Source organism: Chiloscyllium punctatum, chromosome 52 (assembly GCF_047496795.1).
Source record: "Chiloscyllium punctatum isolate Juve2018m chromosome 52, sChiPun1.3, whole genome shotgun sequence".
NCBI classification, from domain to species: domain Eukaryota; kingdom Metazoa; phylum Chordata; class Chondrichthyes; order Orectolobiformes; family Hemiscylliidae; genus Chiloscyllium; species Chiloscyllium punctatum.
Window position 1 is genome coordinate 17,190,538 of NC_092790.1, and position 107,570 is coordinate 17,298,107.

At 44.0% G+C, this 107,570-nt stretch overlaps 3 protein-coding genes and 1 pseudogene across 6 annotated transcripts; 1 reads left to right on the top strand and 3 right to left on the bottom strand.

Moving 5' to 3' along the window:
- Positions 1 to 760: 760 nt before the first annotated feature.
- Positions 761 to 60,529, bottom strand: LOC140470648 (Fc receptor-like protein 5). 4 transcript variants are annotated; one of them, XM_072566679.1, is made up of 11 exons: positions 60,419 to 60,529; positions 58,971 to 59,120; positions 53,819 to 53,848; positions 51,409 to 51,684; positions 47,313 to 47,600; positions 43,147 to 43,413; positions 37,354 to 37,644; positions 28,290 to 28,430; positions 27,580 to 27,645; positions 24,106 to 24,131; positions 10,362 to 14,293 (listed from the first exon to the last, which is right to left on the bottom strand). In XM_072566679.1, the coding sequence occupies exons 2-11, from the start codon at positions 58,999 to 59,001 to the stop codon at positions 14,165 to 14,167; spliced, it is 1,545 nt and encodes a 514-aa protein (XP_072422780.1). In that variant the 5' UTR covers positions 59,002 to 59,120; positions 60,419 to 60,529; the 3' UTR covers positions 10,362 to 14,164. The 4 variants fall into 4 exon arrangements, 3 of the variants coding, with proteins under 3 accessions (XP_072422780.1, XP_072422782.1, XP_072422781.1); XR_011956592.1 differs by lacking the exons at positions 53,819 to 53,848; positions 58,971 to 59,120; positions 60,419 to 60,529 and adding an exon at positions 761 to 3,694 and having other exon boundaries at positions 10,154 to 14,293; positions 51,409 to 53,808; XM_072566681.1 differs by lacking the exons at positions 43,147 to 43,413; positions 53,819 to 53,848; positions 58,971 to 59,120; positions 60,419 to 60,529 and having other exon boundaries at positions 51,409 to 53,810.
- A 39,525-nt stretch (positions 60,530 to 100,054) lies between these two features.
- LOC140470756 (histone H4) lies at positions 100,055 to 101,123 on the top strand. Its single transcript, XM_072566788.1, has one exon. The coding sequence runs from the start codon at positions 100,077 to 100,079 to the stop codon at positions 100,386 to 100,388; it is 312 nt and encodes a 103-aa protein (XP_072422889.1). The 5' UTR covers positions 100,055 to 100,076; the 3' UTR covers positions 100,389 to 101,123.
- A 535-nt stretch (positions 101,124 to 101,658) lies between these two features.
- Positions 101,659 to 102,531, bottom strand: LOC140470677 (histone H2A-like; annotated as a pseudogene).
- Positions 102,532 to 103,287: 756 nt separating this feature from the next.
- On the bottom strand, positions 103,288 to 103,809 carry LOC140470732 (histone H2B 1/2-like). The gene has a single exon (XM_072566764.1). It carries the CDS (start codon positions 103,807 to 103,809, stop codon positions 103,429 to 103,431), a length of 381 nt encoding a protein of 126 aa, XP_072422865.1. The 3' UTR covers positions 103,288 to 103,428.
- Positions 103,810 to 107,570: the final 3,761 nt, after the last annotated feature.

Below are 107,570 nucleotides of genomic sequence, written 5' to 3' on the forward strand. Positions count from 1 at the left end.
TCATCAGGTGGTTGTGGAGGTGAAGACCATGCTCACAGAATTTATAGCCAAAGGAGTCCAGTGTCAGGGAGGTGTGATACGTAAACAATTTTAGAATAAAACTTTCATCTTTCATAATGGAATATGCTGTTTCTGTTTTTGATTTGTAAATTCTAGAAATTCTTTTAAATTACATTCTCAAGATAGCTCAGCTTTTTAAAGGAAGGTGTCACAATGCTGTGTCAGACTGACAAATGCAGTCTATAGTTTTGCAGTGTTTTGCATGGCTTCATACAGTTTTTGAGCAAACTAACATATAATTCTGTAAGCTATCTCAGACTGACAAACCCTCGGTATAGTTTTGCAGAGTTTTCATGGCTTCATGCAGTTTCTGAACAAACTAAATGTAATTTTTCAAAAAACATTCTAGTAGTTTTGTGTGATTTGTAACTTTCTGCACCCCAGTCCAACAATGGCACCTCCAAGTCATAACTTGATCGAGTTTTTTTAGAAGAAGTAACAAAGAAGATTTATGAGGGAAGAGTGATCGACTTGATCTCTATGGAGCTCACTAAGGTGTTCAACAAGTTTCCTCGCGGTGGACTAGTTAGCAAGGATAGATCACACTGAATAGAGGGAGGTATGAGCAGGGAGAACTCGCCATTTGAATACAGAACTAGCTTGAAGATTGTAGGACCTTGGCTCAAACTACCAATTTACTTTCTTCTATGTGTGAGCCGAGTCCTGTGTGTTCTTTTAAATGAAGCACTAGGAGAAGATATTCAGTCTCACACTCTTGATTTATTTTAAACAGTAAGTGGACAAAGCATTCAGAGCTCTGGGTCTAACCCTTTTTCCCTGACCAACTGCCACGTGTGCCAGTTCAAAAAGTAAGACCTCGTTCTGTCCCTGCCCCAGTCTTTTATACAATAAAAAACGTCATACACACACTGAGGTAGAATTATCTTCCCATTGGCTGTTGGTCTGACTCCATTATCCGCCTCCTCGCATTCCCGGTTGTCCGACCCCACATGAGCTTTTTTACCCGTGAAACGGATCATCACGTGACCTCCTTGGCCCACCTCCGGGGCGCGAAACAGAATGTCACTTGACCGCCTCACAATTTTCCGGGCGCGAAACGGAATGTCACGTGACTGCATCGCACTCTTCCGAGCGCGAAACGGAATGTCACTTGACTGCCTCCTGCGTAGGTTAAACAGCGTCTTCACAGGCTTCTGACTGCTGCAGAGATTCACAGTCGCAGCCAGCCTTCAGTTTTTTGTGTAAGCCATATATTTACAAGTCCCTCTTTTGGTCTCAGAAAAATGAGACCAACCAACTAACCAGTTCTGTACATCACATTCGCTCTCCGATGCGTAGTCTTCCCCTCTTGCCAAAGCCATGGTTTCCGTCTCCATCTGTGACATCTGATAGGGCGGGGGAGCCTTCCCTTCAATTGCTGTGATAATTACCCTGTTTAACAAAGATCTAATACAGGGAATACAACAACATCCACACAACACTAACACAATAATCATACCACCGAGGGACATAAACACAGAGGCAATCAATCCTTTCCATTTCCCAAACCACGAGTCAAAAATACCTCCTAAAGGGTTGCCAATACCGGAATATTCATGTATTTCTTCAGACAAAGATCTTAGTCCTTCCAGGGCTCTGGTTACCGAGCCATCAGGTGCCGTATTATTAGGGATAAACGTACAGCATTGGTCCCCGAACATAGAGCACACTCCCCCCTTCTCTGCTAACAACATATCTAAAGCCATTCTATTTTGGACTGTCATCAATGAAGTCGCTGCCAATTGTTCAGAGAATCCTGCTACCGCATCTCTAGTTGTATTAGCTAGCCTAAATACATTGTAATGTACATAATTAATTCGGTCAACGTTTTTATTCGGCGTAACTGGGAATAGAACACTGATAATTGGGAGATTCTCAAATCCTGCTGCTATCTGGTCTGCCAATTTATATTCATCAGGTACACCGCGGGGAACACCTATTGCATCTATTTCAGTGGTTGAGCCGGATGTGACATCAAACAAATCCCTATGAATTCGTGTATACGGATTCATTCCCTGTCGTCGTTCTCGTTAAAGAAATAAGGGTACTCCTAACCTTACCATTGCACAGGTTCCAGACCAATCTGGAGGTAGACTAATATGCAATATTCTACCTCCACAGTACCAAAAAAGATCAGCTCTGGCCCAAACCATTGTGCTAGCATTCTGGCAGCCGGTTACATTAATTGTATCCTGACACCAGTCAGCAGGCATGTCTCCCAAGATTATATTAGACCTTCGAACAAAACACGTATACTTGTTGGCCCTTGGTGTAAACACTGGAGGTAACGTGGAATTCTTTACAGGTGGAAAAATATCACTTAATGTGGTACAATTTGGAGGGTCCGCCTGCATAGTGAGGGCCATCATACAATGAAATTCTATTGGGTCTATATTTGGGAACAATGGAGCTGGGGTAGTAAACAGGGTTGGCCTTGCCGAAGAACACGCGACGCAATTACTCATATTCATCGAAATTGCTGTCGGTGTCACCCAGTCTAGCCATAAGTTCTTATCCCCATACCCGGTAGCTAATTTAATAATATCCTTCTCGTAAGGTTGTTGTGGTCTATTACCACAACTCCTGAACTTGATTCTACCTCCATGCTTGTATTTTCAGTTTGTGGCTGGCGCATAGGAGGGTCCACTAAGGTTACCTTCACTAATCCCATGGTATCCACACCAGATTGATCTGCACCTATTACAAGATAAAAGCTTCTGTCATCACTCCCACAGTAAATTTGTACCTCTTTTGGACTAGGATTAATGTCAAATTTCTTCAGGGTTAACAAAAGTGGATTTCTTAACTCTGAAGAATGATCCAGTTGCCCCTTCGCCAGGCTCACATGATCTCGAATGTTCCATCTATTATCCGAAAGTGACGACCTCTTGGGGGTCCAACCCACCCCCGTTCATGTTCATACATTATCCCACGATGGGCATGGGTCATAATAAATGGCATAGAAGCAAAGATATACATCATAATCCCTCCAGCTCCCTGTATCTTGACCACAATCAATTACTTGTCATAAATCAAACTGGTATGTAGTACCATGATTCCTATCGTGTCTGATGTGTACCTGGCTCCTCGCCTCCCTTAAACATTTATCTGCCTCTTGTCCTGTTGATCTTTTGTTCCTGAACCTTCCTCCCTCACCTGTGTGTTTGTCCCTCATGGTTAATACTCCTATTAACAGTAGCGCAACACATACATAAAACAATAACAAAGACTCCCAACCTCCACAGCCTAAAGTAATGTGGGCTGGTTACAAAGATAGACATTATATCCCTCACACAACTTTGCTTAGAAATTTTTAGGACCTCTCCCACCTTTTTCCAGAACCTTCTTCCTCCAAACATTAGAAGTGTAAAACCCTTCTACTCTTTTTCTGTTCTTATTTGTTCTAGAGTTCTCGTTGGCGGTTCCGTAGCTGCACACTGGCTCCAATGGTACCAGTTTTCTCCTTTCCCCTGTAATCTGACCGCATGCGATGTCCTCTCCACCACCTTATAAGGTCCTGTCCACCTCGGCTCCCACCACTTCCGTTTGATGACCTTCAACAGGACCCAGTCTGTAGTAGATGGTGTCTGAGTCTGTAGTTCCCCCTTTTCCGATCCAACCTGTTTGGAGAAAGCTGACACCAGAGCTGTTAGTTGGTCATAATAAGGTTTGTACCTTAGAGAGGCTCCTCTGCCCTCTAAGATCTGTACTCCCGCTCCTGGTCCCGGGAACTGCTGCCCTGTTGTTAACTCATACGGAGTGAACCCAGTAATAGAGCTTACTGAGCTCCTACTGGACAGTAAAGCTAAAGGTAGGGCATCCACCCAGCTTAACTTTGTTTGTGCACACACTTTTCCTATTTTTTCTTTTATGGACAGATTCATTCTTTCCACTTTTCCCTGTGACTGAGGATGATACACTGTCCCAAACGCATGTTTCAGTCCTAAAGCTGCTTCAACTTCTTGCAGGTCTTTGTTCTTGAAATGTGTGCCATTATCTGACCTGACTCTCTATGGAAACCCATGCGTTGGAATATATTGGTTTATCAAGAATTTAATCACTGTCTTTGCGTCTTCCTTTTTCGCAGGTATTGCTTCTGGCCAACCAGTGTATGCATCCACTGCTACCAAAAGGTACCGGTATCCGTTTACTCTCTCTATCATATCAGTGTAGTCGATCACTATTTCCTGACCTGGCATTCTTGGGAGAGGGAATTTTCCCTCATGTGGTTTTGCTGTTGGTCTCATATTGTATTCTGTACATGTTCTACATTCCCTGATATAATTTTCAATCATTGCTGGCAAGAACTGATGCAACCAATGTGTCAGATACCTCTGCATCTGTGTTTTTCCACAATGGGTCAACCCATGAGCCTCCTGAAGCATGGAAGCTATCAAACCTGGGGGTAGGACTGGTCTACTGTCCGGCGACCTCCAAATCCCTTCTGACTCTGTGGCCCCTCTCTCTCTCCAAACTGTCAGTTCCTGAGGAGAGGCTTTCTGCTGCTCTTTTATTAACACATTTGCATCACAGGCTGGCAGCAGGTCGTACACTGTTCTCTCTGTTTGCATCATTATATACTGTGGTGTATACCCTGCTGCTTTCTTTGCTGCTGAGTCGGCTTCCTGATTGCCCTTCGCTACTACTGTATCTGCTTTATCATGTCCTCTACACTTAATCACCGCCACTTCTACAGGTTTCATTAGAGCCTCTGCTAATCTTTTCATATCTTTTTCATGTTTAATTGGGGTTTTTGCTGCTGTTAAGAATCCTGCCCTGATCCATTGACTAAGTTCTACCTGTATAGCCCCTACCACATGTGTAGAGTCGGTATAGATATTTACTCTTTTTCCCTCTGACCATTCGAACGCAGCTATCATTGCCTGTAGTTCAGCCAACTGGGCTGATTCTTTGCCTGTCACTTTTCCTGTCAACACTTCCTCAAATCCCTCACTTGTCCATCGCACCACTGCATAGGCTGCTTTAAGTCCTTCAGTTGGATGTCTGTAGCAACAACCATCTGTGAACAGCACTTCTTCTGGGTCCACTAATGGAACTGCCTGTAAATCTACCCTAACTTTGGTATCTCTCTGTACCCTTTCCTCACACATGTGTGGCTCTCCTTCTCCCATGTTATCAGCCATGTTAATTCCTTCATGTGTAAAAATTATATGTGGTGCATTCAAAATTTTCTCTAACCTGGTTTGCCGCAGTGATGTCATCGTAAAGGCCATTGAGTTCACATAGGCCACTATGTGTCGTCAGTACTGTTAGTGTATGGCCCATGACTATATGTGCTACCTTTTGGAGAATTTGTGCTACCCCTGCTGCATGTCTTGTACATGGTGGGTGTTTGTCCTCTGTTGGGTCAAGGGTAACACTTACATACATCAGCACCTGCCTGGATCCCCCTTTTTTCTGAAAAAGAACACCATTTACTGTGTGTAATTTTTCAGAAATATCGAGGAAAAATGTCTCTTTGTAATCTGGGACCGCTAAATCAGCAGCCCGCGTTAGGGCCTGTTTAAGAGATATAAAACTTTCGTCTGCCTCAGTGGTCCACTGCAAATGGGCCGACAAATTTCTCATGCCTTGTTCATTTACCATGGCCCTTAGAGGGAAAGTGAGCTCCCCATCTGATGCAATGAATTGTCTACTGTACCCTGCCAACCCAAGAAATGAGAGCATGTCTTTTACAGTGACTGGTTTGGTATAATGCAGAATGGAGGATCTATGGGACGGAGACACACCTGTTCCCTTAGCAGAAATAATTCTACCCAAAAAAGACACCGTTTGTCTGCAGCATTGCAATTTAACCCGTGAAACTTTGAAAACGACACTATACAGGTGAAACAGCAACGACTTTGTGGCTTCCAAACAAGAAACATGGTCAGATGCTGCCAAAAGAATGTCATCCACATACTGGATCAATACCACCCCCTTTGGGAGCGTCAGATTCTTGAGCTGCTGTTTTAATACCTGATTAAACACCCCAGGTGACAAAATAAACCCTTGAGGGACCCTTGTATAATGTAATTGTTGGCCTTTGTAAGTAAACGAAAAAATGTCCCTCAAATGATCAGCTAGGGGCAAACAGAAGAACGCGTTGGCCAGATCAATGCACGAGAACCACTGATGGTCAGGTGTCAGCACAGACATTGCAGTGTAGGGGTTTGGGACTGGAACTGTTGGAGTAGAAATGACACTATTAATCCGTCTAAGATCATGCGCCATCCTATATTTGCCTGTATGCTGCTTCTCTACAGGTAAGATAGGAGTGTTCCAGGCTGACTGGGAGGGTTCCAGCACCCCTGCTGCTAACAATCCTTCAATTGTGTCGGCGATGCCGGCTTCAGCCTCTGGTTTATGTGAATATTGTCTCTGCCAAATCGGAGTGTGGTCTATTAAATCAAATGTGATTGGTGTGACGTATTTGCAGTACCCAACATCCGTTGAACTTGCTGACCACAAGGTATCTGGTAGAGTGTCAAGCATCGCTGCAGCCTGGGGATGGTCTGTTTTTTCCCTACCATGAAACCTTTCAATCTGCCTATGTTCCAGCAGTACCTTATCAGTTGTTCTGCACATAATTCTATAGGCTTCCTCTGATGGTGAATATTGTAAACCGGGTAACTGAGTCCACATCCAGTCTGTCACCGCCATCATGCGTTTGCACATAGACCCCAGATCCTTGGCCTGATATTCTGCATGCACGGCCAATGTGACATGAGGTATGGCTTCTTCAGACATCTCATGCCATTCCAACTGTTCTGTGGTTAATTCAACCACAGCCGCCACACCTTCTTTTCCGAGCAGAATGCAACTGGAGAAAATCTCCCATTGAGTCCCTTCTAGATGCTGATAGAATGCATACTGATATATTTAATTATCATCTCTATCATTATATAAGGTAACATGAAGGGGATCTGCAGTAGGAGCATAGGGATGCAGCATCTGAAACCAGGGTCGCCATTGGTTGTATAAAGACTGTATGCCGTTATTCTGCCCATTTTCGGGTTCAAGCAGTCCCCAGTATATATCTGCCCACTGTCCTTCTGCCGTTGGTGATATGTCCGGTGATAGCATCATTTGGGATCCAGAGTGTATCATTGTCATAGAACAGTTGACAGAATGGCCATTTGGAAAGGTCACTACCAGTCCGTCTGGTCCGCACAGAACCAAGACCCCACATCTCACCAGCAAATCACGTCCCATCAAATTCACGGGGCATGCAGGTGATAAAATATACTAGTGACGAAAAGTCTGTCCGGCCACTGATGTGATCAGTGGCGATGTCAAAGGCAGATTTTCTGGTTTACCCGAGAACCCGACTAACTGAACGCTAGAGGATGACATGCTTGAGCGAGGTATATCACAAGTGATGGTGGAAAATCTTGCACTTGTATCAACCAAAAAAGACAGATTCTTGTCAATTACCCTCATTTTCATATAGGGGTCTGCCAACCCCACATGCCCCTGGGTTCTCGGGCCCCGTCAATATTCGCACCCCTGCCCTTCTGGCGTAGTTTGGGGGTACTGTCCTTGCACCGGGGCTACAGCTGCATTTGGGACTTGACAAGGCTGAACAGCCTGTTGGACAGGAGGCTGACTTGAACGGACATACTGTCCTCGGATCAATCCCGGACCTCCCTGGGGTCCCCACAACAGGGGACAATTTCTTCTCCAATGCCCGGGTTGGCCATATTCAAAACAGGTGTTGGATGGCTGACCTCTGAATCCCCCACGGCCCCTTCCTCTACCACGTATTCCTCCTGGAACACCTATAGGCCTACCCCCATATTGGGGTAGGGTGGCATCCAATCAAATGTTGGGTCTGAACTCGGCAAGTTGTTTTGTGGCGACGGTCATGAACCATCTGACTAGTCGTCTTTTGGGAGGCCTTCTTTATATCACTAGCCTTCCTCCTAGCCTCATCGAGCTATAACTTCAACAACTGCACTTGAGCTGACTCATTACTGTTTATCTTCATCCTGTTTCGTCCTATAACGCTTCATGTGGTGGGTCAAGTGTTTCTCCCACTGTTCTGGAGAACAATCTGGGATATCGGGATTACTTTCCATTGCCTCTTTTACTTCCTTAGGCATCCCTGCCATAACAGCATTCCTAAATAATGTGGTCTGTAGCTGACCTGACCCTGGATGGCTCCCCGCAGTATCTGTCCACATGTCCTTACACCTAGCCAAAAAGGTAGACATATCCTCACCCTCCTTCATTGTGAAGGTGAGTGAGTGCATCGCTCCCAGTGGAATCGGGAACCTCTCCCTCATTGCCCTTCCCACACAGGTATCATGCTGCGCAAATGGGTCTGAATCAGGTAATAAGGTGGTCCCCGCAGACACTTCAATCTGCTGTATTTCCCACATACTCAATTGCTTACCCAACAATGCTCTCCAGTCACCCATAGCTAACTTGTAGCCTAATGTATATTGGGAAAATTTAGTCATCCAGGGCCCACCTCCCTCCATGGGTGGGGGCATTTTATCCAGGATGCAGTTCATATCAGTATATGTGAAAGGCTGATAAACATTCCCCAGATAAGAGCCTCTGTAAATCAATGGCATTTGGTGGTGCTGATGCTTTATAGGTTGTCGTAATGTGTCTCTTTGATGCAGGTTGTAACTTGATTCAGGTAGAGACTTCAGTAAAGGGCCATGTTTGGTATGCATTGTGAGTGAGCCTTTCAAAGTGATTGGATAGGTGTTTGGATCATCATCTGTCGGGGATTCTTCATCCTCAATATCTATACTACTTCTGGACTCCTCCCCATCCAATCTCTCTCTATCCCGTTCTTCCCTCAAATCTCTCCGTCTTCTGTCTGAGAACCCATCATCCAATAACTGACCTGAATCATGTAACCTTCCCTTCTTCTCATTCTCAGCACTATATGGTGTCGAATGAGCCTCTGGCTCCTGTACTGCTAAACATCTCCCCTGTTTTGGCTGTTCTTTATTTCTCCTATGCGTCATCATCACCCTATTCGACTCCTCTACTTCCTTAACCCTCTGATCAACTTCTAATGTTAACTTTTCTACTTTTCTGATACTTTCTTCTAGAGCTTCCGCTAGTCTCTGTTTTACTACGTTATACTCTCTTGTTCCTACTTCTTGCACATCTAACACCCCTTCATGAACATACATAAGTGGCATTTGTATTACAGGATATGGGGGTGGTGATTGTATCACAGGCAATTTAGGATATAATGGCGCAGATGGTCCTGCCTTCTCTGTCTCCTTTGTCAATTCTATTGCAGAGGTACCACCTACTCTCTTTTGTAATATTTCTACTGCCATACAGGCTAACGTCATGTTATGCAGATGAATCCTCCTCTCTTCTTTCTCCTCACCTTCTTTTGTCCACTTTCTTCTACGTAACATGGACCCTTTCTCTCCCTTCATATGCTCTTCTACTTCTAATTTAGCTTGCTCTTCTACTTTTCCCAAAAACAGTGACAATTTCTTCCTCTCCTCATCCTTAGGGACTTTGCCCTGTTTCTGTAATTCCTCCCAAATCTTATCATATTTCTCCATCATTGTTTTTTGTTTGTTCCTTGCAAGCCCACTGACTTCTGGCTTTACCCCACTGCTGTTTTACAGGCAACATTAAATCGGAAGAACACCCTCTGTATTCTTCACACTCTTTATCAAACTCCCCTTCCATTTTATGTATTTTTGTTTCAATCCTCCCGTCCAGTAGTCAGTTGGTTTAGATATAAATATAACCGAGCAACCAACCCAATTCTCTCACTGAGACACCACCGTCTGTCTTCAAAACACTACTGGTTTTTATACCACCCTCCGTACATTCCCCAATTCTTAAAACTTATAACACAATCATAAACCAAAATTTGTGAGCGTTGCTTTTATGAGATCCTGCTCAATGGACTTTAAACCTCCTCACCCATACGTACCTTGTTGCTTTTATGAGGACTCTAACCCCAAGGGACTTTAAACCTGTACGCACTACAATCAATACTTTGTCCACTTACTCTTGCTAGGACACTTGCAGTATAATGACAACAATCAATTTAGTGTTTCCAATTGCAGAACTTCGATATAAACAGGCGTCTGCTCACCTTTTTTTTTAATGCGGCGCCGCTTGTTGTTGTCCTCAAACGTCAGTCGTCCGTTGTTTCTATTTTTCACTCTTTACGTCACTTCTCCGTCTTCATCACGTCGGGGTCACCAAATTGTAGGACCTTGGCTCAAACTACCAATTTTACTTTCTTCTATGTGTGAGCCAAGTACTGTGTGTTCTTTTAAATGAAGCACTAGGAGAAGATATTCAGTCTCACACTCTTGATTTATTTTAAACAGTAAGTGGACAAAGCATTCAGAGCTCTGGGTCTAACCCTTTTTCCCTGACCAACTGCCACATGTGCCAGTTCAAAAAGTAAGACCTCGTTCTGTCCCTGCCCCAGTCTTTTATACAATAAAAAACGTCATACACACACTGAGGTAGAATTATCTTCTCATTGGCTGTTGGTCTGACTCCATTCTCTGCCTCCTTGCATTCCTGAATGTCCGACCCCACGTGAGCTTTTTTGCCTGCGAAACGGATCATCACGTGACCTCGGCCCACCTCCGGGGCGCGAAACGGAATGTCACGTGACCGCCTCCTGCGTGGGTTAAACCGCGTCTTCACAGGCTTCTGACTGCTGCAGAGATTCACAGTCGCAGCCAGCCTTCAGTTTTTTGTGTAAGCCATATATTTACAAGATAGATGATAGAGGGTCATGGTGGAGAGTTGCTTTTCAGAGTGGAGGCCTGCGACCAGTGGTGTGCCACAAGGATTGGTGCTGGGTTCTCTGCTTTTCACTGTTTATGTAAATGATTTGGATATGAACATAGGATACATGGTTAGTAAATTTTCAGATCATACCAAAACTGGAGGTGTAGTGGATACCGAAAAAGGTTATCTCAGAGTAAAAGGGCATTGTGATCAGGTGGGGAAATGGCCGAGGAGTGGCAGACAGAGTTTAATTTAGATAAATAAGAGGTGCTGCATTTGGAAAGGCAATTCAGGACTGGATTTATACACTTGATGGTAAGGTCCTAGGGAGTGTTGCTGAACCTGACCTTGGAGTGCAGGTTCGTATTTCCTTAAGGGTTGGTGCAGGTAGATAGAATAGTGAAGAAGGGGTTGGTATGCTTTTACTTTTGGTCAAAGCATTGACTGTAGGAGAAAGTGAGAACTGCAGATGCTGGAGATCAGAGTCTAAAACTGGGGCACTGGAAAAGCACAGCAAGTCAGACAGCATTTGATGAGCAGGAGAGTTGACGTGGCGGGCATAAGCCCTTCATCAGGAATGTCATTCCTAATGAAGGGTTTATACTTGAAATATCGACTCTCCTGCTTCTCTGTTGCTACTAACCTGCTGTAATTTTCCAACTCCACACATTGAGTATAGCAATTCAGAGATCATGTTGAGGACATTGGTTCTTCCACTTTTGGATTATTGATTGCAATTCTGGTGTCCTCACTAGGGAAGGATGTTGTGTAGCTTGAAAGATTTCAGAAATGGTTGCCATGGTTGAAGGTTTTGCGCTATAGGGAGGCTGAAGAGGCTGGGGCTGTTTTCAGTGAAATGTCGGAAGAGCAGGGGTGACCTTAGAGATTTTTTTTAAATCATGAGGGGCATGAAAACCATAAGTAAACACAGTCTTCTCTCTGGGTAGGGGAGTCCAGAACAAGAAGGCATGGGTTTACAGTGAGAGGAGAAAGATTTCAAAGGGTCCTAAGCGGCAACTTTTCACATAGACGACGGTGCATTTCTGGAGTAAGGTGCCAGAGGAAGTGGTGGAGGCTGGTTGTGGGATTATAGGTAAAGTAGTGTTACTTCTGCAATTATAATTACTTATGCAAGGTAAATGAACTCCCACCAGTGTGTAATTCTTTCAACTAAGAGCTGAGTCAACTAGAATGCAAACTATGTGGAGGAAATACATAATTGCTTTTGTATTAGCTAAAATTGCATGCAAGAATGAAACGTGACTGCAAAACAATGGTAGATGTTACAGACAAATAGATAAGGTGCTGTGAGGATGTAGGTTAAGCCAGATATGCTTGCACAAGCAGTAGTTATAAGCATCTATTTCCCACTTTTACAGAAACACAGGAACAAACCCCAATTACAAGGTCATAAGGATCAGTATGGTTGGGTAAAGCACAGATGGAGGGAGTAGACAATACCTAACAATGGGCCACAGCAGGATGTGGTCAAACGGCCTTGTGAGGCCAGAAATAAGCATTTTGTCACAGACAAGGCCAGATAAGGCAAGAGATAAACAGGAGTAATGGGTGCCGGTCTTAGAGAAGTGGAAGATGTAAACGGGGAGGAGCAATGGGATAAAAAAAGGAACCAAATTACATAAATATCGTGTATTCGTTGAATTCAGGGGGTGTGTGTGTCCCTGCCTTGTAGACAGTGGACATCGCACCCTCTTGCAAGGGTAAAATAAATGACACTACTGATTCAGATCTTGTCTCGGACTGAAATTATTGAAGTGAGTGAGCTTTGTTTGTCACACTGGTATAATTACAACATTTAAAAGACATTTAAATGGATATAAGATAGGAAGGGTTTAGAGGGATATGGGCTGAATGCTAGCAAATTAGATTAGATTAATTTTAGGATATCTTGTCAATATGGACAAGTTGGATAGAAGGAACTGTTTCTGTGCTGCACCATCTCTATGACTATGACCGAGAAGCCAGTCACTGAGCTATTTCAGTTTTTGTACATTTGTGCCTCTCAGATATCAAGCTTGCAAAAGCAGACATTGCTGAAATGTTACATTGTGTCAGGCCTCTTCTGTAAACAACTTCTGGAATTTATCGTCTGTCTCCCTCCCCTCCCTTTGGGACAAGAATTCACAATTTTTACAATGCAGGAATGTATGAATGAAAAATGTTTTTGTTATATTTGCACCTGTCCTCCCTCTCTCTCTCTCTCTCTCACACCCGTTAACTCTTGTATTTGTATCTCTTTCTTGGACCAAAGTGTCTGATTCTGTGTTGCATGATTCTATACCAACCAGCAATCCATTGTGCCATTGGTCCCAAACGTGATGTGGGATGTAGGTAAAGTAATGTTACTTCTGCAATTATAATTACTTATACAAAGTAAATGAACTAACACTAGTGTGTAATTGTTTCAGCCAAGAGCTGAGTCAACAAGAATGGAAACTATGTGAAGGAAATACATAATTATTTTTTGTATTAGCTAAAAGTATGTGCAATAAAGACATGGGACTGCAAACCAATGGTAGAAATACAGGTGACTAGATAAGATGCTGTGAGGAGAGGCAGTTAAGCTAGATATGCCTGTACAAACAGTAGGTATAAACATCTGTTTCCAACTTTTACAGAAACACAGGAACAAACCCCAATTAAAAGGGTCTTAACGATCTGTATGAGAGGGGCGGCACAGATGGAGGTAATGGTAAGGAAAGGATATGCCTAACAATGACCCACAGCAGGATGAGGTCAAACGGCCTTGTGAGGCCAGAAATAAGCATTTTGTCACAGACCAGGCCGGATAAGGCAAGAAATAAACAGGAGTAATGGGTACCGGTCTTCGGGAAGTGGAGGATGTAAACAGGGTGGGGGGGGGGAGCAATGAATTAAAAAGAATGTATTGGAAACAAATTATATAAATATCGAGTATTCATTGAATTCGGTGTGTGAGTCCCTTGCCTTACAGACAGACAGTGGACTTCACACCCTATTGCAAGAGTAAAATAAAGGACACTTCTGATTCAGATTTTGTCTCGGACTGAAATTATTGAAGTGTGTGAGCTTAGTTTCTCACAGTGAGTATTTAGAATTGCGTGAAGATGTGAACCCACAGCTTTGGACAGAAGACCTCCCGCCTTCTAACCACTAAGGATTGGGGATACATTCACAGAATTTGGAATCAATTGTGCTCGAGAGTGAGAGAGAAATCAGACACCATTTCTCTGACATGAAATGCTGTGTTAATTTGATCCGTTCTTTTCTTTTCTTCAGTTGACGATGGCAAGTGAAGACAAGTCATGCCCACCACCTGAAGGAACTTTTAATCTTCACCAGCAGAGTTCTATGACTAGCTCCTCCGAATGTTCTGATAGATAGACGAACCATTATCTTCCTGCCTTCCGGCACGTACGTCTTGCTCCCTTGTCCTTTCGAGGTGCATTAACGACGCGTAAGTCACGTGACTGTCAGCCTCCCTCTGCAAGGGAACAGACAATGTCTTAATCCAAAACTCGTTGCATTTCTGACCATTTTTGTAATTGCACTTCAACAAAGGGGCTGAAGGACAGAGCAAGTGGGAGCAGGCATAGGTCACCCGGCCCCTCCAGCCTGCTCCAGTAGTATCCCCCAACTCAGTCTCCCTTTTCCTACTTTCTCTTTTTAGCCCCTAAGTACTCTATCCCAATCTTCCTTGAACAATATTCAGTGTTCTCATCATGACTGCTTTCTGTGGTGGAGAATTTCACAGGCTCCCCACTTCTTGAGTGAAGACATTTCTACCCATCGCAGCCCTACATCCTGTCTCATTTCGACTATGACCCATTTGTTTTGAACTCCTCTCCCTTACCTCTGTTAGTGGGAAATTCCTTCCTGCTTTGACCCTGTTAGAATTTATTGGTTTCCTCTCACCCCAATTCTTCTAAACTTGAGTAAATATACTCCTAACTAATTCAGTCTCTGTTCATCTGACAGTCCTGCCATCTCAGGAATCAGTCTGAGGCAGTGAAGAAGGCAGTCATTTTAGTTTAAAAAAATAGAGCGGGAATGAACCAATCAACCCAAAAATTATGTTTCCACTTTGAGACCCAACCACCCCGCTGTGGGCCTGGAGTCACCAAGAGTCATATTCATACAGCACTGAAACAGACCCTTCAGTCCAAACAGTCCATGCCAAACATAATCCCAAACTAAACTGTTCCAACTGCCTGTGGTTGGCCTATGATCTTGCATGATCTTACATAAACATATTTTAAACATTGTAATTGTGTCCGTATCCACCACTTATTCTGAAAGTTCATTCCACACACAAACCACTTCAGAAGAAAAATTACCAGTTATGCCTTTATAAAATCTCTCTCGTCTCACCTTAAATCTTCCATTCTCGACAGCATCCAGGTAAATCTCTTCCAAACTCTCTCCAACTTAATTACATCCTTCCTATAACAAGGAGTCAGAACTGGACACAGTACTCTAGAACAGGCCTCACCACCGTCCTGTTCAACCTTAATAGGACATCCCAACTCCTAGAATCAAAAGTCTGAGCAATAAAGTGTGGTTGTTATGGGGGACTTTAACTTCCCAGATATTGACTGGGAAAGCTATATCTCGAGTTCGTTAGATGGGTCGGTGTTTGTCCAATGTGTGCAGGAGGGTTTCCTGACACAATATGTAGACAGGCCAACAAGAGGTGAGGCTATACTGGATTTGGTTCTAGGTAATGAACCAGGCCAGGTGTTAGACTTGGAGGTAGGTGAGCACTTCGCGGGCAGTGACCACAACTCGGTGACTTTTACTCTAGTGATGGAGAGGAATAAGTGTGCACTGCAGAGCAACAGTTATAGCTGGGGGCAGGGAAATTATGATGCGGTGAGGCAGGACTTAGGATGCGTGGATTGGAAAAATAGGCTTCAAGGGAAGAACACAAATGATATGTGGAGATTGTTCAAGGAACAGCTAATGGGTGTCCTTGATAAGTATGTACCAGTCAGGCAGGGAGTAAAGGGTCTTGTGAGGGAGCCGTGGTTTAACAAGGAATTGGAATCCCTTGTGAAAGGGAAGAGGGCGGCCTATGTAAAGATGAGGCGTGAAGGTTCAGTTGGGGCGATTGAGAGTTATAAGGTAGCCAGGAAGGATCTAAAGAGAGAGCTAAGAGCAGCGAGAAGGGGGCCTGAGAAGTCCTTAGTTGGTAGGATTAGGGAACACCCAAAGGCTTTCTATAGGTATGTCAGGAAGAAAAGGATGACGAGGGTAGGTATCGGTCCAGTCAAGGATAGTAGTGGGAAGTTGTGTGTGGAGGCGGAGGAGATCGGTGAGACACTAAATCAATACTTTTCATCAGTATTCACTCAGGAACAGGACGTTGTTGCCGATGTGAATACTGAGTCACAATTAATTAGAATGGACGGCTTTGAGGTATGTAGGGAAGAGGTGTTGGAAATTCTGGAAAGGATGAAAATAGATAAGTCCCCTGGGCCTGATGGCATTTATCCTAGGATCCTCTGGGAAGCTAGAGAGGAGATAGCGGAGCCATTGGCCTTGATTTTTATGTCGTCGTTGTCTACAGGAATAGTGCCAGAAGACTGGAGGATAGCGAATGTGGTCCCCTTGTTCAAGAAGGGGAGCAGGGATAGCCCGAGTAACTATAGGCCAGTGAGTCTCACTTCTGTTGTGGGCAAAGTCTTAGAGAGAATTGTAAGGGATAGGATTTATGAACATCTGGATAGGAATAATGTGATCAAGGATAGTCAGCATGGTTTTGTGAAGGGCAGGTCGTGCCTCACAAACCTTATTGAATTCTTTGAGAAGGTGACCAAGGAAGTGGACGAGGGTAAAGCAGTAGATGTGGTGTATATGGATTTTAGCAAGGCGTTCGATAAGGTACCCCATGGCAGACTAATGCAAAAACTACGGAGGTATGGCATTGAGGGTGCATTAGAGATTTGGATTAGGAATTGGCTGGCTGGAAGGAGACAGAGGGTAGTAGTTGATGGTATAGGTTCATCTTGGAGCGCAGTTACTAGTGGTGTTCCACAAGGATCTGTTTTGGGACCATTGCTGTTTGTCATTTTTCTAAATGACCTGGAGGAGGGGCTTGAAGGCTGGGTGAGCAAGTTTGCGGATGACCCGAAATTCGTGGATTTGTGGACAGCGAAGAAGGATGTGGCAGGTTACAGCGGGATATAGATAAGTTGCAGAGCTGGGCAGTAAGGTGGCAAATGGAATTCAATGTAGCTAAGTGTGAAGTCATTCACTTTGGTAGGAGTAACAAGAAGATGGATTACTGGGCTAATGGTAGACTAATTGGTAGTGTGGACGAGCAGAGGGATCTTGGTGTCCATGTACACAGATCTTTGAAAGTTGCCACCCAGGTAAATAGTGCTGTGAAGAAGGCATATGGTGTACTGGGCTTTATTGGTAGAGGAATTGAGTTCCGGAGTCCTGAGGTCACGTTGCAGTTGTATAAGACTCTGGTGCGGCCTCATCTGGAGTATTGTGTGCAGTTTTGGTCGCCATATTAGAGGAAGGATGTGGAGGCATTGGAATGAGTGCAGAGGAGGTTTACCAGGATGTTGCCTGGCATGGTAGGAAGATCCTATGAGGAAAGGCTGAGGCACTTGGGGCTTTTCTCATTGGAGAAAAGAAGGTTTAGGGGAGATTTGACAGAGGTGTACAAGATGATTAGGGGTTTAGATAGGGTTGACAGTGAGAACCTTTTTCCGCTAATGAAGTCAGCTGTTACCAGGGGACACAGCTTTAAATTAAGGGGTGGTAGGTATAGGACAGATGTTAGGGGTAGATTTTTTACTCAGCGGGTTGTGAGTTCATGGAATGCCCTGCCAGTAGCAGTCGTGGACTCTCCCTCTTTATGGTCATTTAAGCGGGCATTGGACAAGCATATGGAGGTTATTGGGCTAGTGTAGGCTTCGGTCGGCGCAAAATCGAGGGCCGAAGGGCCTGTACTTCGCTGTATGTTTCTATGTTCTATGTTCTAAAGGCAAGTGTCGAAATGCCTTCTGAATCACCCATCTATCTGTGATGCAAACTTCAGAGAATTATGTCCCTGAACCCCTCGGTTTCTCTGTTCTGCAAGACCACTGATGGCTCTACTTCTAATTGTATAGTTCCTGTCTTTGTTTGTTTTACCAAAGTACATTACTTCAGATTTATCCAAATTAGACACCATCAGCCACTTTCTGCCCATTGACCCAATTGATCATGATTTCTTTGCAATCTTCGATAACCTTCTTCATTATCCACTATACTACCAATCCTGATGTTCTCTGCAAACTTACTAAACATGCTTTCCATCTCCTCATCTAAATCATTTATATATAAATGACAAAAGTGGATCCAGTCTTCCAAGACACTGAAGCTTTCGATGAAACTACTTAAAATTCAGGATCGTGGACCTTAAACGATCGGAGGACTTTACTATCAATCTTTAAAAGTGGCAACTTGTCTGCCCAGCTGCATCACAATGTGGATCAATGATGAGTCAGAGCAGCAATGGAGAAAGGAAAGGAAGCATATCCTGCACCAGATCCCACTACCTGTACAGATAATCTGCCAGTTCAGTTGCATAAAGAACAACAACAAAAACGTATTATCCTGAGTAGATGACATCCTTGCATTGAGGGACAGCTGATGACACTTTGGTGATGATTGGGCACAGTTGCTACAAATGTCCTGATCTCAGCTGTCTACAGAACACTTTGCGACATGGACTGTTCTGCAAAAAGTGTTAGTTGCATAAAGCTTGCAGTAGCTGCAAAGATCAAATAGTCACTGTCCGCTCTTGTTTATATTTCTCAAGCTATGATCTCTGAGCCCTTGCAGTGTGTCCACTCTTGCATTGCAGCCATTCAGTAGGTTTACACATTATGATAGTATTCTGTTGACAGGTCTTTTGTCTCTAGTAGAACGCAAAGTATTACAGAATAGATAACTCAGGAAAGTCAGACTGGGTACAGGTTTCCTTCCGTCAAGCCCATTTTTCTTTAAAAATATACACTCGTAGGATGCAGGTGTGACTGGCTGGGCTAACATTTATCACCCCACCGTAATTGCCAATAGGACAGTTAAGAGTCAGTCACATTGTTGTGTGGTCTGGAGTTATATGTAGGCCAGACTGGGTAAAGATGACAGATTTTCCTCCTGAAAGGACATTACACCCAGATGGGGCTCTCTCCTGTCAATGGTCCTCATTAAACTCTACATCCAAGACTTTTATTGAACTCAAATTCACCCCTTTGCCATGGCAGGATTCGCACCTCCGTCACTGGAACATCACCTAGGAATCCGGATTAATAGTCTAACATTAATATAATTCATCCATGACCTCGATTTGCTGGATCAGAGAGCTAGCTGGGTGTTTTTAACATGGTTCATTTGACCAGATCCACTTTTAATGATTAATTAATGTATCACACAGAACCACATCTATTAAATTGATGTCAGTACTTAATATTTAAATGGTGAAAGACTGCGTAAAGCTGTGGACCTAAACGTTTGGGAGTCCTGGTCCGTGAATCCCAAAACAAAAGCTAATGTCGAAGTTAAGCCGGTCATAATAGCCTTTATTTCAAAGGGAATGGAATATAAAAGTTGCGAGATTTTGTTTAAACTATACAAGACACTCGATAGACCACATCTGTGATACAGTGATCAGTTCTGGGCCTCCGTATCTAAGGAGAGGTAGACTAGACATTGGAGGCAGGCCAGAGAAGCTGATCTTGGGTATGGAGAGATTGTGTGTTGAGGAAGAGGTGAGTAGGTCAAGCCTAAGCACATTTGGTGTTGAGAAGAAAGATAGGCGACCCTATTGAAGATTCTCAAATGGCTTGACTTGAGGGGAGATGCAGAGAGAGGTTGTTTCTCCCGATGTGGAAAAGTCTGGGACCAGAGGGGCATCATTTCAGAATGTGACAGGGGGAAGGGAGTTTGTTGCCCCTTGAAGATGGAGATGAGGAGGAGTTTCTTCTTTTCCAGGAGAGAGTGTCTGTGGACTTCTTTACTGCAGAAGGCTGTCGAGGCTTAGTCGTGAAAGTATATTCAAGGCTGAGATTTTTTATCTGCTTTTTGCAGCAGAGAGTGGCGGGTGCTAGGCGGAAGTTAGGTCAGAGCGCAGAGCTGGTCGGGAAGGTAAGTGATTGTTATTTAAGAACTTACCTTGACGCCAACGGTCTTTTTGCAGCAGAGAGCAGCAGGAAGAGGGGTGGGGAGGTCATTCAAGGGAGTTAGGCTGGAGGCTGGAAGCTAAAAGCTAGGATGGACAGAGTCATCATCTCTGGGTTGTTGCCGGTGCCACGTGACAGTGAGGCAAGGAATAGGGAGTGAGTGCAGTTGAACACGTGGCTGCAAGGATGGTGTAGGAGGGAGGGCTTCAGGTATTTGGACAATTGGACTGCATTCTGGGGAAGGTGGGACCTGTACAAGCAGGACGGGTTGCACCTGAACCAGAAGGGCACCAATATCCTGGGAGGTAGGTTTGCTAGCACTCTTCGGGGGGTGGGGGGGGGGAGTTAAACTAAGTTGGCAGGGGGATGAGATCTGGACTTGTCATCCAGCAAGTAGGTTAGCTGTTCTTCAGGATGTCCAAGAATGTAGGGAAGCTGTGGAGAAGGTAGCACTGACAGGGAATACTTGCGGACACAGAGATGGGTTCAAGTGTGTATACTTCAACGCAAGGAGTATCAGAAATACGGTGGGTGAACTTAAGGCGTGGATCGGTACTTGGGACTACGATGTTGTGGCCATCACGGAAACGTGGATAGAAGAGGGACTGGAATGGTTGTTGGAGGTTCCTGGTTAGATATTTCAGTAAGATTAGGGAGGGTGGTAAAAAAGGAGGGGGGGGGTGGCGTTGCAAATTACAAATGGTATAATGGCTGCAGAAAGGCAGTTCGAGGGGGATCTGCCTTTGGAGGTAGTATGGGCTGAAGTCAGAAATAGGAAAGGAGCAGTCACCTTGTTGGGTGTTTACTACAGGCCCCCCAATAGCAGCAGAGATGTGGAGAAACAGATTGGGAAACAGATTTTGGAAAGGTGCAGAAGCCAGAGGGTAGTAGTCATGGGTGATTTCAACTTCCCAAATATTGATTGGAAGCTGTTTAGATCAAATAGATTGGATGGGCGGTGTTTGTGCAGTGTGTCCAGGAAGCTTTTCTAACTCAGTATGTAGATTGTCCGACCAGATGGGAGGCCATATTGGATTTGGTACTCGGTAAAGAACAAGTGATGGGCTTGTTAGTGGGTGAGCATTTTGGTGATGGTGACCACAATTCTGTGGCTTTCACCTTGGTTATGGAGAGAGATAGGTGCGTGCAACAGGGTAGGTTTTACAAGTGGGGGAAGGGTAAATACGATGCTGCAAGACAGGATCTGAGGAGCATAGGCTGTCAGGGGAAGGATGTCGTTGAAATGTGGAACTTTTTCAAGGAACAGATACGACGTGTCAGGCAGGAAAGAGATGGTCGTGTGAGGGAACCTTGGTTGACGATGGAGGTTGAATGTCTAGTAAAGAGGAAGAAGATGGCTTACATAAGGTTAAGGAAACAAGGTTCAGACAGTGCGTTGGAGGGATACAGGATAGCCAGGAGGGACCTGAAGAAAGGGATTAGGAGAGCAAAGAGAGGGCATAAAAAATCTTTGGCGGGTAGGATCAAGGGTAACCCCAAGGCCTTTTATGCGTATATGAGAATGACGAGAACGAGGGTAGGTCCGATCAAGGACAGTAGTGGGAGACTGTGCATTGAGTTGGAAGAGATAGGAGAGGTCTTGAATGAGTACTTTTCTTCAGTATTTGCAAATGAGAGGGACCGTAATGTTGAAGAGGAGAGTATGAAACGGACTGGTAAGCTCGAGGAAGTACTTGTTAGGAAGGAAGATGTGTTGGGCATTTTGAAAAACTTGAGGATAGACAAGTCCCCTGGGCCTGACGGGATATATCCTAGGATTATGTGGGAAGCAAGAGAGGAAATTGCAGAGCCGTTGGCAATGATCTTTTCGTCTTCACTGTAAATGGAGGTGGTACCAGGGGACTGGAGAGTGGCGAATGTTGTGCCCCTGTTCAAAAAAAGGAATAGGGATAACCCCGGGAATTACAGGCCAGTTAGTCTTACTTAGGTGGTAGGCAAAGTAATGGAAAGGGTACTGAGGGATAAGATTTATGAGTATCTGGAAAGACACTGCTTGATTAGGGACAGCCAGCACGGATTTGTGAGGGGTAGGTCTTGCCTTACAAATCTTATTGAATTCTTTGAGGAGGTGACCAAGCATGTGGATGAGGGTAGAGCAGTGGATGTAGTGTACATGGATTTTAGCAAGGCATTTGATAAGGTTCCCCATGGTAGGCTTATGTGGAAAGTCAGGAGGCATGGGATAGTGGGAAATTTGGCCAGTTGGATAGAGAACTGGCTAACCAGTTGAAGTCAGAGAGTGGTGGTAGATGGTAAATATTCAGCCTGGAGCCCAGTTACAAGTGGAGTTCCGCAGGGATCAGTTCTGGGTCCTCTGCTGTTTGTAATTTTTATTAATGACTTGGAAGAGGGAGTCGAAGGGTGGGTCAGTAAATTTGCAGATGATACGAAGATAGGTGGAGTTCTGGATAGTGAGGAGGGCTGTTGTTGGCTGCGAATGGACTTAGATATGATGCAGAGCTGGGCTGCGGAGTGGCAGATGGAGTTCAACCCTGTCAAGTGTGAGGTTGTCCATTTTGGAAGGACAAATAAGAATGCGGAATGCAGGGTTAACGGTAGGGTTCTTAATAAGGTGGAGGAGCAGAGGGACCTTGGGGTCTATGTTCATAGCTCTTTGAAAGTTGCCACTCAGGTGCTTGTAAGAAGGCCTATGGTGTATTAGCATTCATTAGCAGTGGGATTGAATTCAAGAGTCGTGAGGTGATGTTGCAGTTTTACAGGATCTTGGTAAGGCCACATTTGGAGAATTGTGTGCAGTTCTGGTCACCTCACTTTAGGAAAGATGTGGAAGCTTTGGAGAGGGTGCAGAGGAGATTTACCAGGCTGTTGCCTAGAATGGAGAATAGGTTGTCTGAGGATAGGTTGAGAGTGCGAGGCCTTTTCTCATTGGAACGGCAAAGGATGAGGGGTGACTTGATAAAGGTTTATAAGATGATCAGGGGAATAGATAGCGTAGACAGTCAGAGACTTTTTCCCCGGGTACAACAGAGTGTTACAAGGGGACATAAATTTAAGGTGAAGGGTGGAAGGTATAGGGGGAATGTCAGGGGTAGGTTCTTTACCCAGAGAGTGGTGGGGGCATGGAATGCGCTGCCTGTGGGAGTGGCAGAGTCAGAATCTTTGGTGACCTTTAAGCGGCAATTGGATGGGTACATGGATAGGTGCTTAACTAGGACAATTGTTCGGCACAACATCGTGGGCCGAAGGGCCTGTTCTGTGCTGTGTTGTTCTATGTTCTATCTGTATTCTAATCAGGAAGAGGAATTGAGGGTTATGGGTAGAAAGTGAAGTTGAGGATTATCAAATCAGCTGCATTCAGCGGAGCAGACATTGTGGGTTGAATGACCTATTACCGCTCCTAAATATGATTATTTTAATGCACCTGGGGAGGGATAATGCACCTAAGATGTAGACACTAAGTTGCAGGATCCTGTAAGTACTGCAAGTCCCAGGATGCTAGTCCACAAATCCCTGAAGGTGGCAGCAGGACAGGCTAATGGTTACGAAGGCATTCGGGACACATGCCTGTATTATTTGCGGCAGAGATTTTAAGAGCAGGTGGGTGATATCTGAGCCAAACAGGACCTTGATGGGGCTACAGCTAGACTACTATGGGGAGGATGTGATTGTAGTGGAGGAGGTATAGAGCAGATTCACAGCAATGTTGCCTGGGTGTCACATTTCAGTGATGAAGAGAGGTTGGATATGCTCGGATTGTTCTCTCTGGAGCGGAGAAGATTGAGGGGTGACCTGATAGAGGTGCATTAGACTGTTAGAGACACATAGCTGTAAGGCACATTTCTGAAGGGTAAAGCAATCAGTAAGCGGGGGTCACAGATTTAAAGGTAAAAAGGGATTCGCGGAGAACATTGTTCGTCCAGAGGATGGTGGTCTATCTGGAACTCTCTGCCTCTAGAAGTGGGAGACAGCAGAAACCCTTGTTACATCAAGGAAGTATTTAGATGTATAACTGCATTGTCGTAGCCTCCAGGGGATAAGGGTGAAAGAGCTGGAAAGTGGGACTGTTGCTTTCAGACCTTTGCCAATAAGAATCCCTTGTACTGTAAAGGTCCATGAAATAACAAGAACTTACCGATTCTCTTCTTGCTCTTATGTGACCTGAAAGAAACAACCAGAAAAAGATTTTAGTGCATAACATGGCTATGGATTGCATTTACCGTTTCCCTTGAGATTGTGTATCAGTTAAGAAAACAGGGTGCAAGAGGAGAGGCGGCTGGCAGTATATGTGCACAGATGACTGAAGGTGGCAGGACAGGGGGAGAGCATGGTTTCTAAAGCACACAGCATCCAAGAACAGGAGGTGATGTTGAACTTGTACAAGGCACTTGCTGGACATCAGCGATAATACAGCATGCAGTTGTGTTTGCCACATTATAGAAAAGGTATGAAAGCGTCTCACAGTGAGTGAGAGAGCGCCAAAGCAGTTTTGATTTGATTTATTGTTGGCACACGCACACAAAGAGTGAAAAGTTTTGTTTTGCATGCTCTACAGGCAGATCATCACATACAAAGTGCATCAGGGCAGCAGAACAGACTGCAGAATACAGTGTTAAAGTTGTAAAGAAGGTGCAGAGAGGGAGATCAACATTAATATTTCAGAGGTCTGTTCAAAAGTATGGTAACAGCAGGGAAGAAGGTTGGTATCGATATTCAAACATTTGTATCTTCTTCAGAGGTAATAGAGTTTAACCAGGTTGGGAGGGCTGTATGATTATGTTGGCTGCTTTCCCAAGGCAGTAGGAAATATAGGTGGAGTCAGTGGATGGAAATCTGGCTTGTGTGATAGACTTACAAGAAACCAGGTTCCAGGAAGGAGAAACACCAACAATGAGGATACTGAAAGAAGTCAGTGACTATATTCCCTTGGAGAGGAGAAGCAGAGGGAGCGGTAGGTCTTCAAAATCATGAACAGGGGCTGGACAGAGTCAATAGGGAGAAGCTGTTCCTGCTCGCAAAAAGAACAAGGTCAGGGGGCTCGTAGATTTAAAGTGATTTGGAAACAAAGCAAGTTGGCGAAGAAATGTGAGGAATAAACCTTTTCATCCAGTGAGTAGTTAGGGCGTAGAATGCACTGCCTGGAAATGTGTTAGAGGTAGGTTCAATGGAGAAGGGAACTTGGACAGAAATGGGCTGCACAGGGATCTGGGAGGAAAGGCACGAGGGGATATATTTCTGTCAAGCTGTGGAGAAAGAAGTTGGTTTCAGTCAGTCCCAATATAGCCACACCATCTGACTGATACATTCGATTCTAGATATCCCTGAGGGAGTAAAGGTGTGCCTTTGTGTTAGGTGGAGATGTGTCAGACTATGTTATCTCACTGAAAGAATACAGCACAGATTAAGGAAATGGTGAAGTTCAGTAGGGAATCCCATATCACATTGAACAACAGAGCAGACTCGATGGGCTGAATGACCTCATTCTGCTTCCCATGTGCAGTAAACCACTGAGGAAAGTTAGGTGTCAACCACATCGTTGAGGATCTGGAGTCCCATGCAGGGCCAGACTAGGTAGGAAAGGAGATTTCTCTCCCTGAAGGACAGCAGTGAATTAGATGGGTTTTCGTTCTGAGTTATGTTACAACAGTTTCACACTCACTTAATAAGACAAAGTTAAAAATGTTCTAGTGAGGTTATAGTCAACACCAGGTTATAGATAAACAGGTTTATTTGGAAGTATAAGCTTTCCAAGCATTGCTCCTTCATCAGTTAGCTCGAGGGGGACTAGCTACCTGATGAAGGGACAGCGTTCCGAAAGACCTTAGTTTCAAATAAACCTTTTGGATTATAACCTGGTGTTATAAGATTTTTAACTTTGTTCACCCGCCACCTCCACATCATGTTAGTAAGCCTAGTTTGTGGGTGATGCAAAAATAGATGGGAATGCAAGTGGTGAGTGTGCATAGATGGGTTTAAGTGAATGGCCAAAAAACTTTGAATAATACGTGCAAAAATGTAAGGTAATGCAGGAAGAACAGAGGAGTCGAAGATTATTTAAACAGACTATGAATCTGAGGATTTGACCATCCACATTTGTGAATCACAAAAAGCTTGTGTTTAAATTCAGCAGGTGATACCAGATCATAAGATTAAGGAGCAGAATTAAGCCCATCGGATCTCCCCTGCCATTCGATGATGGATAATATCTTTCTCAATTCCATTGTCCTGCCTTCTCCCCATAACCATTGATCCCCTTATTAATCAGAATCTGTCCATCACTGTCTTAAAGACACTTAATGACTTGGTCTCCACAACTCTCCATGGCAGTGAGTTTCACCACCTTCTGGCTGAAGAAATTCTTCCTCATCTCAGTTCGAAAGGGTCGACCCTCACCTGAAATTGTGCCCTTGGGTTCTCATCTCTTCTACTCATGGAAACATCTTCTCTACGTCCACTTGATCCAAGCCTCTCAGTATTCTGTAAGTATCAAATTGATCATCCCTCATCCTTCTAAACTTTATCAAGAGCAGACCCAGAATCCTCAATTGCACCTCTTTTGACAAGTCATTCATTTCCAGGATAGTTCATGTCAACCTCCTCTGAAGCTCCTATCAGGCTAGTACATGCTTCCTTAGATACAGGGCCTAAAACTGTTCATAATATTTCAAATGTGGTCTGAAAAGAGCCTTATACAGCATCAGCAGTATATCTCTGCTCTTGTATTCTGTCTCTCTTGAAATGAATGATAACATTGCATTTGACTTCCTAACTGCCGACTTAAACTGCCTGTTAACCTGAATAGAGTCTTGAACTAGAACTCCCAAGCCTAGTGCTTCAGATTTTCTTAGTCTTTCCAGAAAATCGTCTATGCCTCTTCTCACCAATGTGTATAGGGAAGGCAAATGGAATGTGGCCTTTATTTTGAAGAGAATGCTGTATAAAAATGGGGGTGCTTCTGCTAAAGCTGTACAAGTCACTAGTCAGACCATGTCTGGGATAAGGTTTTGGGGGCCCATATCTGAGGAAAGATAATCTGGGTATTGGAGGCAATTTCGAGAAGGTGTGATCCCATCTACGGAGTGACTGTCTAATGAGGAACGAGGTTAGGCCTGTATGATGAGGGAGTAGGTTGGGACTGTCCTGGTTGGAGTTTAGAAGAAGAGACCACCTTATTCAAGATGCTTTGAGGAACTTGACAGGGGCAATGCAGAGAGAGGTTGTGTCCCCTTGTATGGGTGAGTCTGGGATCAGAAGGGCATTGCCTCAGAATAAATGGGGGCACCCATTGAAGATGGAGGGGAGGAAGAATTTCTTGATGACAAGGAGAGCGAATCTGTGGAATTCTTTACAGCAGAGGTCAGTCAAGGCTGGATCATGAAATATATTCAAGGCTGAGATTCTTAACCAGAAAGGGGCAGTGAGGGTTATGGGGAGAAAATGGAGTTGAGGTTAATTACATCAGCCACAATCTTGTTGAATGGTGGAACAGACTCCATTAGTTGAATGGTCTAGTTCTGCTCCTGTAGTCGAATTGATCCCATTCTTCGAAGATATAATCTTGTGATTCCTTCCTGACAGAGCAATGCAAAGTTATTTTGAAACATGTTACCTCTTTCTTTCCTGTTCCCTTGAACAACAGAGTACACAATATCACCAGAAGTGGAGCCACTGACATCTGAAACAAAGAACACAATTTTTAAGGTTTGAGAAATAACATAGTACAGAATTCTGGAGATCTGAAACCAATACAGAGCACTGGAGAAACTCAGCAGGTCTGGCAAAATCTGTGGAGAGACCGAGAGAGTGAAACAGTGGTAATTTTTTCAGATCCAGTGTGAATCTCCATCAGAACTAAGGAAGGAGAGGTGGAGGGGTATGGGGTCAATGCTTTGACTGATGAAAGCAAACATGACAAACACCTTCTTAACCACCCTGTCGACTGATGACATGACTTCCACAAAACTATGTAACTGAACCCTTCAATTTCTCCGTTCATCAACACAACCTAGGCCCCTATTATTAAGTGTATAGGTCTTGCCCTTGTTTGTTTTACCAAAATGCTGGACTTCACCATTTATCTGCTACTGCTCAATCCATTGACCAAATTGATCAAAATTGTTTAGTAATCTTACATAACTTTCTTCACTGCTGACTATATGATGGGTTTTGGTCCCACACAAATTTATGAACCATACTTCCTAAATCTTTTATATGTATATATGACAAACAACAGTGAGCCAAGCACCGATCCGTAATTTTACCGGCAGCTATACAAGGAAATGCAGCCTTTATCTCTCACGTGCCCAGTCACAAACTGACCTCTGCTGGGTTGGGAATTGGAGATGTTCTGAACTCCCTCTTTCTGACACAGTCTGCAAACAGCGAACAGAAGCAGGAAAGTGAGGAGAACAGCAGCAACAGCAGAACCTCCGACGATCAAGGCAAAATTCCCAGGGGGATCTGGAACACAGAATCGTGAAATGAAACATCATTCTGACTGTCGCGAAATCACTAAATTTAACATGCCCAATGAGAAAGCAGGCAACTGATCCTATCGAAATGGCAAAGCATGGACCAGATACATAAATGTTAGGGGCAGGAGTGGGCCATTTACTCCTCCCATATGATACGTATGACCTCAATTGATCTCATCTTGGCCTCATCTCCACTTCCCTGCCAGCACTCTCTTTAACCCACCACTGATTAAAAATCTTTCTCCTGAAACTTATTCAGTGTCCTGGCATCCCACAGACGCTCTGCAGGGAGTGAATTCTTACTCCTCTGTTCCAAATCTGCACAAATAAAATTATTTGGCGTTCTGTGGTAAAGAATTCCACGGGGTCCCTATTCACTTTTCATCATCTCAGTCCTATCCCATCTCCTTTAGCCTGTGACCTCCTGGTTCCGGACTCTCTCCCAGTCACCAGTAACATTCTTCTTGCATGTAGGATACAAGTTTCCCCTGCAAATGGTGGAATTCTGAAGACAGTAGAAACGCAGAAAAGTGGCCGGAACCAGAGAGTGACGGTTGACAGATATTTTTGGGGATAGAGTAAGTTTCTAGCGGAGCTTTTCAGGGGATGCCTTAAGGAACTTTGCTTCTCCTGATATGTTAATGATCTGGATCTTGCAGCACAGGGGTCAAAATCCAAGTTTGCAACTGACACAAAACATGGGACGATCATAAATCGTGAGGAGAAGAGTATGGAACTCTGAAAGGACATTGACAAATTGATGGAGTGGGTAGATTGGTGATAGGTCCAGTTTGATGTTGAGGGAAGTGTGAAGTGATGCAATTTGGTGGGAAGTACATTGAAAGACAATATAAAACAGAGGGGTACAACTCTAAAGGGTGTATGAGCAGAGGGAGCTGGGGGGTATATGTGCACAGATCACTGAAGGTGTTAGCTCAGAGGGACAGCAGTTAATAAAGCTCAGTGTCCTCAGCTTTACTAATTGGGGTGCAGAGTTCGAGAGCCATAAGTGATGTTGAACTTGCATACGACACCAGTTAGAGTAGAGTACCTACAGTGTGGAAACAGGCCCTTCAACCCAACGAGTCCACACTGACCCTCCGAAGAGTAACCAACCCAGACCCATTTCCTTACACTTACTTCTGAATAATGTAGCTAACACTATGGACAATTTCGCATGGCCAATCCACCTGACCTTCACATCTTTGGACTGAGAGAGGAAACCGGAGCACCTGGAGGAAACCCACGCAGACACTGGGAGAATGTGCAAACTCCACACAGATAGTCACCCGAGGCTGGAACCGAACCTGAGTCCCTGGCGCTGTGAGGCAGCAGTGCTAATGATTGAGTCACTTTGCTGCCCCAGCTGTAATATTCTACACCGTTCTGGGCACCATAGGAAAGGATATGGTCATTTCAGAGAGGGAGAGTACAGAAGCAGTTTACAAGAACAGTTCCAGGCATGAGAAAATTCAGTCATGAGAATTGATCGAAGAATTGGCTACTGTTCACCCTGGGAGAGGAGAAGGCTGTGTGTGTGAGAGAGATTTTCAAATCATGCGTGAGGGTGTGGGGAAGAGAGTTGGAACAGAGTCAATACGGAGAAGCTGTTCCCACAGGGGAATGGAGCAAGAATGAGATGGGGGAGCGGGAGCAGTATCTGATGGAGATGTAATGCTCCAAAAGCTTGTGATTTCAAATAAACCTGTTGGATTCTAATCTGGTGTCATCTGACTTCTGACCTTGGCCGAATGAGGCAAGTGCCAGGGTGTCACCAAGACAGACCATATTACAATTAGTTCTCTCATAATGCAAGAGTTAGATTCCATCGAAACTTTGCTTAATAGTAAGTAATTTAATAGAAACGATGTGGCTGATGGGAAAAGTGGAGTTGGGGCACACCAGCAAAAAATATTACACATGATCTCTTATAAATCACCCAAACATCTAATGCAAGGTATAGCACAGCCTGAATGAAGGTTGAAACCATATTTATTAATGGAAAAAAAAGTAAATTTAACAACAGTGCAATCAAAAATGTAAGCTGTTCTCTATACAGTGCTTCTCAAAGAAAGCTGCTCTGTTGGCAGCTGACATTGGAACATGTGCAATACGGCACAAAGACTGGGCTTGACATCGCACATGCACAGAAGCCAGGAGGTCATCGGTGCACCTGCAGAATGAAACAAAGGCCAGCGCCTGACATTGTGCAGGCGCAGAACCACTCAGAGACTTTGGCGTGGACATCGGCACACGTGCAGAATGGCAAGAAGGCCAGCTCCTGACATTGTGCGTGCTAAGAACAGCATTGAGTCATCAGCACATGTACAGAATGGCATTAAGACGAGCGCCTGATGTCACGTATGCACAGAACAGCACATGGTTTTTTGTGGAAACCAGCAGCGCATGCGCAGAACAGCACAAAGGCTGGCACGGACATCATGCATACACAAAAGAAAGTGTTCAAACCGACCCCTGCTGGAATTATGCTATTGTGAAAAGAGGTACGCATTCTTGAAAATACCATTCTGTAATTCTTCAAAGCCAAATCACGCTACAGAAATGCGCATTATCCCAGAACTACTTGTACCTTATACAGAACATGGAAAGTGATTGTTTAACATTTAATTTCGAATCATTGCTCAGGCTATTGAGTGTGAAGATCTAAGATCCCTCAAGAGGGGCCTCTTGGTTCGAGATTGGTCAAAAGAATCAACGAATTACGGTCTGTTCAAAAAGCAAGGGTCATTTGTTTATTGAATTAAGGTACCTTGACGTAATTCTATCCAGCAAAACAAAGGTTGAAGCTTCTGTGTTCTGTTGTGAAGTTGCGTAACTACATTTGAAAATTACACATTTTTTTTTATGAAATAGTACTGCCTTAATTACAAGAAAGACCAATCACATATAATAAGGTGACATGATTGAAGACAGGCTAATCCAATGATATTCTTTGGAAAAGATATTTATGTAAATTGTCATTGCATGCATCAGTTTAAAGTTAGTTCAAATGGTCAATTAATGTGTCAGTATTCATTTTATGAAAACTCTATTGTCTTCTTATCTTTGAATTTCAGCTTACTTCTGCAAATCAGCAGTATTGGTTCAAATGCCATTTGGTAGTATTCTTTTTAAATCGAGAAACCATTTTCTGGTAAATCAAAATCTACATACACTTGTTGCCTAAATTCAAATTTTAGATCCTCATTTCCCCCTTTTGGTCATTCTATGACCACACCATAAAGGCATGGATCAAATTAATCCAATTCAATGGCAGCAGAAGACTGTCATACTTCCTCTTTCTCCAAAGGGGAATCAAGGGTAGGCAATGATATTTCCTCACCATGATTTAAGTAAAGAAGAAGCATTTTCTGGGTGGAACCGATATTGTCAATAGAAGTTAGTATTTTAGCAATAATACGCTTAATTGTACCAATACCAACAAAAAGACCAATTAAAACAGTAGCACCATACATAGCCATATTAATTAGCCAGTTGTACCATGAGCCAAAATCCCAATTTCCCCATCCTGCACCTTTTATTCATTCGGTTGACAAAAGTGCGAATATTATCAACATGTCAGGTAATGTTTTTGATAAGATCAGTGACCCCCATAATGCTTTTTCCTTTAACTATAGTGCAAAATCCACCTTCCTTCGCAAGTATGTAATCGGTTTTTTTGGGCAAATAGGCGCAATTCTGAAAGCACGTCCCTCATTTCTACTAAGGAAGCAGTTGTCTCATTTCACAAAATTGTGAGTCCACAAATGAGATAATTATGGTCTTGATGACTAATAATTCCTAAGGGCTCTCCTAATGAAAGAACACTAAGAGCTGCATATGTCAATGAGTGTGTTTTACTTCTCGATATAGCCTTTGGATTCTACCATTCTGTACAGAAGTCAGGAGAAACTGTATGTTTAAAAGGGGAATTATGATTTTGTGGCCAGGAAACTGGTCAGGGAACAGGAGTTGGAAATAGTGTTCCTACAGCTACGGCACAAGGAATACTTGCTCTATTTAGAACAAGGCAGTTAGTTGCCTTATTATAAATGAAAAAATAATATCCAGGTTTAGCATAGTTAATAGAGGACCTACCCAGTAAGAAGCGGGCCTATCTTTGTGATTTCCTGGGGTATGTGGGTAATCTATCATTACATAATTTGGCCCTGGGTGCTGAGGGTGAAAATCATCTAATCTAATAAGGTGAGTTTCTTGATAAGAAACATGGTCAACATCCCAAAATTGTTCTATGTATCCAATAATTTGGAAAATATTAGTGCCGTTAGGGATATGTTAATGAAGGTGGTGTTGATACTCTCTCCACATAGAGTTAGAATTCCAGTGGTAATATGGATACATTTTTCGTTAAGAGATGCGAGGTCCTTCAGAAAAGCAATGACGACTACTACATTTAATCATAGTGCTGGGAATAATTTTAGGCACTCTTACATAAGCGCACCCCCATCCCTTACCTTTGTCGCAATTTGGATAGGATATTGTGAATTTATTGGAGGAAGTCCATAAACAAGTAGCAGATGGGGATAGGTAATAACTAAAAAGATATTACGTCCTGTAAATGCTTTAGTACTATTCTGAAAGCATGTTAGTATTTGGAAGGATAAAAGGGGTAAGGGAATCTCTTGCTGAAGTAAGGGCATAACAAATTACTTCATCCTCTCCCAAAATGTTATTACAGGTTTCTAGAAACATCCCCCCTTTGTCTTTTTTACTACGTGATCTATCTGAAAGGAGACCAGGCTTACCAGGAATGCCTATAGTACAAATGTAATCAAACTGGCACACAACACCTTTACAAGGTAAAGACCATTTAGACTTGTTCTGTAAATGAAATGTTTTTTTTAAGCAGTTGACCACTGCAAAAGTCATTCTTGGCAACATTCAGTCTTTTGGCAAGCAAGGACATCTTCGTGGCAATGTTGGTATACAGTCTCTTAGATCTAACAGCCCTATCCAAAAATAAATTAAATCAACCAGTGTGTATTCTTATAAGCTCCATCCACAAAGCAAAGACATTTAGGCTTAGTGTCCATGTATGAAATCAAATCCCTTGATAATTCAGTCAGTAGTATACTATAGTATAAAGTGCCTGTAATTAATTCAAAAATGGAAAATTGCAAATTACTTCCAAATTTCAAAAACAATATTGAGAACAATCCAAACATTAAACCCGTATGATTACAGTCAGTAAGCAATAGAGAAATCCACCTCTACGTTGTGAATTGGCACTGAACAGACAGTCTCATTTCCCCCATGATTTTTGCATCTTACCAGGTCTGGCATACTGTGCCTAACCGGGTTTTGCTAGGAACCCAATGGGATCAGAAATTTGGAGCATAAGGCTGCCTGCTTGGCAGATGCATATACTTACCCATTACTTTAGAAACAGCATCAGTTTCATCAGTATAAGCCAAACATCTTGATAATCTTCAGATTGATTGAACAAAATAGCATTACTAAAACGCTGCCCCCTTGGGGGTTAAAAATCTTCAATGTTCCTATAAGGCTCCAAAATTGTGGACCATATTAAAAGCACAATGAAGAGCCAGTGTATATTAGTAGATTTTCCTTTTGATAGGATGAAAGCCTGTCCATTTCCAACATCAGCTCCGAGGTAACATTAAAGACACATTACTCCCCATTGGACACATTTCAACAGTTAAAGCAAGGGCAAGGCATTTGTCCCTGTTTTTTTAATGTCTTGTTGCCTGTCTCAAAGGTGAAATGCTGGGGCCTGCCTGTCCCTATTTTCAGGATCCCTTCGGGAAAAGGTTATCCGGCAGTGGTCATCGGGTAAGTACATGAGGTAAGTTCTGCCCCCAGTGGGTATCCTGGTTCCAATCAACCCTATCAGGGCTGGCATATGGCATTTGAGATCGTGCGGACGCTGAATATAATTTGTTTTACCTGTAACTTGCATCATGGTTAAGTCCGGTTCTGGCCATCCCAATAGAAAACCATCACTCACCTCATTTATTTTTTTTATTTTTTTTTTATTTTACAATAGATGCAGGAGGAGGCCATTCTGCCCTTCGAGCCTGCACCGCCATTCAATATGATCATGGCTGATCATTCCTAATTAGTATCCTGTTCCAGCCTTATCTCCATACCCCTTGACTCCACTATCTTTAAGAGCTCTATCCAATTCTTTCTTAAAAGAATCCAGAGACTGGGCCACCACTGCCCTCTGGGGCAGAGCATTCCACACAGCCACCACTCTCTGGGTGAAGTAGTTTCTCCTCATCTCTGTCCTAAATGGTCTACCCCGTATTTTTAAGTTGTGTCCTCTGGTTCGGCACTCCCCCATCAACGGAAATATGTTCCCTCCTGCCAGAGTGTCCAGTCCTTTCATAAGCCTATACGTTTCAATCAGATCCCCTCTCAGTCTTCTAAACTCAAGGGTATACAAGCCCAGTCGCTTCAGTCTTTCCGTGTAAGGCAATCCTGCCATTCCAGGAATTGACCTCGTGAACCTACGCTGCACTCCCTCAATAGCCAGAATGTCTTTCCTCAAATTTGGAGACCAGAACTGTACACAGTACTCCAGGTGTGGTCTCACCAGGGCCCTGTACAGCTGCAGAAGCACCTCTTTGCTTCTATACTCAATCCCTCTTGTTATGAAGGCCAGCATGCTATTAGCCTTCTTCACGACCTGCTGTACCTGCATGCTTGCCTTCATTGACTGGTGGACAAGAACACCCAGATCTCTCTGAACAGCCCCTTTACCTAATTTGATACCATTGAGGTAGTAATCTGCCTTCCTGTTCTTGCCACCAAAGTGGATAACCAGACATTTATCCACATTAAACTGCATCTGCCATGCATCTGCCCACTCACCTAACTTGTCCAGGTCACCCTGTAATCCCCTAACATCCTCATCACATTTCACCCTACCACCTAGCTTTGTGTCATCAGCAAATTTGCTCATGTTATTGCTGATACCATCTTCTATATCATTTACATATATTGTAAAAAGCTGCGGTCCCAGCACGGATCCCTGCGGTACCCCACTGGTCACTGCCTGCCATTTCGAAATGGAGCCGTTAACCCTTTGTTTCCTATTAGCCAACCAATTCTCTATCCAATCTAGTACTTTGCCCCCAATCCCGTGCGCCCTAATTTTACTCACTAACCTCTTGTGTGGGACTTTATCAAAAGCTTTCTGAAAGTCCAGGTACAGTACATCCACTGGATCTTTGCGACTGGAAATTCCTGGACTGGTTTGTTCTGTTGGTCTGGATCATGTCAGTGACTCCAGACAGAAAACATTGCAAAAGCATAGGGTTAAATAAAGGTAAATTGAGCTTCTTGATTATTGTTCAATTGTTCGTCACCTCTATCAGACAGATAGGCACATGTTTCAGTCTTGTAACACAAGCCATTCATATATAGGGTATTCCGAGAATTTTACGCCATTTACATCCATATCACACTTGGACATACTGAGCAAATTTGGCCAGTTTGGTCTTGCAGTTAGAGGCATGCTTCATTAACATAACAATAGTTCCTGGGATGGGATCCGGTTTAGAATGGCGCAAGTCACTCATTTCCATGATATAGACTATGAAGACTGGATGCTTCATTTTCAAAAGAAGGAAAAGTTTCAACAAGTGGATGGTTTAAATTAAAGCTGGGGACAATCAGGAGATAATTAGATTCCCTACGGTTTGGAAACAGGCCCAAGTCCACACCGGTCCTATAAAGAATAACCCACCTAGACCCATTTCTCTCTGATTAATGCACCTAACACTATGGGCAATTTAGCATGGCCGATTCACCTGACCTGCACATTTTTGGACTATGGGAAGAAACAGGAGCACCCAAAGGAAACCCACACAGACACAGGGAGAATGTGGTAGTCGAAAGTGTAGGGGTTGAGACATTATGTTGCGCTTATACATGACATTGATGAGGCAACTTTTGATGTACTGTGTACAGAATTGGTCGCCCTCCTGTAGGAAGGTTGTCATTAAATTGTAAAGAATGCAGAAAAGATTTGCATGGATATTACTGAGATTGGAGGGTTTGAACTATCAAGAGAGGCTGGGACTCTTTTCCCTGTAGTGTAGGAGGTTGAGGGGTGAACCAACATCAGGGGCATAGACAGGGTGAATACGAAAGGTGTTTATCCCCAGTGGGGGACTCCTAAAATAGAGGGTATAGTTTATGCTGAGAGGGAATGATTTAAAAGGTCTGTGAGGAGTAACTTTTTCGCTTGGACGATGATGCATGAATGGAATGAGCTACCAGAGGAGGTGGTAGATGCAGGTACAGTTACAACATTTTTAAAAAAAACATTTCGAAAGGTACAGGAATAGGACAGGTTGAGAGGCAGACAAACAGGACAAATTTAGTTTGGAAAATCTGGCCAACATGGCTTAGTTGGGCCAAAAGCCCTGATTCCATTCTGTGTGACTTAGTAAAAGATCTTCAGCTGAGTTGAAACAATGTGGTCAGGATTTGACCAATTCATTGGCTGACCACCAGGGAAATTCTGGAAGGAGGAGCACTCTTTGAGATAAAATGAGGGGAGCAAAGGACTTCTCATGAGGAGCTATGGAGACCAACATTCGCAAATACAGGTTCTTGTGCAAGCCCACATTATCAGAAAATCTCTCTTTAGAAAAAATGCTTAATATGTTGATGAGTAATTGCATTACAGCCAAAACACATTTTAAAAGTTCATACTTTAAGTTAAATCAGATGAGGTAAGATATGAATACGTTTTATGTTGAGTGTTGCTATCTGAAAGGTTAAATAAAGAAGGGTTTGTTGATTGAACTACTGAGTCGGTTCCCCGCCTTTTGTCTGCAAGTTAACTAAGATGAGTGTCCCCTCCGACAACATTGCAATTTACAACTGATGACTTCTTCCATTTTGATCCATACCTGACAAAGTGAGGGTGAGTGGCTCACCACAGTTGACAACACGGGTAACAGCATTTTCAGCATCACAGGAGTACACGGCACCCTCCCCCTCAGATGCCACGGTAACATGGAAAGTGGCTGTCCTGGAGTCAATGACTGTTGTGTTACCCAGGAGCTCGTGGTGATGACGGTACAGCAAGAGGTTTATAGGCAGCGTCCCTCTTTCCGAGGTACACTGGATGGTAAAGCGGTCACCAATGGATATAGTGGAGCCCTTCAGATCTGAGTTGATGGATGGGCAGCTCACTGGGACTGGGAAGGAGAGAGAAGATTCCAGCATTGATTAAAGCCCATGCAACAAAAGTAATGACCTCATCACAAATTGCACACACCTGATTCTCTTCACACAAAGACACATTGCCCAGTGGTGAAGGTCCAGAGTTAGATATAAACATCAAACCTTCGGTACAGGAAGAGGTCATTCGGTCTCTCGAATATTACCATTCAAAAACAAGCATCTTTCTATTCTAACCCTATTTTCATCAGGGTTACTTCTTGGAGTTACAGGGGTCAAAGGGCATGGAGTGAACAGTGAACCAGAGCATTGAGTTGGATGATCAGACTGAACGGTGAAGCAGTCTTCGAAGGGCTGAATGGCCTATTCCTGCCCCTATTTTGTGTGATGCGATGAAAGAAGGAATCATGTCAGGTCATCTGTTACCTCCAAGATTTCATACATATTAAAACACACATTCCACATCTTTGAGCTATACTGCCATACCTTAATTTACTTCAGTTTGGTTAACACAATATGACTATTATTCACTTACTGTGGCCAGACAGAAAGCTCAAAATGGCAGGTTTATGAAAAACTGGATAATAAATAAGGCACGCTGGGAAATCTAGCCAGACACTGACCAAAGTATCGCATAAAGCACTGAAATAAACAAGCTACAAACCCAGACAGACTATAGCTGCAGATTGTATAATATACAATTCACACAGCCCAATCCCTGAAAAATAGGGTTATTTTCCAGAACAGAGAGGTTTCTCACACCCTTATTTCGGAAAGGCTACCTGACCTCCATGCCCCCAACGCTTAGAAACGGAGGCCTAAGGACCACCCACCATCAACACCCACCCTGATTGGGCCCGATTGATCAGGGTGATCAAGCTCTGATCGATCTATTTGTCGGCATCAAAGACCCTCCCAAAGAGCTAAGAACACTTCCAGGTATTATAATCACCACAACACAACCCTCAGGAGCAGTAGCTCAAGACAAAGAAACATGAAAAGAAGATGACCCTTGGACCACCAGAAGAAGACGACCAAATGATCATTGCCATGTGGATGAAGACTAATATCTAGTGTGGTGGTATTTGTACATTCATAGTTAAAGATTTCAGGTAGTTAATTAAACTGACAGCATTAATTATTAGTTTGTAGTGTATTGTTATTACAGTATTAGCTGTGTTGAAATCGATTAAAGGTCATTTCTTATTAATGTTATGAGTCGACCTGCAGTTCTTTGCTGAACATAAGAGTCAAACTGCACTGTGTGGCAGATGCAAGAAATTGGCGGCTCTGGTGGGACTTGAGAACAAGTTACTTTGTTGTTGCAAAATTGAACCCATGGAACCTAATATTCCCTCATTTTTTGCCTGTGACTGAATTAAGAGGACAAAATCACACATGCACTGCTCCCTCACAGCACCAGGGTCCCAGGTTCGATTCCAGCCTCGGGACACTGTCTGTGTGGAGTTTGCACGTTCTCCCTGTGTCTGCGTGGGTTTCCTCTGGGTGCTCCGGTTTCCTCCCACAGTCCAAAGATGTGCAGGTTAGGTGAATTGGTCATAATAAATTACCCGTAGAGTTAGGTACATTAGTTAGGGGGAAATGGGTTTGGGTGGGTTACTCTTCGGAGGGTCGGTGTGGACTAGTTGGGCCGAAGGGCCTGTTTCCACATCGTAGAGAATCTAATAAAAATGGTTGGGAATTCAAGTAAATTGGTTGGGAATTCAAGTTCAGGCAGGATGTGCAGCAGTATGCCATGTGAACAGAGAATTGTGGTTCTCCACTAGCCTTCCCAGAGGATCCAACCTGTTTAGCACCCCTGGAGTCAGCCCCTGCTGTAGTGAACATGATTACCACTGAAAGACAGGTCAAGGACACCGATGCTCCAGTGTTAACATACACTAACCCATTTACAGTCTTGTAATTAGCGGGATTTGCTAAAAAGATTTCAGAATTCGAGCCATCTGCACATCCACATGTATTGTCTGTAGTCAGGCAACAGAAAGCTTTGCATGGGTTAGATGAGAGAGAAAGACAAGATAAAACTCATCGTAATGTGTTTGAGCCAGTCAGTACGATCTGCAACTGCAGTCTCTGGACGTGGGGGAATGATCCCAAGCCACCATGAAAGAAGTGATTCTCACAGCAGTTGGGTACAATAAACGAGACCCCATTGACGGGCTAAACTAGTGCAGTCAAAAGAAGAGAGAACAGCCTCCAGCCCACCAATCATTCACATAGATATTTATCGTGAGTGTATGGGGATTTAAACAGGGATGTGTTACCTGAGGCTGATTTAATAAATTGGACATGGACTCTAATTTCACATGTCACTGAAAAGAGCAGGAAGACGTGTGAACTTCAGTCCTTCAGAGCCAACCCACAATGAGGTGTGGGTTCTGAGGGGAAGGTCTCTGATGTGGAGGAAATGAAGCACATGAACTAAACAGAAATAAAACAGGGAAAGAAGGGAAAATACTTCTTTCCTGAGTCTCAATCCAGTATGGAGTTTGAAGCAAGAGGAGGTAATTGTTATCAAAGGAACCCAGCAACAGGGAGAGATAGAAAGACACAGCAGGGGAACATGTGGCAGCCATGTGGTGCTACCACTGCGGGCAGACAGGACACTATGCTCGAGAATGTGGAGTCTATGTGGGGGAGGTGCAACATTATAGTAACTTTATTTTTGTCCTTACAGAAGAAAGGTAACAATGGTTGATCAACCTTACTAGCACCAAAAACGCCAGCTAACAGTAATACACTTAACTAATTCCTAATAAACCTCACTTGAACTCTTTGTCCCTTACTAACACTACTTTATTTTCTACCTACAGAGGTGTGTGCGACTGGCTGTGCCCTGCATTAATCACCCTAGTCTCCACTTGCAGTCAATGTGCTTTAGGTAGGCCCCCATGACCTTTGGGAGGTAATTTCAGGATGTCGACCTAGCAACACTCAAGGAACAACTGATATATTTCTAAGTCAGGATGTTGAGTGGATCGGAGGGTAAAATTCTAGGGGGTGGTGTTCCCATGTATCTCCTGCCCTTGCCCTTCCAGATGGAAGTGGTCATGGGTTTGGAAATTCTTTCTGAGGAACTTTGGTGAATTTTGCAGATGGCACACATTGCTGAGACTGAGCATTGATGATGGAGGGAATGGATGTTTGTGGATGTGGTGCCAATCAAGTGGGAGCTATATTGTCCTGGATGGTGTTGAGCTTCTCAGGGTTATCAGAGCTGCATCCAGGCAAGTGGGGAGTATTGAAATGGCAAGTCCAGTTTGGTTTTTGGTCAATAAGAATACCCAGGAATTTGGTTGTGGGGAGATTCAATAATAGTATTACAGAATGGTCAAGGGGCTGATGGTTAGATTCTCTCTCCCAATGGTTACCCCCAGAATGTTGATGGTGAAGGGATTCAGTGATGGTAACCCTATTGAACATCAAGAGGCAATGGTTAGAATCTTTCTTATTGCAGATGGTGTTTGCGTGGTGCAGATGTTACTTGCCACTTGTCAACACAGGTCTAGGTATTATCCAGATCTTGCTACATTTTGACGCAGACTGTTTCTGTACCTGAGGCATGTGGGATGGAACTGAAGAATAGAATCAGAGATGAACAGCACAGAAACAAATACTTCAATCAAACTCAACCATGCCGACCAGATACCCGAAATGAATCTGATCCTATTTGCCAGCACTTGGATCATATCCCTCTAAACCTTTCCCATTCATGTATCCATCCAGATGCCTTTTAAATGTTGTAAATTAACCTGTCCCTACCATTCCCTCTGGCAGCTCATTCCGTACATGCAACATGCTCTGTGTGAAAACAAAATTCCCCTTAGGCCCCTTTTAAATCTGTCTCATTTCACCTTAATTCTATTCCCTCTAAGTTTGGATTCCCCTACCCTTGGAGAAAAGACCTTTTCTATTCACCCTACCCATGCCACTCATGTTTTTTATAAAACTCCAAATTTTTCGAAACTCACTCTTAGCTGATCCAGGGAAAATAGCCCCAGCCTATTCAGCATTTCCCTATTCCTCAAACCCTTCAACCCTGGCAGGATCCTTGTATATCTTTTCCCAAAACCTTTCAAACTTAACATCTCTCCTACAGCAAGAAGACCAGAATTGAATGCAGTATTACAAAAAGAAAATGGCCTAACTAATGTCCTGTATAGTGAGAACATTGCATCCCAATTCTTATACTCAATGCGCTCACCAAGTGTATGTAAGTGTACCAAACACCACCTTCTTCACTATCCTGTCTGCCTGCAACTTCACTTTCAAGGACTTGTGAACCTGCACCCCTCGGTCTCTTTGTGAGGCAATATTCCCCTGGATGCTACCACTAAGTGCATAAATTCTGCCCTGATTTGCCTTACCAAAATTCAACACCACACTTTATCCAATATTTATCCAATTTGGAATACATTGAACAGTTCTGGGTCCCTGTATCTGAGAAAATATAGTCTGGGAAGTGAGGCAGTGCAGAGAAGATTCACTCAGCTGATCCCGGATATGGAGGGACTGTCTGATGAGGAAAAGGTTGAGTAGGTCAGGTCTGTCCTGATTGGAGTTAAGAAGAATGAGAGGTGACCTTAGAGGGACTTGAAAAGGGAGACAGAGAGAAATTGTTTCCCCTTGTGTGGGAGAGTCTAGGACCAGAGGAGCATTGTATCAGAATAAATGAGGTTGCTCATTGAAGATGGAAATGGGGAGGAATTTATTTTCCATGAGGGAGCTAATCAGTGGAACTCTTTACTGCTCAGAGGTGTTGAGCCTGCCTCACTGAGTATATTCAAGCGGAGATAAAGAGATTTTTAATCAGGAAGGGGAATCAATGGTGATGGGTGGGTGAGCATTTGGGTGGGGTGGGGGGTATGACATGAATGTGGAGTTGAGGATGATTAGATCAGAAATGCTCCCATTTCACAGCAGCGCGGATTCTATGGGCTGAATGGTGTACTCCCACTCCAACATCTTTGTGAAAACAGTCGAGATACATGCACCATACATATGCCAAACGCTTGCAGAGAGTTGGGCCAAGTTTCATGGTGAGAGGCCCCTCACAGCCAAATGATCTCCAGTTAGAAACTGGTCCCGGGATCACAGCAGAGATGAATTTTGGCGATCTATCAATTATAGAACACTCCTCATGAAATTCACCCTCATCCCCAGCAGCTAAATTTGGAGAGTAAAACTGGGACTATTCCAACTGCAATAAAAGATGACATGAAGATATCGGTCAACCTGAGAAACCTATTCTGACGAATAGTCTTGGATCGGTATGCAACCTCTGGGTCAACTAATATGTCCCATCTCTTCCATTACCAATGCCAATTTTTTCCACCTTGAGTTCAAACTCATGCAAATTCTCCTAATCTGTTTTAAGACTGGAAACAAAAGACACCATTTCCATTTAGCCAGATCAGCCCTCGTGAACCATAGTTTCCATCCCATGTTAGCCTTCCCCTCACACCTCCCACCACACTACGGCCACTCGGTTTACTCACTCTGGATAGTGACTTCCACCCGGAGGGACATGAATGTCGAAAGGTTCTGGAAAACCATGCAGCAGTACCATCCTGAATCCATTAGTGTCGCTTGTTGGATGTGATAGATATTGTGAGACACAGAATCAGAGCTTATGATGGTTTCGTTTCTGTAGAAGGAAATTTGTCCTCTCCCACACAGGTGATCCTGGGCACAGGAACAACTCAGCGTGATGGAATCACCGGCTCTCTGCAGCCTGGGATTCACCTGTAATATCACTGGACTTTCTGAAATTGACAGAAAGGTTAAAATATTTTGTGATGTAAACCATGAGATTTTGATTAATCATTTTCAATGTTTGTTGTTTGGATATCTGCTTCACAATTGGAGTGAGTGTGACGATGTCAGCCGGGTGGAACATATAGAATATGAGTTCCCCGCTTGGGGCTGTTAACCTCATCAAATCAGAGACTCCTGGCTGAAAGATGTAAACAGTGGTGGCAGGGATTTAGGAGCCAGCTCTGAGCTAGCTGGGTCCGTGTCATGTACTATACATAAGTAATTAAAGGGTTTCTTGACTGTCGACTTATTGCAGCAGCAATTAACTGATGCATTTTCATCTCTGCATTTGATGTTAATCATTAACTCACAAGTATTTCTGACAACATTGCATCTAAAATCAGTTTGAAAGCATGGATATAGACTGAACAGCTTTATGTATTTTCATAGAACATAGAACATTACAGCACAGTACAGGCCCTTCGGCCCTCGATGTTGCGCTGACCTGTCATACCAATCTGAAGCCCATCTAACCTACACTATTCCATGTACATCGATATGCTTGTCTATTTAGATTGCTTTTTGTTGGAATGATAGGTTGTGCAGTTGTGAGAGGTCCCTTGGGATAAACATTCATAGCATGATAGAATTTTTTGTTAGATTGGAGAGTGAGATTCTGAGACTAGGTTTCTGAATGTTAATAAGATAAACTATGGTAGTATTTGGCGTGAGTACGCTATGATGGATTGGGAAATGTTACTGAAAAGAATGAGAGTGGGTAAGCAGTAGCGAGCATTCAAAGAGCGAATGGGTCAGCTACTAAAATTATTTATTCCAACTTGATTTAAGTGAAATGGAAACAGTGGCCAAACTATGGCTTACAGGGGATATTTCAGATGCAAAAACAAAAAGGATTTCAAATTAGCAAGAAAAAGAAAGAGTAGCTTTGAGGATGAGGAACAGTTCAGAAGTCACCGAAGGGGGACCAAAAGATTGCGTGAGAAGAGGAAACAAGAGTATTGGTGTAGGCTTGCTGGAAACATAAAAACTGACTGCAAATATTTTAAGAGAAAAGTATTGCTGAAAACTAATCATTCAGAATTTCACTCAGAAACAAGAGAATTTACAATGAGGAACAAAGAAATGGCTGATGAACCGCATTTATACATCATTTTTGTCTTCATATAGGAGGAGATGAAAAATGTGCTGGAAATGATGGGGAACGCAGAAGTTGTTGAGCGGGAGGAAATAAAGGAATATTGCTTGGGAAATTGATGAGATTGAAGGGAGATCGATTCTCAGGGCCTGCCAATCTACATCTACAAACTATATGTTTGCACTCCTAGAATCCTCTGTTCCACTCACGTCTCCGAACCTTTATATTAATATTTTGGTTTGACTTTCTAAAGTGTGACAGCTCACACTTATCTGTATTGAATTGCATTTTCCAATCCTCAGCCCGCTTCCCCATCTGATCAAGATCCCTCAGTAATTGTTGATAACCTCTTCCTTGCTATCGTTAATACCTTCTAATTTTGTAATATCCACCAATTTACTAATCATGCCTTGTACTTTCACATTCAGACCATTTATGTAAATAGCTGAAAAACGTGTTGTTGGAAAAGCGCAGCAGGTCAGGCAGCATTAAAGGAGCAGGAGAATCGATGTTTCGGGCATAAGCCCTTCCTCAGGCTTCTGAAGAAGGGCTTATGCCTGAAACGTCGATTCTCCTGCTCCTTTGATGCTGCCTGACCTGCTGCGCTTTTCCAGCAACACGTTTTTCAGCTCTGATCTCCAGCATTCGCAGTCCTCACTTTCTCCCATTTATGTAAATAACAAATAACAAAGGTCCTAGCTCCGACCCCTGTGGCGTACCACTAGTCGCAGGCTTCCAGTCCATGTAGAAACCTTCAACCATCACTCTCTGCTTCCTAGAATTCAGCGCAATTTGAGTCCAATTAGTTAGGTTTCCCTGGATCCCAGGCGACCTAACCTTTGTGACTAGTCTGCCGTGTGAGGACCTTGTTAAAATCCATGAAGACAACATCCATTGGGCATTATAGGCCAGCCAGCCTCACATCGGAATTGGGAGTATCAGGGAGATGGGTGATGGGTAAAACCATAAGCATTACAGCCAGCCATTGATATCAGAGCCAGCACCATGCTGTTATCAGCTAGAATTAACCACTCAGATTATTACTGCTTTAATAATACCAATCACTCAGTGTCATCCTTTCAGCTGCTGAAATACATTTCTCTCTAAATTTGATGGGAATTAAATCAATCAAATCATGCGACAAACTTTCAAAATAATATTCACATCAAATTCAGGGAATAACATTCGTTTAGACAGCGGATTGGCTAGCCAACAGTGAACAGAGTCAGGATAAATGGACCTTTTTCTGTTCGAGTGGGATATAATGAGTGCAACTCACAGGGATAAGCCTTTGTCTCCAACTAGTTAGAATCTGTATTCAAGATTTGGAAAAAGGGATAGAAGTTACTCCAGGCAAATTTGCAGATAGTGCTAAAATAGTTGGGAAACCAAGTTGCAAGGTAGACATAAGACATTTATAAATAGGACAGAATAGGTTAGGTAAGAGTCACAAAATTTGACATTTGATGCAGGTATAATTGGGGTTGCCCATTGTGGTCAAAGAGTAGAAATGCAACTTATTATTCAAATAGGACAGAAACTTCAGAGTGATTCGGTGCGGAGGAATCTGGGTGTCCTTGTGCATGACTCAAATTACAGCAAGGAAGGCAGCTGGCAATTGCTGAAAGAATGGTGTAATTGAGTAGGGAAATGTTGCTGCAACTGTACAAGGCCTTAGGTCTTCGCATCCGGAGAACTGTGTGGTGGTTTGGTCCACTTTCTTGAGGAGGGATATAATTGCATTGGAGGCGGTTCAGCGGAAATCCCCTCAATCAATTCCAAGGGTTTGTCTTATGTGGAGAGATTAACTGGTTTCGGCCTATACTCTCTGTCGTATAGAAGATTGAGAGGAGTTCCAATTATGGGATATAAGATGCAAAAGGGTGGGGTGGGGTCGACAAAGAAACTGGAGAGAGGATGTTTCCTCCTGTGAGACAATCTAGAAGGAAAGGTCATTATTTCAAGATAAGGGGCTAAGCAGACTGAAAGCAGATATCAGGAGGGATCCCTTTTCTGAAAGTTGGGAGTCAGGGAAGGGAGGCGTGAATCTGTAGAAATTCACCACTCTGCCCTCCCCAGAGGTTGTGGGGGATGCCAGAACACTTATTAACTTTGAGGAGGAGGCAGAAGGATTTTTGATTGTGCCAATCTTCAGGCTACTTCCCCATCTGATCAAGATCCCTCTGTAATTGTTGATGACCTTTCTTGCTGTCAACCGTACCTCTAATTTTGTATCATCCACCAACTTATTAATCATGCCTTGTACACCTACAGCCAGATCATTTATGTAAATAACAAATACAAAATGTCCCAGCACTGAATCCTATGGCATACCACAAGTCACAGGCCTCCAGTCTGAGAAACAACCTTCAAACACTACTCTCTGCTTCCTCGAACTGAGCCAATTTGAATCCAAGAAGGCTTGCTCTCCCTGGATCATAACCTTTTTGACTAGTCTGCCGTGCAGGAACTTGTCAAAGGTCTCACTAAAGTCCATATAGACTACATTCATTTGGAATTATAGACCAGTCAGCCTGATTTCGGAATTGGGCGTGTCAGGGACATGTTGAGGGTTCAACATTGGCCAGCGTTTCAAGTCAACATGACCGGTTAAAGAGAGTGGGGGCAGGGAGGTGGAGATGAGGCTGAGATATGATCAGCCACAGTTGTACGGAATGGGGGAAGCAGGTTTTGGAGGGACTGAATGGCCTCGTTCTGCTTCTAACCCTTATATTCTAAAGTGAAACATACCTTGCACATCCACATGTTTGTAAGCTGATGTGTATACAGGACCTTTGGGATGATTAACAAACTGCATTTGGCATCGATACCGTCCTGTATCCTCAAATGTAACCCGTTCCTTTTCAAAACAAACACTTTCATTTCTTGTCCGGATCTCAGCCACAACAGAGCCTTCCCGATAAAACGTGTAAATTAATTCATCTTGCATACGGAACTTGAATTTACAACTCAACTTCAATGTCTGTGCATACCACAAAGCTTCTGGCTCAGATTCAATACTCATAAGCGAATCAGGAGCTGTCAAGAAAGAAATGACTTGAATTAATAACGGGGCGTAAGAACCAACCAGACCAAACAGCTGTTTGCTGCCAGCAAAGTCTCTACACAAGTCCCTGACTCCAGCTCATTATCCAACATGACTTTCCAAGCAGCTGTGTAACCAACCCTTCCACTTATGATTATAAAACACATTTCCAAAAGGGGCACCGAGTTTTCCTTTCACAGTGTCTTTTCCCCATTTCAGCCCACTATCCAAAATACAGGAAAAAATAATCGGTAATTCTCAGGAGCAGTGCATCCCATTGACAGGAAAGATAGAGGAGCTGGGTATTGTTTAAATGGAGAAAGACTGCAGAAAGCTATGGATCAGAGGGATTTGAGGAGTCCTTGTTTGTGAATCACTAAAAAAGCTAGCAAGCAAATACAGTGGGTTACAGGGAACACAAATTGTTTTTATTTCAAAGGAAATGGGCTATAAAAGGTGGGAAGTTTTACTCAAGCTATACAGCAAACACATTAGTCAGACTACAGCTAGGATCCAGTGAACAGTTTGGGCCCCCTATCTAAGGGAGGTTAGGCCAACATTGGAGGCAGTCCACAGAAGGTTCACTCAGCTGAGCTGGATAGGGAGGGACTGTCTAATGAAGGAGAAATTGAGTGCGTTGGGCCTGTCCTCATTGGAGTTTACAAGAAAGAGAGGCGGCATTATTCTTCAAGGTTTTTACAGCTTTGATGCAGAAGAGGGTGTTTCCCCTTGTGTGGGAGAGCCTGAGACAAGAGGGACATTGCCTCAGAATAAGGGGGTGTGGTGGACACCTAGTGAAGTTGGAGATGAGAAGGAATTCCTTCTGTCCGTGGGTATTGAGTCTGTGGAATTCTTTACCGCACAGGGCTGTTGAAGCTGGATCATTGAGTGTATCCACGGCTGAAAATTTTAATTGGGAAGGAGAGTTGAGGGTGACTGGGGAGCGTAGAGTTGTAGATGATCAGACGGATTGCGATATCATTGAATACTGGAGTAGATGCAATGGGCTGAACGGCCTAATCCCGATCCCACATCTCAAGAATTTGAGAATGCAAGTGTCACAAGTCACTGCTCTGCTGATACAGCAGTCAGTGCCTGCTATGTACAGAACAGATACTGCTGAGATCAACTATTCTTTCTGTGCTGTTAATGTTTGGAAAGGGGAACCATTTCCTAATGCCCTGCATTGACCGTGGAAGAGAAACTGTCAAGTGGGCAGGAAGGGGGTTACAAAACAATTAAAAGAATGCATCAGACTCAGCGTCATAGAGTCGTCAACTCATAGGTTCATACAACACAGAAATGGACACTTCGGTCCAACAATGCCATGCTGATCATAATCCCAAACTAAACTAGCCACATTTGCCTGAGCATGGCTCATATCCCTGCAAACATTTTTTTTTTAAATTCATGCATTTAGCGAAATGTTTTTCAAACTTACAACTGTACCCACATCCATCACTTCCTCTGGAAGTTCATTCCACATATGAACCGCACTGTGTAAAATCAATTGTCCTTCATGTCCTTCTTAAATCTCTCTCCTCTTTTTTAAAAAATATGCCCACTAGTCTTGAAACCCCCACCCTCGGGAAAGATTCCTGCCATCCTCTCATGATTTTGAAAACCTTTATTAAGACCGCCCTTCGACCTCATGTACTCCAGCCAATCCAACATATTTTTATAACTCAAACCCTCCATTCCCAGCAACATCCTGATACATCTTTTCTGAACATCCTTCTGCGTAATAATAGTTTTCCTTTAACAGGGCAGCCGGAACTGGACACAGAACTCCAGAAGAGGCCTCACCAGCATACTCTACAATCTCAACATGACATCCAATTCCTATATTCAAAGGTCTGAGCAATGAAGACAGACATGCTAAATGCCACCTTAACCATCCTGTCTACCTGTGACGCAAATTTGAAAGAATTGTGCTCCTGAATCCTAAGCCTCTCTATTCAACTACACTACCTAAGGCCCTTTTAATTGTAGAAGCTCTGCCTTTGTTTGTTTTACCAAAATGTAACACTGCACATTTATCCAAATTAAACTCCTTCTCCCACTCCTCAGCCCACTGACCCGATGACGTTTTAGGGCCAGAGGTTAGGTTGTAGTTGAAGTAGTGGTTCCTCTTTCCCCGACATGTATAATTGATGATCTGGATCTTGTTGTGCAGGGGGAGCATTTCCAAATGTGCAGATTGCATAAGATCCCAGGAGAATCGTAAACTGTAAGGAGAAATAGTGCGGAAATCCAATAGGACATTGACAAGTTGGTGGCATGGGCAGAGTGGTGGCAGATGCGATTCAATGTAAAGAGAAGTGTGAGGTGCGGCACTTTGATGGGAAGAACATTGAACAATAATACAAAGTAGGGGATACAATTCTACAGAGGGGTGTAGGGGCAGAGGGAGCTGGGGTACATGTCCACAAATCAGTGAAGGTGGAACGACAAGGGGAGAGCAGTTAATAAAATACACAATGCCTTTGGCTTTTTTAATAGAGTTGCAGAGTCTGCCAGCAGGGCGGTGATTTTGAATATGTACAAGACACCAGTTAGACCTCAGCTGGAGTACTGTGTACACTTGTTGGCACCATGTTATAACAACGTAATGGGGGAATGGGGTGGGGTTTGGGGGAGCACAGAAGTGGTTTACGGGTGTGCTTTTCCAGCACCACTCTAATCTTGACTCTGCTTTCCAGCATCTGCAGTCATTGTTTTTACCTAAGGTCCCATGGATGAGAAACTTCAGCGCTCGGGCTTTAATGGAGTATGATGCTTTTCAGTTTATAACAGACACGGTATCTGCATTAAACCGTGAGCTTTGTTTTGACTTAAATTGGGAAATAACCAGGAATTTGGTTCATAAACGGAGCTGGTTTTCTCTTAGCAAGAGATTGTTTCAGTTCAGATCATTTTCCCTCTGGGAGTGCACCAGCAGGATGTTTTCTTCTTGTTTTCTTTTAATTTGTGAAGCCTCCAAGTCAGGACAGTTTGATATAGAAACGTAAAATTCTCAAAAGTGTAAAATATATAATAAAACACTCACGCCCTCGAAATAGCGAGACTGTCACACAAACAGACTCGTGGATGAAACATGACATTGAAAAGGCAGAAATGGAAAGAAGGAGCCTGTTAATTTGAAGGCTTCAAGAGTTGGGTGATGATAATAGAAATATCGAAAATAGGAGGAGTAGACCATTCGGCCCTTCGAGAGAGCTCTGTCATTCAATGGGATAGTCTCCAACCCGTTCCCCGTTTTAACGGCTTTAATAACGAACTATATATGAACTTAAGGGGCAGGATCATATGTACCGGTCATATCACAGAATAGCAATCAAGTGGACCAGGGTGACAACCAAAAGGGTGAGTTTGAATCCCCCCACTTTCCTATGAGAGCCGCTGGGTAACAGTGATCCAGGCTCAGTGAGATCTGCAGATGAGATGGTATCTGTCGAAACCATGCCACCCACCCACTTCCCATCATCAGAACAGTCCTTCTGGGAGACTGCTGCCTGTTCTTAGCCCTTCCCTTTCCCTTTCCAGATCCAATTGCCTCCAACTTTCAACTGGGCAAGCTGCCCAGTACAAGGGCATGTGGCTCACAATGTGGCAGCAATGCCTGAGAAAGTTTGGGGTGGGATGTGGGGGTGTGGAAGGCACCGTCAATCGATTTAGTGAAGACCCGCAAACCTTTGAGCTTCATAGCTGCACTGATGCTAACCCATGAGAAGGCCAATATCCTAATTATTCCTACCCCTGTCTATCTTTGGGAATTATTAGAAACACACTCCAACTCACAGGATACTTTCACGAGAATGCTGTTGCTGTAGGGTGTTTTATGTGCCGATGTGGAATATTGGCATCTGTACTCCCCATCATCCTCCTTTGTAGCAGCCTCAATGATGTAAGTCTTCTCCCTGAACTCTTTGATAGTTTCCTTTATGATCCAGTTATAGGTCGTCGAACGAAGCTCCCGACCGGCATTGCAACTAAGAGTGATCCGGTCGCCCGTTAAGAATCTGTCCCACATTGGCTCCATCGTTAGTTCAGGTGCTCCTGTCTCTACTGAGGAACCTAATCCATAGAAAAACATACACAGCCACAATGGGAAGCACTGAAATTTGCTTGCTGCAGTAGCCTTCCACTCAGACAACCCAAGTTGGCTTAGGCTGATGAGTGGTAAGTAACATTCCCAACTCACAAATTCCAGGCAACGACTATCTCCAATAAGAGAGAATCGAACCATCACCCCTTGACATTCAATGGTGTTACCATCTCTGAATTGCCTCAATATCAATATCTAGAAGTTACCAGTGAGAGAGAATCTCACCAGCCCTTCACTTTCAAAGATATTACCATGATTGAATCCATTAGACTATCAGTATTGGGAGTGGGGGAGGGGGAGGTTTACTATTGAGAGAGAATTAAATCATCTCCCTTTGGTGTTCTATTGTGTTATTATCACTAAAGTCCCCACTATCAACATGCTGGGGTTACTATTGAGGGATAACTTAACCATCATCCCCTTCATTTTCCCCATTATCAACATTCTGGAGGCTATGTTGAGAGATCGTAACCATTGCCACCCATCCTCCCCACTCCACAATAACATTTGGGTTGCTATCATTGAAAGCAAATCTAATCATCGTCCCCTTAATGGTGTTAGCATCACTGAATCACCCATTATCAACATCGTGGGGATGACCGTCAATGACCCTAGGTCGTGCCTCCCATACCTTATTGAGTTCTTTGAGAAGATGACCAAAGAGATGGATGAGGATAAAGTGGTTGATTATGGTGGATATGCATTTCAGTAAGGCATTTGATAAGCTTCTCCACGGTGGACTATTGTACAAAACACAGAGGCATGGCAGTAAAGATAACTTACCAGATTGGATCAGAAACTGGTTACCTGAAAGAAGATGGGGGTGGTGTTTGATGGGAAATGTTCATCCTGGAGTTCAGTTACTAGTGCTGTACTGCAAGGATCGGCTTTGGGACGACTGCTGTTTGTCATTTTTATAAATGACCTGGGGTCAGGGCATAGAAGGATGAGTTAGTAAATTTGAGGATGCCATTAAGGTCAGTGGAGTTGTGGATAGTACTGAATGATGTTGCAGTTACAGAGGGGAATAGATAAGGTGTAGAGCTGGGCTTAAAGGTGGCAAATAGAGTTTAATGCAGAAGAATGTGAGGTGATTCACTTTGGAAGTAGCAACAGGAATAAAGAGTACAGGGTTAATGGTAAGATTCTTGATAGTGTGAATAAGCAGAGAGATCTTGGTTTCCATGTTCATAGATTCCTGAAAGTTGTCACCCAGGTTGATAGGGTCATTAAGAAGGCATTCGGTGTGTTAGTAGAGGGATCGAATTTTGGAGCCATGAGGTCATGCTGCAGTTGTACAAACTTCTGGAGTGGCCGCACCTGGAGTATTGTGTTCAGTTCTGGTAACCGCATTATAGGAAGGATGTGGAAGTTTTGGAAGGTTCCCTGATATGGAGGTCAGGTCTCCTGGGGAAAGGCTGAGGGACTTGAGACTGTTTTCATTGGAGAGAAATAGGTTGAAAAATAGCTTAATTGACGCATAAAAGTTAATCAGAGGGTTAGACAGGGTGGACAATGAGGGCCTTTTTCCTCAGATGACGATGGCTAACACGAGGGGGCATAGCTTCAAACTGAGTGATGATAGATATAGGGACAGATGTCAGAGGCAGTTTCTTTATTCAGAGTAGTATGGGGCATGGAATGCACTGCCTGCAACAGTAGCAGAGTCACCAACTTTAAGGGTATTTAAATGGTCATTGCATAACCATATGGATGAAAATGGAATAGTGTAGGATATGTGGGCTTAAGAGTCACTCCGCAGGTCGGTGCAACCTCGAGGGTTGAAGGGCCTCTGCTACGCTGTGATGTTTTATGTTCTATGGTCAGTGTGGACGAGTTGAACCGAAGGGTCTGTTTCTGTGCTGTACAGCTCAATGACTCTAAGTCAGGAGTGTGATGGACACAAAATGTTAACTGTGTTTTTCTCTCTCCCTCTCAGTGCACAGATGCTGCCAGACCTGCTGAGATTATCTAACACTTTGTGTTTGTTTCAGATCTCCCAAACCTGGAAGACTTTGTTTTCCATAATGTAAACGCTGACGCTAGTGCAGACACTGTGGGGTTCTTCAACATGAAAGGAAGGCACACTGGATCTTAACATACCTTCTCGTATTTGTAGAATCATCACTTGCTCTGAAAATACACAATTAGACACGATCAATAAGTTTTATGGAAAGTGGAATTGAGGATGATCAGATCAGCCATGACCTCATCAAATGGCAGAGCAGAATCGAAAGGCCGAATGGCCTACTGTGATCCTATGCTTTGACATGAAGGCCCTTGCTTTAATTTGCTCAGTGGTGATACATAATCAGACTCATTTGTTGAGGTCACATGTGCATTTTTGTGTGTGTGAGAAACAGTGTATGAGTGTGTGTGCATGAGAGAATGAGACAGAGTGAGAGTGTATAGGAGAAAGTGAGGACTGCAGATGCTGGAGATCAGAGCTGAAAATGTGTTGCTGGAAAAGCGCAGCAGGTCAGGCAGCATCCAAGGAACAGGAGAATCGACGTTTCGGGCATCAGCCGGCTGATGCCCGAAACGTCGATTCTCCTGTTCCTTGGATGCTGCCTGACCTGCTGCGCTTTTCCAGCAACACATTTTCAGAGTGAGAGTGTATGCCTGTGTGAAGCAGTGTACATAAGGGAGTGAGGTCATGTGCCTGTAAGAGCGCGCATGTGTGTGTTTGTGTGAGAGAGTGAGAGTGAGAGAGAGAAAGAGAGGGGGGTGTCTGTGTATAAGAGACAGGGAAGTCTGTGTATGTGTATGTGTATGAGAGAGAGAGGAATCTGTTTGTGGGAGAGAGAAAGGAGTTGATTCCTGATGAAGGGCTTTTGCCCGAAATGTTGATTTTTCTGCTCCTCAGATGCTGCCTGTCCAGCACCACTCTAATCTTGACTCGAATCTCAACCATCTGCAGTACCCGCTTATCCCTGAGAGAGAGAGGGGTGTGTGTGTGAGAGGGAAAGTGTGCTTATATACTTGAGTGAGAGGTGGAGAGGGAAACAGATAGAGAGATGGAAGGGATAAACATCAAGGAATGCAGAGTGAGGGAGATGGAGAAAGGGAGAGAGACAGAGACAGAAGAGGGGTAAATAAAGAGAGAAGCAAGGGCAATAACAGGGAAACACGGAGAGGGAGAGAGAGAAAGAAGGAGGAAGAGAAAGAAAGAAGGGTGGGGGGATAGATAGAGACACTGCAAGAGGGACGAAGGGGCGAGAGTGAGTGAAATGGGACAGAGAGGTGGAAAAACAAGATAGAGGGAAGAGAGAGTGAGGGAGGGAGATAGTGAGATGGGGGAGAATGGTGTGTCAGCGAGAGATAGGGAGATTAAGTAAGAGGAAGGAGGAGAGAGAGAGCTGTTGGGTAGAGAGAGTATGACAAAAGAGTGTGTGTGAAAGAGAGGGAGAGAAAGAAAGAAAAACACGAGAGACAGTGATATATTGTTCAGATAGAGATGGCAGTAGAGTGTTTACAGAGTAAGAGAGAAAAAGACAGTGACAAAGAATGCGAGAGATAGGGATAGACAGATTTTAGAAAGGAAGACAAAAGAGAGAGAATGGGTAAAGAGAGAGTGAATGTGGGAGAAGAAATGGAAGGGGGGAAGAGAAAGAGAGAGATGAGAAGATGGAGAGATGGAGAAGTGAAATGGGACAGAGAGAGAGGGGAACACAAACAGATTCAGAGAGACACACAGGGCGAGAGATGTTCTCAGGACCTGCATTTAATTCCCAGTATGAGCAGAGAGTGAATGCTGAATTTATAAAAATCTGCAACTAATGCTGGGCCCAACCAGCAATGCCGACATCCTGTGAATGCATTAACAAGACACATCAATTACTAATGTGATTATGTTCAAAGTATCCATTCGGACCCTCAAGCTTGCTGCACTATTGAGTAGGGCCACAGCTGATCCTGTATCTCAAAGCCATATCCATAGAATCGTTACAATGTGGAAATAGTTCATTCAGCCCAATGAGCCCACACCAACCTTCCAAAAAGCATCACACACAGACTCATCTCCCTAACCTAACCCTGCACTTGTCATGGCGAACCTACCTAGACTACACATGCCTGGACACTAAGGGTAATTCCCCTTGGTCAATTCAACTTAATCTACACATCTTTGGATTTTGGAAGGGAACTGGAGCACTGGGAGGAAACCCACACAGACATGGGCAGAATGTGCAAACTCCACACAGACAGTTGCCCGAAGGTGGAATCGAACCCGTATCCCTGGTGCTATAAGGCAGCAGTGCTAGCCATTGAGCCACCATGCCACTCCCACATTGCCCATTTTGTCTTCATTTCACTTGGTTCCTTTCAAATCTAGACAATTATCTCTCCATTCAGATCCCATTGTCTATCCCCACTTCCCAGTTTGTCACCATTTGAATCAAACTCGCTTTCTGTTTCTCCACATCTGTTTCACTTTTAGCCACATTGTGCTGCATCTTCTATATGTTTGTCCACTCACTCAAATTGTCTAAATCACTTCCTTTGCATCCTACTCACAATCCTGGCCAGTTTTGTGTCATGAGCAAACTTGGAACTGTTGCATTTGGCTCCCTCATTAATAAATATTGAGAGTGGCTGGGGCCCATGTATTAGCTCCTGCAGTTTCCCACTAGTCATGATTTGCCTCTTGGGTAAAAGTCACATTTATTCCCACTCTCTCTCTCGTCCATCAACTAATTCTCAATTCACATCAATATACTACCATCAAACACTTGTCCTTTCACTTTGCACATACACCTCGTCTCAAATGTCTTCTGAAAAAGCCAAATAAGCTACATATACTGTTTCTCCCTTATTTATCCTTAGACCCTCAGAAAATGACGGTTGATTTATTAAGATTCTTCTGCCTCTCATAACCCATTCTGGCTTTGTCCAATGTCTTTAATGCTTTCTAAGTGTTCTGTCATCACGCCTTTTATAGGTATTCCCAGATGTTCAGCTATCTGGTCTGTAGTACTCAATGTTTATTTCTGTCTCTCTCTGCCGCCTACGTTTTAAACAGAGGGATTACATTACCTCCCCTCCAATATGTGGGAATTGTTCCCAAGTCTATAGAATCTTAAAGAATTATCAACAATGAACCCATTATATCCAGTTCCACTTTCTTAAGGATGCTGAGATATCAATTAAGAGTCCCTCAGGACTTCAATCCCACTAATTTCCCCAACACCATTTCCCTACTATTACTGATTTCCTTCAGTTCCTCCCTCTCAATAGATGTTGGTTATCTGACATTTACTGGGAAATGATGTATTTCCCTCTTTTGAGAAGACATAACCAAATTATGCATTCAAATCTTCTGCCATTATAATATCCCCTCGATTCAGACTGCAATGGACCTACAATTATCTTCATAAATACTTTTCTCTGCACATGTTTGCAGAAGCTTTTACAGGAGAAAGTGAGGACTGCAGATGCTGGAGATCAGAGCTGAAAATGTGTTGCTGGAAAAGCGCAGCAGGTCAGGCAGCATCCAAGGAGCAGGAGAATCGACGTTTCGGGCATGAGCCCTTCTTCCTGAAGCCCTGAAGAAGGGCTTATGGGCGGCACGGTGGCACAGTGGTTAGCACTGCTGCCTCACAGCGCCAGAGACCCGGGTTCAATTCCCACCTCAGGCGACTGACTGTGTGGAGTTTGCACATTCTCCCTGTGTCTGCGTGGGTTTCCTCCGGGTGCTCCGGTTTCCTCCCACAGTCCAAAGATGTGCAGGTCAGGTGAATTGGCCATGCTAAATTGCCCGTAGTGTTATGTAAGGGGTAAATGTAGATGTAGGGGTATGGGTGGGTTACGCTTCGGTGGGGCGGTGTGGACTTATTGGGCCGAAGGGCCTGTTTCCACACTGTAAGTAATCTAATTAGAAGTTTTTACAGTCAGTTTTTAATGTTCCCTGCAATTTTAAACTCATTCGCTATTGTCCTGCTCTTGATCAAAATTTTTGTCTTTGTTTTCCAAATTCAATCATGCATATTCATTTACATGTACACCAGCATATGTGTACTCGCAAACACACACACTACCTTTATACACTCATGGGATTTGGGCATTGCTGACGAGACCAGCATTTATTGCCTGTCTTTAATTGTGCTCTCTCTCCTGTAGCCTCTTTCTCTCTATCTCCCCCACACCCTCAATCTCCTGCTCTCCCACACCCTCATTCTCTCTCTCCTGCACCCTCACACTCTCTCTCCCACACCCTCACTCACTCCATTTATGTCCTGCACCCTAACTCTTCCTGTATCTCTCCTGCACCCTCACACTCTGTCTTTCTCTCCTGCAACCTCATTCTCTATTTCCCGCACCTTCACCCTCTCCCGCTCTCTTCGACATTCTCACACACCCTCTCTCTCTCTCTTACAACCTCACATTCTCTCCCTCACATTCTCACTCTCTCCTATTCTTAGTCTCTCTCTCTCTTCCCCACACCTTCACTCACACTCTCTCTCCTGCACCTACACTCTCTTCCGCACCTTCACTTTCTCTGGCTCTACCCCGCACCCTCACTCTCCCTTTCTCCCCCGCACCCTCACTCTCTGTCCCTCCTCTGTACCCTCAATCTCCCTCTCATGCCATCACTCCCTCTCTCCTGCACACTCACACACACACTCTCTCCTGCATCCTCAATCTCCTTTTCACCCCGCACCCTCTCTCTCTATCTCTCTCTCTCACACACACACACACACCTTCACTCTCTCGCTCGCACCCTCACTCTCTTTTGCACCCTCATTCTCTCGCTCACACCCTCACTCACTCTCTCTCCTGCACGAGTGTGTTTGAGAGCATTTGGATGAGAGAATTTGAGAGAGGGAGACTGTGCGTGAAAGGTGTGCGAGATTGTGAGGAGTGCATGGAAAAGAGGGTGTACGTGAGAGATATATTGTGCGTGAGAGAGTGTGAGAGAAATATATTGTGTGTGACAGAGTGTGAGAGATTGTGAGAGTGCATGTAAGAGGGTGTCTGTGTGGGAGAACAACAGTGTTGGAAAGTGTGTGTGTGCAAGTGTGTGTGAATAAGTGTGAGAGTGTGTGTGTGAGTGAGTGAGCGTGTGCACGTGTGTGTGTGTACGTATTTGTTAAACAGTCTAGGAAATACCAGCACACATGTGCACTGCTGTCCATGCACAATAGGATTCTGCCTCTGTTCACATTCCCATTCTACACTGAGCTTACGGCAGGAGCTGAATGACAGATTTATTCCTTGCACCCACCCTGAAATAGTGATAAAAGCTGGAGATACGTACCGAGCAGTAAGAGAGCAGAGAAGATCTCCATCACAGTGCCCAGTCTGATTGATGTGTGTATTCAGTCAGTGACTCAGTCTGCTGTTTCCTGCTTGTCTTATCCTGCTGATGGCAGGGAAGTGGGCAGCGAAGTGGGCACTGCCAAAGGGTCTGAGACAGATTGAGATGGGACACAGTCGTCAGTCACCAGGACGTTTCTTCACCCACCACACCCCATTACCCTCCATTCCCCCTCATGATTAAAAATCTCAGCCTTCAAGACACTCAAAGATACAGGCTCGACAGCCCGGTGTGATAAATAAGTCCACAGATTGATTCCTTCTGGAGAGAAGAAATTCCTCATCACCGACAGCACAGAAACTGACCCTTTGGGTCAGCTCCCTTTCCCCCTTCCAGTTCTTGGGGCGAAATAGGCTCCACCATTCCTCCCCATCTCTGTTTCCAATCTGTCCCATCCCATTGTCCTGAAACATTGATCCTCTTGTTTTAGATTACACCACACAAGGAAGCATTCTTTCTCCAACTCTTTGTCAATCACCTCTTCAGCATCTTATATCCCTCAGTTAGATCTCCTGTACAAGAGGGATAGGTTGCATTCAAGCTGGAGGGGGACCAATATTCTGGCAGAGAGATTTGCTCAAGCCACTGGGAAGGGTTTAATCTGGTCTGGTAGGGAGGTGGGATGCAAAGCATCGTGGAGATGAAAGAGGAGGTTGCGGTCAGTACAGAAGGTAATGACAGCAATTCAAAGGCAAAGATAGTGTTGATAATCCTTGAATCTGCCATCACATTGAATATGATCATGGCTGATTGAGCCCTTCAATTCAACTTACACATCCCATTCCCATTAACCCAGTTAACAATTAGCAATCAGACATCTCTCAGCCTCTATCCCTTCAACATGCACAGTAATAACTGACCCTAGCCCCGTGCAGGTACAGAATTCTGAAGGATTACAAACTACCAAGCAAAACAAAATAAACCGTAATTTCAGGCCAAAGTCCCACTTGTTTTAAAATCCTGCCTGGTTCTAGTTACCCCCAAACAGCAAACAATATAGCTATATCTACCATGTCCCTTCCTTTAAGAGTAGTGTTACTGTATTTACAATTATATCATCGCTCATCCGTCCAATTCCTCAATAGTACAGGCCCAGTTTGCTCACGCTCTCTTCATACAATATTGTCCCCATCTCGGGGACAATTCTGGTGAATCTTCATGGCCCTCTCTCAGTGAGATTTAAAATTTAAATTTCAAATCCAAAACATTGAATCTTAAACTGCGTGTGAGAAAAAATGCACTAATTAGATAACAACAGAATACAGCAACTCTAATGAGAGACTGGTCAAGTAAAGTACTGAAATGCTGCACCATCTGACTGAAATGCCAGTCTTGTGAATTTGTGCCAGAATTCAGACACATAATAAATCATTTAGTGAGCTACTTACTGTTTTGATGGAATGGGAGAATCCAGCTAATGTTCACACCACAGGAAGGGATAGGTGTCAATTATTTCCAGAAAAGAAACAGTCCTGAAGCTAACAGCCTCTCCAACAGAGTGTGTGAATTGCACTGACAAACTCTTAGAATCTGCACACTACTTCCTTATTTCAACACTTCCTTCTTTTTTAAAGCTTTTAAAAGGACTTGCACTGGGTCAGTGTAATGCTTTTTTCTTCCTCAAGATGCATGAAAGTAATGTTGCAATTGTTTGGTTTAATGGAGAGAAGAAGAGAAAAGGTGCAAAGAAGTAAATCCGTATTGGTATTGCAGACGGGTGGGTATCAGTGTGTCTTGGAATTGCATCGCACTCCCCAGTGCATGCAATAGACAGAACTGTGTCTGGAACCTTTTGTTTTTCAAAAAAAAAGAGTGAGGGCACAGTACTATATTCTAGATGTGTTACTGCTTGACAGAGGGAATGTCTCATTGGAGGCAACATCTCAATATTTATGGGATACACACAATTATATGATTGCCATGTTGCAGAGAGAGAGAAAATAGATTAAAATGCACCAGTACAAGCTCCAAGCTTTAAGTGATGGCACCGTTGTGGTTGTCTTCGACATTGGTGGGCTCAGTGCAGGATTCGAGGTGGCAGCATTGGCATTGGCTCTCAACAGCTGGGAGCCTCTGCAGTCAATGGAGAAGACAGCATCTGTGGTCAGTGTCAGATAGCTGCAGCAATGCATTAGGCCTGAATCCATACATGTGTAGATCAATAGGAGCGGCAGTGTGGGTGACCCAGTGTGGGCTCTCCTGGAATAGACTGTGTGAACAAAATGTGGCACAGAGGAGGAGATCGGGCCCTTGTAGCAAGTGCTGTTGCAGGGTGGCTAAAGACTTTAAAAAGACCATAATATTCAACTTTCTGCTTTATTTCTATGTTTTTCTACTTCATACAAAGAGCTACTTTAATATCAAACTCTTAACTTTGTTCTTTCTTTTAATCTTGCTCTTATGATTCTGTACCTAGGTATTTATACTTGCCATTGCAAGTAAGTATGCAGATAGAGTCATACAGCACAAAAACAGCCCCTTTGACTCAACTCATCCACGTTGACTAAATATCCTAAACTGATCCAGTCTCATTTGCTAGCATTTGGCCCATGTCCCTCGAAATTATTTTTATACATGTACCCATCCAGAAGCCTTGTAAATATCGTAATTGTAACCATCTCCACCAAATTCCTCTGGCAGCTCATTCCATACAGTCACCACACTCTGAATGAAACAGTTGCCCCTGAGGTCACTTTTAAATTTTTCCCCTCTCATCTTCAACCCTTGCCCTCTAGATTTGGTCTCCCCTACCCTAGGAAAAAGACTTTGGATGCAAAAGCTATCCATGCCCCTCACGATTTTACAAATCTCTATGAACACCCTGGTTTACATGAAAAGGGAGGAAATAGAGGGATATGAATCCTGTAAGTGAAGACAGTTTTATTATGGAATGGCAAAGAATGGTGGTCTTTCCCCACTGCGCCTTGGCGACAGTTGCCCCAAACTAAAGAAGAACAGGGGGCCCATGCAGTCATTTGGGCTCTGCTGACGGATCAGCAAAAAAATGCAATTGTACAGACCTGTAAATAGGAACGATTACTCTTTTTCGGAATGCAAAGAAATGGAATGTTTACATATGTAGAGCATGTCCACTTGTATAGATCATCAAAGTATTTTATGAATAAAGTATATTTTTGAAATAAAAAAAGATGTCAAACATGCGAGCTGTGCAAGGTTACCTTATGACATCTCCCACTCAACTTAGACTGGTACTTCCTTATAGGAACTTGTCTCACTAGCAGATGCTTAACTCAGCTGGGTATGTTTTTCCCACCCAATGGATAGCTCAAGGCCTGTAGGAGTGATCAGTCAAGCATGCACAGATCTATCAATTAATTTTTCTTCCTTACGAATTATTGTCTTTCACTGTTATCTGTCTAATTAAGAACATGCAATGTTTCTGTAAACTTCTGTATGAAGGAAGCCACTTTGTAGCAGTACATCAGAGTAGCCTGAAGAGCTTGAAGAGCTGGTACCCCAGTCTCCTGGATTATTAGAACTCGTTAGTTTAGCTTATAGGTATCAGTGTTATGTTGTAACAGTGATGCTATTAGTGAATAAAGGGGATGATTAAAATTAAACTAAACTGTCTGTAAGAGGTTTTTATTCCAGACTCCCAAAAAGTATGATCTCCGAGACGAACCAAGAGAGAGGCTTTAAGGTCTGAGTCCACAAGGGATTCCCTGGGTTGTCTCAAATCTGTAATTTAACATAACCATCTGAAGCCTGGAGGGAGAACACCTGATGCTACAAAGCTATCTGTCAAGGCCCCAGCTCTTTCCTCTCTCCCCTCCCCTAGCAACCTGGGATAAATCCCATTCGGTCCTGGGTATTTTCCACCATAATAACCTCTAGTCTACCCAACACATCTTCCCTACTTACGTCAACATGATCCAGAATAATCAAGCTTCTACCTCTAATCTCAATAGTCATCATGTTCCTCTCCTCCGTGACCACTGATGCAAAGTTATGATTCAGAATCTCCCCCATTTTCTCAGGTTTGATACACGGCCTTCCTTCCTTATCCTTTAGTGGACCAATCCTTTCTCTCGTTACCCGCTTCTTTAAAATAATAAAAGGCTTTGGGATTCTCCATAATACTGCTTGCTGAAGCTATTCCATGACGCCTTTTAGCCTACTTGATTCCTCATTTAAGACCAGTCCTACTCTCCCAATATTCCTCCAGGGCCCGTTCTGTTCTTAGCTGCCTGGACCTCATGTACGCTTCCCTTTTCCTCTTGGCCAGTCATACGATTTCTCCTGTCTTCCATGGTTCACGAATCTTGCCGTTCCTATCCCTTGTTTTCAACAGGACATGTCTATCCTGCACTATCTTCAACCTTTCTTTGAAAGCCTCCTACATATCAAATGTGACGTCTCTTCAAATAGCAGTGTCCAATCCCCATTTCACAGCTCCTGCCTAATTTTGATATAATTGGCCTTGGCCTGGTTTAGTACACTTCCCTTCAGACCACTCTCATCTTTGTCTAAGTGTATTCTAAAACTTACAGAATTGTGGTCACTGTTCCCAAAGGAATCCCCCACCACAACTTCTACCATGTGACCTGGCTCATTCCCCAACACCAGGACCAATATGGCTCCTTCCCTTGTCGGACTATTAACATACTGCTCTAGAAAACTCTCCTGGATGCTTCTTACAAATTTTGCCCAATCCAGACCTCGGACACTAAGTGTATCCCAGTCATTGATGGGAAAATTAAACACAGGTGAGGCGCCGGAGGAATGCAGGGTTGCTCATGTTGTCCCCCTGTACAAGAAGGGTACTAGGGGTATTCCCCTAGGGGTTACTACAGACCAGTGAGCCTGATGTCAGTGGAGGAAAAGTTGCTGGAGAAGGTACTGAAGAATATAATCTATTTATATTTCAAAAAGAATGGACTTATCCGTGATAGGTAACATGATTTTGTGCAGGGAGATTGTGCCTTACCAACTTAATAGAGTTCTTTGAGGAAGTGACCAAATTGTTCGATAAAGGAAGGACTGAGCATGTCATACACATGGAGTTTAGTAAGGCATTTGATAAGGTTCCCCATGGTAAACTAATGGAGAAAATGAAGTCACATGGTATGCAGGGTGTTCTAGCGAGGTGGATAAAGAACTGGTTGAGCAACAGGAAACAGAGAGTAATAGTTGAAGTGAGTTTCTCGAAAAGGAGGAAGGTGACCGGTGGTGTTCCACAGTGATCAGTGCTGGGGCCACTGTTGGTATGATCAGCAAGTTTGCAGGTGACATGAAGATTTGTGGAAAGCATAGGGGACTCTCAAAGAATACAGGAAAATATAATAGACTGGGGAGTTGGGTGGAGAAGTGGCAGATGGAGTTCAATCCAGGAAAATGTGAGGTGATGCATTTTAGGAAGTCTAATTCTAGAGCGAATTACACAGTAAATGGAAGAGCCTTGGGAAAAGATGATGAGCAGAGAGTTCTGGGAGTTCATGTCCATTGTACCCTGAACTTTGCTGCACAGGTGGTCAAGAAGGCTTATGGTATGCTTGTCTTCATCGTACAGGGTACTGAGTATAAGAGTTGGCACGTCATGTTAAAATTCTACAAGACATTGGTTCAGCCACATTTAGAATACTGTGTCCAGTTCTGGTCACCACATTACCAAAAGGGTGCAGAGAATGTTTACGAGGATGTTGCCTGGTATGGAAAGTGTGAGCTATGAAAAGGAGTTGAATAGGTTAGGATTGTTTTCATTAGAAAGTAGGAGATTGAGGGGGGGCCTGATTGAGATCTACAAAATCAAGAAGAGTATAGGCAGGGTAGATAGAGATAAGCTTTTTCCCAGGGTGACGCATTCAAGGTGAGAGGTGAAAGGTTTAAGGGGGAATATATGCGACAATTACTCTTCACAGAGGGTGGTAAGTGCCTGAATCGCATTGCCAGCAAAGGTAGTACAGTCAGGCAGGTAAATTCATTTAAGATGCCTCTGGACAGATGCATGAGTAGGTGGGGAGCAGAGGGACACAGATGCTTAGGAATTGGGCTGTAGTTACTGGTCTGTAGTAACCCCTAGGGGAATACCCCTAGTACTCTTCTTGTACAGGGGGACAACATGAGCAACCCTGCATTCCTCCGGCGCCTCACCTGTGTTTAATTTTCCCAACATTCACTGGGATACACGTAGTGTCCGAGGTCTGGATGGGGCAGAATTTGTAAGAAGCGTCCAGGAGAGTTTTCTAGAGCAGTATGTTAATAGTTTTAGATTAGATTAGATTAGATAAACAGGCCCTTCGGCCCAACAAGTCCACACCAACCCGCCAAAGCACAACCCACCCATTCCCCTTCATTTACCCCTTTACCTAACACTACGGGCAATTCAGCAAGGCCAATTCACCTGACTGCACATCTTTGGAGTGTGGGAGGAAACCGGAGCACCCAGAGGAAACCCACGCAGACACGGGGAGAATGTGCAAACTCCACACAGTCAGTCGGCTGAGGCTGGAATTGAACCCGGGTCTCTGGCGCTGTGAGGGAGCAGTGCTAACCACTGTGCCACCGTGCCGCCCACTAACAGTGGATTTCGATCCGTTCAGGCCTGGAGGGCCAAAGGGCCTGTTCTTGGGCTATAAATTTTCTTTGTTCTTTATTACATTTGCCTTCCTAACCGCCAACTAAATCTGCCTGATAACCTGAAGAGAATCTTGAACTCGGACTCCCAAGTCTCTGTGCTTCAGATTTCCGAAACCTTTCCCCATTTTAGGAAACAGTCTCTGCCTCTATTTTTCTAATCCCATTGCATAACCTCCCACACTATCATCCATCTGTCAACCGAACCTTAATAGGATCCTGAACTCGGACTCACCCCTGTGGGATATAGGTAAAGTAGTGTTACTTCTGCAATAATAACTACTTATGCAAGGTAAATGAACTCACACCAGTGTATAATTGTTTCAGCCAAGCGCTGAGTCAACAAGAATGAAAACTATGTGAAGGAAATACATAATTGTTTTCGTAGTAGCTAAAATATGCACACAAGAATGAAACGTGCCTGCAAACTGATGTTATAGACAAATAGATAAGGTGCTGTGAGGGGAGGGGGTTAAGCTAGATATGCCTATACAAACAGTAGTTATAAGCATCTATTTCCAGCTTCTGCAAAAACAAGAACAAACCACAATCAAGAGGTCATAAGATCATAACAAGTAAGGGAAATAGATGGTAGTGAAGGAGGATATACCTAACAATGTGCCAAAGCAGGATGTGGTCAAAAGGCCTTGTGAGGCCAGAAATAAGCATTTTGTCACAGACAAGGCCGGATAAGGCAAGAGATGAACAAGAGTAATGGATGCCGGTCTTAGAGAAGTGGGAGATGTAAACAGGAGAGGAGCAATGGGAGGAGAGAAGGGAAACAAATTACGTAAATTGTGCACTAGTTGAATTCAGTGTGTGTGTGTGACTGTCTTTGTGTGCAGTAGACACCACACCCCTCTTGCAAGAGCAAAATAAATGACATTACTAATTCGGATATTGTCTCAGACTGAAATTATTGAAGTGAGTGGGCTTCGTTTCTCAGACCCCCGAGGACCTTGTTTGTGCTTCAGGTCTGGCAGCATCTGTCCAGAGACAGACAGAGAGAAAGCGGAGTCAACGTTTCGAGTCCGGGGGCAGCCGTCCTTCGGAAGAGTGGGCCTTTGGTCTTGATGTGCCGCTGCACAACTTCTTGTTCACTCCCACCTCTCTGTCTGTGTGTGTATTTGTCATTATTATTGAGTTTGGTGAGTCCCGGAGCCGGCCCTGTTGTTTCTCTCTCCTGAAAGGGTTGTCCCTTTAAAGAGTCTTTCCCCTGAAGCAGCTGCTAACGGTCACTTGGGGCACGAGGCGGCCGTTAACCGCCATCTCGCGCGGGGCCTGAGGGCGCGGGGCCTGAAGCAAAAATGGCGCCGGGGCCACGCGGGAAGGAAAAGCGCCAAGGGAGAGCGGACTGTGTCAACATGTCCCGTTCCCGAGGGTCAGGATGGTGGTTATTGGGGGGCGGACGGGGAACAGGAGAGATCCCCCCCTCCCAGTGAGGCATCTTGTACAAACCGCGAGGTCTCTCTCCGTCTCCGTTTCCCTCCCTCCCTCTAACTGTTTGATTATCCATGACTTGCTTTAACTCTCTGACTAGGTCGATTGATCTTGTATGTTAGAAACGTAAATCGCTTCTTAATAATTGCTCTAGACAAATTCAGGAAAACAAAGTTTTATTAGCAAGTCTGCAGAGTTGGGCACTCTTCTGAGAAAAAGGCGCGCCGAGGCTTACAAAGTTTCTCATTATATACAGCACAAGTCCCTCCCCTCTTTGGCTCTAAAGAGCCACGAGGTTCACATTCTAAACCGTCAGTATTTTTCCATTCTGCACCCTCGTCACGAAGTCTGCAACAGATGTCTCCAGAGTTGTTTTTTCCTACCCTGTAGTCTTATCAGTCAAGGACTTATTCTTCTCTGTCTGTGTTAGTGGTCTTATCAATCTGTAGCAGATGTCTCTCGAGTTGTTTTTCTATCCTATAGTCTTATCAGTCAAGGACTTGTTTTTTACTCTGCTCACAAAATGTCAGCATTTGCACAATTTAAATTATCCCACTTTTGAGTATACAAAATGTTCTTACAAAAGAAGCATGCCTTGTCTTTTATTTTAGAGAAGCCTGTTGGGTCAGGCACATCTTAATTGTTTGAACCGAGATCGCCTCTCATATTGTACAAACCGCGAGGTCTTTCTCTTTATGTATCTCTGTGTCTCTATCTCTCTCTATTTGACTGTCTATGACTTGCTTTGACTCTGTCGATTGATCTCGATGACGCTGTGATTTTGTGCCTCTTTCTGACTCTGACTGTGTTTCTTTAAAACTCTATGTCCCTGTGTGTGTGTCTATGTCTCTATCTGTTTCTCCCTGCCTCTCTGTGACCCTCTGTCTCTCTCTGACTCTCGGTGACTCTGTGACTCTCTCTGACTGTATGGTGGGAGTACTGTTGGTGTTGCTGAACACAACAACTCCTGCCTTAGAAAAGTGCCTAACAGTTTGCTTTAATCACAGGCATTCCTGTGTCAGTCCTAGAGCTGACTGTTCACCTAGAAATAAGGTAGTGGAGGGAGACAGCACTTTGTTAAACTGCTCTGTTTGCCTCCAATTTTCTGTAAGGATGGTGAGGAGATTTAGTGGGAATGCTCCAACCACAGCAGAACCGTACACACAATCCTCAACATCAGCAAAAGTCAAGAGGGCAATTAGCATTGTGCTGTTTCTAACCAGCAGGCAGGGTCTCTCCTGAACAGCAAACGTATTGCCCTTTCACTCAGTTTTTAAGCAACTCTATACATATCGACATCATCAGAGCAATGTGACGGCACTGGGGGAGCATGCAGAGGGAGATTTACCAGGATGTTGTCTCGGGGGCTGGAGAGTTTCAGTGATGGAGAGAGATTGGACAGACTGGGGTTGTTTTCCTTAGAGCAGATTGAGAGTGTGGGGACGTGATTGAGATGTATAAAATGATGAGGGGCATAGAGAGGGTAGACAGGAAGAAACCTCCTCCCTTCCCCTTGATGAAAGGATCAATGACTGGGGGAGGGGTATAGATTTAAGGGAAGGGGCAGGAGGTTCAGAGGGGGATGTGAGGGAAAACAGTTTCAATTAATGGGTGATGGAGATCTGGAACTCACTGCCTGGAAGAGTGGGAGAAGCAGAAATCCTCATCACATTTGTGAGAAACAAAGCTCACTCACCTCAATAATTTCAATCCGAGACAAGATCTGAATCAGTAGTGTCATTTATTTTACTCTTGCAAGAGGGTGTGGTGTCCACTGTCCACAAGGCAGGGATACACACACACACATTGAATTCAACTAGTACACAACATTTTTTATGTAATTTGGTTCCTATTCTTTCCTCTCATTGCTCCTCCTCTGTTTACATCACCCTCCTCTCTAAGACCGGCGCCCATTACTCTTGTTCATCTCTTGCCTTGTCTGTGACAAAATGCTTATTTCTGGCCTCACAAGGCCGTTTGACCACATCCTGCTGTGGGTCATTGTTAGGTATATCCTCCCTTAGTTGTTATGGCCTCATGACTTCTTAATTGTGGTTTGTTCTCGTTTTTGCAGAAGCGAGAAACAGATGCTTATAACGACTGTTTGTACAGGCATACCTAGCTTAACCCCCTCCCCTCACAGCACCTTATCTATTTGTCTGTGACATCTACCATTCTTTACAGCTAGTACAAAAACAATTATGTATTTCCTTCACATAGTTTCCATTCGTGTTGACTCAGCTCTTGGCTGAAACAATTACACACTGGTGGGAGTTCATTTACCTTGCATAAGTAAATATGATTGCAGAAGTCACACTACCTATATCCCACACATTGAAGAATGACTTAGATGTGCACTTGTAATCCAAGGCTCGACTCAGATTAAGTGGTCTTTGATGTTTCATCTGTATACTGCTGCGGAAAGAGGGGCTTGGATAAGGTGAATAGTCAACATCTTTTCCCTAGGGCAGGGAGTCCAAAACTAGAGGGCATCGTGAGAGGGGAAAGATTTAAAAGCACCCTGAGGGGTGAGTTTTTCACACAGAGAATGGTGTGTTTTTGGAATGAGCTGCCAGAGGAAGTGGTAGAAGTGGGTACAATAAAAACCTTTAAGAGACATTTGGAAAGATACATGGATAGGAAAGGTTTTGACGGATATGGGCCAAACACAGGCAAATGTGGCTAGTTCTGTTTAGAGACTTGCTTAGCATGGATGTGTTAGGCCAAAGGGCCTATTTCCGTTCTGTGACCTTATGACTGGGAGTATGGTATTAGAGAACAGAGAGGTGGTTGCTTTTGACTGGCATGGAAATGATCAAAGTGGGCTGTGGGATGGGAACAGTGACGGTAACCCCCAGGATGTTGACAGTCGGTGGGTGGGTATGGGGACAGTGACAGAAACCCCTAGGATGTTGACAGTGGGATGGGGGCCTGGAAAGTGACGGTAACTCCCAGCATGTTGAATGTGGTGTGGGGGTGGGGACAGTGTCAGTAATTCCTGGGATGTTGAAACTGCACAGGGTGGGGACAGCGACGGTAATAGTGTTGAACATCAAGAGGGCAGTGGTCGGATGGTGTACCATTTTGACCATCCATAGTTAACACAAATCTTTCGAAGTGTAGATTTTACAACAGATGGAAACTTTGCAATGATATGAAATCCTAGTTATTTTACTTCTCCTTTCTGTCAGTTATTATCCAGTCAAAGAAGATAACATCTGTGAGAAGAAAGACAATTCCAACATCCAATCTTTTATTTCCTCTTTTGTCTTGTTTTGTTCCAGTTCCTGTTGCTGGGGTTTTCCTCACTCCCAGAGTCAATAAAATGGAGGTTCCGCTTGGGAACCGTCTTGTTCAAGAGTGTGTATTGTGTTGAGGTACAGGACCGTACTTTCAAAGGTAAGCCTTAAACAATGCCAACAGGAAATACAACTTGAGCTCAGACAGGAGAGAGCTAGCCATTGAATCCTTCCAGTCCCAGCACCAAGGCAGATACCAGTGTGTTGCGATCAACAGGGGGTTGGAACGATATTTAATGTGACCAGGAATTCCATCAACCTCACAGAGCCAGGTAATTTATTCTTCATCTTTGATCTGTACTCGTTCTTCACTGGGGTCCAGCTGAAGTCTTGGCATGAACACTCTAAAAAACTTGCTTCAGAAGCTCAGCAGGTTGGCAGCATCTGTGGGGGTAAGGGAGAGAGAGAGTAATATCCTTTGTCAGATACGGGCGGCACGGTGGCACAGTGGTTAGCACTGCTGCCTCACAGCGCCAGAGACCCGGGTTCAATTCCCGCCTCAGGTGACTGACTGTGTGGAGTTTGCACATTCTCCCCGTGTCTGCGTGGGTTTCCTCCGGGTGCTCCGGTTTCCTCCCACCATCCAAAGATGTGCAGGTGAGGTGAATTGGCTATGCTAAATTGCCCGTAGTATTAGGTAAGGGGTAGATGTAGGGGTATGGGTGGGTTGCGCTTCGGCGGGGCGGTGTGGACTTGTTGGGCCGAAGGACCTGTTTCCACACTGTAAGTAATCTAATCTAATAAGGGAAGCCTTCATAGCGAGAGGATTCAAGTCCAAGTGCAGGGATGTCTCATTACAATTGGACAGGTTGAGACCACACCCTGGAGAACTTAGTGCATATTTTGGAGTTTCCTTATTTGAGGAACGATATTATGCCGATGGAGGGAGTGCTGCAAAGGTTTCCCAGAATGATTCCTCAGATGGCAGGACTGACAGATGGAGAGAGACTGGAATGGTTAGGATGATATTCACTGGAGTTTAGAAGAATTAAGGGGGAATCTTATGGAAATTTGAACAAGGACGAGACAGAGTAAACCTGGGGAGGGTGTTCCCGGTGACCGGGCGGAGAGTCCAGAACCAGGGGGACACAGTCAAAAGGAAATGGAGTGGGACTGAGATGGGGAGAAATGTCTTTACCCAGAGAGTGGGGAGCCTGTGGAATTCTCTGTCACAGAAAGCAGTCAGGGCCAGAATACTGAATGTTGGTCAGGAAGGAGTTGGATAGAGTTGTTCGGTGCTAAAGGGAGAGTGTGGGGAGACAAGGGACTGTGTTGGGTTATCAGCCATGATCCCTTTGAATGGGCAGAGCAGGCTGGAGGGGCCGAATGGCGTCTTCCAAATGGTATTTTTGATGTTTCTCTGTGAATGGCCCAGTTGCCGCTGACAGGTGGAGGACAAGGGAAGTTTTGCCTCGATATATGCAGGCCGTGAAAATGAGGGACAGTAATTTCTAAACGACAATTGAGAGAGAGTGGATGCAGAGTGATCTTTTGAGTTTAGCATTGAATAGTTTGAGTTGGATTGGTGGGATGTTATTAATGAGAGAGGCTGCACAGAAACAATGATGTAACTGCGATGGTGAGGGTTTGGGTGGAATTTTACAGACACCAGTGTTGGCAGGGGGTCAGGGCAACAGAACAGGGAGCACTGGAGTTGCTGTTTGCTGAAGGGATGATGTTATTGACAGGAAATCCCTCTCTGAATCCAGCACAGGCACACAGCACTGAGATGGCAATAATCATTGTCCCACTGTTTCTGATCCTTTCTCTTCTCACATTGCGTCCCATTGAACTCCAGAATTGAAAACAAGGTGAATGAGACACTCCAGCAGGTAACACCAGCGATTGTTCCCCAATCGGCACTCGATGTGGGTTTGAAACTGACGTTGCTCACATAGTGTATGGGGGTGTGTGTATGAGACAATATGTGTGTGAGTGCGTTTGAGTGAGAGTATGAAAGTGTACATCTGTGTTTGAGAGAAAGAGAGAGTGGGAGAGACACACACATTCTCATTGACACTTACACATACTTTCACGTGCGCGCGCAGACACACACACACACACTCAGTCACTTCTGCAGTGCACCTTGTAGACCACACTTGAGAAGCCGAACACCATCCAGGGACGTGATGCCCTGCTTAATTGGCATCACATCCACTCCTTCCACCACCCGCGCTTAGTAGCAGCTACAAGATGTCCTTCAGAAATTCACCAAAGATCCTCAGGCAGCACCTTCCAAACCCAAAACCACGTCTATCTAGAAGGACAAGCACAGCAGATACTTGAGAATACCACCTCCTGCAAGTTTCCCTCTGATCCACTCACCATCCCCAACTTAGAAATATATCAGCCATTCATTTAGTGTTGCTGGGTCAACATCCTCTAGTTCCCTCTCTAATGGTATCGTGGGTTTACCTACAGCACAGGGACTGCAATGGTTCATGAAGGCAGCTCACGACTTGGCCCCTTGAGAAGGAGGTAGGGATGGATAATAAATTCTCGGCCTAGCCGGTGATTTCCACATCGCTCAAGTGAATTATAAAAGAAAGAAAGCACTATTTGGGATTGTGCTTTGTGAGCATGTCGACAGGCTGAACAAGTGGCAGACGAAATTACTTGGGGAGACATACAAAGTAATGTGCTGTGTTCAGAAGAATGGTGGGCGTAGACATAAACTAAAGGTTAAAATTGGAATATAAATGAAAGGTTAAAATTGGAATAATTGTTGCTTGCGCATTAAAGAATCCAGATTCATTTGTTAGCAGGAGAAACTGAATATTTACAGTAAAACTTTCCTATGTTCTTTCTCTCTTATTTTTTCCAGCTAATTCTTCCGGCATGTTTGCGGTGGCACAGGTAAATTAGTGAGGTAGTTAGCATCTTAGAATAGCGTTCAAACACTGTCCAAATGGGCTGAAAATCACTCTGGGGTGCAAACTCAGCAATTTTACGTTGTTAGAAAAATTGGAGCAAATGAACCGTTGTGTCTGACTCGTTTGCAAGTCTCAAGCACAGCAGTTCAAATCGAGGACACACTCTCAATTTCTGTTAGACAGTGAACTGAGAACTGATCAGTCCCATTAGTGGTGAGGACATCCATCGTAGTTAGAAGAATTGAAAAAAGGCAACTTATCATCTGAATAGGAGAGAAAGGTCAAAATGTCAGTGCAAAGGCTACAGCAGGTCACAAGGAAGACATTTATTATGAACAGAATGGAGTATGGAAGTAGGTAGTTGTTACTGCAACTGTACAAGGGATTGGGGTTTCCATATCCGGAATACTGCAGACAGTTTTGGTCCCATTCCTTGAGTAGGGATGTAGTTGAATTGGAGGGAGTTCAAAGGAGATCACTGAATTGATTGCCCAGATGAAAGTTTAGTCATATGAGAAGAGACTGGTACAATTTTGATCTCGTTACTTGAGGACAGATGCAGTTTATACTGGAGGTAGTTCAGAGGAGATTCACTCAATCATTTCCAGAGATGAAGGGTTTGTCTTGGATGAGAGATTGAGCAGTTTCTCTGGAGTTTGTAAGAGAGATCTAACTGAAGGTTATAAAATGCTAAAGGGGGTATTGACAAGGAGTTGGAGAGAGGATATTTGCTCATGTGGGAGAATAAGGGGCTGGGCAGACTGAAAACAGGGGGAATGAATTCTCTGAAATGAGGACAGGGTTGTAAATCTGTGGGATCACTCCCCCCACCACTCAGGACACTGCATAAATTGGAGGAGGAGACAGACAGATTGTTAATCAATGATGAGTCAAAGGAAGTGTTTGCGGAAAAGTGGGGTCGAGGCTGAGATGGGATCAGCTGGGATCGTCTGCGGAACAGGTTCCTGATGGGCCAAATGGACTCAACCTGATTCTAGCTTGTATGTTCTTGTGGAGTTATATTATTAGTTAGTAGCAAAACTACTAGGAGGGAGAAAATTAAGTTTGATTTAACAAAATAGGTTTTAATTCGTGAACATTGGAAAATAAAGACAAAAGTGATTCAACACAAATTTGGTGAAGGATGTTGGTTGAAAGAAATGAAAAGACAATCCAAAGTATGGGGTAAAATTCTAAAGGGGGTGCAAGAGCAGAGGGAGTTGGGAGTATATATCCACAGATAAGTGAAGGCGGCAAAAAAGGAGGGAGAGCAGTTCATAAAACACACAGTATCCTCAGCTTTATTAAGAGGGGCACAGAGTCCGAGAACAAGGAGGTGATGCTGAAATTGTAAAAGACACTGGTGGACCTCAGCTGGAGTGTCAGAGAGGGACAGTGATAACTGGTAGATGGTGGTTCAACCTGAGGGTTACCATGCCTCTCATAAAGGGAGGTGTGGAGGAGGACAGTCCTTCATGGTAACCTCAGTCAGTGAGAGATTCAAACCCATGCTGTCGATGTTACTCCACATTCCAAACCAGCCATCCAGCCAACTGAGCTAACCTGACACCCAACACAAAGCAGAGAGCAGAAAAGAAATTAATTCCAGTGATAGCACAAGTCTTGAATGGAGAATATTAGATTATATTGGAGATATATCTTTGATCTGTTGGGTATTTCTTTGTATGCGTGTAACACCTTGCCTTCACAGGCAACAGTAGCTGAATTTAGAAATACATTTGATAAAGGGAGCTGGCCTTCTATTACCCAGGCTGGTTTTCTTCTGTTCTGGACACCTTACTTAAGGAAGGCTGTTCAAACCCTGGAGACAGTGTGAAGGAGATTTACAAGAATGATCACAACGATGAGGGATTTTAGATTCCGGGAAAGGTTCAAGAGATTGAGTTTATTCTCTTTCGAGTAGAGAAGATGAAATGTTGACCTTCTTGAGTTGTTGAAAGTTTGAACAATTCTATGGGAAAGCAAGTTCTTGTTTCCCACTCATTGGTCTATTAGTAACTGGCTGGTCAGAGTTTCAAGATTGTTAGTGAGAGAGTGAGATGAGGAGAAACTTATTTAGGTTGTTGGGTTTGGAATGTGCTGCTTTGGAGAGTGGTGGAGGCGGATTTCATAGGAAGTTGAAAAGAGAGCTGAATATAAATTTGAAAGGGATGATCGTAGAGGGCTACGGGGATAGGGCTGGAGAGTCGGACTAGCTGGGTAGCTCTTTCAGGAGCTGGTACAGACACAAATGGCCTCTGTCCGTACAGTAAAATTTTATGATTCTATGAATGTACAAGTTCTGAGCCACATTCTGGACAATTCCAGGAGGTCAGTCCTTGGGACCTTGGCCCAGTGACCTCATTGCCAGGGGTTTTTGTACGCATAACAGCAGCAAATTGTTGTCATGAGCAGGATTGGAACTTGGTTGGGTAATGATCTGGAAATACTTCATTCCAGGGGAGGCGATGGAAGATCAAGCTGAGGGCATGAGTGAGGACAGACCTGCAAGGAATTTTGAATACACAAATCTGGTCAAGTCGATTGAACGGTGAGTATGATTCTGTGAGCTGCTGATCCTACACCATCACATATTGGTCAGCGTTCATGCTGGTATTTGTCTGATTGGGAAGATCCGCAAAAACAAATCTCTTCCTGGAAGTGTCGAGGGAAGTTTGGGTTGTTTCCTTTACAACAGAGAAGGTTGATGGGGGAGGGGGACATGACAGAGGTGTGCACGATTGGTAGTGTTGTCGAGCAGAACGCCCGAGGGGTTCAGGATCATAATTCTTTGGAGTTTGTGTCACAGGTAGACAAGGTGTTTGAGAAGGTGTTTAGAACACTTGCCTTCATTGCTCAGACCATTGAGTGTTGGAGTTCGGACACCCTTTTGTGGTTGTACAGGACGCTGGTGAAGCCTGTTCTGGTGTCTTGTGTCGAGTTCTGGTTGCCCTGTTAGAGGAAGGACATTATTAAGGAGGAGAGGGTTCAGGAAAGATATATCAGAATGTTGTTTGGAATGGGGAGTTTGAGTTATAAGGAAAGGCTGGATAGTCTGGAACTATTTTCACTGGATCGTAGAAGTTTGAGAGGTTTATGAGGTGAATGGCAGGTGTCTTTTCCCTAGGGTGGGGGACTTCAAGACCAGGGGACATATTTTTCAGTTGAGAAGAGAAACATTTTTGAAAATGACATGATGGGTAACATTTTTTGACGGAGAGTGGTTCACGTGTGGATTGAACTTTCAGAGGAAGTGGCGGATACAGGGTCAGTTCCAATGTTTAAAAGACATTAAGATGAGTACAAGAATAGGAAAGGTTGGAGAGATAAGGGCCAAGTGCAAACAAGTTGGTCTAGTTTAGTTTGAGATTATGGATGGCATGGACTAGTTGGATTGAAGGGTCTGATTCCTTGCTAAGTGAATATGACTCTATTATGAGGGACATGGACAGGGGGACAGGAAGCAGCTGTTTCCCTTAGTCAAAGGGTCAGTAACAAGGGGGACATCATTTTAAAGTGAAGGGTAAGAGGTTTCAAGAGCGATCTGAGGATTGTTTCACCCAGAGGATGGTGGGGATCTGGAATGTGTGAAAATAAAATATTTGGACTTTCAGTTTCTGTTTGAAATCCCTAATTGCTCCGGTGTGTGGGAATGCCACTTTGTAACTGCAGGTGGTTCCATGATTTATCAATGTGGAATATTCGTATAAAGGAGCAGGAGGAGGCCCCTGAGCCTGTTCCACCATTCAATGGCTGATCTGTGACCTGACTCCATAGACCTACCTTTGGCTCCTATGTCCTTCATAACCTTGCTGAACAAAAACTTGTCTCTCAGATTTAAAACTAACAACTGATCCAGCAATGCCTGCTGTTTGTGGAAGAGAGTTCCAAACCTCCCCCAGCCTCTGTGCGTATTAGTACTTCCTAACATCTCTCCTGAACAGTCTGGTCCTAATTGTTCGGCTATGCCCTCCCTATTTCTAGGATCCACAAACAGTGGAACCGTGTAAATTCTGGACAGAACAGGCTAAATTTGTGTAATCTCTCCACATAATTTAACCCCTGAAGTCCAAGTATCATTCTTGTCCAAGTATCACGCTGTGCTCCCTCCCAGGCCAATCTATCCTTCATCAGGTGTGGTGCCCAGATCTGCTCCAAGTGGGGTCTAACCAGGGTTTTGTATAACTGCAGCATCCCTTCTGCATCCTTGTACTCCAGTCCTCTCGATATAAAGGCCAGAATTCCATTAGTTCGCTTCAGGCAATAAATGTCAGAAATAAAAAGAAACACAGAAATTGTTGGAAACATTCAGCAGGGTCAAATTATTTACCACCTGGGAACTGTTGAAGACAACTGTTCATTCACTGTCTATCTACAGCACATGGACTGTAGCAGTTTAAGAAAGCAGCTCGTCTCTACCTTCTCAAGGGAACAACTAGGGATGAGTTGGGCAATAAATGCTGGGTGCAATGGGTGATGCCCATGTGCCATGAGTGAATAATAATAAAAAAAACATAATTTACCCCAGGGCCCCCACCTTCCCTGTGTGAGCTTGTCCTGAGAGGGGAGGTGCCAACTTTGTATTGAATGTTGATGCACAATACCCATTTGAGTTTATCGATTCACCTGGTTCATGAACTGCTTTGAAAATGTCGATATATCGCCAAGAGCTTAGGTTTGTATTCCTGTTGGGTTGGGGCTGTGACCTTAATTATCACTCCGTATTTAATTTTAAGGCATCGTTTGCTGTTGGTTTAACATTCTGATCTCTAACCTTTCGGTTCACTTTGCTTATTGTTTCTTGATTGTAGATGACTCCGAAATAGACAGCAGTTTGGAGTACTCAGTTTTCATCTCCAAACCAAGAAACGCTGGTACAGGATACAATATATATACACTTTTATAACATTTCTGGTTCAGTGAAAGTGGAGATTTTCTCTCGTTGATCTTAACCTTGAAAACCCAGCCACTTTTAAACATCGCTGGTGTTTCTCTTGCTCATGGCATGGAGTGAAGGTCCATGAATCTTTTTTACATCATTTGAATTTTTTAATAATCAATAGTGTTTGCAATCATCTAAATCATAGAGATGTTCCATCCACGTCAACTAAATTAACAACAGGGCAATGTGAATTGGAAGAGGAAACGTTACACTGATGGCTAATTGCTTTATCTGACATCTTGTTTTGGGGGGATGCCCCAGTACAACAGCTTCATGTCTGAGAGTGGCCCCTTCTGGCCTTGGGCTTTGGGGCAAGGAGCCATTCACTTTAGTAGCATTACATGAGGAGCATTACCATTTCATTGTCCTGAGTGTTTCTTTGGTGATACAAAGATAGGTGGAAGGACAGGTAGTGTTAAGGAAGCAGGGAGGCTGCAGAAGGATTTGGACAGGCAAAGGGTGTGGGCAATGAAATGGCTGATGGAATGTAATGTGGGAAAGTGGGAAGTTACATACTTTAGTGGGAAGAACAGAGACAGAGACTGTTTTCTAAATGGGGAAAGGTTTCGGAAATCTGAAGCTCAAAGGGACTTGGGAGTCTGAGTTCAGGATTCTCTTCAGGTTAACGGGCAGGTTCAGTTGGCGGTTAGGAAGGTAAATGTAATGTTAGCATTCATTTCGGGAGGGTCAGAATACAAGAGCAGGGATGTACTGCTGAGGCTGGATAAGGCTCTGGTCAGACCACATTTGGATCATTGTGAGCAGTTTTGGGCCCCCTATCTAAGGAAGGATGTGCTGAATTTGGAGGGGGTCCAGAGGGGGGTTGCAAGAAATATTCCAGGGAAGAAGAACTTGTCATATGAGGAGACGTTGAGGACTCCAAGTCTGGATTCAGTGGAGTTTAGAAGGGTAAGGGAGAATCTGATTGAAACTTAGAGAATACTGCGAGTCCCGGATACAGTGGACATGGAGAAGATGTTTCCACGAATAGGAGAGACTAGGACCCAAAGACACAGCCTCAGAGTGAAGGGAACTCCCTTTAGAACGGAGATGAGGAGGATTTTCTTCAGTCAGACAGTGGGGAATCTGTGGAAAACATTACTGCAGACAGTTGTCATTATGTCTTTAAGACCGAGATAGATAGATAGGTTCTTGATCAGTAGGATGATGAACCGTTACAGAGAGAAGGCAGGAGAATGAGGTTAACAAATACATTAGCCATGATGGAATGTTGGAGCAGACTTGATGGGTTGAATGGCTGCTATATCTTATGGTCTTTGCCCGAAGTGACTAATAGATTGTGATGCGTCACGCAGTTTAGTCCCTGAGATTCAGAGCTTTCTGAGCATGTACTATGAGTCACCCACACTAAAAAGTGTTCAGGCAGCTGGACGACCAACACAATATATGGGCTAGGAGCCCTCTGGAGCCTGCTTCCCCCATTCTATACAGCTGTGACTCACCTCATCCCAGTCTCAGCCCCAATTTCCTCCCCTCACTGATTAACAATCTGTCTGTCCCCTCCTTCAATTTATTTAGTGTCCCAACATGCACCCATATACTGGGGAGGGCGGGGGGGGGGGGGGTGTTGAAGTCCCAGAGATTCCCAACCCCTCTCCCTTGGAGAGAAGCCATCACTGTTTTCAATCTGTTCCACCCCCTTCTCCTGAAACAATGACCCTCTCGTTCTAAATTGTCCCACTTGAAGAAACACCCTCTCTCTGTCTCCTTTGTCAATCCCACCTCCTTTATCCCTCAGTTGGATCTTCTCTCATTCCTCTAAACTCCGGAGAGTATTGGCCTTAACTACTCAATCTGTCTTTTGAAGACATACCCCTCCTCTCTGACCATGAAATGTACAAAATCACATCACAATTGGATGGTATCTTGGATGTAGAATACACATCACAAAGTGCATTAGTCATAACTTCTGAGAGATCTACAGCCCAAAGAAAAGGCCAATCGGCCCATCGAGTCTGTGCTGGTCAGAAACAACCACCTCACTATTCTCTAATCCCATTCCCTCAGCACCTGACCCCATAGCCCTGGCGTCATGAATGCACATCTACATCCTCCTTCAATGTGATGAGTGTTTCATCTTCTCCCACCTTTACAGGCAGTGAGTTCCAGATTCCCCACCACCCTCTGGGTGAACAACATTTTCCTCACATCCCCTTAAAACCTCCTGGCCCTTACCTTCAATCTGTGCCCCTCCTCCACCTCTGTCGAGGGGTGAAAGTTCCTTCCTATCTTCACCCCTCATTGTTTTATACATCCCTCTCTTTCAATCTACTCTGCTGTAAGGTCAACAATCCCAGTCTGTCCAATGTCTTTCAATCACTGAAACTCTCCAGCCCCCAAGGCAACCTGCTGGTAAATCTCCCTGTGCATCCTCTCATAGTTCATTCAGATATGTCCCATTGGTAAAATGCCTTTTCTTTTATTTATAGCTCCTGGTGCATCAGGACAGAAACACATAGATTATTTTGTAGTGAAAAAGGCGGCTGTTAATTTTTAATCAGCAAAGTTATGTTTTTAGCAGGCAGTTAATGTAAGTTCACTATTGTCTCATTAGAGAGAGGGAGAGGGGGCTGTGGGAGAGAAAGAGAAAAAGCAACAACTGTTTATGGTTTAACCTGAGGGTCACCACATGTAAGACACAGGGAATGATCATTCACAGCAATCTCAACCAGAGCAGCAATTGAAGTACAAGCTGTCAGCGTGACTATACATTGTAAGCCAACTATAGAATCAATTGAGCAAACCAACCCCTACATGGCCAATGGCAAAAACATTGGTTGGCTCAGTGGCTGAGTGGTTAGCATTGCTGTCTCACAGCACCAGGGACCCAGGAACAATTCCAGCCTCGGGGTGACTGTCTGTGTGTAGTTTACACATTGTCTCCTTCTCTCCACGGGTTTTCTCTGGGTGCTCCGGTTTCCTCCCAAAGTCCAAAGATGTGCAGTTTAGATGGATTGGCCATGCTAAGTTGCCCATAGTGTGAGGGATATGCGGGCGAGGACGGTAAGTCAATGCAAATGCAGTGTTACAGGGATAGGGTAGGGCAGTGTATCTGGGTGGGATGCTATTCAGAGGGTCAGCGTGGACTCGATGGCCTGAAAGGCCGACTTCCACACTGTCGGATTCTATGATATGCAGGTTAGGGGGATTGGCCATGGTTAATGCAGGATTACGGGGATAGGGTCAGGGTTTGTTTGGGATGCTCTTCACTGGGTTGGGATAGACTGGATGGGCTGAATCCAGGGAATTGCATCCACTTCCCACATTGGCAGAGATGGCCACATCTTGTTCAGAGTACAGAGAAATAACATTTGTCGGGGTCAGTTTTAGGTTTGTTCCAATCATGTGCTTTGCCAAGAGAAATTGGTCTGTATAATGACCCCAGGTATTCACATCTCCTCCAGTACATTCTGATTGTCTTTCAGGCAAAGGTTGTTCTTCTCATCAATTTTTAGAGAGTCATACAGCACGGAAACAGGCCCTTCAGATTATCTCACCCAAGCTGACCAGGTTTCCCAAACTCAACTGGGCCCCTTTGTCTGCATTTGGTGCATATTTCTCTGAATCTTTCTTATCCATGTACCTTTCCAAATGTCTTTGAAATATTGTAATTGTACCTGCCTCCACCACTTCTTTTGGCAGCTCATTCCGTATACACACTGCCCTCTGTGACAAATTTGACTTTCAGATCCCTTTTGAATCTGTCCCCTCTCACATTAAACCTATGCCCACTTAGAACATAGAACAATACAGCACAGAACAGGCCCTTCAGCCCACGATGTTGTGCTGAACATTTGTCCTAGCTTAAGCACCTATCCAATTGCCGCTTAAAGGTCACCAATGATTCTGACTCTGCCACTCCCACAGGCAGCGCATTCCATATCCCCCACCACTCTCTGGGTAAAGAACCTACCCCTGACATTCCCCCTATACCTTCCACCCTTCACCTTAACTTTTTGTCCCATTGTAACACTCAGTTGTACCCGGGGAAAACGTTTCTGACTGTCTACTCTATCCATTCCCCTAATCATCTTATAAACCTCTATCAAGTCACCCATCATCCTTCGCCGTTCCAATGAGAAAAGGCCTAGCCCTCTCGACCTATCCTCGTACGACCTATTCTCCATTCTAGGCAACATCCTGGTAAATCTCCTCTGCACCCTCTCCATAGCTTCCACATCTTTCCTAAAGTGAGGCGACCAGAACTGCACACAGTACCCCAAATGTGGCCTAATCAAGATCCTGTAAAGCTGCAACATCACCTCACGACTCTTGAGTTCAATCCCTCTGCTAATGAACGCTAATACACCATAGGCCTTCTTACAAGCTCTATCCACCAGAGTGGCAACTTTCAAAGAGCTCTGAACATAGACCCCTAGATCCCTCTGCTCCTCCACCTTACTAAGAACCCTACCGTTAACCCTGTATTCCGCATTCTTATTTGTCCTTCCAAAATGGACAACCTCACACTTGACAGGGTTGAACTCCATCTGCCACTCCTCAGTCCAACTCTGTATCATATCTGAGCCTCTTCGCAGCCAACAACAGCCCTCCTCACTATCCACAACTCCACCAATCTTCGTATCGTCTGCAAATTTACTGACCCACCCTTCGACTCCCTCTTCCAAGTCATTAATAAAAATTACAAACAGCAGAGGACCCAGAACTGATCCCTGCGGAACCCCACTTGTAACTGTGCTCCAGGCTGAATATTTACCGTGTACCACCACTCTCTGACTTCGACCAGTTAGCCAGTTCTCTATCCAACTGGCCAAATTTCCCACTATCCCATGCCTCCTGACTTTCCACATAAGCCTACCATGGGGAACCTTATCAAATGCCTTACTAAAATCCATGTACACAACAACCACTGCTCTACCCTCATCCACATGCTTGGTCACCTCCTCAAAGAATTCAATAAGACTTGTAAGGCAAGACCTACCCTTCACAAATCCGTGCTGGCTGTCCCTAATCAAGCAGTGTCTTTCCAGATACTCATAAATCCTATTCCTCAGTACCCTTTCCATTACTTTGCCTACCACCGAAGTAAGACTAACTGGCCTGTAATTCCCAGGGTTATCCCTATTCCATTTTTTGAACAGGGGCACAACATTCGCAACTCTCCAGTCCCCTGGTACCACCCCCATTGACAGTGAAGACGAAAAGACCATTGCCAACGGCTCTGCAATTTCCTTTGTTGCTTCCCACATAATCCTAGGACATATCCCGTCAGGCCCGGGGGACTTGTCTATCCTTAAGTTTTTCAAAATGCCCAACACATCTTCCTTCCTAACAAGTATCTCCTCTAGCTCACCAGTCCGTTTCATACTCTCCTCTTCAACAATACGATCCCTCTCATTTGTAAATACTACTTGGTTTGGACACCCCTACCCTGGAGAAAAGACCATAACTAATAACCTTATCTATGCCCCTTATGATTTTATAACTTCTATAAGGTCACCCGTCAGCCTCCAATGCTCCAGAGGAGAAAAGCTCCCCGCTTATGCAGCTTCTTGTTATAATTCAAACTCTGTATTTGTGGTCACATCTTTGTAAATATTTTCTATACCGTTTCTAGCTTCAGAACATCCTTTATACGGCAGGTTGACCAGAAGTGTACACAGTATTCACTTTCTCTGGATTCTCGTTATCTCATTTCTGAAGGCTTCCCAATTCTCAGCCATCCCTTTACCTGTGAATATCTGCCCACAATCAGCTTTCGAAAGTTCTTGCCTAATGGAATCAAAATTGGCCTTTCTCCAATTTAGAACTTCAACTTTTAGATCTGGTCAATCCTTTTCCATCATTATTTCAAATCAAATAGAATTATGGTCGCTGGCCCCAATGTGCTCCTCCACTGACACCTCAGTCACCTGCGCTGCTTTATTTCCCAAGAGTAGGTCAAGTTTTGCACCTTCTCTAGTAGGTACATCCACATACTAAATCAGAAAATTGTCTTGTACACACTCCACAAATTCCTCCCCATTTAAACCCTTAACACTATGGTAGTCCCAGTCTATGTTTGGAAAGTTAAAAACCCCTACCATAACCACCCTGTTATTCTTACAGATAGCTGAGATCTCCTTACAAGTTTGTTTCTCAATTTCCCTCTGACGATTAGGGGTCTATCATACAATCCCAATAACGTAATCATCCCTTTCTTATTTCTCAGTTCCACCCAAATCAGCTCCTGGAAATGCATCCAGGAATATCCTCCCTCAGCACAGCTTATCAGAAACGCCACTCCCCCTCCTCTCCTGTCTCCCTTTCTATCTTTCCTGTAGCATTTATATCCTGAAACATTAAGCTGCAAACCTGCCCATCCCTGAACCATGTTTCCGTAATTGCTATGATATCCCAGTCCCAGGTTCCTAACCATGCCCTGAGTTCATCTGCCTTCCCTGTTAGGACCCTTGCATTGAAATAAATGCAGTTTAATTTATTAGTCCTACCTTGTCCCTGCCTGCCCTGACTGTTTGACTCGTTTCTGTTCTCAACTGTACCAGTCTCAGATTGAGCTCTTTCTTCATTATCTCCTTGGGTCCCACCTTACTAGTTTATATTGTCCCGAGCAGCTCCAGCAAATCTCCCTGCCTGTATATTAGTACCCTTCCAATTTAGGTGAAATCCGTCCTTCTTGAACTGGTCACTTCTAATCCAAAAGAGATTAAAATGATCCAAATATGTGAACCCTTCTCCCATACACCAGCTCCTCTGCCGTGCATTCATCTGCTCTATCCTCCTATTCCTGCCCTCACTAGCTCATAGCACTGGGAGTAATCCAGATATTACTACTTTCAAGGACTCCTTTTTAAATTCCTGCCTAACTCTGTGTAATCTCCCTTCAGAATCTTAACCTTTTCCCTTCCTATGTCGTTGGTTCCAATGTGGACAATGACGTCTTGCTGGCCCCACTCCCCGGTGAGAACATTCTGCACCCTCTCTGAGACATCCTTGATCCTGGCATCAGGGAAGCAACACACCATTATTCTTTTTCATTGCTGGCCACAGAAACATCTGTCTGTACCTTGGACTACAAAATCGCCTAATTGACCTCTTGGAAGCCGACGTACCCCTCGTTGCATTAGAGCCAGCCGCAATATCAGAAACTTGGCTGTTCGTGCTACATTCCCCTGAGAATCCATCAGCCCCTACATTTTCCAAAACAGCATACCTTTTTGAAAAGGGTATGTGCACAAAAGACTCCTGCACTAGGTGCCTACCTCTCTTACCTTTCCTGGAGTTAACCCATCTATGTGACTGTATCTGAGATACCCCCCCCCCCCCACCCCACCCCTCCTTCCTATAACTGCCATCCATCACATACTGCAAATTCCTCATCGCTTTTAACTTTCTCTCCAACTGATCCATTCGATCTGATACGATTCACATCCAACAGCATTTATGCCAGATATAATCTGCAGTAATCCTTAAACTCTCTTTAAATGCCCACATCTGACAAGTCGTACATATCACTGGACTAAAGGCCACTTTTGCTCCTTCACAATCTACAGACCCAGAAAATATTTCCGTCTCATTCTTCTAAAAAAACACTGCCACAGGCTAAATCAATAGTTATGGCTTATATTTTAAGTTTAATCAAGAGACATGTCTCCAAAAACATATAATCAAGAAATAACCCACTCTAATCACTACTGCAGCCATTCTGTTGGACACACTTAAAACAACGATTAACCTATCTGATTCTGTGCTGTAAAGTTTGCCCAAAAAGGTTCCTCCAAGATTAGTTGTGAAATTCACTGTTTGTTAATTTTCCCAGACGCACTCCGATGTCTAGCGATACATGAATTCAAAACAGCAAAAGTAGTAACTGTGCAGGTTCTCTCTCTCTCTATCTCTCTCTCCTGCACTGTCCTCACTGTTCCTTTGTCTGCTCTTCTCCCTTTTAAAACTGCTGTTGTTTTGACATTTTTTCCCAAAGTTCCAAAACAATGCAACAGCATATCAAACAGTAATTGCTGCTCCTGGAATTCGAGGAAATCACCTCCAACACCTGAAATCCCTCAAAGGAATAGCTGTTACAGCAAGAAATTTTTCCCTCCGTCTTGGATTACTACTTTACATATGGTTTCTGAAAGGAATCACATCCGATATTTGTTTGCCTTGATTGTAACTTTAAATTATCGTTACTAAATGCAGACGATATGAAGATTGGTGGACTTGTGTAGAAGCTTGTCAAAGGATACAGCAGGATATGGCTGGAGAAATGGCAGATTGAGTTTAATCTGGCAAAGTGTAAGATGTTGGACTTTGGGAGATCAAATTTTAAGGAAAGGTTTACAGTAAATGGCTGGACTCTGAAAGATGTTGATGTACAGAAGGATCTTGGGGATCAAGTCTCTAGCCCCCTGAATGTGGCCAAGTAGATAGGGTGGTAGCTAGAAGAAGGCGTATGGCATGCCTGCCTTATTGGTTGGGGCTTTGAGTACAAAAGTCAGGATGTCATATTGCAGCTTTATAAGACTTTGGTTAGGTCATACTTAGAGTATTGTGACAAAAGATTAATTCTGTCCTTCTCAGTTACTGATAGCTGCAATGTTTCCTTCAATGTCTGTACTCAGGATCTACTTCATATACGGTTGCTCAAATTAACAGCATCATCTATTTGTTCACCTCTATTATAACATGAAAAGTATACTTACTAAAGTTGAGAACCCATGAGGACAGCCTCAAATTGGGTTTCTGTCACACTACACACACACTCACTCAGACACATACGGACACACTCATGCAGACCCTCTCTCATCCACACACTTCCCCACACACACACACACTACACCCATCACACTCATAACACACTTTATCAAGCGTGCACACACAAACACACACATTCACAGATGTAATCTCACTCACATGCTCTCTCTTTCACTCACTCACTCGTCTCTGGGGTGAATTTGCATTTGCAGAATTATATTTGTAGATACATTCTATTTTGCTCAAAAATAGCACAATCTGCAGGCAGTCAATCCATGTAATGTTTTATATATTCCTACTTTGGCAATAGAACCAGTCTGACTCAAGACTGGGACACAGACAGACTCTAACCTCACATCTTTAATACATTGGCTGAGCTGAGCTGAGATGTCACCCTTTTCTAAATAAAACCTGAAGTCATCTTGAGAATGTGACTTAAAAAGTTCTGGGATGCATATATTAATGGAGTGAAAGCTGCAACCCATTCTAAAAGATGAAAGACTTAACAATCCCGATTCGTTCAATATATCATTTCAGTTGCATGACATTGTAATCTTTTGCTATAAATTCTGTGTCTCATGATCCTGTTTCACAACCACCTGATGAAGGAGCAGCGCTCTGAAAGCTAGTACTTCCAAATGAACCTGCTGGACTATAATCTGGTGTTGCGTGATTTTTCAATTGTGGTTGCCACATTACAGGAAGGACGTGGAGGATTTAGAGAGGGTGCAGAAGAGGTTTGCCAGAATATTGTCTAGAGGGTACAAGCTATAAAGAGAAGCTCGAAAAACCCGGGTATATTACTTCTGAGCAGCAGAGACTGAGGGCAGACTTAAGTTTATAAAATTTTATAAAATTTTGAGAAGAGTTGTAGCTCAGGTTGAGCTTTTGGATCTAGGTTTTCTCACTGAGCTGGAAGTTCCATTTTCAGATGTCTTGTCACCATATTAGGTAACATTATCAGTGAGCCTCTGGATGAAGCACTGGTGGTATGGCCCGCTTTCTATTTATGAGTCCACACATTGGATGAACAGGCCGAAAACTAGCCATAAAAAGATATAAGACCATACGACATAGGAGTGGAAGTATGGCCATTCGGCCCATCGAGTCCATTCCGGCATTCAATCATGGCTGATGGGCATTTCAACTGCACTTACCCGCATTCTCCCCGTAGCCCTTAATTCCTTGTGACATCAAGAATTTATCAATCTCTACCTTGAAGACATTTAGCATCCCGGCCTCCACTGCACTCTGCGGCAATGAATTCCACAGGCCCACCACTCTCTGGCTGAAGAAATGTCTCCGCATTTCTGTTCTGAATTTACCCCCTCTAATTCTAAGGCTGTGATCACGGGTCCTAGTCTTCTCGCCTAACGGAAACAATTTCCTAGCATCCACCCTTTCCAAGTCACGTATTATCTTGTAAGTTTCTACTAGATCGCCCCTTAATCTTCTAAACTCCAATGAATACAATCCCATAACCTCGTATGTTAGACCAACCATTCCAGGGATCATATGCGTGAATCTCCGCTGGACACGCTCCAGTGCCAGTATGTCCTTCCTGAGGTGTGGGGAACAAAACTGGACAATCTACTCCAAATGGGGCCTAACCAGAGCTTTATAAAGTCTCAGTAGCACAACGGTGCTTTTATATTCCAACCCTCTTGAGATAAATGACAACATTGCATTCGCTTTCTTAATCACGGACTCAACCTGCATGTTTACCTTTAGAGAATCCTCGACTAGCACTCCCAAATCCCTTTGTACTTTGGCTTTATGAATTTTCTCACCGTTTAGAAAGTAGTCCATGCTTGTATTCTTTTTTTTCCCAATGTGCAAGACCTCGCATTTGCTCACATTGAATTCCATCAGCCATTTCCTGGACCACTCTCCTAAACTGTCTAGATCCTTCTGTAGCCTCCCCACTTCCTCAGTATTACCTGCCTGTCCACCTAACTTCGTATCATCGGCAAACTTCGCTAGAATGCTCCCTGTCCCTTCATCCAGATCATTAATATATAACGTGAACAGCTGCGGCCCCAACACTGAACCCTGCGGGACACCGCTTGTCACTGGCTGCCATTCCAAAAAAGAACCTTTTATCCCAACTCTCTGCCTTCTGTCAGACAGCCAATCCTCAATCCATACCAGTAGCTTACCTCGAACATCATGGGCCCTCCCCTTGCTCAGTAGCCTCCCGTGTGGCACCTTATCAAAGGCCTTTTGAAAGTCTAGATAGACCACATCCACTGGGTTTCCCTGGTCTAACCTACTTGTCACCTCTTCAAAGAATACCAACGGGTTTGTCAGGCACGACCTCCCTTTACTAAATCCATGTCGACTTGTTCTAATCCGACCCTGCTCTTCCAAGAATTTAGAAACCTCATCCTTAATGATGTATTCTAGAATTTTACCAACAACCGAGGTTAGGCTAATTGGCCTATAATTTTCCATCTTTTGTCTTGATCCTTTTTTGAACAAGGGGGTTACAACAGCAATCTTCTAATCATCCGGGACTTTCCCCGACTCCAGTGACTTTTGAAAGATCTCAACCAACGCCTCAGCCACCTCCCTCAAAACTCTAGGATGTAGCCCATCGGGGCCAGGAGATTTATCAATTTTAAGACCTTTTAGCTTTTCTAGCACTTTCTCTTTTGTAATGGCAACCATACTCAGCTCAGCCCCCTGACTCCCTTTAATTGTTGGGATATTACTCATGTCTTCCACTGTGAAGACTGATGCAAAGTACTTATTAAGTTCTCCAGCTATTTCCTTATCTCCCATCACTAGGCTTCCAGCATCAGTTTGAAGTGGCCCAATGTCTACTTTTGCCTGTTGTTTGTTTCTTATATATTGAAAGAAACTTTTACTGTCATTTCTAATATTACTGGATAGTCTACCTTCATATTTGATCCTCTCCTTCCTTATTTCTCTCTTTGTTATCCTCTGTTTTATTTTGTAGCCTTCCCAATCTTCTGGTTTCCCAGTGCTCTTGGCCACTTTATAGGATCTCTCTTTTTCTTGAATACATTTCCTGACTTCCTTTGTCAGCCATGGCTGTCTAATCCCTCCCCGGATAATCTTTCTTTTCTTGGGGATGAACCTCGGTACAGTGTCCTCAATTGTACCCACAAACTCCTGCCATTTTTGCTCTACTGTCTTCCCCACTAGGCTCTGCTTCCAGTCTATTTTCGTCAGTTCCTCTCTCATGCCCTCATAATTACCTTTATTTAACTGTAACACCATTACATCCGAGTTTACCTTCTCTCTTTCAAACTGCAGACTGAACTCTACATGATCCACTCTCACTAGTATCCTTACATACAGATGAGGAAGGACACCACTTCGACTGGGGCAACACATCCATCCTAGGAAAGGCCAAACAGAGACACGCATGAGAATCCCAGAAGCATGGAACTCCATCAAAAAGCACATTGGCTTGGATCCAGGTGTCCTTTCTCATCCCACCATCCTGCCACAGCCCGTAACTTTGCTGTTTACAACACTTGAGGTGCAGTTCCAGGGAACTTTTGTTTAAAGAAAATGTAAGATCTCTGTCTGCACTGCCAAATCAGGCAGCAAATTCCAGATACCCACCACTCTCTACATTATAAAAAAACATTTTTCCTCATATCATCTAAGCCTACATCCACTGAGCTTGAATCTGTGATCCCTGGTTTTTGAACTCTGTCACCCCCAGAGAAAATGAACAGGAAATGATATCACCACAGGAAATGCCCTCACAAACCAAGGAAACCTAGCCACATAAATAGAAAGCGGGCCATACCAGCAGTGCTTCATCCAGAGGCTCACTGATGATATTACCTCCATATGGCAATGAAACATCTGAAAACAAACCTTCCAGTTCAGCCAGCAAACCTACATCCAGAAGACTATAAAATAGAGATGCGTGGTTAGAATCTTTTTCCAAGAGCTGAAATGCCTAAAACAAAGGGGCATGCATATAAAGTGAAAGTTCAAGGGAGACCTAAGGTGCAGTTTCTTTTAACGTAACGAGTGTTAGGATTGGAATGCACTGTCGGGTGGTGATGGAGGCAGATACAATAAAGGTATTGAAGGGACTTAAAAATAAGCAAATTAATATGCAAGAAATGGAGGGATATGGACCGAGGGCAGGCAGAAGGGACTAATTTCATTTGGCGTCAAGTTCGGCACAACATTGTGGGCTGAAGGGCCCATTCCTGTGCTGTACTGGTCCAGTTCAGATTTAATGCAGTGTATATTTCAGATGAGGATTCATTCAAGTTGATTGGAACTGGGTCGCAAGCATTAAGAATATAGATAAAAAATATAAACTTCTATTTCCTTGGTGGTGTTTGATTCTTGTTTTGAACATATCTCTCTGGAAATGGAGCTCAATGTGAACCTTACTCAATCCACTCTGACTGTGGAAAGGATGTTCTTTGCTCTGACAGCAGTAACATACCTGCTGTTTGTTTGAAGCAGCTGGTCACACTTGGCTCTGTACCGAGGGAATATTACATTGTCTTGGTCCTTTGAGTACTTGCCTGGAAGAACACCAAAGAGATACCTCCTGTAAACCAACATCAACTGTGATTGGCACCATCAATGTAACATTCAGTTAATGATCATTAGGATTTTTTGTTTAAAGCCAGCAATTTAAATGGAACCACAGGTCTGATTCCACTCCTGAGCTGCTCCTTGTCCACTTTTTCTTAAAATTCTAACACCAATTGAGTGAGATTCAGAAACTAAAAAATACCCATATAGCTCCATGAATGGGGGCAACATGATGCAAGTGGGTATGTGAGTTTAGTTATTGATCTATACCTGTCCGTTCCTGCTTGGTGAATGTGTGGGTGCAATTATCAAACTGTAACTTTCGGTATATGGTAAATATATTTACATATTCACACAGCATTAACTGGTCTGGTCTCATTGATAACTAGAGAATGATAAAAATAATACAGCATTGGGGAGGGGGGCCATTCAGCCCACCTTGTCCATGTCAACGCCAACACACCCAGGTGTCCTTTCTCATCCCACCATCCTGCCACAGCCCGTAACTTTGCTGTTTACAACACTTGAGGTGCAGTTCCAGGGAATTTCTGTTTAAAGAAAATGTAAGATCTCTGTCTGCACTGCCAAATCAGGCAGCAAATTCCAGATACCCACCACTCTCTACATTATAAAAAAAACAACATTTTTCCTCTTATCATCTAAGCCTACATCCACTGAGTTTGAATCTGTGATCCCTGGTTTTTGAACTCTCTGTCAAAGTAAACAGGTTCCTCCTGTCTAATGTCTCCCTCTCACTAGTTAGTTCAAAGTCACACAACATCATGTTATGATTCAACAGGTTTATATGGAAGTGCAAGCTTTTAGAGTGCTGCTCCTTCATCAGGAAGCTCACTATTTAGTACTGTAGACCCCCCGTACCCGTGGGGGACATGTTCCAGGACCTGCAGCGGAAACGCAAAACCGCAGATAGGTGCAAAGCTATTAGTTTAAATGGGAAATATGCCTTCCCGGCAGCCTGCTTGTCCCTGGTTCTGGAACATTTCCTTTTATACACTCGGACCACGGTAAACTGCAATAACCGGACCTGTGAATACTGGGTCAGCCTGTATTCCTTAATCGTGGCACCTTTGTTGCAAGGAATACAACCCCAACCTCTCCATTGTTATTTCCCTATTTTTGTATTCACCCCTCTGCCAGTGAGGGAGAACATTCCATGTGCCTTCTTTACAAACCATCTATCTTTAGGGACCTGTTCACTCACACACTCACTTCACCTGCCCCTCGCAGTATATTCCCATTTATTGTCTATTTCCGTTTATTGTCTGACTTCCCAAAATACATTCCCTGACACTTATCAGAGCTGAACTCCATCTGCCACTTTTCTGCCCACTCCACCAAACCATCTGTATAGTTTAGGAGCTTACAGCTATCCGCATCACTATCCACTACATGGCCAATTTTTGTGTTGTCTGCAAATTTCACAAATTTTCCCACCATATTCAACACCAAATCATTAATGGATAAAATAAACAGCTCAGGTCCCAACACTGAGCCATGCAGAGCTCCACTTCAAACAGCTTTCCATTCACAATAGCCACCATTGACTAGCCAACTTTGGATCCAATTCAACGCATTACCCGGTATCCCACAGACTTTTAGATTAGATTAGATTACTTACAGTGTGGAAACAGGCCCTTCAGCCCAACAAGTCCACACCAACCCGTCGAAACGCAACCAACCCATTTCCCTACATTTACCCCATCACCTAACACTACGGGCAATTTAGCATGGCCAATTCACCTGACCAGACATGGGGAGAATGTGCAAACTCCACACAGTTAGTCGCTTGAGTCGGGAATTGAACCCGGGTCTCTGGCACTGTGAGGCAGCAGTGCTAACCACTGTGCCACCGTGCCGCCCACTTCTTCAATCAGTCTGCTGTGATGCAGCTGCTCCTTTTAACAAGCTTGTAAATGACACAGGTTCCGAAAAGTCGAAGTTGATGGGTTTGAGGGCCATTTTGGTTAGAGCTAACATGTAATGCCGCAGGCAAAAGACTCCCACATTTTTAAAAAGAACACTTTTTAAATGAAGGGGGAGTGTCCCAGTTTTCCCAGCTCAGGTTATCTCTGGTTTGATTTGGTCTTTAGCTGACTGGTTATTGACTGAAAGCAGTCAGGGAGTTGAAAAAGCTGCTGAACCCAAAGAAGCAGGTCCATGATTGTACTCAATCTCTCTGACATCTCTCCTATAAGACCCTGTGTTTGATTTTACCTTTTGTGCAAAGGGGTATTTTATGGGGATTGTTGTAAATGTTGGGAACACCATCATTAAGTTGGTATAATCTGTTAGGTTTTCAGATTTTAAAATTATTTAGTATTCTGTTCTCTTTTGTTTGTGTATCATTCGGTAAATTTGTAAATCAAACTGTTTTCTTTAAAACAACTAGTTTGACCAGCTGCATCCCTCCTGGAATATCTTTGTTACACCCACTTAAAGCAACTAGCAAAGTTAGGGTCCGGGTTAATTTCTTGAAATATTTGGAGGGGGTCTGGCCTTTTTCCATAACAGACTGGGAGCTGTTTGCAGAACTTATTCTGTAGTTCTGATTTGGGATTCGGGTTGTTGGACTCAAAGGCAGTAAGTATTAGTGTCTTTTGTTCCGAGTGTTGAGTTCAGTTGGTTTAAACAGCGCTTGGAGAAAGTGAGGACGGCAGATGCTGGAGATCAGAGATGAAAGTGTGGTGCTGGAAAAGCACAGCAGGCCAGGCAGCATCTGAGGAGTAGGAGAATCAATGTTTTGGGCATCAGCCCTTCATCAGGAAACAGTGCTTGGGATAGCAACTGCTCTTTGAGTCATCAAGAGTTTTCTGGGGATGGATGAAGTAACTTCAGATTTTTGCAAAAAGTGATTAATGCCAAACTGCTGGAATTAGCAGACAAGCTGGAGCTTGACCTGCCTCCACCCACAAGGAAAAGAGCAATAATTACTGTAATAATCCAACACATAAATTTGCCAGAAATGCCATCATAATCTTGAGAGATGGCTAACATTCAATTGATAATGAAACAACTTGACTTAGAGGCAAAAGTCAAGGAAAGAGCAACAGAAACAAAACAGTTTGAATTATGAGTAAAAGCAGAAAAGGGAAAAGAGAGAGAGAAGGAGAGAGGGGAAAGGAAGAAAGACGGAGTTTGAACTTTGGAAATTCAACAATTCACTTCCAGAAGTAATGAGAACTCATGTGTAAGAGCAGAGAGTTAAAACAGTAAGACTGGCATCAGAAATGGCTGATGATTGAGTTGATCAATAAATCAAAATTGGGCTGCCAAAATCAATTTCAATCCACAAGGGAAAATTAATTGTGGATAAGAGAAATTCTCACACGGAAAGTAAAAAGTAGATCTTGGTGAAGATCATAAGGATGATTTACCACAGGGTAAAAAGGAAACCCTTGAAGGGGAAAGAGAAGTGAAAAAGCTCTGGTGTTTTCAATAAAGTTGGCCACATGGAATCAGTGTTAGTGGGTTAGGAAAAGCACTGAGAAGCCAGATGTAGGAAAACAGGATAAGCCAGTGAATTTTGTTGGAGTGGTAACATAGAGCACTGTGGAAACTAGAAAGCTGCACCAGAATGTGCAAGCTGGTCGGAGGTTGTTTATGGAGGAAGTGCCAGATCATCTTAAACCATACACCATGAAGGTAAACTTTACTCGTATAGGCCAGGAGCAGCAGGTAAAGAGGTGACAATATTAAGAGATATAAGGATCCTCTCAATCTGTGATGCTGAAAGATGGGGATATATGTATCTCTGAAGGACTATTGCCAGAAAAGGTACAGTAATGGGAATTCACATTGACATAAGAAATGCTCAGTTGTAAGAAGTGAGGTTAGAGTGTCTCGTGAAGAGGGGAGAAGTCATAGTAGGAGTAATGGACAAACTTTCAGCTCTGGGAATACAATTTGTCCTTGTTAATGAGGTTGCTGATTCACTGGTAGGAGTGCTGCTGACTGTGGATGAAAATCCAATGGAAATTCAGGCAACTGAACTATTGCTGGATACACATTCTGGGATGTTTTCTGACTGTGTGGTAACGAGGTCACAAAGTCACCAGATAAGGAAGTTGAAGGGAAATTAGCAGAGACCCTGTTTGATCAGATAGTTGAGACAAACCAAGAACAGAGATGACAAAGCAGACATCTTTAGCTCAGGTAAACTAACTGAGTTACAGCAAAAAGATAAAAATTTAAAGCAATTCTATCAAAAGGCATACACAAAACAAATCCAAATGTATCCCTGCTTGTTATTATCTTAAAAATGATGTCTTACTGAGGAAATGGAAAATATCACATTCAGGCAGATGAGAAATGGGCAGAATTTTATCAAGTCCTATTGCCAGTGGGTTATAGTAAGGACTTGCTGCGAGTAGCGCATGAACTACCTGCATAGATTGTCTGTTTGAAATTCACATTATTTAGTTGTCATCTCTTTTATGTGACTGCTCCTCGGATGCTGCCTGAACTGCTGTGCTTTCCCAGCACCAGTCTAATCTAGACAGATAAACTCCATGTAAATATGCTTCATCCCAGTTGGAGAGTTTGAGCTATAAGCAGAGGCTGAATAGGCTGGAACTGTTTTCCCTGGAGAGTGACCTTATAAAAGTTTATAAAATCATAAGGCGCATGGAGAAGTGGTGGAGCCTGGTAAAATTACAACATTTAAAAGGCATCTGAGTGAGTATAATGAGAAAGCCTTAAAGCTTGTCCTTAAATACTTAGACTAAATGTAATTAGATTAGATTAGATTACTTACAGTGTGGAAACAGGCCCTTCGGCCCAACAAGTCCACACCGCCCCGCCGAAGCGCAACCCACCCAGACCCCTTCATTTACTCCTTACCTAACACTACGGGCAATTTAGCATGGCCAATTTACCTGACCTGCACATTTTTGTGTGTGGGAGGAAACCAGAGCACCCGGAGGAAACCCACGCAGACACAGGGAGAACGTGCAAACTCCACACAGTCAGTCGACTGAGGCGGGAATTGAACCCGGGTCTCTGGCGCTGTGAGGCAGCAGTGCTAACCACTGTGCCACCGTGCCGCCCATATTGAATTATAGAACACAAGAAAATAAACAGGACAAGCAGGGAGGCATCAGGCCACAAAAGGGGGAACCTCAAATGTACAGAAGATTTTTAAAATCTGTTCTCACCATTCTCACAGGATGCTGTCAAGCAATTAAGAACATTTGCCTTAACATCAATGAATCTGTATAAAAAGGACACAGACTGATAACATTCACAGATGTTAACGTATGAAATTAATAACAGTGTTTGAACGTGATCTTGGAAACTCGGTGTCATCTCAGAAGAATGTCAAAAGCCTTGTAATAAACGGTCAGGTCCTATCAATTATAATGGATTCTTTGTGTGTGTGTGTATGTGTGTGTGTCAGAGAGATGAATGTTTTGAATTTATTTGCATTTTGGGACTTTATGATAATTTTGAGTAGCCATCGCTAATTATGAAATGCAAGCTCGAAAATGTAATATTGATGAAGCTTTAACTTACTTGGTGTTCTCACAAACCATGACTGCCCCACTGTCAGTTCGAACTTGTCAGATCTTCTATCTTCTTTGAATTTGAATCACAACCCTGAAAAGAAAGCATGTTTAATTTGAAACTAATAAATCATTTAAAATGTAACTTTTCAGCCTCAGGTACAGAATGATGTCGTGTTTAAGATAAAAAGCAGGAGTCTGCTCCTAACTTAAAAATTATTCTAAATCTATCATTGAAGGGATTCTGACACAATCTGTCAGGAAGCTATTTTATGATCAAAGCTTGCCCTCCTCACTAAGATGCGATTTTGTAAAACAATGATTAGATTAGATTAGATTACTTACAGTGTGGAAACAGGCCCTTCGGCCCAACAAGTCCACACCGCCACGCCGAAGCGCAACCCACCCATGCCCCCACATTTACCCCTTACCTAACACTACAGGCAATTTAGCATGGCCAATTCACCTGACCTGCACATCTTTGGACTGTGGGAGGAAACCGGAGCACCCGGAGGAAACCCACGCAGACACGGGGAGAACATGCAAACTCCACACAGTTAGTCGCCTGAGGCAGGAATTGAACCCGGATCTCTGGCGCTGTGAGGCAACAGTGCTAACCACTGTGCCACTGTGCTGCCCACATATCTGACACGCAAGCTGTGCAAGGTTACGTTATGACCTCTCCCACATAGTTTGAACTGATACCTCTTAATGATAGTGAGTTACCTTACCAACAGGCGCCTGACTCGGCTGGATCTGTTTTTCCCACCTGATGGATGGCTAAGGGCCTATAGGAGTGATCAGCTAAGTGCACACAGACCTGTTAATTAACTTCTCTTCCTTACAAATTATCGCCTTTCCATTGTCTATCTAATTAAGAACATGCAGTGTTTTTTGTAAAGTTTTGTAAAAAGGAAGCCTGTTTGAGACAGAGTGGAGTAGCCTGCGAGGGCTCTTAAAGGAAGAGCTGGTATCCTACGTTTTAAAGGTTTTAGATGTCAATGTTACGTTGTAACAGTGATGCTCTTGGTAAATAAAGGGGAAGGCTAACAATGAACTGAACTGTCTGCAAGAGGTTTTTATTCCACACTACCAAAGAGTATGATCTCCAGGACGAACCAAGAGAGGCTGATGGGTCTGAGTCCACAAGGGATTCCCTGGGCCATCTCAAATCTGTACTTTAACAATATGAACAGGAAGGGTTTAGAGAAAAATGAGCTAAGTGCTGGCAAATGGGACCAGATTAGGTTACGATATCTGATCGGCATAGACAAGTTGGACCAAAGGGTCTGTTTCTATGCTCTCTGTCTGTATGACTCGATGACTCTTCAGTAACCCTTGCCCTGTCAGTGAGCACAGTTTCCTGCCATCTCTGTACTTAACCCCTACTTCACTGATGGTTATTGAAACGATACAACAATGTGGCCTATTTGTCTGTCTTCATTGTAACTTTGAAAATTTTGTTAATAACTGCAGATTTTAATGGTATTCCTGAATGGGGATTCAGTTTATCTATCTTCAACACTCGTGCATAAACGTCAATGGGATACATACCTTTCGTTTATTCGAGACAGCTGGTCACTCTTTGCTTTGAACTGAGGAAGTATTACAGTGTCTTAGTCCCTCAGGTTTTTTTGGAGGAAGATACAGGGGCACCACTTGTAAATCAACATGAGACTAGTCTGGCAATATTGAATTGTCACACTCGTTGCATATTAATTATAATGTATTTTTTTAATTTCAAGCCAACAACTTAACCAGAACCACGGATCTGATTCCATTGTTACCCTGAGCTGCTCCTTGTCTGGGGATTGTGTTTGTTTTTCATGTGATTAGATACCAGTTGATGTGGAGATGTTGGTGTGGGACTGGGGTGCAAAAAGTTACACAGCAAGTGCTTCCAAAAAAAACTGTTGGACTATAACCTGGTGTTGTGCGATTTTTAACTTGATATCAGTTGAGTGAGATCCAGAAACTGAGCAACAACTGAATGGGAATACTCAACCACCAGGATGTTTACACAGCTCAATATCCAACTCCCCAACTACCTGCTGGAAAGAGGAAAAACGGCGCTATTTGATTAGATTACTTAGCTTGGAAACAGGCCCTTAGGCCCAACAAGTCCACACCGACCGTCCGAAGAGCAACTCACCAAGATCCATTTCCCCATCACCTAACACTACGGGCAATTTAGCATAGCTAATTGACCTAACCTGCACATTTTTCGGACTGTGGGAGAAAACCGGAGCATCCGGAGGAAACCAACGCAGAGAATGTGCAAACTCCACATTGAATTGAATTGAACCCGGGCCTCTGGCGCTGTGAGGCAGCAGTGCTAACCACCGTGCTGCCCACAAAATTCTGATTTTTTTTTAACCAAGACCCCAGTGTATGTCCTTTTACAAGAGTATCACATTCATACAGTCGGTCTACCCAACCTCAAGAAAAAGCGGGAAACAACTTGAAATTAAAACAGGGTTGAGAGGATTGCAAACCCCAAGAATGTCCCACAGCAGCTTCTTCCCGCCTCAGCAGGCCCACACACAGCCCGAGAAAGGCCTCTCTCTTCCCCCCAGCCCGCTCACTCCAAGTTCCGGGACCAGTTCCTGCTCCGATCGGCCTCTTACAAACAGCCCCCGGTTCTCCCTGAACTCACCCCGAATCAATCCCGGTCTCGGAGCCCCCTCTGTGTCCCAGGCTCCCACCCCGATGTGCTGCTGGAAGGAGCCTGCTGTTCCCTCCCTTCCCTGGGCGCTGATCTCTCCATTGCGGTCTGTTTCAAACAAACCTCTTGCACTCACTGAGTAAATGCTCCTCAATGGCAGCGCTGGGGGAGGGACTCACGCATGCGCTCCTCTCGACAGGAACAGTCAGCTTTGGGGAGAAAAAGTTCAGTCCCAGATACGGTGGGACTGGAGTGAGCTGGAGGCGGAGCTGGATGATCAAAGCCATTTCCCTGCTCTGTCAGTCACTCAGTTTCCTCTCCGGTCCGCCTCTCTCTGTCAGCTCTTTCTCAGCCAGGTCGGGCCGGGCTGTATAAAAAAGGAAGGGGTAGCAGCTCGGCTCTCATTCGGTAGCGGTTGGAGTGAACAATCGTGATGTCTGGAAGAGGTAAAGGAGGAAAAGGCCTGGGAAAAGGTGGAGCGAAGCGGCACCGCAAAGTGCTCCGTGATAACATCCAGGGTATCACCAAACCAGCCATCCGGCGCCTGGCTCGCCGTGGCGGGGTGAAGCGCATCTCGGGTTTGATCTACGAGGAGACCCGCGGGGTGCTGAAGGTTTTCCTGGAGAATGTGATCCGTGATGCGGTAACCTACACTGAGCACGCCAAGCGCAAGACGGTCACCGCCATGGATGTGGTATACGCTCTGAAACGTCAGGGCCGCACTCTCTATGGATTCGGCGGCTGAGAATAAAGCGACCCTTTTCCAGCGAAAACAAAGGCTCTTTTCAGAGCCACCCAAATCCTTCGACTGAGAGCAGAGACCTGAGGGCGGGGAAGGCAGTACATAGTGAGGGGATTGTTACTGCAGCCGGTTATTTAGCGTTTATCGCGACTTTTAAAATTATTTTGGTTCCAAAAACATACTAATAGCATGTTCTGCGGTACAGTAGAGAGCATTCGGACTGGACGGTTCACTTTGTTGCTGTTTACCGTGGCGAATGAGTTTAAAATTGCAAGTATTCCTACAGTGTTGGCTATTCGGTCAATGAGTCTATTGTTGTGGAACCTGATTATTCCATGTAAAGAATCGCTTCGTAACTTGTAATTGTAAGATGTAGCAATAGCATTAGACCATTCTGTCCAACCAGCTTGTTCTACCATTTCTGGCTGATATTTCTCAAACTTCCCGTACCCTTCGGTCCTTTTTTTTCGTGAATACCTGTCCGTCTCAGTAATGATATCAATGTGTACTTGGCTGTCCATGCCATGAATAATAATTTGAGTTTATTTTTTGTGCAACCCAGAATATGTTACATATTACAATATTTAAACTTCCCAGGCCTAACACTCTGGGAACCTGCGTTCTTACCATCTACCCGTTCAGGCAGCGCTTACAAATTGTTTTCGGGCAAGTAATCTGTTTGAAACAAAAAATTACTGATAAAAAGTGTGGTTCTGTAATTTTATCGGTGTACATTGTTTTAGCTTTTAAGATGTTTCAAGCGGCGGTTTTTCGATTGATTCACGGCGGGTACAAGTTCGGTTGCTCCTCCAGAGAGAGCAGGAAGCGATAGGGGACATTAGTACTGTACTTAGATCGGAAGTTAGTTAAAAACAAAAATGGAAGGCAGCAGCAGTGAATTTGCAACCAATGGGATCTTCATTCAGGGATTGCGGAAATATAGTAATTAGAAGAGTGATGTTCACATCAAATTTCGGTATTGGGTTCGATATTTCTGGGGAAAAAAACCGTGCGGTAGCATAGCTTGTGGAGGCAGGAGGGAAAGGGGAAAAAATGGCGCCAAGAGATCAACAGCTTATTTTCAAATTTGAAAATGCCCGCCATCCCGTATAAAAGAGGAGGAGGTTATAGAGGAGAATGCATGTACACATTGATTTTCACAGCTGAAAAATGACTGACTGCTGTGGAATACGCTCTCTCTCCAGAGGCGAGCGAAAATAAGAGTGGGTATGAACCGAGCAGAGAATAAATTGTAGAGGTGTATGCTGCAGAGACAGTGGGAGGATTCAGTTTATTGATGCAGTTAAAGGAAATGTGAAGCCAAACCCGATCGGGAACATCCGTGACACTATTCTAGCCTCAGAACATTGATCAAACATAAAGATGACTCAGGCAGTGACCGTGCAATGACAAATAATGTCGTTCCAGACACTCTTACAATCGTGTTCTATGATATAATCTTCCTCTGCTCCCACAGTATCCAATAAAAAGGAAATAGAAATGTAGTTATGTCAGGTTTAACGGCCAGGGCTCTACACACTAAAAGGAAAGTAATTCAATTAGACAGAGGATTCAGCTCCTTTCACAGATGCTGTGAGTGGCTCTCAAAAGAGCCTTTGGGTTGTGAGATTCAAGAATGTTCTCTTCACTTTTTAGCAGATCCAGCAGCGGCGGTTTTCTTGGGCAGCAGCACGGCCTGGATATTAGGCAGCACCCCGCCCTGAGCGATGGTCACCCCTCCCAGCAGCTTGTTGAGCTCCTCGTCGTTGCGCACGGCCAGCTGTAGGTGCCTGGGGATGATGCGGGTCTTCTTGTTGTCCCGGGCCGCGTTGCCGGCCAGCTCCAGGATTTCAGCCGTCAGATACTCCAGCACCGCAGCCATATAGACCGGCGCTCCGGCACCCACACGCTCAGCATAGTTACCCTTTCTCAGGAGCCTGTGAACACGGCCCACCGGGAACTGCAGGCCAGCCCGGGACGATCGAGACTTCGCCTTGGCGCGACCTTTCCCACCGCCCTTTCCTCTTCCAGACATGGTTACAAGAACTTTCACGGAGAATGCTGCACCCCGCCCACATCGCGGTCTCTTATACCTTCGGGAGGGATGGTGGGGCGGCTATGTCTGATTGGTCCCATTGGTCAGCCCCTCCTAATGTTGTTTCAATCCTGAATCAAATCTGCTTCATTCCCCAATCCGGGGAGGAGGGCGGCAATGACAGGCGACAAAACATCAACCGCTTTCTTTCCAATTTGAAAATCCCGCCAAATTCCAAGCAAAGCAGTATTTTTTACCTGAAAAACGAAGTACAAAAAACTGAGGAAGTTCAAAAAACATTAATACTCCTGTTAATTTACTTTTAGTTTACAAACGTGTACTTCACACGGTCCCATTTCTGATCTTGCGAGTGAGTTATTTTCTAAACGTTGAGAAGCTGAAACAAAACAGGCCAAACACTGCCGTCTGCAACCTGTCTTTTCTTTGCGGATTTTAATACCACCCGGCTATGCTGATAAACCAGCGCAGCATCGAGAGCGAACACGTTTTTTAAGACGATATTTTAATGCCGTCCTTCATCGCTCTCGATCAGATTCAGCAAAATCTCCACGTTTCAGTCTGGGAACTGTGTTGGTGTTCTCTCGGTTCAGTTTGAAAGTCTCTCACCGACAGCAGGAAGATTAATTTTGCATTGCGAAAAAATCGGATCAAACCCGTGTATTGGAAATGTAAAGTAAATCAGAAGGTAAAATGCATTAATCGTGGGACGGAAAGACGTGGGCATTTGTCTGCCAGGGGTGAACAAGCAAAATGAAAAATGACTCACTGGCGCCTGGTCTGCTCTCTCCACCCCACTCCCAAATAATTTGCAAAGCACTTAACACAAAAAAAATCACAAGAAATTCAAAAGCCTTATCAAGAATCACATGCAATCTAAAACAAACATCCCTTAAAGTAACGGTTCAGCTGTCTCTGGGAAAGTGTGGGTGGCTCTTATAAGAGCCTTTGGGTTGTGGATGTGTGTGTGTTTCAGTGCAGTGCGGTCCTTCACTTGGAGCTGGTGTACTTGGTCACCGCCTTTGTACCCTCCGACACGGCGTGCTTGGCCAGCTCCCCGGGCAGCAGCAGCCGCACGGCGGTCTGGATCTCCCGGGAGCTGATGGTGCTGCGCTTGTTGTAATGGGCCAGGCGGGAAGCCTCCCCCGCGATACGCTCGAAAATATCGTTGACGAACGAGTTCATGATGCTCATGGCCTTGGAGGAGATGCCGGTGTCGGGGTGAACCTGCTTCATCACTTTGTAGATGTAGATGGCGTAACTTTCTTTCCTGGTCCTTTTCCTCTTTTTACCGCCCTTCGCTGGCGCCTTCTTGATGATTTTCTTCGCGCCCTTCTTGGACGCTTGCTGAGCTTTCTTCTCATCAGCCATAGTACTGCTCACTATCAGTCACAGAATAACGGAAAGTGCGCTCGGAGCTCCCTATTTATAGACTGTAGACGTCATCGATGCTAATGAGGGATTGAGGAAAGCCTCGTTTCTGATTGGGTAGTTTACACATAAACATTTCCCAACATTGAGTCTCTCTGATTGGTTAGTTTGGGATCCATTGTGGATCTGTCACGATCTACATCGAAATGTGAAGTGGATGGTGTTTCTGTTCCTGTGAGTCTGACTGAGGGAGATTTGTTTTGTGTTTGTGATACAGAAAGCGACTGTGGTATTGGCTCGGTTTCCTTTTGCTTGTTGTTGTGACGATGTGTTTGTAGCTCCGCATGTCTGTTTCTGTTCCTCTGTATAGGCTGGAATTAACACAGAACTTGTCACTATGTGAAAAAAAACTCTCATCCATTCGAAATTGTGATTTCAGTTGTTGTCAAGTTACACAAACGACTGGAATCTGACTGTGAGTATTTTCTAAACTTGGGGTTGATGCAATATATTTCTGAGACCTTGACTAATAACTGTGGGCCCAGAGACCGATCGATAACTGTGTGCTTTGCAAGTACCTGCAGTGTAACTGAACCACGTTGCTGCACTTTTCATTTAGACGTCTTGCAGTTTCATGTCGGGATTTATAACATTTCTCAGTCATATGCGAATACCTGTTAACCAGCAACTGTAGCAAGCTATATATATATAATATGCGTCACTTTAACTTTGTACCAGTCCAGTTCTAATTTACACATTTGGTATTAATTCAACATCTGTCCACTGAGGCTCTGGTCCTCTGTATAATAGTCAATTAGTGTTACTTCAAGACAGCTTTTAATCTGTAACCATCAAACACTGATGTATGCAGTAAAACGTGACACTATTGCCAGCCACTTAGAAGTATTCCTCCAATCTGTATCCCCAGGGGAAAGTGAGGATTGCAGATGCTGGGTTTATGCCTAAAACGTCGAGATGAAGGGCTTATGCTTGAAACATCGATTCTCCTGCTCCTCGGATGCTGCCTGACAGCACCACACTCTCGATTCCAATCTGTGCCCTTCTGTTTCTGGGGTGTCTTTTTGTAAACTCTATTTCACAGTCTTAACATGTCAGTATGTTACTGGTCTGTAACTCAAACCTTCTTAAGTGTACCTTGTTGCTTTACGCTGTCGGTGTCAATTTTGAAAGTACCAGGTACCACTTTGGACAGACTCAGGTAGGGGTCACTATCCTCCACTCCCATACCTTATGAATATCAGCTTCTGCAAATTGAAGCTGAGTTTGTATTTATAACTGCAGCATTTTGATAAAGGATAATACTTTGTACATTGCAGATATTGTCAGTAAAATGTCACTACTGATATTACATTTTTATCCGTCACCACGTCTAACCCGGCCCCCAAGTCGATCTCCGTCACGTTTAACCCCGCCCCCACGCCGATATCCGTCCCCGCCCCCACGCCCAACCTCGCCCCCACTCCCAGCTCCAGCCCCACACCAGGTCCTAGCTCCCAACCTTGCCGTGTTTTCACCATCCCTCCAGAGCTACCCGTCACTGAGGATGTAAGATCAGTCCTCAGCAGAGGCATCACCTTCATTCCGCTACGCTCTCGGATTAACGAGTTCAACACGCGGCGTGACATCGAACAGTTTACGACAGGCCCCCCAATAGCAACAGGGAGATGGAAGAAAGCATAGGTCAGCAGATTTTGGAAAAGTGTGGATGTAGTTTTGGGTGGCTTTAACTTTCCCAATATCGATTGGAACCTCCTTCAAGCAGAAGTTTTGAATGGAGCTGTTTTTGTAAGGTGTGTTCAGGAGGCTTTCCTAACTCAGTACGTTGACAGGTCGACGAGGGGCGTGGTTATTCTAGACTTAGTGCTTGGAAACGAGCCGGGGCAGGTATCCGATCTTGTGGTGGGAAGCATTTTGGTGATAGTGACCACAACTGTCTCACACTCTACATCGCTATGGAGAAGGAGTGGATTAGGCAAAATGGGAGGATATTTAATTGGGGAAGAGGAAACTATGATGCAATTAGACATGAGTTAGGAAGCATGGACTGGGAGCAATTGTTCCATGGTAAAGGCACTATAGACATATGGAGACTGTTTAAGGAACAGTTGTTGCAAGTGATGAATAAATATGTCCCTCTGAGACAGGCTAGAAGGGGTAAGATAAAGGAACCTTGGATGATGAGAGTGGTGGAGCTTCTCGTCAAAAGGAAGAAGGTAGCTTACATAAGGTGGAGGAAGCTAGGGTCAAGCTCAGCTCTACAGGATTACAGGCAGGCGAGGAAGGAGCTCAAAAATGGTCTGAGGAGAGCCAGGAGGGGGCAAGAGAAAGGTTTGGCAGAACAGATTAGGGAGAACACAAAGGCATTTTAACTTATGTGAGGAATAAGAGAATGGTCAAAGAAAGAGTAGGGTCGATCAGAGATAGCATAGGGAATTTGTGTGTGAAGTCTGTGGAGGTAGGGGAAGCCCTAAATGAGATTTTTGCTTCTGTCTTTATGAAAGAAATGAACTTTGTAGTGAATGAAACCTTTGAAGAGCAGGTGTGCATGCTGGAATGGATAGAGATAGAGGAAACTGATGTGCTGAAAATTTTGTCAAACATTAAGAATGACAAGTCGCCAGCCCGGACCAGATTTGTCCTCGGCTGCTTTGGGAAACGAGAAATGTAATTGCTTCGCCACTTGCGAAGATCTTTTCATCCTCGCTCTCCACTGGAGTCATACCTGAGGACTGGAGAGAGGCAAGTGTAATTCCTCACTTCAAGAAAGGAAATAGGGAAATCCCCAGCAATTACAGACCAGTAAGTCTCACGTCTGTCATCTGCAAGGTGTTAGAAAGGATTCTGAGGGATAGGATTTATGACCATCTGGAAGAGCATGGCTTGATTAAATGCAGTCAATGCGGCTTTGTGAGGGGCAGGTCATGCCTCACAAACCTTATCGAGTTCTTTGAGGATGTGACTAGAAAAGTTGATGAGGGTCGAGCTGTGGATGTGGTGTATATGGACCTCAGCAAGGCATTTGATAAGATTCCCCATGGTAAGCTCATTCAGAAGGTCAGGAGGAATGGGATTCAGGGGAACATAGCTGTCTGGATACAGAATTGGGTGGCCAACAGAAGACAGTGAGTGGTAGTAGAAGGAAAATATTCTGCCTGGAAGTCAGTGGTGAGTGGTGTTCCACAGGGCTCTGTCCTTGGGCCTCTATTGTTTGTAATTTTTATGAATCACTTGGATGAGGGGATTGAAGGATGGGTCAGCAAGTTTGCAGATGACATAAAGGTTGGAGGTGTCGTTGACAGTATAGAGGGCAGTTGTAGGCTGCAGCAGGACATTGACAGGATGCAGAGATGGGCTGAGAGGTGGCAGATGGAGGTCAACCTGGATAAATGCGAGGTGATGCATTTTGGAAGGTTGAATTTGAAAGCTGAGTACAGGATTAAGGATAGGATTCTTGGCAGTGTGGAGGAACAGAGGGATCTTGGTGTGCAGGTACATAGATCCCTTAAAATGGCCACCGAAGTGGACAGGGTTGTTAAGAAAGCATATGGTGTTTTGGTTTTCATTAACAGGGGTATTGAGTTTAAGAGTTGTGAGATCTTGTTGCAGTTCTATAAAATTTTGGTTAGACCACACTTAGAATACTGCGTCCAGTTCTGGACACCCTATTGTAAGAAAGATGTGGATGCTTTGGAGAGAGTTCAGAGGAGGTTTACCAGGATACTGCCTGGACTGGAGGGCTT

Coding starts and splice junctions, on each gene's coding strand:
- LOC140470648 (XM_072566679.1), bottom strand. CDS start 59,001: ATGGAGATCTTCTCTGCTCTCTTACTGCTCG. Junction 51,685..53,818: donor GATTCTACAAATACGAGAAG/GTATGTTAAGAT, acceptor TCTATGGATTAG/GTTCCTCAGTAGAGACAGGA. Junction 27,646..28,289: donor CAATTCCCAACCCAGCAGAG/GTCAGTTTGTGA, acceptor TCTTTGTTTCAG/ATGTCAGTGGCTCCACTTCT.
- LOC140470756 (XM_072566788.1), top strand. CDS start 100,077: ATGTCTGGAAGAGGTAAAGGAGGAAAAGGCCTGGGAAAAGGTGGAGCG.
- LOC140470732 (XM_072566764.1), bottom strand. CDS start 103,809: ATGGCTGATGAGAAGAAAGCTCAGCAAGCGTCCAAGAAGGGCGCGAAG.